We start from the raw sequence: 103,150 nt of genomic DNA on the forward strand, positions 1-103,150 counted from the left end.
TAGGGACCGCCTCACCCTGGTCAACACTTCCTTGGTTGGCTTTTCTGGAGACTCTCTCATTCTGTAGGGAAAGATCATCCTGCCTCTACTAATCGGAGACGACGACATCACCCAAACAATGATGGTCAATTTCATTGTTGTTCGAGTCCTCTCTCCATACAATGCCATCCTCAATCGACTGACCGTGAATGCTCAATGTACCTCGGTTTCAACGTATCACCTGGTGATCAAATTTCCGACCCTATATGAAGTAGGTGTCGCCCGTAGAAACCAGAAGACTACATGACAATGTTACCTGACTGCCTGCCAAGGAAGACCTCATGACATTGAGACCCTTAGCATGTAGAACATGGATATGAGAGATGAGTTGAGGGCACAACATGACCAGCCTATCAAATACCTCATCCAAGTACCGTTCTCTGCCGAAGATCTTGAGAAGATAGTCCATGTTGGATCCCTCATGGAAGATAATCTTTGGAAAACATCATACAACACATAAAAGACAATGCCGATGTGTTCGCTTGGTCTGCCGTAGATATGCCAGGGATTAACCCCAAGGTCATTACCCGCTCTCTGCCAAAGCTTCTCCTTGAATGGTTGCAGGTGATCAATGAAGAGGTGCAAAAGTTGTTCAACGTCGGCTTCATCCGAGAAGTGGAATACCTGGATTGGCTGGCGAACATAGTGATGGTCTAGAAGGCCAATGGGAAGTTGCAAATCTGCATCAACTTCACCGATCTGAACAAACCTTGTTTGAAAGATAGTTTTCTCCAATCGAGGATTGACTAGCTCGTGACGCAATGGTAGGGCACGAACTCCTAAGCTTTATTGATGCATTCTCGGGCTACAACCAGATCTAGATGCACCTAGAAGACCAAGAGAAGACCACCTTCATCAACGAATGAGGACTATATTGCTACAGAGTTATGCCCTTTGGTTTGTAGAACGCTGGAACTACCTATCAACGGCTGGTGAACAAAGTTTTCAAGGAACAACTTGGCTATAATGTAGAGGCATATGTGGACAATATGTTGGTGAAAAGCAAGAAGGCCAACCAACACCTAGACGAGGTGGTTAGCTTGGTCCAAGTATAGGAAGAAGACCGAACACAAAGGTCGATTTATTACACCAGCAAAGTCTTCACCAGTGCAGAAACTCGATACTCAAATCTAGAGAAGGTCACCCTAGCCCTAGTCACCTCGGCAAGAAAGCTCAGGCCATGTTTCCAAGCCTACAGTGTTCGGGTACGTACTGACTAGCCTCTAATTTGATTCATGTTATCTACGTAGATATGGCTTTTTAATCTATGTTCCATTTCCATTTATTCATCTCTGAGATTTCCCTCCTATCTCGGTGATGGAGACTGCGAACTATGTCTCTAGAAATGTGGGAAATCACATACAGTGCATGTAACCAACTATTTCTGCTGCATAACCCCACTACCTTCTGTGAAGGATCATATCCACTCATCTCATGAGCTTTCCCTTTGGCCTCTATCGAACAAGGTTCATTATCATTTTAGGTTAACCCTTTTTGTCTACTAAGTGCTTACCCATCATATTCATGAATGCCAAAGCACTGTGAGAGAGTCTTTCATTTTATGATAGGCCCTCCCATATCGGTCTATAACACTCCTATCATCTTATGAAACAATCCCAACAGATTCAACAGTAAATGGATAACCCAATTTTATGGTGCATCTCCTCATTACTAAAGGACCCATCTTCATATTAATGATGGAAGGCCTTTAGAGAGTTCATCATATGAATCTCCCTATCACACGCAATTATATTTTAGTGGAGAGAACAAAATATTTTGCCCTAGTTTTATTTAGGTCAAACCAAATTGGCTCCCATTGGCTTTTTCAAAGCTAGATTTAAATGGGCCCTAGACGACTATGGTTCCACATGATTCCTCTTGGGGAGGAAGTTAATGTGGGGCCCATCAAGTAGGGAGATCATCCAATGATCTTATGGACACCATGTAAATGACGTGCATTCAGCCATGGTGTGCAAAAGAGCCACTATCGAATTAGCATGGGCCAAGTGCTTATAACCCATGTACGTAGCACATCACGCATCCATACATCACATGCATGAAACAAATTGATCTAATCAATTAAAATATATGTAAAACCCTAAATTAATTAGATTAAATCAGTATTAGCCCAACAAAGCCCATAATGTTATCATATAACATTATCTAGGTACATGGGTTGTATTGCAAAAAGCAGTTCAGCCCATGTAGCTAAATTAGGGCTGATTCAGTTTTATCATATTAAAACTGGGTTTTTATAGAGGTGTTCCGAATTAAAACTTGAAGTGGGCCATCAATTCTCTGGCCTAAATCGAATTTGGGTCAGAAAAACCGACCTCATTAACCCTCTAGTACAAATTGGCCCAAGTTTTGGTATCCAGTTCAAGATTTAATTCAAGAATAATAATGATCTGAAAAATAAATTAATTCAAGATAATCAAATTATCAAGAAAACGAAATCAAAGGGTTGCACTTGTGATTTTCTTAGGCATCCTGCAAACCTGCAAAGAATAGTTAACACAGATTGCATAATCAATATCTACAAAATCGCAGATCGCAGAACTTCTTTCTGTGAAATCTTCTTCTCCTCTATTGCGCACTCCGACAATCTCTAGATGCAAAATAAAATAAAAAACCTATTTTTTCTATTATTACATCACATCAAATTTCTATATAATTTGTCTAAAAATAGAAAAAATATTTACAAACCAGATTGAATAGAAAAGAAATAGCAAGGTATGCCAATCTTGGCACCAAAAAGATTCGATCTCCATCACATGTGCAACCCAAATATTCAAGAAACATTCACAGAACAATTCTATAAATAAAATAAAGTAATAAAGATTTATTTTCTAGATCATCCGCCATAATCTAGGAACCAATTCCCAGAAGAAAACACTTACTACGCAAATCAGGTAGAACGCCTTTTGCCCATTTGTGCAGATCTAGATTTATTGTAATTTGGTTAAATACTTGAACCTAGCTTTGATACCACTGAAGGGATGGGAGATCCATCATATGGATGGCCAAAACCTGCAAGAAGGTTGGGCAATTTTTCAAAATTTTTTTAGTCTCATTTGGGAATCTTATTCTCAATTTAGAAAACTGCATTTTCAAGGTTCGTTCTTGTAACCAAACTGGATCAAATTTGAAACCAAGATTAGATGGGGATATGCTTGACACGGAATCCATGCAAAAGGCTCATTTCAATGCAGGTATTCACAATCAAAGAGTATACCAAATCCTCCCTCCACTAAAAATGGCACAGCTTAGGATGAGGCAGGATCAACAAGTAGTTCTTCACCAAGAACCTTTTGATTCCTCAGCAAGAATCAAATGGGGTAGTGAGCACAACTTCAGAATTGTTTCTTCTGGCAATAAACAATATCAAGATCAAATCTTGATCAGTTCCAAGAATTGGAGATCGAATAGGGTAGGGCGGCAAGAGTAGGGAGAAAAAGAACTTAAGGCAAAATCAGTCAAACTGAGTTGTCTTCTATAATGTCTGTATGTCTTCTTCAGATCCATGCTGCTCTCTATTTATAGCCTTAAAGAGACAACCTCCTAATCTGGTAAGGAGTCTCTTGATTCAAATCTTTATTTGGATCCGAATTCTTTAAGTGATAAGGATAATCCCTTATCTTATCTGTAGTTCAAGATCAGCTATTCCTAATCAAATTAGGAGTTCCCTGATCCAAATCTTTATTTGGATCTAGACACTTTAAGTTATCCTCTTATCCTTATCTATTGATCCAAACCCAGATCCCCCCTATTTAATTAATACAATTAACCCAATTTGAAATGGGCTTTAGGCCCATTAAGCTTTCGGGCTCACTTCCTTTTAATGTTAGTTAGTTTTGCTCTCTTTGTATGGCATGGGACCTTAACATTGACCTACACATCAACCACATGGGTTCAGCCTAGCCTCTGTTACAAGGCTTGGCCGAATTGACTATTGAATAAAGTGAACCCTTGAGTCCATCACTATGGGCTCCTAATGGGCCCAACATTTACACTAAATTGTCCTTTTGTCCAGTCATCTTATGAAGGCCCAATGACTGTGGGTAGATGCAAGATTAGCCCATCAGGTATAACCCTCAATGGTCTTACACTTAACCTCTCAGCCCTTAATGATCAAACACTACCCAACAAGAGATGACCTCTCCCTTAGCTGCAAGGTACAATGCTGCATTCTCTATTCACATGGATCCCGAGAATTAAAACCATAATATATAAGTATATCTCTATAAAAATATATTTTGAAAAACCAAATTTCAAACATATTTGAAATCCACTACTGGCAGTTTAGGTTTCCATTAGAGAGAGTGCATTTCCCTAATCATTCACTTCGTCCAACAAAGGGATGATCATGTCACTATGATCACCCACTTAGGTGAATTCTCGGATTGTCTCAACATAACCAGGTTTTGACCCCCTCTAAGGATCTCACTAATTGGCACGTCAAAGACAGCCCAATCCGACACCTAGTGTAGTATCATAATCGAGTCTATGGGTCAAGTGTAACATCCCGGTTTTGCCCATCTATCTCCAAGGTCCAGGGCAATACTGGAATTTTGGTCTGGCTCAAGGTTCTAAGAAAAACCACACTGCATTTACCTCAGGTCTCACCTTGGCAGCTGAGACAAGCCACCCCAACCAACTTGGTAGTACATCAGTGCCAATCTTGGCAAGATAAATCTCCCTAGATCCATCCAATGATTGTGAAGATTTTAAACTAACACAAGTCTCATATATATCCAGTTTAAGGATATTACATAGAAACATACCACAATAACATGAATCAAAGATGTACTTTATTCATTTACAGTAAATGTCATAATGTACATCATGCTGATTGGAGCTAAGGGAATACATTGTCTAATAGAAAGCATATGGCCTCCTAGTCAAATGGAGTGAGGAGCTGGGCGAGTTCAACATTGACTATGCACCTCGGCCCGCCATCAAAGCCCAAGCCTTGGTTGTCTTCCGGGTTGAGTGCACCTTCTTGGCACAAGACCCAATTGCAGCGCCCCCAGTTTGGACTCTTCACATGGACGATTCATCCAACCAGCAAGGTAGTGGAGCCGGGCTCATTCTCCTCGGCCCGAACAACATCGTATTAGAGCAAGCCCTTAGGCTCGAATTCAAAGCATCAAATAATGAAGCTGAGTACGAAGCTCTAATCACTGGACTTCAGCTCACCCTAGACCTTGGTGCTCGGCGAGTCAAAGCTTTTAGTGATTCCCAATTGGTGGTCAACCAGATCCTTGGCCACTTTGAAGCAAGGATACTAACAATGGTGAGTTACTTGCAAAGGGTTCAAGAGCCCGTCCAACAACTCGGACACTTCACCATACAACATATTCCCCGAGCTGAGAACATATGGGCCAATGCACTCTCAAAGCTCGCTAGCTTGTCACGCACGGACCTCGACTTGACAGCCCGAATGGACTCCCTTGTGCAATCCATCTTAGAGATAGCCCTATTCATCCTCCTTATCCAGAAAGGACCGTCATGGATGGACCCCATAGTTCAATTTCTATAGGATGGTACATTGCTAGTCGACCGAACCAAAGCAAAAAGTCTCGTACACAGGTATCAGAGAGATACCATTCAGTCTAGCATACTGGGCTGAAGTAAAGATCCCTGTAGAAATAGGCTCCTCAACTCTCTAGATGAGATCTACGATGATGAGCAAAACAATGAGGATCTTCGCATAAACCTTGACCTAGTGGAAGAAGAGTGACCGAGCATACCTTAGAATGGCAGCACAAAAGTACTAGATGGCCAAATATTATAACTCTAAAGTCTAAAGAAGGGAGTTCAAGACGGGTGAATAGAGAGTCCTCGGACCAAGCACCTACATGTTGGAAGACCTTGATGGAAATCTTGTTTCGAGGAGCTGGAACATCGAAAATTTGAGGGTGTACTATCAATAGTTCATATCAATAAAGTGATTTGTTTTGCATTCATTTGGCTAGCGTGCACCGTACCACACACACCGCCCAGCCAAACTCTAACGGTTGAAGTGCCTACTCAATGCACATTGCACAACACACACTGCCCAGCCGAACTCTAACAGTTGAGGTATCCATGCACTCATCACTGCACACACCTTCGCACTTTGGCAACACCTAGCCGACCTAGGGCGACTAGCAAACTTGGTCGACCTCCAACGGCCAAAGCCCGAAGTGGAAACAACACCCTGCCTTCAAAGGCAAGAGGGCGGCTATCAAACTCTGCGCACCCAACTGATGAACCAACAGAGCAGAGCCAACTGAGGAGCACGTCCCCTGAGCATTCCCGGCACGACAAGAGGTCGGAAGCAGCTCTTCCAGCATGGGAGCTGAAGATAGAGAACTAATAATCTTGACTAACCAAGACCTCGGATAGGACAAGACTGGGGCCTGTGACTAATTCATTCACCAAGGTAAGCAAAAAAAAGAGAAGAGAGACACATAGCTCAGGACCAAAAAGTTGTTTTTCATTAATCAAAATTATTTTCAAGTGAGAAGGCTCGGTTTACCGAGCCGCATACATTACAAGCAAAAAAAAAAGAAAAAAGAATAGAACAAAAAAGGTAGCAACACAGAACGAGACACTTCAATCTTCGACCGACGCTCCTTGACTAACTTAGGGACCTCGGCGGCAGTGCTCTCCTCGCTTGGCGTAAGGGGATCAAACGGGCCCAGACCTTGCATGACTTCATCTACCTCGGGGAAGTGGCCCCTAGGTCCTTTGCCAACAAAAGTTAAACCCCTGCTCCCAAGAACGAGTGGCAAAGTCATCCAAGTCATTTTGGTAGGCCTCCGAGGCCTTATACTTGGTAACTCCCTCCTCCTCCGCCTGGGCTATCTTCTCCTCGGCCTCCCTGATCTCTCTCCTTAGCGCGTCTTACACCTCCTTTAGCTCAGTGATGTGGCCCTTGAGCTTGCCAACAATGTTATTTTTCTCCTCAGTCTGCCATGCCTCGTAAAGATGCCTTAGTGTTCGAAGATAGTCAACTAGGCTGACGACCAGGCAATCGTTCTGCAAGAAAATAAACTATTAGTACAATAGCAATAGTGACTAACTGAAGTGAAACGATTGAAGAGATAGAAGAAAGGACTTACCACCGCAGCCTACTGTAGAGCCACACTCTCTAGGGAACCGCTGGTCAAGCCAGCAATTTCCTGCCTGATGACGGGTACTACAGACCCCGAATGATCTGTTCAGGGATGCCCTTCGTCTTGAGCCCGTCATTCAGCTGGACTCTCCACTGCGACACAAATACATCTGCCGTGCCACTCTCTGGCATGCTCTCCCTTGGCGGTGATAGGTGATCGAACTGTGTTTCCTCCTTTGGGTTGACCACCACCTCTTTGACTACCGAGGCGTGGGCTCTGTCGATCTTGGTTGTGGCTCGATGGCTCGCGATTGTGCCCCTTGAGCCCTGGTAAACCGCAACCTCTCCACCGTGGCCGTTATGCGCTGAGCCATCTCATCAGCGCTAGCCATCTCAGTACTTGCACAAACCATCACCAAATCAGTACCAAGTAAAGAGTTCGGAATTGAAAAAGAGCCCAATAGAACACACAAACCGACTGTCTCACTCATCATCCTGGCATGGATTAACATTGAGAATGATGTGCACTCCAGCACGTCTATCCTCTCTATTTGCCTAATGGATACCTTCTCCTCCTCGGTAAGTATAGTTGTGGTTGGCACCTTCACCTTGGCCCTCGGCTTTTGCAGCTTAGCGGGGAACAGCCAGCGCTTCATCGAAGACAGAGCCCCAACAAACACCTTATTATGATGTCGAACCAAGAAGTAGTGGTACCCCTACAGGTGCTTCTTCAATTGTAGAAAGTAGACAAACATCCGCAGAGTGACTTCCAAACCATGGACCAAACTGTAACACAATAGATCCACTAAGTACCTAAAAGAGTTTGGCACCAACTAGATGGGCTGGACGCAGAACCACCTCAACACCATGGTGATTCCCTCACTTAAAGGAAACCTCAACCCGACCATTAGGTTGTGCTCGTAAATGCAAAACTCGCCTGGCCGAGCCGAGGTGGCTCTCTCACTAGCACCCGGGCACCTTAACTCATACTCCTCAGGTATACAGTACAAGGCTCTGATTCGGGCCAAGTCCCTAGGAGTCAAGCAACATAGAGGAGACCCAAATCGGCTGTTGGACCGTAGAGGAAGGTCAACCCCCTCCTCAATCACTACTTCGACCTTAGCCTCATCAACTTTGCCCCCCTAGACCGCGACCTCCTCCAACTCTGCGGCATCAACCCCAAGTTCATCGACCTTGGCCCCTAGCCATCGGCCTCACGAATAGCAAGCATGGTGGCCTCAACAAGAGACCTTGACTCGGACTCACTACCAAAACTAAAAGAAGAGGAAGATGAACAAGAGGAGTCAAAGGACGAAGAAGACAACATCTTACCGAAGTGAAGTTAGAGATTGCGGAAAACCGAAGCACCAGTTGAGCCGAGGTGAATATATATATATATATATATAATACTAGAAGTATATATATAATATTATATTTTAAATAATAAATAATAAATTATATATTATATATATTTATATATAATGCATATTTATTAATTTATAATGTATAAAAAATATAAAAAATATATAATATATATAAATATATGTATACCAGTCAGTTCGATTAACTACTGATTTTCTATTTTGATTAATCAAAATCGAATTGGGACTTTTGGTTTTTTAAAATATTGAACCAAAATCGAACCAATCAGTTTGGTTAACCAAAATTTTGGTTAACCAAAACATGTTCCAACCCTCTAGTACCATTATCTCACACTGCACATTTTATGCATAGCAATCTCATGATAATATGTGCCGGATCAAGCTGGTGGAGGGTCATATTTTGTTGGCAGAACTCAACTCGCAACATGGCTCAGGCTCACCAGAAGATTATTTGCAATTTGCGAGTATGTGGGACCCATGTCACGATCTCCTCCCGGCATGATAAAGTTAAGACAATCATGACCGTCCATTTTATTCAGTTTACGATGCCTCGTGCAGGTAAGTTTGGTGGTGGTGATGACACTGACAGTGATGTTCAGAATTTTATATACGTTGTTGGTTAACGACTTTAACCGTCCTCACGGTCTTACACTGACGTGCGGCGGCGTGCCATCTATTTTATGGTCGTCCTTCCTCTTCACAGAGCATGGGCTATAGGACCCGCTCCCTGTTGATCGAGGGTTGGAACATGTTTTATTGGCAACTTGACAGACAATAAGGGTATTACCGTAATTTTAACTTGAGAGACCATTGCGGCATTGCCACATGTTCGATTGAAATGTAAGCGACCCCATGTGAGCGGAGTGTTGTGGAGACTGGAGACAGCAGAGACACCTTGGAGTCTCCGCTTCCATCATTCCGAAATTCTTCTCTCTATGCAAAGCCTAATTTTCCCCGTTAGAAGCCCTAAAGCTCCTCTCCAGAGCCGAAGCCCCATTAGTGCCTGAACTCTCAAATCCCAAGCTCCCGAATTTCTTTTGGATCTCCCACCGAGAACTCCAGACTTTCTTTCAAACAAAGCTCTAATTCGTTTCCTCGCATGAAGTCAACGAATTCTCGTTGATCTGCTAAAATGGCGGGAATTTCAAATTTTACGCCGAGTGGGCTCAGGCAGAGATCGCTTGCATTTGCGGGGAACGAGTTGGGTTTCTCTTCAACTTGCAAATTCAATCGAAATGTGAAAACAAGGATATCGAGGCGTTTCTTCGAGGTATGGTTGAGCTCCCAAGTCCCAATAGATATCAGCTTCATTTTCGTCGTCGGAAATGCAGGTCTGACGAAAATACCCCCAATAAGAGCCGGATAATTGCGCTTTTTTTCTTCTTTTTCTTCTTTTTTTTTTTTAAATCTTGTTAATTCAGTATTAAATGTATTTTGCCATTATGATCACTGTCTGGAATACATTCTGGGTCAAATAGCTGATTATGATTCACCTCATTCCCACATTCTTCAGAGTGTAGAGTATTCTTCCATGGATTTCTCCCTCTAATGAAGGTGAAACAATTTCCTGAGAGTATGTTATGCAATAATTTTCAAACCTCCTCTTTAGCAGATTGAAGGTACACACAAATCCTACTGATATGTGGAAGCATTGAATTCAGAAACCAAGACATGATAATCAGGTTTTCTGACTCACTTCGCATATGATGGGTCATCTTCACTGGGTTCTTTTGTCTTCCCAATTCAGTTAATTTTTCCCAACTTCCAATATCCCCAGTATACATATTTATAGATTGGGATCATTCGAAATAATTCTTTCCATCAAGTTTGAACTCCATTATTGCTTGAAATACCACTAGTAACGACATGATAAAGTCAAAAACCTCACTGAACAGAAAACCCAATCACCCAACAGGTTGACTCCAACCCATAATATTACCAGACATACCAAGAAACATTGATATGACTTAAGCAAAAACACTAGTTTGGACAGGTTTTTCTTTAATGGGGACTGGGAGGAAATTTTGTGGAGCTGATGCAAGAAACGCTAGTCTTCACAAACTTAGATCATAAACTGGTGTGTCACTGGAGTGTCCAATTCATAACATGCATAGAAGTGCTAGGTACATTAGAGAGAGCAAAGGGCATAACCAATCACTCATATAATCCATCCTTGGTCCTGAGTGCTGTCTTCCATTTGTCATTGGGTTGAATTCTAATCTGATGGTACCCACTCTTAAGATCTATCTTGGAAAAGATTGTTGCACCAGCCATCATGTGAAGCATATCAAGTCTAGGAATAGGAAACTTATATTTGATGGTGTCATATTAATGGCTTGTCTATCAACACATATATTCCAAGAGCCATCTTTCTTTGGTGTTAAAAGGGCTGGAACTGCACAAGGACTAAGACTTTCTTGGATGAAGCCTTTAGACAACAACTCTTCAACTTTCCTTTTGAGTTCAACATGTTCTATTAGGTTCATGCGATATGCAGGCAAGTTGGGAAGTTGTGAACTTGGGACAAAATCAATAGCATGTTAGATGTTGCACATTGGTTGCAACTTGCAACTCATTAGTAAGTTCTTCTAGTGCTACATCTAAAAAATCTGAGAACATCTTGTGTACTTCTAGAGGCGCATGTACAAGTGGTACAAGTGTTGACATTGGCATTAAAATAACTTGCTGGTTATTAAACATGAAGTCATAGGTGTTTAGCTTTCCACAATGGTATACATCCCCAATCATATAGCCAAGGTCGCCCTAGTAAAATGTGGATAACATTCATGGGAATAACATCACACCGAATAGAATCTGAGCATTGATGAATGGAAAAAGAAACCAAACATCATTTAGTTATCGGAAGGGAGGTGTTGTCGATCCAAACAACTTTGTATGGGTGAGGATGTGGTTCCGTTGGCAACTTCAAGTGCTCAACAGTTGATTCAGACACCACATTCATGTGGCTACCGACATCAATAATAAGCTTTTTAGCTTGATTTCCACACCTAACCAATGTTTGAAAATTGTAGTTTGCCTCCAATCCTCCTCTTTTTTTGGAATAGAATGTATTTGTCTCACAACATTCACAAGGGAAACATCTACATCATTATCGTGCAAATCAACACCATCATAGTTTCCAAAATCATCTTCCTTGGGTGAGTCATGCCCATAATCTTGTGGATCATGGGTTTGTGGTTCAGGTTCAAGTCTCTCCTTCCTTGTTTTAGCTTCATCCATAGGTTCCCCACCATTCCTTGGGGCACTAGAAGAAGCCTCTCTATTGGTACTTGCAGTATTAACTTGTCCTTGACTTGAACTTCCAATGCATCAACTATTTCCATGATCATGTAAATGAAATCACCCCATTGCCCATTAGTCAATCTGCCTCTAAAGTTCCTTCCACTACAAGTTGTCATAGCCTTGGTCTATGTTTTGATACCAAACAGAGAAGGAAGAGAAGAGATGGAAATAAGTTGAAAATCCTAGGCAATCACACCAAATTCTGTAGAGAAACAAAGAAGCTTTCCCCCTCCCCCCCCCCCCCCCCCCTCCCCAAGTTAGCTTGCCAAAAAGAAGTTAGATTAGAGAACACCTACCCCAAACAATTACAAACATAAAGTCAAACAAAGCGAAATTACTATACTAAGCCTTGTCCTGAATATAACCCCTAAACATGCAAAATTAAAAAAATATTGTAGCTGTCCAGAAATGTGAAAAAGCCAAATAGGTTCTGTCCAATAGAAGACTCAACCCCACAAAAAGCATCTTAAGGTGGATTGAAGACTCTAAGGTCATCCTAAGTGGATCCACTGCTATCCCAGCTCCCATGGGGGCCCATGTCATTATAATGATGCCAAATAAGCATAGGAGCAACTTTGGTTCTCTTTCGATACACCTTAAGTTGATTCCCATTAGATTGGACAACACCCTCACTTAGGATCATTTGAAGAGAAGAGGGTATCACATAGGAAATAAGTGTGTTCTTTGTGAGCTAGAAGCAGGAAGCATTTTGCATTTGTTGGTCAAGTGCTGCTACACAAGGTGTATTTGGGGATCCTTTTTTTGGTTCTTCAAGATGGGGGGTGGGGTTGTCACCTTGGGTGCCTAGAAAAATTTTTAGCTTTGGCTGGAGAGGGAGAGGGAGTCATTTTTAAGTGGTGGTAGGGAAGTATGGGGTAGTGAGGTTTGGGTGGAAATCAAGGGAGGTTTCAAACTCTTATTGGGTGAATGTTCGGAAGGGTATAATGAAATATAACCAGAACTTCAGGGGTTTGGTAAGTTTTAATGTTCGGAAGGGTATTCTGTTCAAAAAACACAATAAAATTGAAGTTGAAGCGTATACTGATGCTGATTGGACTGGCTCTGTTGGAGACAAGAAGTCTACTTTTGGGTATTGCACGTTTGTTGGAGGAAATCTGGTTACATGGCGAAGTAAAAAGCAGAATGTGGTTGCCAGATCAAGTGCAGAGGCTGAATATCGAGCTATGGCTCATGGTGTTGCTGAACTACTGTGGCTTAGGACCCTTCTTGGTGAGCTCGGGATAAAGGTCGAGTGTCCTCTCAGGCTGTATTGTGACAACAAGGCTGCCATCAACATTGCAAATAATCCAGTGCAACATGATAGGACGAAGCACATTGAGATTGACCGACACTTCGTTAGAGAAATAATCGTTTCAGGAGAACTCTGTATTCCTTATACTCCTTCCGAGATGTAGATTGCAGATGTGTTAACTAAAGGACTAGCTTCAACGAAGTTCTCAAACTTACTTGGCAAGCTAAACATGACTGACATCCATGCTTAGCTTGAGGGGGAGTGTTGGTTCGACTGTTTTAGTGTTTATGTTAGTCATATTTGTGTCTTAAGTTCTTAGTTATTGGGCCTAAACTTGTTTAATGTTTTATTTGTCTAGGTGTCCCATCACTAATCAGGGGCATTCTAGTCCATTCATGTAACAATATTTTATAATCATCTATATATGATTGTAGGGCCGGCTGAAGTAGGTATGCCGCCTTTCTCAAATCTTCTTCTCTTCATCTTCATCTTCTTCTTCTTCTTCTTCTTCTTCTTCGGCTGCTGTGTTCCAGCAAACATATATAATGTGCTGTCTTGTCATGGTCTGACCTGTCTGACCTGGATAGTCAAATTGCTGAACTGTAACCCAGAGGCAAAAATTGTTCAGCCTCTTGGTTGGTTTTTTAAAACACTGATCTGAGAGTCTTGAGGAGGTGAGTTGGTCGCAATATTAGCTGAGTTATACTTCTTCTCAGGCTTCTGGTAGAACTTTTTGGGCTTGCCAACATTATCTCAACATATCTTCCTGTGTTTGGGTTTCTCACAGTTTGTGCACCTTATTGTATCTTTCTCATTCTCCTCTCTATTCTTATTGGATTTATTTTTCTTGTAGTGGGTTTCTTGTGCTTGCTGACACTTTGACAGAATCCTCTTAATCCTTTTGCTAGTGTTTTCTCATTCTTCTTAATACAAGACATTCTTCATCAAATAATATTTGACTAATAATCCTAAAATCACAAAACATTCTTTTCTATAGAGGCAAAACAATTAGGACCCTCGCATGGACTTGTTTGGGTTTGGCTAAAGGGCCTTTATAGAGGTGGAGAGATGATCTTGTAGAATCAGGAATGCAAGATGTTTAAAATCACATTAGCTTCCTGGATTAATGCAATTGGGAGAGAAATAAACAAATTGAAAATTTCAGATGCTTGAATTGTTGAGTGCTTCTATATTTATATGTTATGTTTATATATATATATGTTTTAACTTGAGATAATTGGCTTTTTAAAACATTTAGTTTTTGTAAAATTCAAGTATGCATTTAATTTCTGAATCATTATTATTTTATTTGTATTTTCAAATTATTTTTTTTTGAAAAAATTCAATACATTTGTGCTTTTCTTCAAAAGGGTGCACGCCTTGCCTTGCACCTTGACACCCTTTGGTCCCAGCTATGTGTAGCTCAAATTCCATTTTATGACCAAAAGAAAAAAAAAGAAAAACAGAAACAATGAGGACCAAAGTAAAGGCCATTATCCAATATTGGCCCTAGCTATCTCAGGTTTTGGGAAGGGTGGACTCGATACAACCTAACCTTTGTCATTTATTTTGGCACAAAGTGGCTGTTCTCAGACTTCAGCCTACATTCTCTTACTCATCACCCCAAGATTTTACCATCACACCAAGAAGTGGCCCCTAGATAGTGAGGACAAAGTAATTTTCTATATTTTCTGGGTTTATGTTCTTATCAATTTGCTTCTTCTGGTTTTAGGATGATTGCGGTGGTCGATTATCACTAACACACTCAAAGAGATCTCATGGAATTATCAGACCAAGCATTTGTATGGCTTTAGTGGAGGAGAGACCTCCTCGTGGCCAAGATGTGGCTAAACCTTCTGGAATCTTGGTACTTAAAGAGTTTCCTGTTTCATTTGTTGTCACTGATTTTGTTGTTATGCTTTTGGGAAAACTTTTTACTTAGTCATTTTTATGTACTAATATTGGTTTATTCTCACATTAATTATGTGTTATGATATTTTTGCAGGCTTATGATCTTGTCCAAGGAGCACTTGTATGTCCATACATTACCTAGTTATCCATGCATTGCAGTTTTGATCTCATTTGAGTTTGAACACATTTTCAATTCTAGAAGCTATGTTCCATTGTTTGAGAGTTAGTGTCTCTTCTATATTATGTCTTATTAACGTGGTATATGCTTTTTTTGAAGTTTCAATAACGGATTATTTTGGACCAAATTGTAAGGTTGGGTTTGGGGACTGCAGTTCTAGTTGTATTTGGTTTTCCTATGGGTGTGGGCAACTTACCCACATAATTGTAATCTCAAGTTTTATATAATGTTTAATAAAATTTACCCTTGCTGGTAAAAAAAAAAACGAATTATGGTAAAATGTGAAAAATGGGGATAAAGAGCTCCTCTCGTTCATGATCAATGAAAACCCTTTTAAAATCCTCCCTATTCTTTTTTCCTTAGCTAGCAGCCTCCTTGATGGAGGATGATTTGACCCGACCCTTTGAGATGATGACACGTGAACCTGACTCAGCACGAGCAACAACTCAGCACCATAGCCTGGCTGCGACTAAGTAGCGAGCCTGCAGAACAGCTCACTACGTCATAGCTCACTGTAGGGGGAGCTCGCTACAACGCGAGCTCGAGGTCCCCCGAGCTACTGAAAGGGAATACTCCAAGACTATCCCAACTCGTGAGCTAGGGTAACCAGCTCGCTCCAACACTTAGGCAGAAGAACTACCCCAAAGACAACCTTGATAAGGGCCACCTTGAAGTATCCCTAGGAGCTCGCTACAAAGTAGCTCGCGGCAAAGATAGTTCGCTATGCGACAAGGTAGCTCGCGACGCTCTCAGGAAGCTTCTACCTGACAAGACCGTACCCGTCAGATTGCGCCACATCTCTCAACCGACGGCGCAGTCCCTGCCTTTTTGACAGTCTGCACCCACGTCTCTCGACAGATGGTGGCGTGCCTGCCCCTTAGGGACGTGTCACTCATCCAAGAGGGTAGTACCCTACAACGGTCACCTGCGCAGCCCTGGTAGGTAACGGCTGCGACAGAAGCCCAATGGCGGTTACGCCCGATTTGACAAGAACGCCCCTATAAAAGCCCTTTAGTCGAAGGGGAGAGGGCTCTCGGATTTTTCATCTAAACTTGAATTATCTTACTTGCTCTCGAGCTAATCTTGAGAACACAGTGATCTAGTGTGACCTACACTCTTATTACACTCTTTTCTTTCTCCCCACCGTTCTAACTTAAGCTTCGGAGTATTCCCGCTGGGCAAATCCCCCGGGAATCCTTCATCTTCTTCCTCTCAGGTGCCGTCCGTTGCTAGCAAGGAGCCAGTCAGCAGCCAGCTAGGAGTGCCCGGATCGTGCCGCATCACTCCTCTTTATGGATGTTGGGATTCATCTCTTTGGGTGTCTATTACATATTATATCTTCTTAATATGTGTTGTGCTTAGTGGAAGTTTGAATAATAAATTATGATGAAATATGGAAAACTGGAGATATAGAGTTCCTCTAGACAAGAGTTGGACCGTTATCTTCTTAAGATCCTTCCTGTTAAGTTCTTTGATTTCCTTTAGAAGTAGCCTTCTCTGGGATTTTTGGGAGGCATCTCTCCAATTACTGAGAATCTGAGGATGTGGGTGTCGATGTGCATGGGGAACAAGGGTTTGAGGAAGTTGAGGTACACGAAGGAAGAGACTATGATTTTTCCATTGGGTAAATGCAAAAAATTAAACAAGAAGATTGATTTGAAGAAGGTTGTGCATACAAAAGTTCTATTGACTCATGCAATCACCACGAGCCTGGTTTGGTAGGTTCAACAGTGTTGTATAGGAGGTTGGTCTCGAGTAATGTGGAGTTGACCATTAAGTCTTCGGCAGGGATACCACATTTGGGAAGATCATTTTGGTAGTGTATGTTGATAACATAATAACTACGGGTAGTCATAGTTTTTAAGGCGCCAAGGTGAGGCTAGGCGATAGGGGGCGCCTTGTCGCCTAGTTGCCTAGGCGGGCGCCTAGGTGATTCTTAGGTGATGGATATTTTTTAAGTAAAACCATATATCCTAGGGTAGTTCCCTAGGTTCCATAACCTTCTTTGCTTAATAATTATCCACAGTTTTCATAAGAGAAGTATAAATTTCATGCTTTAAGTTTAGAAAATCAACATTTCATTAGAAGAAAAGGAACAAAGGAAAGAAAATTCAAAAAATATAGGGGATGAACCCCTACTTTTGTTATAGGAAAAAAAGAAAAGAAAAGGTGGAAGAAGAAGAAGATCTGTAAGAAGAAAATGTGTTGATTAGACAAAATTTTAAGTTTTTTCCCTTGCTTATTGGTTCGGGTTCTGAAATCTTTGAGCATTCAATCAAGGATCAAAACTTCGATATGATACACCCCGTATTGGGTGTATTGTATTTTATCTTTTGCGCCCCAATACACATGTTTACAGGTGTTTTCGGGAACCCGTTTTTTTAATATATGTGTGTGTGTGTGTATGTGTGTGTGTGTGTGTGTGTGTGCGTATTTAAAAATGAAATTGAAAACCAAAGAAATAAAAAAAATAGGGGGAGTATCGTTATAAGTGCTGATACACCTCTGCCGATACACAGAGGTGTATCAATACTTTGAACCATGGTTTCAATACAGCAGTTAGCAATGTTTGTGTTGACTAAACCCTAACAAATAAGAAAATAATAAAAAGAAATTAGTACATAAACACATAAGATGAGTATTCTAGTTTAATAATGCCTATTTTATAATTATAATGTTAAAAAATTAAAAATATAAAAGTATTTTATAACATAGTGCACAAAACTACTTGGCGACTGGGCAAGGAGAGCCTCCAAGGGCGTCTTGCTGCCTAGGCATCGCCTTGACAACTATGCTGGTAGTGATGCTAATGGGATTGATGGTTTGAAACAAATTTTGCAACAACACTTTCAAACCAAGGACTTAGGATCCTTAAAGTATTTCTTGGGTATTGAAGTAGCCCGTTTGAAGTGGAGAATCTCCTTGCTATGGACCCTAATGTGAAAAATGACTGATAGCCAGGGGGAACCATTCAATGATCCTGGAATGTATAGGAGATTAGTTGGCAAGTTGATTTATCTCACCATCACTTGTCTTGATGACTCCTTCAATGTTGGGGTTCTGAGTCAGTTCATGCAGAATCCCACAGTCATTCACTGGGAAGGTGTTGTAAGAGTATTAAGATACCTGAAAGGTGCCCCAGGCTGGGGATTACTATACAAGAAAGGGAGAGAACTAACCTTAGAGGGATATTCTGATGTAAATTGGGCAGGTTCCTCAATGGACAGGTCTACTACAGGGTACTTTACTTTGCTGTGTAGTAATCTCATTACTTGGGAAAGTAAGAAGCAAAGTGTAGTTGCTAGAAGTAGTGCTGAATCTGAGTATAGGGCAATGGACCACACCACCTGTGAGTTGATATGGCTGAAACATCTCCTTCAAGAAATAGGTGTTCTTATTGGAAGCCTGCTACCAAGTTGTTTTGTGATAATCAAGTTGGTACTCATATTACTTGCAACTCAGTTTTCCATGACAGGACCAAACATATAGAAGTTGACTGCCATTTTGTAAAAGAAAAGGTGACAAATGGAGATATTGTGATTCCTTATGTCAAGTCAGAAGAACAACCGACAGACTTGTTTACAAAGAGCTTGTGTCATACTAGGATGGATTATATTTGCAACAAGCTGGAACTCTATGATATTATGCTCTAGCTTGAGGGGGCAGTGTTGAAATGTTTGCCCACAAGGGAATTTTAGTCATTTGATATAATCTGGTATTGCCACGTTAAGAATCAATTAATATGGGCATTTTTGTAATTTTTGCATGTTTAATGAACAATGCTATAGTGCAGGTCAAGAGGAAGGTATACAGATCGTATTCCTTCCTTGAAACCTACTTTTCTTCTTCCCCCTACTTTCTCCTTTCCTTCTATTGTGTAAGACAGGTTTCCTGACCTTCTTTGTTTTTCCCTTTCTTTTTCTACTTTATTTACAAACTTTATCAATAAAATGAAGAATATAGTATATAAACACACAAAATGTATATTTTGGTTTAATAATGTCTTTTTTTTGAGAAAGGTAAAGTATAGTAAATTGTAAATTGTATTGAAATCTAAAGTGTGGTCCTCTGTACAATGAGAAACTGTATATAACACCCAATTAGGGACCTCCAAAAAATTACACCTTCAAAAAGAAGAAAAAGTATCATTTCTAAATATACTATGGACAGACAGCCAGTCCTTTAAGAACCCTACTGCTGCATTAATCACCACTGATTCTGTCAGCACCTTCTGCTCAAAGACTCTGCAGTTTCTTTCAAGACAAATGGCCCACAAAATTGCAGACCAACAAATCTTTCCTTTTCTAGACATACCCAGGACATGCCAGCTGGCCCAGCCCTTTAATAGATCTTGCACCGAAAATAGCTCCAAGAAAATAGTTCCATATTGAAGCACTAAAACTACAGTGCAGAAATAAGTGACTTGAAGTCTCCTTGTAGTTACCACAACTGTAACTCTTGTTTTAACATAAACATTCATGTAATTTCTGTTATAGTTCTTGTATTTGCTGTTAGGAGAGGCGACACCTCGCGCCTCTAAAGGGACTTTCTTGTAACCAATCATCAATTTAATGGAAATGAAGTTATTTATAAAAAAAAAGTCTCCTTGTAGTTACAAAAAGTACAAATAAAATCTCTAACAATAAAAACTTTCTTCAACAGCAAGGTCTTTTTTTTTTGATCGGCAACAAAAAATTTATTAATAGAGATAAATTTACCGCTTTTCGGTAGCTTCGGCTACCCAAAACAAACTTAATCACAGGACATCAGCTAACAGAAAAGTTATAACTTTTTACTTACAAGTTGGCACAGAATCATTGTTCCCTGTTTACCCCTTGCTTTGATAAGTGATCTGTGAAACTGTTGGTTGACCTTGGGGTCCATTGAAAAACCAATGGATATCCCTGGAAAGATTTAACTGTGTCCTACAATCTGTTTATATCATCGTGAGTGAAGTCCGAGAATAAATTCGTTGATTTCACTTCTCAGAAATTTATCTTCAACAGCATGGTCTTTGTTAAGAATTTTTCCAAAGCAGCTACCCAAAGGAAGAATTTTACTTTGGAGGGGGCTGCATTTTCCTAAATGATCTTGCTAGGGAAAAAAGACCTTGCCTCACCAACAAGACCCAAATAGAAGAAATTCACAAAGAACTCCCCAGATTTTGTCCACTTCAAACATCTTGTATCTTGAACTTGCAGGTTTAGCTGTTGATTTTGAAGGGCTTCATACAGAAGGGCCACCAAATTCAGTTCCCAATCATTAAAAATTCTCTTGGAGGGTGACCAAATAATCCTACTGTTCTCCATCACAATCTGCAACTGAGGCTTACCTGTTTCCAGCCACGTTAAAGCGAGAACACATCTTTTATAGCACTATCCCCACACCCAAGGGTCCAACCAAAAAATACAGCCTCCTCCCCATCCTCCACTTTGAGCTTTAAGCCTTTAGTATACTTATCAAAAGCTCTATAAATGACTTTCCACATTGTGCATCCATAAGGAAGATTGGAATCCATCATGTCCCACCCGTTGCTTCTTAAGCCATACTTCTCCTCAATAACCTTTCTCCATAGAATGTTCACTATAAAATCTCCAAAACCATCTTCCCCATAATGCAATGTTTGTAATAGAGGATGTTGAGAGTTTAATAGTCAAAAAGAGAAGAAAGTCAAAGGAGAGGATTTTGATCTAGGTAAGGAAAATTCGAATGAAGGGGTGGGGGCAAAAATGTACAAAGAAAGTCATATGGAGGAGGGAGGGGCACTAAGTGGGGAAGCCCAAAAGTCGTTTCCTGGGCTTGATTTGAATAGAGGATCAGGTTGCTGCCTATTCGGAGGAGGTGAATGGGGTGTGTGGGGCTTATTATACTATTGGAGAGAAAGCTGAGTTCCTTAATTCTAGTCTACCCAACCCCAATTTTCTTATTAGAGAACACCAATACCCCTCATTCTTCCCCCTCAAAAATGGATATGGCAGAGATTTTTGTTGACGTCAATAGGGTTGGTATGGGAATGGGGTGTTATATGCTAGTTTGGTGGGAAAGAAACGGAGATAGAAAAACTTAAAGCTTGGGCAAATCTAGAATGGGGAAGAGAGGGTTTTGGGGGTGAGGAAGTTAAATGGATCCTGGAGTTTGAGAGATGAAGAAAGGGAGATCTCTATTTGTGTCTCGACTGGTGGTTCCTGGCAGTAGGGGAAGTGCTTGGTGGTAGAAGGAAATAGGAAATGTGGATTGGGGTGATTGGAATACATCTGCATGCATGGAGAGTTCTAACATTTGTGGAGATCAACAACATGTGTGGAAGATTTTTGAATTATGATGACAAAAATAGATCCTAGGAGAAATTGGATATGGTGAGGATATTGATTGAGACTGAGGACGTCTCTGCCATTCCATTTAGGATGGTGCTTAACTTTTCAGGGGAATATTACAAGTCGAGATTTATTGTGGAAGGAGAAGATGGAACACATTTAAGAGCAAAGGGGAGAGGTGATGACAGAGATGTGGGAATCTTAGGAGGCAGGGTGAAGGAGGAGACAATGGAATGGGGGGAAGTCAAAGAGTTAGGCTAGGGGAGGAGAGGAAGAAGAAGAGGATGAGGTAGTAGGTAAATTAGTAAGAGAGGGTCATGTGGAAGGCTTGAGATTGAGTGGATGGGTGGTAGATATCCACGCGAAGGAGGAGAATTTAAAGGAGGCGGAAGACCATGGGTAGGGTAGAGAAAGGAGGGGGGAAGGAGTTATAAAATAGGCATTAGTAGGTTTTAAAAAGAAGGAAGAGAGAGGTGGGAACTTTGTTTCCCAAAAGTATTAGTATTATATCTCTATGGATGTATCATTCTCCATGGGAACCTTGTTTCCTCCTATTTGCTAACGTTGTTTATTCATTTATCCTTGTTGACAATTGTTTGTGTATTCAGGTTTAGTACCATACTATTGTCTCCTCGGCTGCCCTACTGTTGTCTGTTCGATTGCCTATTGTTTGATGAACTGTTCGGCTGCCTTACTGTTAAGTGACTGTATTCTTTAACATAGTAACTATATTCAAACTTTTTTTATTGGTATTGTGGACTGTTGATTGTCTGCTCAATATTAATCTTATTGATTGACTGTTTGGCTACCCTGTTGATCTCCTTGACTGGTTAGCTATCAGGCCTACTAATTAGGTCATTTAGACCTGTTCTTGTACTGCAACAGCAGTGTGCAGACTTGTTTCAGTGAAACCGTAGGTCAGAAGGACATGTTTCAGTACTGCAACAACAGTGTTCAATTTGTTGTTTGTTCTCAGTGAAACTGTAGGTTAGAAGGACTTGTTCTTGTACTGCAACAATAATGTTCAGTTTGTTGTTTTGTTCTCAGTGAAACTGTAGGTCAGAAGGACCTGTTCTTGTATTGCAACAGTAGTGTTCTGTTTTTTTGCTCTCAGTGAAACCGGTGGTCAAAAGGACCTATTTCTGCAATAGCCTTGTGCGACTGTACTCTTTTGGTTGCTGTTTCAATTTTTATTCTGATATCATGGGCATTGAAGATTCAACCACATCTGGAGTTTCCTCAATGCTGAATGGAATGGGTGGGGGTGACCTATCCTTTCCTATGGCTGTTGTCCCTCTTGCTGGTTTAAATTACCTGGAGTGGTCAAGAGGGATCAAATTATACATCATTGCAAGGGGGAAGATAGGCTATATTAATGGGAGGATAAAAGAACCATCCTCTGGGAGTGCTGAATATGATAGATGGAATCAGGAGAACATTATTGTTATGTCCTGGCTCTTGGTTTCCATGCAACCTCAAATCAGGAAGAATTTCATGTGGGCTGAAACTGCAAATGAAATCTGGGAACAAGCAAAGTCTACATATTCAAAATTGCGACACTATGCCAAAATTTATCAATTGCAGGCAGCATCTTCTACTTGTAGACAGGGGCAGAGGTGTTTATCGGTTTATTACTCTGACTTAACATCTATCTGGAAGGAGTTGGATAACTACCAGAGTGTGAATTGGAAGTGTGATGAGGATTCTAAGAAGTACAAGTAGCTTGTCTCCCAGCAAAGGGTGTTTGCATTCTTACATGGTCTGAATCCTATGTATGAATCTATCAGGGTTCAGATTTTAAGCTCAAAGGATCTCCCATCTGTTCAGGAAATCTATGCTCTTGTACAGTCTGAAGAAAGTAGGAGAAATTTGATGAACAACCCTGGTGGGGATGCTGTTGTGTTTGTTGCAAAAGGGGGTGTCTATACTGGTGTGGGATCTTCTTCCCGGAAAGGAGATCTCCAGAAAAAAAAGCAGAAGATAAGGACAAATTGTGGTGCACTCATTGCCAGAAACCCTGACACACCAAAGATACCTATTGGGATCTTCATGGGAAACCAAAATGGGCTCAAGATCTGACTAAGAAGCAATGTTCAAAGGTGAATAAGAAGTACGGACAGCAAAATAAAAAGAAATATCACATGGCCAACATGGTTACTCGGGAGAATCAACCCCCCATTTCTACTGTGACTTAGACACATCTCACTGGACCTGACCCGAGGGAGGACATTATGAATTCCTTTCATGACCATTTAGAGATCTATGGTAGAGCAATTCGTCAGATGGATGCTCCTCCGTCAACCTCATTTGCATCCACGTCAGGTAACCTTGCCACTGCTTTCCATGTTGCTTTTCACACCACTGACTCCCCATGGATCATTGATTCTGGAGCATCAAAACATATGACTGGTACGTCCTCTTACTTTCAAACCTATCACCCTCTTTTTGGAAGAGACAAGGTGAGACTAGCCGATGGATCATACTCTTCCATAGCTGGTCAAGGAACTATCTCTCTCTTCCTCTTGGTCTTACCCTTTCTGATGTCCTTCATGTTCCAAAATTTTCCATTAATTTGTTCTCTGTTAGTAGTGTTACTAATTCCTTGAATTGCTCAGTGACTTTTTTCCCTTTTCATTGTGTGATTTTGGATCTGGCCTCGGGGAGGACGATTGGTAGGGGTCGTAGGGCTGATGGACTTTACATGCTGGAGAATAATGTTGGTCTTCATGTTACAGAGTCTATGAGTCGGTCTATGAGTCAATCCTGTAAGAAAAAAGTCTATTTATGGCATTGTCGTCTTGGTCATTTGTCTTTTGAGTCTTTGAAAGTTGTATTCCCAGAACTGTTTAAGTCAATGTCTATTTCTGATTTTCTTGTCAAACTGTCAGTTGAGTAAGCATTGTAGAACTCATTTTTTCAAAGAAATAGTAAATCTAAATCTCCGTTTCACATTGTTCATTCTGATGTATGGGGCCCTGTTACTTTACCATCTGAGAGTGGTTACAAGTATTTCATTACCCTCATTGATGATTATTCTAGATATACTTGGGTATACCCGATGCGAACCAGGGAAGAAGTACCAAAAGTCATTCAAGATTTCCAGCGGATGGCCTTCACAATTTCAAACTGAAATCCAAAATTTTCAATCAGACAATGCAAAAGAATTTTTTCATAGTGACCTCACGGAATTTTTTGCTTTGCATGGTTCCCTTCACCGTAGCTCTTGTGCCTGCACACCACAACAAAATGGTGTGGCCGAACGGAAGAACCGACTTCTCCTTGAAGTGGCTCGGGGTTTACTACTTCATATGAATGTTCCGAAACGGTTTTGGCTTGAAGCTGTTCTTTGTTCCACTTACCTTATACCGTATGCCCTCTCGTCGGTTAGAGTACAAAGCCCCACAACAACTTCTCTTTCCTAAGGATCTTCTTCTTTCTATTCCTCCTCGTGTCTTTGGTTGTCGATGTTTTGTCCAAAATCTGTCTCCCAATCGTGGGAAATTGGATTCTCGTGCTATCCCTTGCATATTTCTTGGTTACTCCTTCACTCAAAAGGGATACCGTTGTTTTGATCCTGTTTCTCGTAAATTCTATGTCTCCATGGATTTTTCTTTCTTTGAAGATGAGCCTTTCTATCTTGTTTCTCCTCAAGGGGAGTGTAGGCATGAGGAGAAACTGATTCAGCTTCCCTCTCTCCTTGACCCTCCGCCTTTTCGTGTTTTTTTTCGTCGTCGCAAAGGCCAATCAAATTCAAGAGCTGTAGAGAATCTAGAAGCTGTACCTCCAGTGCCACCAGACTCCTCGTGGGAGGATCATACTTACTCAGGTATTTTGGCTCCCGATGATGTCCTTGAATCTTTTGAAAATGATTCCTCTACTGCTAAGATCTTGATCGCCCTATTGCTCATAGGAAGGGTGTTAGATTGTGCACCACAAAACATCCCATTTCCAACTTTGTCTCCTCTGAGAACATTTAACCCTCATTCCGTGCTTTCCTTACCTCTATTGACAGTGTCCCTATCCCTAAGAATGTGGCAGAAGCTGCTTCAGTAGGATGTAAATGGGTGTTCACAGTCAAACATAAGGCTGATGGAACAGTGGAAAGGTATAAAACTCGTTTAGTGGCAAAGGGATTTACTCAAGTGTATGGAATTGATTATGCAGAAACTTTTGCCCCCGTTGCCAAGATGAATTTCATTAGAGTCCCTTTCTCTCTTGCGGCTAATCTGGATTGGGTTTTACACCAGTTTGACATCAAGAATGCATTCTTGAATGGTGACCTTGAAGAGGAAGTGTATATGATTCAACCTCTTGGTTTTCTAGCTCAAGGCATTGAACAGAAAGTGTGCAAGTTGAAGAATTCCTTATACGGGCTGAAACAATCACTGAGAGCTTGGTTCAGCAGATTCCATGTGGCAGTTCATCAGAAAGGATACATGCAATGTCAATCAGATTACACACTGTTTGTGAAAAAAAGAAGGTAAAATTGTTGCTCTAATTGTATATGTGGATGACATAATTGTTATTGGTGACTGGGAGGATGAAATTCAGAAATTGAAACTTTTTCTTGCCACTCAGTTTGAAGTGAAGGATCTAGGACCTGCCAGATACTTCTTTGGAATTGAAGTTGCTCGATCAAAGAAGGGTATCTTCATTTCTCAAAGGAAATATGTCCTAGATTTACTTCAGGACACTAGAAAGATGGGGGTGAAGCCAGTTGACTCTCCCATTTACCCCAACCATAAATTAGGTGACAGTTGTGGTGAATCTCTCAAGGATGTGAAATAGTTTCAGAGGCTTGTAGGGAGATTGTTATACCTTTCTATGACTCGTCCAGACATTGCATATGCTGTTGGTGTCCTCAGTCAGTTCATGCATGCTCCTAGGTCTTCCCATCTTGAAGCAACAGAGAGAATCCTCCGATATCTAAAGAAGTATCCGGGTACTGGTTTGTTATTTCAAAAGCACGAACATTTGAAAGTTGAAGTTTATACAGATGCAGATTGGGCTGGATCCCAAAGTGATAGAAAGTCTGACAGTGGCTACTGCACCTTTATAGGAGGGAACCTTGTTACATGGAGGAGTAAAAAGCAAAATGTGGTGGCTAGATCCAGTGTTGAAGCTGAACATCATGCTATGGCCCACGGGGTTGCTGAAGGCATGTGGATAAAGAATTTGTTGGGGGAGTTGGGTTTCCTAGTGGCCAAACCTATAACTCTATTTTGTGATTACAAAGCAGCTATAAGCATTGCTGCCAATCCGGTGCTACATGATAGAACAAAGCACATCGAAGTTGACATGCATTTTATCAGAGAGAAAGTTATCACAGGCGAAGTGTGTACCCCCTATGTCACTTTTGAGAACTAGCTTGTAAACATCTTTACAAAGGGTTTAATCCTTTCCAGACATCATGATCTTTGTGACAAGTTGGGCATGATTGATATCTATGCTCCGACTTGAGGGGGAGTGTTGACAGTTGTTTGTGTATTCAGGTTTATTACCATAAGGGTACTGTTGTAATTTCTCTTATGTTTTTATTGTTCGACTGGACTAGTATAAATAATAAATTCATTCATTCGCCCCTATGTTCTGGAGGGCTTTCAGTCACTCGACTCACCTCTCCTCTCTTCTCCTCTCCTCTCTTCACTTGCTCTTGCTCAACAATCCTAATAAAATATCTTCTAAAAAGGCAATTAAAATTATAAAATCATTGTTTTTTGTGTGAGATCTAAGAACTTAAGACCCTAACATGGACTTGTTCGGGCTTGCCTTGAGCGGCGTGGCACAAAGGCAGCTCGTAGAATCAGGAATGTAATATGTTTTACATCACATTAGCTACTTGAAGTTATGCAATTGAGGAAAAAAAGAGATTGTGGGTTTTACATGCTTGAAAATGTTTTATATGTTTGATTTTATTTTTATTTTTAAAATTTAAGTTTTACATTTTTTATTAAAATTATGTTTCATATTTTTTTTGAATTTTCTGACTCTTTTTTTGATTTTTAACATTTTTTTTTTGTATTTTTGCACCTTGCTTCAAAAAGGCACACGCTTCCCCTTGCGCCTCAGGTGCAAATTGGCCCCTGTGCCTTTTTGTGCCTTGCTCTTTTAAAACACTGAATAGCATGACTCTTCTTAACATATTCCATAGCATTATCTAACTGGAATATTTTGATACAAGTTTTTAAACTGTGTGAGGATCATCTAATGAAACTAACCTATCAATTTGGGAACTTCATCATGAGAATGCAAATGGTCCAACAGCTGAACTAAAATTTAACTTCAAATTTAATTATTGAATATGCTTTGCTGATAAAAACAAAAAACAAAGATAAACATTTGTTGCCTAGTCCCTTTGTATTGCTAACCCATTAACCAAAATGTCAGCTGATCTTTGTACCCATGGTATTACCAATTACAATTCTCTAGAATGCCAGCCAATACATCTTATTTCATTTCTGTAGTTCAAGTTTGCTGCAATCCTTTTCGATAACCAACTTATAATTACTTTGAAATCTCCTTCAATAACTAGTTTGTCAAACCCCAATTCGTTTGCCTTCTGCACCCGAACCACTGCTGCTTTCAGTTCTTCCTTGATGGGGTCTCCTTCCCATATTGGGACCGAGTACATCGCAAGTAAAAAACCATTCTCATCTCTTATTACTTCTATCCTAGAAGGACCAGGATTTCTCCTACTGCTTCGATCAAAGTTCAACTTTTATCTTGCCCCTTTCTGGTGGTATCGTTTCCTTTATTAGCTTTGATTTCTTAGAAGAAGAGGCTGGAAATGCACCACATTTTCTGAAAAAATATCCATCGAGAAGTCTGAAAACAAATCCAAAGTCGTCACCCAATCCAATGTGCAACCTTCACTATAATTCTCTCAAATAATAGCTTCCTTGCTTCTTTCCTTCCCTTCAAAGATTCTTGTGTTTCTTTCCTCCCACAAAGTCTAGAGCACCAATGCTCTTGTACATCAGAAACCAGGCATATTTTTGTAACTGGAATCAACTACATAATATTTTCCAACTCAACAAGAGGACAAGTGTTAGATTTCGGTGGAATTAAAGATTGATACTGTTTTGGAATGGTAGAATACTGATATGTTTCATTCTATTGCCAATGGGCATATTTATACAGTAAGCTGCTGCAATAAATAGAAAGAAAGAAAAATAGAAAGAAAAGAAAATAGAAAGAAGAAAAAATAGAAAGAAGAGAAAATAGAAAGTACAAAAATAGAAAGAAAGAAATAGAAAGAAAAAACTTTCTAAATCAATCCTTCCACAATCCTAGGAATATATACAATTCTATTTTCAGATCTGAACCAATAACCCCACGTTTTCCAACACTCCCCCTCAAGCTGGTGAATAGAGATCCTCCATTCCCAGCTTGGCTATAATTCTCCGAAAGCCTGTACTATTGAGCCCTTTAGTAAGTACATCGGCCAGTTGTCCTTTTGTAGATACATAGGGAGTGCAAATCAATTTGTTGTCCAGTTTCTCTTTTATAAAGTGTCGGTCAATTTCGATGTGTTTCGTCTTGTCATGTTGAACAGGATTGTGAGCAATGTTGATGGCTGACTTGTTGTCACAATATAGTTTCATAGTATCTTCTCGTGGAATCTTCAGGTCTTCTAAAATTATCTTCAACGAGAGTAATTCACACACTCCTTGTGCCATAGCCCGGAATTCTGCCTCTGCACTTGACCGAGCCATTACATTTTGCTTCTTACTCCTCCAAGTGACTAAGTTTCCTCCTAAGAAGGTACAATAACCAGAAGTGGACCGTCTATCTACTGGAGATCCTGCATAATCGACATCTCTATATGCTTCAAGTGTCAGTCCTCCATTTCTTCTGAATAAAATTCCTTTTCCTGGATTGGCTTTCAAAAAGTGCAGAATTCGATGAACAACCTGCAGATGAACTTCTTTAGGATTATGCATAAACTGACTTATTACACTTACAGCATATGCAATATCCGGTCGTGTATGTGCAAGATAAATGAGTTTTCCAACTAGTCTTTGGAACATCTCCTTGTCTAAACTTGCATTCTCGTGGGCTTATCCAAGTTTATGATTGGGATCTATAGGCGTGGAAGCTGGTTTACATGCCATATTTTCTGTTTCTCTCAAAAGATCAACAACATACTTTTGTTGAGAGATAAAGATGCCTTGTTTAGAATGTGCAACTTCCATTCCGAGAAAATACTTTAGTCTCCCCAAGTCTTTTATCTCAAATTCTCTAGCAAGGTAGTTTTTCAATGCTTCCTTCTCCTTTTTATCATTCCCAGTAACGATTATACCATCCACATAGACTAATAGTGCAGTAACTCTCTCTGAGGCTGTGTGTTTGATAAACAATGTGTGGTCACCTTGACTTTGCTTGTAACCTGTACTCAGTATTACCTTCGTAAACCTTCCAAACCATGCTCTCGAAGATTGTTTGAGACCGTATAATGCTTTCTTCAACTGACAAACTTTGTTCCCTTTAATGCCTTCTCCAAAACCCGGTGGAATGTCCATGTATATCTCCTCTTCTAGATCACCATGGAGAAACGCATTTTTTACATCAAATTGTTGCAAATCCCAATTATAGTTAGCAGCCAACGACAGTAACGCCCTTACTATATTCATTTTAGCTACTGGGGCAAAAGTCTCTTGATAATCTACCCCATAAGTCTGTGTATATCCCTTGGCTACCAGGCGTGCTATGTACCTTTCTAATGACCCATCAGATTTGTACTTAATTGTGAACACCCATTTACAACCTACCGCCTTCTTGTTTCTTGGTAGATCCACAACTTCCCATGTGTTGTTTTTTTTCTAATGCCTCCATTTCCACTCTCATGGCTTTTCTCCACTCCTTATTAGAAAGTGCCTCGGCTAGAGTATTAGGAATTGGAATGGTGTTAAGGCTGGCTAGAAAACTTTTATGGGATTTAGAGAATCTTTGGAATGATACATATTTGGCTAAAGGGTACAATGGGCGTTTGGTACATTCTCTGGTTCCTTTTCTCAGTGCAATAGGTAGGTCATACTCATACTCAGACTATGAAGGTGTAGGTTCAGGATCTAAGCATCCCTCAATTCTAGGATTAGGAGTTGAATCTTGGACTTGCACAGGTTGAGGATATGGATTTTTCCTCCTAGAGAAAACCTGCATATATCTCACATTATCATGCACATCATTTGTGGGGTTAACAGTGTCCGAGTTTGGTTCAATGGTCGGGTTGTTTGACTCTTGTTGAGACTCGGGAATGTGGGGCTCAGAGGAATGTGACTCAGAGGGATGTGATTCTTGACGATTGAATGTTTGTGAGGAGGGTAAAACATCTAGGGAGAGTAGATCCGATGTCTTATCTTCCATTAATGAGGGCTCCCCTTGAAGATAAGGTTGACTGAAAAAAGATTTTCCTTCCTCAAATGTGACATCGATGGAGGTGTAGAATTTTCTGGTGGCTAGATGATAACATTTTTAACCTTTCTGAGTTGGGGAATATCCCAAGAAGACACACCTGATTGCTCGTAGGTCTAATTTTCCCTTATTATGGACATGAACAAAGGTAGTGCAACCAAAAATTCTTGGTGTGAGATTATTTGAGGCTCGAATATCAGGGTAAAATTGAGAAGGACTTGTATTGGGCTTCGGTTGTTAAGAACTTTAGATGGTAGTCTATTTATGGTGTAGGCAGCAGTAAGGGCAGCTTCCCCCCAATATTGTTTTGGCACCTGATTTTGAAAGAGAAAGGCTCGGGTGGTTTGCAAAAGATGGCCATTTTTTCTCTCAGCTACCCCATTCTGTTGGGGAGTGTTAACACAGGAGGATTCATGCACAATGCCTTCTTTTTGAAAAAATGGGGACAAATTCTGATTAAAATAATCTGTAGCATTATCAGATCGAAACCTTTTAATTCTCACACCAAACTGAGTTTGGACCATGTTATGAAAGTTGGGAAGAATCGTACCCACATCAGATTTAGACTTAAGAAGAAAAATCCATGTGACCCTAGTGCAATCATCAATAAAGGTGATGAATCATCTAGAACCAGTAATGTTGGGAATTTGAGAAGGGCCCCATATATCCAAATGAATCAAATAAAAAGGAGTTGAAGATCTTTTATTGCTGATTGGGAAAGAAACCCTTTTGTGCTTAGCAAGTTCACAAACATCACAATGAAAGGTTTTAACATCAATTCCTTTAAACAAGAAAGGAAGCATTGTTTTTAAAATAGGAAATGAAGGATGACCAAAACGGAAATGATGACGCCAAATAAAATCTTTATTGGAGGTAGATAAGAATGACTCGTGTGTGACATGCATAACAGTGTGAGATGATTTGCTGGTTGCTTCATGGTAGTAGAGTCCATCTCTTTCCTTAGCAAGTCCAATCTTCTTCCCCGAAACCTGGTCCTGAAATACACAGTAAGAAGGGAAGAACACAACATTGCAGTTCACATCCTGGGTGAGTTTATGTATAGAGATAAGGCTAGTGGTTAACTTAGGAACATGAAGCACATTTTTAAGTAATAGGGATGGAGTAATTTGAATATTCCCAATCCCTGCCACTGTGGTGAAAGAACCATCAGCAACAGAAATTTTTCTATTACTAGGACAGGGTGTATAGGTGAGAAAATGTAGTGAAGAGGGTGTCCTGTGGTCAGTAGCTCCAGAATCAAGAATCCATGGAAAAACACTAGCCGAGGCATGTAATCCTAGAGATAAACACTCACCTGAGAGAGCAAGAGAGGTAGAACCACTTCCTGGTTTCAAGGATTTCAGGAAGCACCTTAGCCTTTCAATTTCTTCATCATTAAATGGTCCCTGACTTGAGTGTTCTTGCTGCGGGGTTGTGGAGACATTATGGGCCTGTTGAACTCCTTTTGAAACTCCTCGATTTCCCCATTCCTTGCTGGATGTGGGAGGTTTCCTATGAATTTTCTAGCATCGATCTTTCGTGTGTCTGGGCTTCTTGCAATAGGTGCACCAAAGGTTATCGTTAGAGTCACGGGTGGTTGTGTCACGAGCCAAGTTGTGATTGTTCTCACCCTTTGAACCACTGTAACTTCCTCCCCTTGCCACCATGGTTGAGCCTTCGGGATCTTTAGGCTCAAGCATGATTCCACGGCGGCTTTCCTCAGCTCTGACAAGGGCTATGACTTCATTCAATGGAGGCACTTCTTCTTTGCCAAGAATTTGTATTCGGACCTGATCAAATTCAGCATTCAGTCCGACCCAAAAATCATACACCCTATCTCTTTCAATAAAATTCTTCAAGATCACAGCATCATCTGCGCACTTTGTCTCAAGAACCCGATAATGATCAAGCTCATGCCATAAATTTTGCAGCAGATTTGCATACTCTGTAACACTCCTTCTCCCTTGTTTGGCCGCCATAGTCTTCACTTTGAGCTCATAAACATGAGCAGCGTCATGGGCTTTGGAATAGGTTTGTCGGACAGCATCCCAAATGGCCTTTGCAGAGGGAAGAAACATACAAGTATCACTGATCTGGGATGTCATTGAACTCCACAACCCTGACATAATCATGGAGTCCTCTTCGTCCCAAGTATCAAAATTTGGCTTGCCCAACCTTGGTCCTGTTCCAAGGAGGTGACTAATTTTTCCTTTTCCCTTCAAATAGGTACGCACTAGTTGTGACCACTTCAAGTAATTCTGGCCATTCAGTCTATATGTTGCCTGAATATTCTGCAAATCACCAGTGTGAGGATGAGAGTTTGTTGCTCCTTCATCGGTTTGGACGGGAGCACTTGTTGCAGTCATGTCGGACATTGTTAATGGAGGAAAAATAAGGCCAGCAGGAAAGGAGAATAAAGGAACACTTCTGGTTACAGATCAACACTGAAGGCCAGAAGAGAAAAATACAAAAAACTGGCAATGAAGGCCGAAAAAATCTCAAGGTTGACAAACCTAGAGCTCTGATACCATGTTTTGGAATGGTAGAATACTGATATGTTTCATTCTATTGCCAATGGGCATATTTATACAGTAAGCTGCTGCAATAAATAGAAAGAAAAGAAAATAGAAAGAAGAAAAAATAAAAAGAAGAGAAAATAGAAAGTACAAAAATAGAAAGAAAGAAATAGAAGGAAAAAACTTTCTAAATCAATCCTTCGACAATCTTAGGAATATATACAATTCTATTTTCAGATCTGAACCAATAACCCCACGTTTTCCAACAGATACCATGTGTAATCCTGGTTGTTAACTTGCAAGCCTTCAGGTGGGATAGGAAATAGGTTTTGAAATGTCTCAATGAATACCCTTGAATCATGAGCAGCTCCCTTCCATCCTGCTCAAACAAACATGAATAACATGTCAAAGGAACATGTACACATAACATTTTGGGTAGTGGAAGACTTCCTTCCCCAATATGGAACCTGTTCATCAGATGGTACCCATGTATGGACATGTGTACCATCTACCGCACCTACGTAGTTCTACGGAAAGACAAATTAAGATGTTTATTTTTTTATAGGTATCTATAACCAAAAATATCTGAAGTTATTACAAAGAATTACTTCAAACTAAGGATAGTATTTATGGCTGTTTTCTATCGTGGGAAGAACCACCGTAAAGTCACCGGGGCATACAATATCTTTCCTGAATTCGCATATTGCTTTTAGCATGACACTAAAATGTAGGGATGTCATTTTCCCTGAGTGTTTGAAATGATTGGTAACATCTTGACTTCATTAATTATAAGCAATAATCTTCAGCCTAATCCCAACTTATTCATCAATTGACTCATATCTACAATCCCTTATTAGTCCCCTCTTTGCCAATGCTCCCACCAAGCAAATGAACTCATTAGGGATCTAATGATGCCATAAATAATTAAATATAACAATAAATATATGAATATTTAAAAGTATATGTTTAATGAATAAAAAATTTAAAAGTATATATTTAATAAATAAAAATCGGACCAAACCTCCATGATTCAGTTCTCAGGGATTAAGAAAATATACTTGTTTCATGGTTCCAGTTGCCACTGCAAGAGGTGGTTGCCGTTGCAAGAGGTAGACCCTGTTGCAAAGATCAAGTCGTTAGAGAATGTTACAGAATACAGACTTAGAACCCCGGAAGCCTAGACATTTGACAAAGAAAAAAGCCACCTGGTGGTTGCCACTGCAAGTGATGGCTACCAGCACTGTTCCACAGTCCTTGACAGAGAAACAGAGAGTCATGAATTGACTTGAGAAACAGAGAAAGAAAAACTGAAAAACTTAAGTTGTGGTTATTGGCTTGCCGCTGCAAGTTGTGGTGGCCGTGGTATGTGATGGTTACTGACACTACTCCATAGTCCAGCTGCTGGTGTCTTGAGACCTTGACTTGAGAAAGAGAAACCAAGAAACCCTAGAGTAAGAGTAAAGAGAAAATCATTTGTCTTTGTCAAATAGGTCTTACACTTTGGATAAAAGTCATTTTTTTCCTTTTATTTTTGTTTTAAATAAATTTTGTTAATTTAATTATTTTTATTTGCAAACCACTAACTGCTGCCTGGGCCAATTGGGTTGACAGGTTGATTACCTTGGTCAGCGGTTCTCTGACTGTTCCAATGGTTTTCCTTAAAATAGTGGTTTGGGACTGAATGGAACCGGTACCCTGGCTGGTTTCCAGGCCAAATGGTCCAACTGTCCGGGTCACTGACAGTCGACCAAATGGTCAACTGTCCAAAGCCACTGGCTTCCACTCTCGGTGGCATTGGATTTCCCCAAACAGTTGATGCTTGAGAGCTTTTTGTCTGGTTTCTTGTTAATGCTCTGTAGAAAGATTTCATTGTCAATCTACTTTTTTTTTGCACTCCTTCTCCATCTCGAATCTGTCCTCTTTTGATTCAACTCCACCTCTTGAAGCCTATCCAGCAGCTCTCTACGTTCTTCCACGTCCCAATCTAGGAGCAGCCTTCTAAAAGTAGGAGAGCAAACCTCATTCCCTTGCTTTATTTCAAAACATTGAGCAATGGTGACATTTTTTTCTGCTTAAACTATACAACCTCGGACAAACTTTACAAAGCCCTTCTCTCCACCTTCTCAGACATTCATTCAAACTCCCTTATTTGATCTACACAGCCACTCCCACTTCACCAAATGATGCTTCTTTCAATCCACCTTAACTTTCCAAAGAAAGTCCCTTTGCACATTTTCAATCTCATCTGCCACCAAAGATGGAATTTTAAATAAGGATAAATGATATAGCAGCAAATTAGAAAGGACACATTTGGTGATTGTAATCATCCCTCCAAGAGAAACATACCTTCCTTTCCAACCTGCCAATCTTTGCTCAATTCAATGCACCACTGGTTGCCAAGTGGAAGGAGCTGCTGCTCTTTCCCTAATTAGTAATCCCAACTATGTGAAAGGGAACTCCCCCACTAAACACCCCAATGCCCTAGCACAACCCTCAATCAATGACTGTTGCATATCTCCCACCCCATCATGGTACTTCTGCTTAGATTAATTTTAATCCTGCTAACTGCTCTAAACATTTAAGAATTGCCCTCAAATCCAAAACTTGCTGCACTGATGCATCCACAAAAGCAGCATATCATCTGCATATTGCAAGTATGGTACTCTTATTCCTCTTCCCACCTTAAATCCTTCCAATAACCCTGCATCCACCCCCTTGTCAATTAGCCTGCCCAACACCTCTATCACCAACACAAAAGGGAAAGGAGACAAGAGATCACCTTGTCCTATCCCCTAGAAGAACTGGAATGTTCTGTTAATACCCTATTAACTCAAACTGAAAAGGAAACTAAGGAAATACAGGCAAATATCCAGCTTCTTCATTTATCCCAAAATCCCATCCTTGCCAACACCTCCTCCAGGAAGCCCATTCGATATGGTTATGTGGATTCTCCATATCAATCTTACATATCACTCTTGCAATACCACTCTAATAATCTAGTTCTTGCATTTGCACATTCACTTCGAACCAAAACCCCATCCAATATTTACCTTCAACAAATGCCATTTGAGTTGATCCCATAAATTCTGTCACACCAATATAAGTGATCTACAATCAACTTCTAGGTTTCCACATAATATACCTCACCTGAATTGAGGCTGGAGAAAGAGAAAAATAGGAGCTGCAACCTGTAGACACCCAGAAAACAAAGCAGAATACTGCAACTCGTTTCTTAGGCTTCCACTGATCAAACAGAGCCAAAGGGCCACACCCCAAAAAGGCAACTAGCCTTCGGTCTTTGATGATCAAAAAAATATATTGTTTTGTTGGTTTTATGGGAAGAAACTCTAGAACATCTTCTAGGCTTCAAATCTGAATCTGAAAACTCTCCAAAACCCTTCATATAAACCAGGTGATCCAAGCTGTAATGATCAGCAAAAGAAAAAGCTATGCTCTGATAACAACTTGTAAAAAAGCAATAATGATCAGCAAATTACAGCCCCATACACCCTGCTGATCTGAGCAGTATATGGGTCAAAATGTAAGAACGAAAAGAGAAAAACTATGCTCTGATACCAACTTGAAAAGCTCAATCAGATTGGAGTTCTAATCTAAATAAAATATGCAGTAGTTGATGAAAATCAGCAGCAAAAAGAGAAGAAAGAAGGCAAAAGAGAGAAGTAATGTGGAGAAGAGAATCCTCTTAGGGATGCATGTGCAGCCCTATTGTAATCAGTGTAAAACTCTGAAAATAATAAAGAAAACATAAGAATAATGACAAATCAGCATAAATAAAGGAATAAGCTTCTCAACATAGGTGAAAGGAAGTTAATGGGTAACTGAATTTGAGGTTGAGGACATTAGGGAGGGTGGTAGTGCTATATAGAACTGATTGCTCTGATACTAGATGGTCTATAACTATTGATCTGATACCAAATTCAACAACGGGGAGAGTACTGAACGCACAATTTGCTTTTCTGCAGACAGGTTGGCTAATCTGCCAGAATTTGAGGTTAGTAGAAAGCCTTATGTGCTGATTTCAGCCAAGGTTCTTGTGAAAGGAAGAGTAGAAAGTTGGGGATTTCAGCAAGAGAAAGAGGGAAGGGAAGAAAAGAGAAGAAGGTCGACTAGGATAGATTCACATAACCCTAGCCGCCAGCCTCTCATTCTATTTATAATTAACTTAAGTATGAGATATTACAAGGATGCCCTTAGTAGGGCGGCAACTCAAACTAAGTAATTACAGCTCTTTAAAAAATAAAAACTAATGGGCCCAAGGCCCAACAACATCTTAATTTAAAAGAAAATAAACTAAACACAAGTCGGCCCACTCAACACTCCCCCTCAAGTTGGGAGTAGATGTCATACATCCCCAACTTGCGTAGATCATGCTCTAGCTTATTCTTTGCAATGCCTTTTGTGAGGACATCAGCAAGCTGCAGATCAGAAGAAATGTATGGAAGACAAACTTCTCCAGAAGTTACCCTTTCTCTGATAAAATGTCTATCTACTTCAATGTGCTTAGTTCGGTCATGTTGGACTGGATTATGAGCAATATTAATTGCTGCCTGGTTATCGCAATATAGCATCATAGGTTCTTCTGCCTGAACACCGATTTCTTCCAACAGAGAACGGTTCTAGAGAAGTTCTGAAACTCCATGTGCCATGGCCCTATATTCGGCTTCTGCACTTGATCTTGCCACAACTGTTTGCTTTTTACTCTTCCATGAGACTAGGTTACCCCCAACTAGGGTGCATACTCCTGAAGTTGATCTTCTGTCATCGAGGCATCCTGCCCAGTCCGCATCTGTATAGGTCTCTAGCTTGAGATGTCCATGATCAGTAAACAATATGCCTCTGCTTGGATGTCCCTTCAGATAAGCAAGTATCCTGTCAACTGCCTTCCAGTGCTGGTCTCGTGGAGCATGCATGTATTGGCTCACTACACTTACTGCATAGGAGATGTCCGGTCTTGTCATGCACAAGTATAGTAGCCGACCCACAAGTCTTTGGTACCTCCCAAGGTCCTTTACTGGTTCACCTTCTGATGCATTGATTCTATGGTTCTGATCAATGGGGGTGGTAACTGCCTTTGTTCCAAGTTTCCCTGTTTCTTGGAGAAGGTCTAAGACATACTTCCTTTGAGAGATAAAAATTCCATGTTTCGATCTTGCAACTTCAATGCCTAAGAAGTATCTCAGTTCTCCAAGGTCCTTAATCTCAAATTCCTTATGCAGGTTCCTCTTCAGACTATCAATCTCACTCAGATCATTCCTAGTGACAACAATATCATCCACATAAACAATTAGGATTGACACCAAGGATCCCCTGCGCTTCACAAACAAGGTGTGATCAGATTGAGCTTGAGTGTAGCCAAAAACAATCAGGGCCTTTCTGAATTTGTCGAACCATGCTCTGGGGGATTGTTTCAAGCCATATAGTGACTTCTTCAACTTGCATACCTTTCCCTCTTTAGCATTATCATAAAAACCAGCTGAAAGATCCATATACACCTCTTCTTGCAGATCTCCATTTAGGAAAGCATTCTTCACATCCAGTTGAAACAAGGGCCAAGAGTATGAGGTAGCAAGAGAAAGGAGTATCCGAACAAAGGTCATCTTTGCAACTGGTGCAAAAGTCTCTAGATAATCAATGCCATAGGTTTGTGTGTATCCTTTTGCAACAAGTCTTGCCTTGTACCTCTCTATGCTTCCATTTGCCTTATACTTTACTGTGTAAACCCATCTGCATCCAGCTGTCTCCTTGCCTTCTGGTAGGTCCACAATCTCCCATGTCTGATTCTTAATCAAAGCCTCCATCTCTTATTGCATAGCTGCCTTCCACTCAGGTTTGGAGAGAGCCTCACTAACACCCTTGGGTATAGACACGGAATCAAGAGAAGAGAGAAAAGCACGGTAGGAAGGAGAAAGTCCACTGTAGGATAAGTATTGTGATATGCAATGAGCAGTGCACTTCCTCTTCCCTTTTCTAAGAGCAATAGGGAGATCAAGGTTATCTGTAACAGTGTTAGTGGGACCAATGGGAACTGAAATAGTAGAGGGATCAAGAGGAATACCTGGATCTATATCAACCGAATTTGGAGTCTCCAAGGGATCAACAGGAAGTGGTGTGAGTTCTGCTGTAGTGGAATCAACCTCCTTATGAAGTCTCTGCCATGAGTAATACTGTGAGACGGAACGCAAAGGGGGTGGCAAGGTAGGTGACATCAGATGGTTGTCAAGCACGGTAGTAGACACAGGAACTGGAACTGGGAGAGGGATAGACTGCTGACTTACTTCCCCAAAACACTCCCCCTAAGAAGGATTCCTTGAGAAGAAGTATGTAGATTCGAAAAAGGTGATGTCCATAGTAACAAACCGGTTCCCAGAGACTGGATCATAGCAGTGGTACCCTTTCTGATTCTCTGCATATCCAAGGAAGACACATTTCTTTGCCTTGGGATCAAGCTTTGAACGGTAAGGACCAAGAATATGCGCAGACACACCCAAACACCCTTAGAGGGATATGAAACATCTCCCCCTGAGGAAAAAGAAGGATGAATGGAGTGCTGAATCCAAGTATATGAGAAGGCATCCTGTTAATCAGATATACTGCCGTGAGAACATCATCACCCCAAAAACGAACCGGAATTGTTGCTGTGATCATCATGCTTCTTGCCGTCTCAACAATGTGTTTGTTCTTTCTCTTTGCAACACCATTTTGCTGTGGACTGTAGGAGTAGCTACTCTGATGGACAACACCATACTCCAATAGATATGCGGCAAGATGTCTCTCAAAATATTCCCTAGCATTGTCAGATCTGAACATCTTAATTCTAGTTCCAAACTGTGTTAATACCATCTGATGGAATTGCCTCACCAAGGATGGTTCCTCATCACATGATTTCATCAAGTAAATCCAGGAATATCGAGAGAAATCATCCACAAACATGAGAAAATAGCGATAGCCGCCCATAGAGGGAACATGATAAGGGCCCCACACATCTAAATGAATAACATCAAAAGGAGAACATCTTTTATTACTCGGTTTGAAAGAGTGTCTACAATGCTTTCCAAGTTCACAACCTTCACACTTCAACCTTGACAGACTCATAGACTCAAACAGTTTTGGAAACAAAGAACTTAAAGAAGAAAAAGACAAATGACCCAGATGATTATGCCAAAGTATAATCCGATCCACAAGTTTTGATTCACTATCCTTGCAAACATGATGACTTTGGTGAATTGGAAGAGTATCCAGGAGGTAGATTCCATTCCCTTCACGACCACTCCCAATCGTCCTCTTTGAATCCAGATCCTGCAAAATACAATGTCCAGGAGAAAAAATTACTGAGCAGTTCAGATTCTTAGTCAAACTACTAATAGATAACAAGTTGGTGCTCAATCTAGGAACATGGAGGACAGAGGGTAAACAAATGGAATCATTAATCTTGACAAATCCCTTCCCAGTAATAGGAATATGGGATCCATCAGTTGTGGAGACCCTATCTCTGCCAGAACTGAGCTGGTAAGAGGAGAAAATGGTGGAGCAATGGGTCATGTGCTCTGAGGTTCCAGAGCCTATAATCCAGGAGATCTCTCCTTACCTAAAGCAGAAACATAGTTTGTAGTGACATGTGGACTACCTGTGTGGGCAAGGGAGGTAGAGTGAGTTCCACCTGTACTACCTGTACCTTGTTGTCCGATTGCGGCTGAATTGGAACTAACTGTATCCCTCTGATTCAGAAGTAACCCAAACCTCTCAAGCTCAGCCCTTACTGCAACAGCTACAACAGACTCCAAGGCAGCTGTAGTAGGGTGGGGGCGGAGTGTCACCAGTAATTGCCATATGTGCATTTACTTTCTTATTCTTCAATCTGGTTGGCACAAGATGTGGGTGAAGCTTCCAGCAAGTATCTCTTGTATGCTTCGGTTTCTTACAGTAGTCACAGACTAAGTCCCTTTTGTCTTCCTTCTTGTTCTCATTGCCATTCTGTTTAGGTTTCACAGCACTTACCATAGCAGACTGATCAGACATGAGATTCTTCATCATTACATCCCTCCTGCACTCCTCTCCTGACACGAATGCATATGCTTGGGAGAGAGTGACACTGTCCCTGGAAAGAAGATGCTGTCGTGCAATGTCATACTCAGGGTTAAGGCCAACAAGGAATTCGAACACCCTATACTTCTTTAAGTGTCTTTGATAGGTAGTTGCATCCTTGGTGGTTTCCCAAGCAAAGGTCTCTAGATGGTCAATCTCCTGCCACAGGGTCTTAAGGACTGAAAAATAAGCTGCAACAGATCTATCTCCCTGCCTAGTAGCAATAATCTGATTTCTCAGTTGATAAGCCCTAGCAACATTCTCCTTTTGTGAATAGGTCTCTGCAACCCCATCCCAAACTGTAGTAATGATTCCGGCTCCGAAGGGGTCTCCAACACCTCCTTCCACTGGTCCTATTTCATTCCCGGGCTTATATTCAACTCTGTGTCCCTCCATGTGTCTCAAAGAGGTATAGAAAACAGCTAAAAAATGCAACAAGAATAAACAGAATACCTTCTGGAACCAACGACACTCCTTTGGTGTCCTGGACTTTCTTCCAAAAAAGATTCCTTTTCGGTGGGATGGGGAGAAGAGAGGGAAGAAGCAACCGCCCTCTCTAGAGGCCTCCAAACCACATGGAACTTGAATCGCCCCTTACAAAAAACCCAGAGGAACCCTAAAAAAATAGGGCGCCACTACCTAGGTCAAAATTGAAGAGTCCAACAAAATCATGACTTTTCCCCTTTCTCCAGTTTTTCCTGATTCTGATGAGAAACCCTAGACCAGCTACAGGGCATACAAATCCATCAAGAAAATCCAAAAACTGGGCTTACCTGAAAGCTTCGATCAGCCTCTTAAATCTCCATGCAGTCGGCCGATCTAGGGCTGCAGGAACGAATCTCTTCAAGAACCTTCAACTTGCTCTGATACCAAGTAGAAAGCCTTATGTGCTGATTTCGGCCAAGCTTCTTGTGAAAGGAAGAGTAGAAAGTTGGGGATTTCAGCAAGAGACAAAGGAAAGGGAAGAAAAGAGAAAAAGGTCAACTAGGATAGATTCACATAACCCTAGCCGCCAGCCCCTCATTCTATTTATAATTAACTTAAGTATGAGATATTACAAGGATGCCCTTAGTAGGGCGGCAACTCAACTAAGTAATTACAGCTCTTTAAAAAATAAAAACTAATGGGTCCAAGGCCCAACAACATCTTAATTTAAAAGAAAATAAACTAAACACAAGTCGGCCCACTCAACAAGGTTGTAGTCAGATCTTGTAATTAAATGTTGTTTTATTGATTGGGTTATTTATTTTGAGTAATTTCGTGATACTCTTGCTCTTGGTTATATTATTTTTCTTTGTATGGAGTTCTCTTTATTTAATTATAAAAAGTCTAGCCTCTAGAATACTGCCTGTTCCCTTTTTTGGAATTACATATATAATTCTATTTACACTCACTTAATGAAAGGAAAGAAGAAAAAAAAAGATTAATCTGAAACATATAAATCTTTTTGAGTTCAGGTCAGATGGAGTTCTGTTATGGACAAGTCTATACCTGATCCACCAACAGCTGTTCTTTTGCATGGAATTCTTGGTAGCAGGAAGAACTGGGGTAGGTGTATATAGTTTGTTGCTTAAAACCAGTGTGTTACTTCATATTCAGCATATTTTATTTTTTAGAAACATAAAAGTTTTTTGTTTTTCTTTTTAAACTTATATTGTTTTCTATTTGGAACTTGGATTTATGAATTGATGATGAATCTGTATCTTATGCATATTGCATTGTAACATTACGAGATTCTGTAGTGACACTTGGTTTCATTTCTCTTTCTATCACTATTTTTCATAACTTCGTCTAGCATAAATCGTGAACCATTTCCTACTGCAAGATGCAAGGTTTGGTACAAAGGACAGAGCTTTAACATTTAGCTATGTTATTTCTATAGCTATATAAATGAAAATCATTTGATATCCCATTCTCCCTATTAGAGATGGTCTTTCAAGTGGATCTGAAACAGGAATAGGGCATTGACTAATCCATTCCCATTCTTATCAAAATTCCTTTTTTCCTGTCCTTTCATTTCCTCTTTTCTCTGTCTGTGGGGTCTACCCTAGTTTATCAATTTTTTTCCCAAGTTTCCAAGTCATTGATTAAGTAGTTTAGGAGTTATTTAGTTTTCATTTTGTCATAGTTTTAGTAGGATTGGCTCAGTTGTAGTATGGGAGTGGTATACTTCTAGTTTTTTGATTTCTTAGTTTTGGTAGGATTCTCTATGTGTATGTAGTTCTTTTACGAAATTCAATTAGTAATAAATAAATTGAGTTAATTTGAGTTCTTACTTTTTATGCTAAGAGTCATGAGTGATTCCAATGTCCCAGAGTGATTATAGGCCCCTTTTGAGTGATTCAGGGTTTCCAATCTTCTTTCTCTATCTTCCTTGTAATTCTACTAGCAGCAATTATAAGTTTATAACCATTCCGAAGTGGCATTGCACTTGTGTTGGCAGACACACAAGCCATCCAACTTTCTGCATTGTCCACATGTTGGTGTTAGGGATGTTTGGTGGTTGCAAAAGTGGGAATTGTAGCCTATGATTGTAATGTAGGGGCTGGTAGATAGAAACAAGGTTGATGGGTAGTCTTGCTTCAAAATTCAACAAAGTATTGCTCTGAATCTAGGAGAAAATCCAGAGAATAGTTTCTGGGTTGCTTCTAGAAGCAGAAAACCATTAGAAAATGTTAGAGAATATCAACCTATTCAAGGATCTCACCTAACAGCTTAAGCTTTTAGGTTGAATGGTTCTCTGAGATGGTATCAGAGCCATTTTGACCAAGTGGTCTAATGTTTGGTCCTCGTTACCCCCATTATAATTAAATAAGTTTCAGCACAAGGTGTGGGTGGGCCTGTGCTTGTTCACGCTTCAAGCCCAATGAGCTTTCATGTGAGGGGATGCATTAGAGAATATCAACCTATTCAAGGACCTCACCTAACAGCTTAAGCTTTTAGGTTGAATGGTTCTCTGAGAGAAAATAACAAAAAGAAAGAAGAAATCATGTATTTCTCAAACACTGATTTCAAAGACAACTGTAGTGAAAAAAGTAATTCATTCCATTCTCATTCAATTCTGCTGTTCTAGACAGATTTACATGTATGTATAAACTTCACCAAAACAAAGGGGCTGTTTAGTATTGTGGTTGTTTATTTAATAAACGCTTTGTACTGTATTTTTCTTGAAAACTGAGAAAATGGTTTATAAATATTTTGTTGACAGATGTTGTTGTACACAGGTTTAGTACCACAGGGGTATTTCTGTAATTTTTCCATTCTTTATGTTGTACAACCAGAATAGTATAAATAACGACTGCTTCACTCGCTTGAAGTATTCTTTTGAGGCATTCAGTCCTCTCTTCCTCCTCTTCTCTTGTTCAACATGGTATCAGAGCGGGTTCGTCCAGGCCTGAAAACAAATTAGTTGAGGTCATTCTCTAATGCCGAGTAGGTTGCCCCTTCATCTCCAAGAAGCTGTATCCCTGATGTTTGACTTCAAGAAGGAAGAAGGTGCCGGCCTGACTATTCAACTTCCTAGCGCAGAAAAGAGTTCTGGTACAGAGTCTTTTCATCTTCCAGCTCAGATGCTGTTTTCCTTGATTGCTCGGCTGTAGAGAGGCTGTCACCTGATGTACGAAGAGGATGTTCTGGTTTGCAGAGAGGCTGGCGTTTAAGAAGGTACTGTCCATCTACTGTTCGGGTGCCCTGGTATTCAACTGAGGTTGTTTTTTTGTTGTTTTCTTCTTGCACCCTTCGATGGACTGATGGTGCCCTAAAAATCCAAATGTGGTGTTCTCCTCTTGTGTGTTACTACTATTCGGCTACATTTATTGATGGACTGAAGTTTTTTTTTCTCCCATTGACTGTTCTTTCTGTTCGGCTACATTGTTGATCTCAGTGACTATTCGGCTACCCTGAAGTTGGTGTTAGCCGATTAGGTGTGTGGTGAACTATCACCTTGTATCTTTCTTTCTACTAAGGACTTGTATGAAAACTGTAAAACCGTAGGTCATACAGACCTGGTTATGTACTGCAACTGCAATGTTTGTATGTTTGTTATTTGGATTCCTACAAAATTGTAGGTCATACAAACTAGTCCAAGTGCTACAGCAACAATGTTTGTTCTTGGCTCTCTGTGAAACCGTAGGTCAGAAGTACCTAGTTGTATGCTGAAATAGCAAGTGTTTCTTCTTTTGTGGACTGAAGGACATAAGATCCCTTTTTCTGTAGTAGCTCTGCGAGGCAGTGTGCCTTGGGTGTTGTGTGTTCTTAAGCCTGAAATCATGAATAGTGAAGATTCAACCACATTTGGAATCTCCACAATGCTGAATGGAATGAGTGGGGGTGGCGACCTATCCTTCCCTATGGCTGTTGTTCCTCTTGATGGATTAAATTACTTAGAATGGTCAAGAGGGATCATGTTATACATCACTACAAGGGGGAAAATAGGCTATATTAATGGAAGAATCAAAGAACCACCCTCTAGGAATGCTGAATATGATAGATGGGATCAGGAGAACAGTATGGTAATGTCTTGGCTCTTGGTCTCCATGCAACCACAATTAAGAAAGAACTTCTTGTGGGCTGAAACTACAAATGAGATCTGGGAACAAGCAAAATCCACATATTCAGAACTACGACACTATGCCAAGATCTATCAACTGCAAGCAGCATCATCTACTTGTCGACAGGGGGAGAGCAGTTTATCAGTATATTACTCTGACTTGACCTCTGTTTGGAAGGAATTGGACCATTACCAGAATGTTGATCGGAAGTGTGATGAGGATGCCAAACTGTACAAGAAACTTGTCTCACAACAAAGAGTGTTTGCCTTCTTGCATGGTATAAATCCTATGTATGAGTCCATCAGAGTACAAATTCTCAGTTCTAAGGATCTTCTATCAATTCAGGAAGTCTATGCTCTTGTTCAATCTGAAGAGAGTAGAAGGAACTTGATGAACAACACTAGTGGGGATGCAATTGTGTTGGCAGCAAAAGGGGGTGTTTCTACTAGTGTGGGATCTTCTTCCAGGAGAGGGGATCTTCAGAGAGAAGCAGAAATTGTGGTGCACTAGTTGTCAGAAACCCCGACACACCAAGGATACCTGTTGGGATCTCTATGGGAAACCAAAATGGGCTCAAGATCTGACTAAGAAGCAAGGCTTAGATGTGAATAAAAGGTCCGAGCAGCAAGGTACAAAGAAACACCACATGGCTAACATGGTTACTCGGGAGAATCAGCCCCCCATTCCTACTGTGACTCAAACACATCTCTCTGGATTTGACCCAAGGGAGGATATTGTAAACTCCTTCCTTGACCATCTAGAGCTCTATGGTAGAGCAATTCGTCAGATGGATGCTCCTCCCACAACCTCATTTGCATCCACGTCAGGTAACCCTGCCACAACTTTCCATGTTGCTTCTCACAACCTTGACTCTCCATGGATCATTGATTTTGGAGCGTCAAAACACATGATTGGTATGTCCTCTTACTTTCAAACCTATCACCCTCTTTTTGGAAGGGACAAGGTGAGACTAGCTGATGGATCATACACTTCCATAGTTGGTCAAGGAACTCTCTCTCTTCCTCTTGGTCTTACACTTCCTGATGTTCTTCATGTTCCAAAATTTCCCATGAATTTGTTCTCAGTTAGTAGTGTTACTAATTCCTTAAACTGTTCCGTAACCTTTTTCCCTTCTTATTGTTTGATTCAGGACCTGGCCTCGGGGAGGACGATTGGTAGGGGACGTATGGTTGATGGACTCTACATGCTGGAGAATATGACTGGTCTTCATGTTACAGAGTCTATGAGTCAGTTTAGAAAGAGTAAAGTGTACTTATGGCATTGTCGTCTTGGTCATTTGTCTTTTGAGTCCTTGAAAGTTGTATTCCCAGAATTGTGTAAGTCAATGTCCATTTTTGATTTCTCTTGTCAAACGTGTCAGTTAAGCAAGCATTGTAGAACTCATTTTCTTCAAAAAAATAGTAAATATGAGTTTCCTTTTCACATTGTTCATTCTGATGTATGGGGCCTTGTTACTTTACCTTCTGAGAGTGGCTACAAGTACTTCATTACCTTCATTGATGATTATTCTAGATATACTTGGGTATATCCAATGCGAGCCCAGGAGGAAGTACAAAAAATTATCCAAGACTTTCAGCGGATGGTCTTCACTCAATTTCAGACTGAAATACAAATTTTTCAGTCAGACAATGCAAAAGAGTTTTTTCATAGTGATTTCATGGAGTTCTTTGCTTCACATGGCTCACTTTATCGTAGCTCTTGTGCCCGCACACCACAACAAAATGGTGTGGCTGAACGGAAGAACCGGCACCTCCTTGAAGTGGCTCGGGGTTTACTACTTCATATGAATGTCCCCAAACGATTTTGGTTTGAGAGGCTGTCCTTTGTTCTACATACCTCATTAACCGAATGCCCTCTCATTGGTTAGAGTACAAAGCCTTGCATCAGCTTCTCTTCCCTAAGGTCTCTCTTCTTTCTATCCCTCCTCGTGTATTTGGTTGTCGGTGCTTTGTCCAAAATCTGTCTCCCACTCGTGAGAAATTGGATTCTCGTGCTATCCCGTGCATATTTCTTAGTTACTCTTTCACTCAAAAGGGGTATCGTTGCTTTGATCCTGTTTCTCAGAAATTCTATGTCTCCATGGATGTTACTTTCTTTGAAGATGAGCCTTTTTTTCCTGTTTCTCCTCAAGGGGAGTGTAGGCATGAGGAGAAACTGGTTCAGCTTCCTTCTCTTCCTGATCTTTCACCATTGGTTCAGCCTCCTCTTCCTGATCCTCTATCTTTCCGTGTCTTTTCTCGTCGTTGCAAAGGCCAACCAAATTCAAGAGCTATGGAAAATCCAGAAGCTGTACCTCAAGTGCCATCAAACTCCTCGGGGGAAGATCATACCCACTCAGGTAACTCGACTCCCAATGATGTCCCTGACTCCTCTGTTGCTAATGATCTTGACCTTCCTATTGCCCACAGGAAAGGTGTTAGGTTGTGCACCACTAAACATCCCATTTCCAACTTTGTTTCCTATGAGAACATTTCACCCTCATTTCGTGCCTTCCTTACCTCCATTGACAGTGTCCCTATTCCCAAGAATGTGGCAGAAGCTCTTTCAGTACCAGAATGGGCAAATGCCATGAAGGAAGAAATTAATGCCCTTCATAAAAATGGCACGTGGGAACTTGTTGATCTTCCTACGGGAAAGGATCCAGTTGGATGTAAATGGGTGTTCACGGTCAAGCATGGGGCTGATGGAACCGTGGAGAGGTATAAAGCTCGTTTAGTGGCAAAGGGGTTTACTCGAGTATATGGACTTGATTATGCATAAACTTTTGCCCCTGTTGCCAAGATGAACTCTATTAGAGTTCTTTTCTTTCTTGCTGCTAATCTGAAATGGGATCTACATCAGCTTGACATCAAGAATGCTTTCTTGAATGGTGACCTTGAAGAGGAAGTTTATATGGTTCAACCCCCCAATTTTCTGGCTCAAGGCAATGAACAGAAAGTGTGCAAGTTAAAGAAGTCTTTATATGGGCTGAAGCAATCACCAAGAGCTTGGTTCAGCAGATTCCATGTTGCGGTTCAGCAAAAGGGATACAAGCAATGTCAATCAGATGACACAGTGTTTGTGAAAAGGGGAGAAGGTAAAATGGCTGCCTTAATAGTATATGTGGATGACATAATTGTTACTGGTGACTGGAAGGATGAAATTCAAAGGTTGAAGGGTTTCCTCGCCACTCAGTTTGAAGTGAAGGACCTAGGACCTGCCAAATACTTCATTGGAATTGAAGTTGCTTGATCAAAAAAGGATATCTTTATCTCCCAAAGGAAATATGTCCTAAATTTGCTTCAGGACACTGGAAAGATGGGGGTTAAGCCAGTTGACTCTCCCATTGACCCCAACCATAAATTAAGTGACAGCTAGGGTGAACCTCTTAAAGATGTGAAACAATTTCAGAGGTTTGTAGGGAGATTGTTATATCTCTCTATGACCCCTTCCAGACATTGCATATGCTATTGGTCTCCTCAGTCAGTTCATGCATGCACCTAGCAGCAGAGAGGATACTACGATATCTTAAGAAGTTTCCTGGTGCTGGCTTGTTATTTCAAAGGCACGGGCATTTGAGAGTTGAAGTTTATACAGATGTGGATTGGGCTGGATCTCAAAGTGATAGAAAGTCTACTAGTGGTTACTGCACCTTTGTAGGAGGGAACCTCGTTACTTGGAGGAGTAAAAAGCAAACCATGGTGGCTAGATCCAGTGCTGAAGCTGAATATCGTGCAATGGCCCACGGAGTAGCTGAAGGTATGTGGGTAAAGAATCTGTTGAGTGAGTTGGGTTTCCTAGTGGACAAACCCATAACTCTATTCTGCGATAACAAAGCAGCTATAAGTATTGCTGCTAACCCGGTGCTACATGATAGAACAAAGCACATCAAAGTTGACAAGCATTTTATCAGAGAGAAAGTAATCACAAGCGAAGTATGTACTCTCTATGTCAGCTCTGAAGACCAACTGGCAGACATCTTTACAAAAGGGCTAAACTATTCCAGACATCATGATCTCTGTGGCAAGTTGGGCATGATTGATATCTATGCCCCAACTTGAGGGGGAGTGTTGACAGATGTTGTTGTACACAGGTTTAGTACTGCAGGGGTATTTCTGTAATTTTTCCATTCTTTATGTTGTACGACCAGTATAGTGTAAATAACAACTGCTTCACTCGCCTGAAGTATTCTTTTGAGGCATTCAGTCCTCTCGCCTCTCCTCTCTTCTCTTCTTCTCTTTCTCTCTTCCTCCTCTCTTCTCTTGTTCAACATATTTATTTGGTGTTGTTTGACAGCTAGGTGGCTTTAGACGCCATTAGGTGCCACATAAGATGAAGAGTAAATAAACGGCTGGGTGTTTGGAAAACATTAAAAATGGTATTTCCCCCAATGGTTGGCTCTCATGCAAACCAAGAAAACGTTTATTTAATAAACAATCTTACCAAATAGCAATTTGCAATAAATGCCTGCATGGCGATCGGCTGGCATTGTTTTTCAAATAAACGATCACAGAACGAACACCATGATAAAGATTTAGCGATTACTGAAACTGCAACCATCTCATAATTAGAATCCTTTAAATTGAGAAAATAGAAACTAAAAAATAGAAATACAGTTAAGACTGGGGAGGTGGAATCCTTTCATTGGTGTGCTGAGAAACATGGGGCCTTCAAGTTTTGTCTGAATTAATGTTTTTGGCATTCCTCCCCATGCCTGGATTTTCCAAACTTTCAGGGATATCGGTGACGCTTGTGGGATTTTTAGGTTCGTCGATTCAAGAACTTTGGATTGGAAGAACTTAATGAGCACGCGTTATCTTAATTGAGGTGGAGGACATTCATCTTGTTCCAACATCCCTTTTGCTTCACTTTGGCAGAGAACTTTTTCGATTTAAGAGTGGTTATCGAAGGTACTTACCTTGGAGGTTGGCTTGATATCCTCTTCTCGAGTAAAGAGGAAGGAAGTGTATCTCGAGCCCCATCCGGTTCGAGAAGGTGGAAGTTGAAAAGATTACTCTTAGAGATAGTTTTGGAGGAGGAAGATGGGGGTTTTTTGGGAACAAAAAATGATATTGGTTTTAGTGGGATTGATATGACGGCTCTAGTGGACTTTTGAGACTTTGGGAAAGGAAAGAGGAATGATTTGGGGGAGAGCTCGAAAAAGAAAGAGGGGAGTGGGGCCCACTCAGTGTCAGGTGATGGGGGTGTTGGAAAGTCTCTTCAAGGGTGTCCTGCATTGGGGAAGGAGGCATCACCAGGGCCCGTTCTCCAATGCCTTTATCAATTCATGCGAGTAGGGTGAAGGTTTGGATGCTAGGCAAGCTATACTTGAATGAGCAAGGGTGGCGGTGTTTTGCTGTGAAGTGGCCTAAAGAAATCTGTCATACTCCTCTCTGGGAATACTCATCATCTCCTTCCCAGAAATAGTTGTGACTGTAGAAGATGTTGGATCAACTGGTTGAGTATCACCGACTTCACTACCACCAGCAGCTGCATGATTAGCCCATGTGGATGGTGGGCCATGTAAATCATAACAGAAGTTAACTGTGTGTCCTTCTGTTCCATAGTGTGTGCACTTCCTTGTTGTGCTCCCCCTTCCTCTGCCACGGCCTCCCCCTGAATTACGATCTCCTCCACTAGTACGACCACCCATAGGATTACCACGGCCTCCCTTAACTGTACAACTGCCTCCTCTGTGCACATAAGATCCACCTTGAGTGCTAACCAGTGCTGATCTGTCAGAAGTTATGTTACTCTCTACGGGGCTAAGAGATATCCTACGGAGATGGGCAAACACTCCTAGAGTAGGGAGAGCGGATCCTCCCAATATCTGTGCTCTAACAGGTTCATACTCTGCTTTCTGTCCCACCAATAACTGTGTAACATCTAGTTGTTCCCTCTGTTGCTACTGAATTTTGATGTTCGGTGTTAAAGGGACGATAGACGTTAAGTTCGTTGTGAAGATTTTTCATACTGGCATAATATTCTTCAAGGGTCTGATTTCCCTGCTACAAACTGAAGTATTCTTGATAAAGCTGATAAATCCTTGTAGTGTTGTCTTGTCTAGAATAGAGTTTCTTGGCATGTTCCCATATATCCCTTGTTGTATCTAAAAACATGAAGTTAATACTGATTTTAGGCATCATACTGTTCTACAACCACATCATGATTTGAGCATCCTCTTGCTCCCAATCACTAAAACCCGGGGATTCAGCACTTAGTTTCTCCTGCCGTACATGTTTCACTTTCTTCTTAGCCTTCAAAAACACCTCCACCGACTTGGCCCACAAAACATAGTTTTCATCATTGAGTTTTCTTGATAGTGTGGTCGGTCAGAGAAGAGAAGAGATTGGCAATGGAATAGTGTTGGCGGTGCCAACTTCTATTAGTATATATAGGGCGACTAAAATAAAAGGGGAAAAGACCCTTGTGCCCCTCTGTTAGTGAAGTACAATAATCAGAAAAATAAAAAAAGACATTAATCAACCAAATAGACCCTACCAAGACAAGACTAAAAGACAAGAAATAAAATAAACTATTTCAACACTCCCCCTCAAGTTGGAGCATAGATGTCAATCATGCCCAACTTGTCACACAAATCATTATGTTGCACATGATGAAGACCCTTGGTGAAGATGTCTGCAAGTTCTTCTGATTTGACATATGGAGTGCATACTTCTCCATTCACAAGTTTCTCTCTAATAAAATGCTTGTCCACTTCAATGTGCTTCATCCTATCATGGAGGACTGGATTAGTTGCAATGTTGATAGCAGCTTTATTATTGCAATAGAGTGACATAGGGTACTAACTACAAAATCCAGTTCACCTAACAGGTTTCTTATCTACATGATTTCAGCAGCCCCATGAGACATGGCTCTGTATTCTGCTTCAGCATTGGATCTAGCCACCGCACTTTGCTTCTTACTTCTCCATGTGACCAAATTTCCTCCTACAAAGGCACAATTCCCACTGGTAGACTTTCGGTCATCAACTTCCCCTACCCAATCAGCATCAGTATATACTTCCACCTTTAAATTTTCATGTTTCTGGAACAACAAACCAGCTCTAGGAAACTTCTTGAGGTATCTAAGGACCCTCTCCACAGCTTCAAAGTGAGTTGTCCTAGAGTTGTGCATGAACTGGCTAAGGACACCCACTGCATAAGCAATATTTGGCCTAGTCATAGACAAATACAAGAGTCTCCCTACAAGTTTCTGAAACTTCTTCACATCTTTCACGAACTCCCCCTGACTGTCTCCTAGCTAATGGTTAGGTTCAATTGGTGAGTCAATTGGTTTCACCCTAGCTTGCCAGTATCTTTTAGTAGGTCCAATACATATTTCCGTTGAGAAATAAAGATGCCCTTTTTAGAGTGGGCAACTTCAATTTCGAGGAAATAATGTAAGGGTCCTAGATCTTTCACCTGAAATTGAGTGGTTGAGAATTTATTTAGTTTTTGTATTTTAGTTTCCCAATCTCCTGTGATCACAATGTCATCCACATACACAATTAAAGCTGCAATTTTCCCTTCACCTTTCTTCACAAACAGTGTGTGGTCTGACTGGCTTTGTTTGAACCCCATCTGTTGAACTACTAAGTGGAACTTACTAAACCAAGCTCGAGGTGATTGTTTCAACCCATATAAAGATTTTTTTAACCTGCACATTTTCTGCTCACTGCCTTTGGCACAAAATCTGGAGGTTGGGTCATATACACTTCTTCTTCTAAGTCACCATTCAAGAAGGCATTTTTAATGTCCAATTGGTGAAGTTCCCAGTCAAAGTTTGCTGCCAATGAAAGAAGAATCCTGATAGAGTTCATCTTGGCTATTGGGGCAAATGTTTCTGCATAGTCCACTCCATATACTCGTGTAATACTTTTTGCCACTAGTCTGGCCTTGTACCTTTCGACAGTTCCATCAGCCTTGTGTTTCACTGTGAACACCCACTTGCAACCCACTGGTTCCTTCCCTTCAGGAAGATCCACCAACTCCCAAGTGCCATTTTTGTGTAATGCATCAATTTCTTCCTTCATTGTATCTATCCATTCAGGTTTGGATAAAGCTTCTGCCACATTCTTAGGAATCGGAATACTATCAACAGAAGAGAGGAATGCACGATATGAAGGTGAAATATGGTCATAGGACACAAAGTGAGAGATAGGATGATTAGTAGTACATGATCTAACACCCTTTCTCTTAGCAATAGGAACATCAAGATCATTAATGACATGGGAATCAACATTGAGAGGTGCAAGCATATCAATAGGAGCAAATGTACCTGGTTGAAGGATTTGCCTCCGGTGAATCCAATGATGTTGGTTGCATAGCGTCAGGTTCCACGGCTCTTGAACTCTGTTGGATTTTGTGGCGACAGAGAAAGACACGGAGTGGAGGAGGATCAGGTAGAGGAGGTAGTTGAGCCTGGATGTGTTTCTCCTCAACCCTACTCTCCCCCTGAGGAGAAACCAAGAAGAAAGGTTGATTCTCAAAGAAGGATGCATCAACGGAGACATAGTACTTACGAGAGGTGGGATCATAGCAACGATACCCCTTTTGAGATAAAAGGTAACCAAGGAAAACACAAGGAATAGCATGAGGATCAAGTTTACCCCGAGTAGGGGACAAGTTGTGAACAAAGCAACGACATCCAAAAACACGCATTGGAATGGAAGACAATGGAGCTGTGGGAAACAAAAGCTGATGTGGGGCCTTAAACTCTAGTAATCGAGATGGCATACGGTTGATAATGTACGTGGCACACAGAACAACATCCATCCAAAAACGTTTTGGAACATTCATATAGAGTAACAAGCCACGAGCTACTTCGAGAAGGTGCTGATTTTTTCTTTCAGCAACACCGTTTTGTTGGGCTGTTCATGTTAGACAGTTTTGTATGCCCTTAGCTTCAATCAAAATGTACTTTATGAGTTTATTGTAAATGAGTAAAAGTGCATATTTGATTCATGCTCCACCTTGCACTGCGCCATCTTCAGTGGGAGCAGATTTTGGTTTGTACCTTGGGCGTGAACACCTCCATTGAGAGATACTGTTTTTCTGTATCAGGTATTATCTCTCTCTCCTCCTTTTGGTTCAGATCTGGTTCAGCTTATGGTTCATGAATGATCCTTGAAAATATGATTTTCTAAATAGAGAATTCGATTCCCAGTTGAAGGGAGAGAAAAATTTTTGAAATTCGCCCCCTTTATTCTGCAATTCTTGGGCGTCCATGTGATGGATTTCCTATCCCTTCATTTCAAGCACAAGAGGTTTGTTGAATAGATCCACTCCAAGCAAGGAATTCTGTGAGACCACTATGGAAGTATTCTTTTGCATTGTTTGACTGGAAAATATGAATTTCAATTTGGAACTGGGTGAACACCATACATTGAAAGTCTTTCACAATTTTAGGCACTTCATCTCTAGATCACATAGGGTAAACCTAAGTATATCTAGAGTAATCATCAATCAAAGTAATTAAGTACTTATAGCCAATCTTAGTAGGTAGAGTAACATGGCCCCAAACATCAGAATAGACAATATGAAACGGAAATTCAGATCTTTTATTTCTCAAAGGAAAAGAGTTTGTACAATGCTTACTCAATTGACACGTTTGACAATGCATCTGACTCACTGACAAGGACTTGAACAACTTGGGAAACATAACTTTTAATGATTCAAAAGAAATATGACCAAGACGATTGTGCCATAAATAGGCTTGACTCTCACGGGACGAACTCAAGGACTCTGTAGTCGCAAGACCAGCTTTATTCTCCAACACGTAGAGACCATCTACCATGCTTCTTTTACTAATCGTCTTCCCCGAGGCCAAATCCTGAAACACACATGAAGACAGAAAGAAGGTAACTGAACAGTTCAAAGAGTGAGTGATACTACTAGTGGAAAGTAAATTTATAGGCAATTTAGGAACATGTAACACATTAGAGAGGGTAAGGCCGAGTGGGAGAGATATGGTTCCTTGGCCGGCTATGGTGTTGAATAGGCAATTTAGGAACTTGTATGCCTTTGCATCTTCATCACACTTCCAATTTTCGTTTTGATAGTGATCCAGTTCTTTCTAGATCGATGTCAGATCTGAATAGTACACTGAGAGACTCCTCTCCCCCTGCTTGCAAGTAGAGGACTCAGCTTGCAGTTGGTATATCTTGGCATAGTGCCTTTGCTCTGAATAAGTAGAGTTCGCTTGTTCCCATATTTCACAAGCTATTTCAGCCCACATGAATGTCTTTCTTATTTGTGGCAACATGGAAACCAAGAGCCATGACATAACCATACTATTTTCTTGGTTCCACCTATCATATTCAGCTCTTCCACCCTTCGGTTCCTTCATTTTACCATTAATGTATCCTATTTTCTCCCCAGCTGTAATGTAGAATTTTATTCCCCTAGATCACTCAAGGTAGTTTAGTCCATCGAAGGGGATTACAGCCATGGGAAAACTCATATCCATTCCCCCATTCAGTCCATTATGGTTTCCTAAAACCCCCGAAGTAGCAGAATTCTCAGATGACATGGTCAAAACAGACAATCAGTCCCAAACACTGGACTTAAGATCCCTCCTTACTCCAAAAATAAAATTGCTCCACATACGTACTCAGTCCACACCCACACACTTGTGTTTTAAATCAGTCTGAGCACAAACAGTACCAATTTCATGACAAAAAAGGCAAGATTCGGCAGATTTCAGACCTGTACGGTTTAACAGTCTCAACCTACCAGCCTTCCAGAAATTCTAAGAACATTAATCAGCAGGAGAGATCTTTAACACTTATAATCAAGCCAAAAAATTGAGATAACAGGTCATCCTTGACCTACTGTCACTTTAACACAGGAACAGGATCACACAATCCAAAAAAAAACAAGAGGTATAAACCTCACAAAGGTCTGACAGCATTCAGCAGCCCAGATTCATTTGGTTTTTTCACTTGGTCCACGACCAAGGAGGGTAAGGAAGAGAAAAAAGGAAGGACTGTACCAGTTGTAGATCTGTTTTCTTCAGCCCAGATTCAGATCTCTGATCCGCCCAGATTCAGCAAGTTGGAAAAGGAAGGAAGCTTGTTCGATCTGTTCTCTGAGTCAGTATTCCCGCTCTGATACCATCTTGACAGTGTGGCCGGATAGAAATAAGAGGAAGAGAAGAGAAGAAAATAAGAGATAAGGGAGAAGAGAAGAGAAGAAGAGATAAGGGAGAAGAGAAGAGAAGAGATTGGCAATGGAACAGTGCTGGTGGCTCCAGCTTCTATTAGTATATATAGGGCGGCTAAAATAAAAGAGGAAAAGACCCTTGTGCCCCTCTGTAAGTGAAGTACAATAATCAGAAAAATAAAAAAAAAGACATTAATCAACCAAACAGACCCTACCAAGACAGGACTAAAAGACAAGAAATAAAATAAACTATTTCAACAAGTTTGATGGGTGTCACCTGGACACTTAAAAAATCAGAGGAGATCATCACACTCGATTTTTGGTCACCACTCGAATCACCCACCGACTCCATTTCAATCTACAAAACTTGTTCTGCCCGTCACACACACAAAAGAGAGGTTTCAACCACTACCACACCAGCACACTTATAGTCACCACGAGCTTGCCCTAGCATGCATTCAGTCACTTTGAACACCACTGACTTGTGAACAGGCAGATTTAAAAACACAGATAATCCCTCTTGAAACTGCTCATTAGAGGGTTCAGACCACAACTACTGCACCTACTCGACCACCACAGCTGTCACGCATAGTGACAGCAGTCCACACAATTTTTTTTTTTTCTGTTCACTCAAACTGCTGCAGTCGTCTACTGTTACCAGAAGTTAACCCACCGAAACCCTAGATGTTGCCGCAGAAACCTGGGTTTCGTCACAGTCCTCTAACCCAGATTTCTCACACCAGAAAAAAAATGGAAAAGAGAGAAGAAGAAAGAAGAGAGAAGAAGGCTGCAGTCGACTTTTATTAGTGGCGCTCTGATACCATGTTAGTATTCAGCCAAACTGAGAAGAGAGAGAAAGAAGAGAGAGAGAAGAAGAAGAAGAAGAAGAAGAAGAAGAAGAAAAAGAAGAAAGGAGAATAGTGTCGAACTGAGAAGACCAACAGTCTAACCCAGTCGACCATATGTTAAACTTGGTAAATAAGTATACAAAGACAAAAATGCCCCTATCTAGACAGAAAGCATATAACTAATACATTACTGATATGGAAAGACTGAAATGCCCCTGTTTAGTCAACTCTAACACTATCTTTCCATTCTCTTGTATTCTGAAACTAACAGATATACAGATCTGAACTTTATCAGGGAGTAATGGAAATAAGGAAGCTTATTGTATCCAGACTGCTGCCAAACACAGTAGGGGAGGGGGAAACACCTGACACAGCTGAATCTTCAGAGCCCATTACAAAGGACACCCAGAACCTTTTGCTAACACTTCAATCTACCACTGAAATCACACTAATGTGACAGTTCACACAGATCTCAAACCTCTTATATCAAGTAGCCACAATCCTCACAACCAATAAATAGAGAATAGAAGAAGCAAACTGACCTCACACAACTTAATGTAAATCCCTTTTCAAAGGTAGACCGTATATTCCAGCCCCATTCAACAGTATACAACAATCCTAGCATGCAGATAACAACATATATTTCCATCGCACTGAGAAAAATCACTGCTGCAGACCATTTAAGACCACTCCTCAACATACTGAGTGTCCAGACATACCAAACAGGAAACAAAGCAACCCAGAGAAACTCAGTATGCACTCACTGAGTTCTATTTTGTTCCCTTGAAAGAAGTTCACATCCTCCATGATCTAAAGAAAGAATTTGAATAGAGCATCTACACTCCCATCTTCAATCACCAGTCACCATAACCAATCCTTCTCGGTACTATGACCAAGAGTAAATAAGGAAAAAACAGAAATAAATGCTTTGTAGATTATCACAAACATTCCAAAGGCCTTCTCCTCTAATCAGCAGATTGTTTTTGCAGTTTGAGAGAAAAAAGAATAAAGAGAAGATTCAGATCTGCTCAGAAAGGTGCTGTGATATCATGTGATCAGATCTGAACAGAAGAAGCCAAAAGTGGATTAGGCAGCACCCCCACTCTTATTTTATTAGGGTGACATAAATAATATAAAGCGAGAAAAATACCCCTGCACATATAACGAGACAATTTACAACAGATACCAACTAGTGTAGGGGCTGGTAGATAGAAGACAAGGTTGATGAGTAGCCTTGCTTCAAAATTAGTTGTTGGCTCATTTCTAGTAGCAGAGAACCATTAGAAAATCACAATGGGAAAAGAAGAAATCATGTTGTTTTTCCAACACTGATTGAATAACAATTGTAGAGAAAAACAAAAACTAACTCATTCAATTGCCATTCAGCTCTGCTGCTCTGAGAGGCTTACATGTATATATAGAATTCTCAAGGCTTAGAGATTTGGAAATTACTAAAACCACAGCCGACTCCTAATTAGAATCCTAGAAACTCAAAAAATAGAGTCACAGGAAAATAGTAGTAGACTAAACTAATAATTTCCTAAACAAAAAGGGGAAACTACCAATTGCATATCGTTTAATACAGCTGGTAGGATAAATTTAGAAACTGCTATAACTCTCTAGAAATTGATTTCTGAACCTTCCATGATGTAGAAGGCTGTACTGGATCAAGTTGTAATGGCCGAATTCCTTTTTTTGTAAAATGTGATTAGACATTGCCTTTGTCGTTTTTGTTTTTGTTCTTTTCTTTAGTGCAATCTCTCTTATTGCTTTTTGTCTAGAAGGTGTGCCTGGTATTTAATAGTATTAATTTTTAACATTCCAGGATCTTTTGCTCGGAGATTGGCGCAAGAATTTCCAATGTGGCAGGTAATATTTTGAGAAATTGCCTCTTGATTTGGTTTCTGTCTTCCAAAGATTTTAGAGAGAGAATGTGACAACTCAAACCTTACCAGATTTCTATTTAAGCCCATGCTTACTTTTTAGTATAAATTAACAATAAATTCCTTGTTTATTCAAGAAGAAAAGGTGTAGAAATAAACAATGAAAAAGGTATTTAATCAAGAAGAAGAGGTGTGGAAAGGGAAGTAGGGATTCAGAAAAATAGAAGAGAGAAGAAAGTGGAAGAAGAGGGAGATGGAGAAGAGGGAATCATAATCCTCTCCTGTCTCCTAATCGATTCTTTTATTAGATTCATTATAATGAATGCAAAATTACATAAATGCCCTTAATAGGGTGGCTGACTATGAATAACTATAAACATAAAGATAAATGGTTAACAGACCCATTAAAAAGAGGCCCATTAACAAGAACAAAATAAAAGGCTATTTAAGAACTGTTGACAGATGGCCCATCTTTTCTACAAAAGATTTTCTAGGCTACAGATAAAAGACATACAAAATTCTGACACTGATGGGAAACCAGTTCTCCAGAAACTGTCCAGAGCTCAAATTAGTTCATTATGCTCCCCTTTACCATGATGTTTTCTTCCAGGAATCTGTCTGTGTTTTAGGTGCACTATACACAGAGAACCCTACATTCTTATATAGATGTAGTGTGCAACTTTTGAAATAGGTACATGTCTCTGATCTTAAAGCTCGTATTTTTATTTCTCCATCTTCTCTTTACATCTTACAATTTTCAGCACAATAGCACTATACCATGTGGATATTAGCAAAATGACTATTTTTCATTATTCGTCATCATAATCATCATCATCAATTCATGCCTTTTCCCAACTCTATGCGGTCAGCTACATGAACCCTGTTTCGCCAATCCGTGCTATTTGAAGCCATATCCACTGTTAAATTTTTAGTGCTTAAATCATTTCTTACTACTACCCATGTCCTTTCTGGTCCACCCCCAGCTCTTCTAGCCCCTTCAATGTGTAACAAATCACTTCTAACTACACAGTTGGCGGTCTTCTATGCACGTGTCCAAACCATCTTAGTCTACTTTCTCTCATTTTATCACCTATTGGATCTACTTCTAGGTTCACATGGATAACTTCATTCCTAATCCTACCCTTTCTAGTTTTTCCACTCATCCATCTTAGCATTCACATTTCTGCCACATTCATTTTCTGGACATATTTCTGGACTGCCCAACACTCTGCTCCATACAACATAGCTGGCCTTATAACAGTTTTATAGAATTTTTCTTTTAATCTAAATGGTATTCGCCTATCACATAAAAGTCTAGATGCACCCATAGTTGTCAAGGCGACTAGGTGCTTTTTTTTGCTTGCTTTGCCTAAATGCCAAGCAACACCAATAGTTGTCAACATGAATTTGTGAGTTTCTTTTTATATGAGGGTTCGAATGATACAGAGCTCGTTACCAAAAAAAAAAGCGATAAATTAAGAACTGAAGTTCAGTGAAGTTCAAAGACTTTGAATATTTTGAAGCGACAAAGAACTGAAGTTCACTGACGTTCAAAGACTTTGAAGATTTAAAAGAGTGAAGACATAAAGCAACAAGTAACTCCAGTCGAACACAGGAATGTTCAACTTCCAGAACAGCGCCTTCTTCTTCTTCTTTTTCTGGGATTAGATCAGTGCCTTCCAGAACAGAAATAGAGGATAAGATCAGCGTCTTCTTTTTCTGGGATAAGAAATAGCCCTCTCTCCTTAAATTTCTGATTCTTTTCCTTTCTTTTTTGGAACAAAAACAGGGGCTCCACTCCTTAAATTTCTGTTATCCATTTGACTTTTTTCTCTGTTTGTCTGAAATGATCATCATTTTCAAGTTCTTTTCTTGTATTTTTTTTTAAAACAAGAACAGGGGCTTCTCTCCTTCATATTTTTTAGCGTTTTTTCTTTCTCTTTTCTGAGACAAAAAAAGGGGCTCTGCCCTTGACTTATTTGTTGATTTTTTTCTTCTTTTTCTATGACAAAAGAAGTAGGCGATGGTTATTTCTAAGACACTATCCTTGAAACAGTAGGAAGAAAATGATTATTTCTGAGAAAATAGCATTGAAAATTACAAAGAAAAGGTTTATGTCTGAAACACAACCCTAGAAACACTGGGAAAAACCAGTTTACTTTTGACACACTAGGCAACGCCTAGACGACTAGGTGACTAAGTTCTCCCTTGTCGCCTAGGTTCACCTGAGCGCCTTTAAAACTATGAATGCACCCCTCCATTTTGCCCAGATTGTTTTCCATTATTATTTATTTTAAATAGTTTATAAAAAAGATAGGACATTACCTGCTGAAGGAAGTGAGAAGAGAAATTTGGGTGTCACACTGATTCCAGGACATTTTCAATTGACTGATCAGATGGTCTTAATCTGCCAGCTTATCTGTCTACATTGCTGAAACCCCTGTATTGATGCCTTCAAACAACACGGAGTGAATAGAATATCTTTGCTCTTTATTATTGTCTTAGAGTTTTTCTGTTACTATTTAGAATGTACATCTCTTTATTATTTTCTGTTGATACAACACAGATGCATTAAGTTTGATCTATAACTTTCTTGTTTCTTTCCAATATTTGTGAGAAACTTCATTTTTCTGTTTTGTCATTGTATGCAGTTTCTATTAGTAGATTTGCGTTGCCATGGCGATTCAGCATTTATTAAGAAGAGAGGACCTCATACTGTTGCTGCAGCTGCACTTGATGTCTTAAAACTTGTGAGTTATTAACCAATAGTAGTAACCTGTGCATATTATTTCCTTAGTTTTATCTATGTTGAGTGAAAGTAATATAAAGTCAATTCTATATTTTTGTTAATTAATTTTGATATGTAGGTGAAATTTTTTTAATTAAAGTATAAAATGGAGGGTTCCTGTTGGAATCTGCCCAACTCAGACACCAGCTTTGAGAGCAGTGTGACCTCCTGTGAAAGCGAGAGAGAGAGAGAGAGAGAGAGAGAGAGAGAGATCAACTGAAAGGAACAACTTTCTATTTAATTCAGTCATTATTATTTCTTAAATATAGCCTGAGCTTATATCGAGTAATGGATTACAGTTGGAGTTCTCCCACTTGGATTCTTTTTAGTTAGTTGAGATCCAAAAGAAAAACTTTGAATCTGTAGAAATTCTCTCCACATCTTTTCAATCCTTGAATGTTCCTAAATCTCCAAGTGTTCGTCTGTGGTCTTATTTATTATTATCTCTTATATTGATTTTTTCTTATATTTTACTGCTCTATTTTGCACTCAATAGGTAGCACAACTCAGATTAACACCTCGTGTCTTAGTTGGTCACAGCTTTGGAGGCAAAGGTATGCTGTGGCTACTACGGCAGGATACTGCCTCATGTTTGAAATCATTTACTTCTAAGAGGTCAGGAAAACTAAGTGCTTTAAGTTTCTCATTAATGATCTACGCAGTTGCACTGAGCATGGTTGAACAAGCTGCAAAGCCTCTTGCACGACCAGTCAGAGTAAAGTTACACTATCCTTTCTTGTTAAATCTTTGGTTCTAAACAAAGTGAACCTTTTAATGGTTGGCAATATTTGTTCTTTGGTGCTTATTCAGGTTATTCTTTTCATTCTTATCTTCTAATATATCTTTGATGCTTTTCTTAAAGGTTTGGGTTCTAGATGCAACTCCTGGAAATGTCCGTCCTGGTGGAGATGGAGAGGATCATCCTGCTGAACTGATTTCTTTCCTAAGCAGGATGCCAAAGCAGGTGCGTTTTCTTTCAATAGTTCCAACCAATGATTTCTTAAGTATATTTTGCCTTTGCTCTTTCATTTTTTTTTCATTTTTTTTGTTCTGTAAAAAGGTTGTGAACTTTATTGAATATATAGTCTACTTTACCAGTAAATAGTAAGCATCATTGATTATTATTGACAGATTGGCTAGTTCTTTTATTGCTTCTTTGTGTTCTAGGCTTTATATTATTTGTTTATTTGTTACTGGGCCATTGGCATTTATTAATAGTTCCTTCTTTTCTATTGCCAAGCTGCCTAATTGGGGGCATACATGCAATTGCCTCTTCAATTAACAGAAGTAAATACGTATGTGTTATGTTAATGTGATGACATTGAGACCCATGATTAGAGTAGTTTGAATAGTTTCTCCTTTTAAACATTTCTATTTTTTTTTTTTGTTAATTAACAGGAATTTCATTAAAAGGGAACAGTATGTACAATTTTACATTCTATTTTACAGAGGCCAAGCTCTCCCCCACTCATTCATATTACAACTTTTCTCAGAACAATTGATCCCTTGAAAGTTGAAATCTCTTGCTAGGATAGAGTATCAGCCATAGAGCTAGCTGACCTTCGAACTCACTCCACTTTCACTATCATAGTCCTTATCAACCATCTGATCTTTTAATTTCGTTTCTATGCTGCCATGGCTTTCTTCCCTTGATGAATCAGCAACACCGATCATCCCTGAGAAGGCAACTGCATTACTTTGCATCCCCAAACACCCCCACCTGATTGCTCTAGATTCCCCCTACTACTACCATCAAAGTTTATTAACCTTTGGAAGCCTTCTTGTGGGGGATACCTACTCTTTGAACTTTAGGGCTTTCATTATCAGGGTGTCCACTACCTCCTTTCATTTCCTTAGTGTATTGTAAACTGAAAAGGAGGAGAAGATATTTCATGTTTTCACCCATTGAGTCACCCTCACTAAAATACATTCAAGAAGTGCCTCCAAGATTTTATCCTTTAAGAACTCGGTAGGAATCTTGCACTGGTGCCATGGAAACTTCTGCAAGACCTCAGCACCGTACTTCCTTTAGTCAAACCAACCTGATATTGGACGACCCAACGACTGACACCTTGGCCTCGGAAGTGGGGGGCATGTGATATGGTCAAATGCATCTGGCCAATATGATCTTGACAGATGGCAACATCAGAGGGTAACCTCATCCTTTCATAGGTCTTGTGAGGCATTATGGAGATTTTGCCTCTAAGACTTATTGGCAAGTTCACCTTTGACCATTACGACCTCGATGGGCATTCCACCTCGTTTATTGCTTGGGTATTGGTCGGCTATGTACTATTAGTCCTTAATGTGGCATGCATTTAATGTTAGCCGACATGGGGAAGGCGTTACAAACTCCTTCAATATGGCATTCAATAGTGGCTTTGCCTATAAATAGGCCAGGCAGCACCAGGTATCCTCTCTTATGCTCTCACTCTAACTCTCATCCACCTCGATACACCTTGAATCTTCATCTTGCCTCCTCTGACTTGACCATTGGATGATTGCCCTTGAGACCACATCCCGGGGCCTGTGATGTCTTCTTGTGTCTGCAGGTGGAACCACAACCCACTTCAGCTTTGAATTAGCTACTTCCAAATTAGGAGCAAGGGTAAACTGGAAAATTCAGAGCTGATGTCGGCTGCAGTCCCACTTGTAGACACAAGAAGACATTAGAGGCCCTAGGGTTTGCTCCCATTGGTGGTTACTCCAACAGTCATTTCAGAGGAAAATGAATAGCTGAGGTGGATGAGAGTGCTAGAAAGTCAAAATGAGAGCATAAGAGAGGATACTTGGTGCTGTCTGGCCTATTTACAAGCTAAGTCCCTATTGAATGCCATATTGAAGGAGTTTGCAAGGCCTACCCCACGTTGACTGATATTGAATGGTCCCAATGTCTTTCTTTTCTCTTCTTAACACCTCCTTGATAATGTCCCTTTTCTTAACACTTCCTAAACTTCTTACATTCCAATTGATAATCTTCATTTCTATTTCTCATGTTTTTGTTGTGAGCAGAACTGAGAACAAGAGAGAGAAGATTCAGGGGTGTCAAGTGTAGAGAACACTGATGTGGGCCCCACAGCTGTGGTCCCACTCTGTTCGTAGGGTAGAATGTACCTAGTCATTCTAGGGTTAGCTGAGGGTCAATCTGTTATTCTGTTATTCTAGTTGTTATTTACTTTTCAGTTTTATATTGTTATGTGTTATGATGTAAACACCAAGGGCAGATGTGTCCTTTCATGTAACTAGCATAACATATAAATATTAAATTGAAGTGGCGGTGGCAGAATATTGAGATTCTGTCCTTCCATTCAAAGCCTGTGTTCTACTGCTCTGTCACTACTCTTTCTCTTCTTTTCGAACCTGAAATTTCTTAGTGTTCAAGACTGATAGCAGTCTTGAACAACTACATGGTTTCAGAGCCAAGTTAGGGTTTCTCATGTGAGTCTAATACCAGCTGACCACATGAGAATCTCCTAGGACTGGAAGCTGAAAAGGTGGAGTTCGCAGACTGATTCTTGGAGATCGCCAGAAGTGCTAGCAGCTGTTGGAAGCTTGTTATGGTTGCAGAGTATTGGTGGTCAGGAAGGATCAGAGAAGACTAGGGTTTGGGTAACCTTAGAAGGTAGCGAACAGTTTTTCCTTGTAAGTTATTTATTTTCTAAGAGAAGTTATATCAGAGAAGATAGGTTGGACCTATCTGGAGAGGGAGGCCGAACCATTCTAGGGTTTTCTCTCTTCGATTCTCTAGGGTTTTATAGCAAACCCTACTGTTGGGCCGAACTGTCTCAGCTTTGTTTCTCTCTGCTCTAGGGTTTGAAAGTGATCTTGCAGCAAGCCCTAGTGTTAGACTGAATCTTGCGATATACCTTGAGCTGTCCTCAAGTTTATTGTTAGCATTGATCAGATTCTAGGGTTTCATATTAACCCTACTGCAAGTCTATCTATACAGTACTGATTGAATTGTGCAACTGAATTGTTCACTTTAAGGACTGATTAAAACCCTAATTCTGCCAAGCATATCAGACCTACTTCTAAGCTGTTTTTCAGTCTTTGGGGTTTTCGATCTCTCTTAAGGGGTTAGAGCTCTACGGACAGCTACTGTTATGTTTGCTAGTTGGTTTCAGATCAGAGTTATCCTAGTTTTGTGCACATACACTGTGAATACAGATCAGGCCTATACTGTTTTTGATTGTGATTGGTAGTCCAAGTGCTGTTTTGAGACTTGACCGAGATGGAGTTTAAAAATCAGGCAGAAGGCAGCTTTGGGAACATTAGTTATGGTAGTGTTTCTGAGATGGGTGGTCAGATTACAACCGTAAAGTTTGATGGATCAAACTATTTGGAGTGGGCCCAATCAGCCGTGATGGCTATTGGGGGAAGAGGTAAATTAGGGTACCTCTTGGGAGATATGAAAGAACCCCCCAAGGGAGACCCTACATATACCAAGTGGATCCAAGAAAACTACTTGGTTTTGACATGGCTGTGTAATTCTATGCAGCCTCATATTAGCCGAAATTATTGTGGGCAAAGACAGCTAAGGAAATATAGGATGTTATGAAAGAAACTTATTCCCAACCCCTTAATGTTGCCAGAGCATATGAATTGAAATGTGAAGTGAAAAATCTTAAACAAGGAGAGAGACCGGTTTCAGTATATTTCTCTACCTTGCAGTCCCTGTGGCGTGAGATTGATCACTTAGAGACTCTTGAGTGGGAGAGTCCCAAAGATGCATAGATATATAGAAAGCAGGTTGAGACAAACCGGGTATTTGAGTTTCTGGCAGGCCTAAATTCAGAGTATGATATTGTGTGGCAACTGATTTTGACTAGAGACAGTGTGACTCTCTCTCAGGCATACTCATTCGTACACAGTGAAGAGAGCAGAAGGAAAGTTATGATGCAACCTCAGCCCCTCACACCAGCCTTTGTAGCGGTCACACCCAAATCAGGGGGTGATTCAGAGAAGGACAGGAGGAAGGAAGACAAGAAGGATGTGGTATGTGAACATTGTAAGAAACCCAAACACACAAAAGAAACATGTTGGAAACTGCATCCTCACTTGGTTCCTACGAAGTTGAGAAGCAAGAAGGGCATTGCTCATGTGGCCGTGAACACTGATTCAGCATCCTCATTTGGCACAAAAGGAACATCTTTAGAGACCTTAGCGGCAGTTCGGGCCGCCCTAATACAGTTAGAAAAGGAAGTTGGAAATTTAGCTCAGCCACCGCAGTCACCATCAGCCCCTGCCACATCTGCCTTCGCACATTCAGGTACTCGAGCTTTAGCCTACCATGCCTCAGCTCCAGGTACTACTGAACCTTGTTGGGTAATAGATCGGGTGCATCCGACCACATGACTAGCTTGCCTTCACTATTTACCACTTACCATTTGTCTTCTGGTAGGGATAAAGTATCCATTCCTGATGGCTCCTTGGTTCCTATTTCTGGGAAGGGTGACATCAAGTTATCAGATACTATCTCCCTGTCATGTGTCTTGCATGCTCCTAAGCTTGATACTAACCTTCTTTTGGTCAGTGGTATTACCAAGCATATGAACTGCTCAGTAACCTTCTTCCCTGACCAATGTGTTTTTCAGGACTTGGAGACGAAGAAGGTGATTGGGACTGGCCGTGAGACGAATGGGATCTATCTGCTCGGGGAGAGGTTCCATCAGGAAGAGTTAGTAGAGAAGATGTCTTTTGTTTCTCAGAGTGTGAGTTCGGTTATGCTTTGGCATAACTGATTAGGTCATTTGTCCTTTCGGTCTCTAAAGAGTATGTTTCCAACTTTATTTGAGTCTATTGAGTTGTCTTAGTTGCAGTGTGAAAGTTGTGAGTTTGCTAAGCATTGTAGAAAGCCTTATTTATTGAGTAATAAAAGGAGTAGTAATTTTTTTGATATTGTGCATACTGACGTTTGGGGGACTTATCACATCTCTTCCATGGGTGGGTACAGATATTTCTTGTTATTTGTTGTTGACCATTCCCATTTTTCTTCGGTTTATCTCATGCGTTCACGAGATGGGGTACCTGCCCTGACCCAAAACTTTAACCAAATGATCCTAACCCAATTTGATGCCAAGATCAAAGTTCTCAGATCTGATAATGCAAAGGAATACTTTGCTAAACCATTGACATCTTATCTTCTTAATCATGGGGTTATCCACCAGAGCTCTTGCCCTCATATACCTCAGCAGAATGGAGTTGCCGAAAGGAAGAATAGGCACATCTTGGAAGTGGCTAGAAGTCTCATGTTACTTCCAATGTTCCTATCCGCTTCTGGGGTGATGCTATCCTCACGGTGGTATATCTTATTAATCGGGTTCCTTCCCGGGTCCTTGATATGAGATCTCCTTTTTCCCTTCTATACTCACGTGAGGACTTGTTTTCTATTCTCCTTAAAACATTCGGTTGTACCTGCTTTGTTCAGCTTCTCGGACCCCATCACTCCAAGTTCGATCCCAAAGCCTCCAAATGCATCTTCCTTGGTTATGCACAAACTCAAAAGGGTTATTGCTGCTATGATCCTATCTCAGGGAGGAAGTTTGTCTCCATGGATGTCACCTTCTTTGAGGAGACACCCTATTATCCTCGGGTTTCTCCTCAGGGGGAGAGCAGTGAGAGTAGGGGTTTGAGTCCTTGTCTTCAGGGGGAGAGTAGTGAGAGTGGGGTAGTTCCTTTACCTATTCCGTTGGGTGATGAGAGCTGCAATGGTGAGGGCAGTCAGAGGGATCAGGAGTTGAGGGGGAGCTGCAATGGTGAGGGTGGTCAGAGGGATCAGGAGTTAAGGGTCTATCACAGGCGGTGCAGGCAGGTTGATCCCGATCATCAGCAGTCCAGGCCAACTCCAATCTCATCTGCAGCTCCAGGTCCAGGTATTACAGTCCCAGAGCCCACAGAGACTTCCTCTATTGTTGCCATTTCACCTCCTACAGATGACCTTGACCTTCCGATTGCAGTCCGTAAAGGGAAACGACATTGTACCACATCTATAGCCCACTGTATTTCCCATTTTTTGTCCTATGATCGCCTATCTTCTACCTACAGGTCTTTACTTAGTTCCATTTCCAATGTCCCTATTCCAAGAACAGTGCAAGAAGTCCTGTCCGTCCCGGAATGGAAAGATGCAATGCAGGTCGAGATGGATGCCCTGTTGAAAAATAACACCTGGGAGGTAGTTGATCTGCCCAGAGGAAAGAAACCAGTTGGATGCAGATGGGTATTTACTATGAAGCATAATGCAGATGGATCCATTGAGAGGTATAAAGCTCGGTTAGTTGCAAGAGGGTTTACACAGACTTATGGCATAGATTACTTGGAGACCTTTGCCCCGGTAGCCAAGATGACCTCCATTCGAGTCCTATTATCCCTTGCAGCAAGTCACACTTGGCCTTTATACCAAATGGACGTGAAAAATGCTTTTCTGAATGGAGATCTGCAGGAAGAGGTTTACATGCGTTTGCCTCCTGGATTCTATGATGCAAAAATAGGTAAGAAGGTCTGCTGGCTCAACAAGGCTTTGTATGGTTTGAAACAGTCACCTAGGGCTTGGTTCGATAGATTCAGACTAGCCCTTGTGAAGTTTGGTCATGTATAGGCCCAGTCAGATCATACTCTCTTCATCAAGAGGGTGGAGTCCTCTTTGACACTACTGGCAGTATATGTTGATGATATTGTGGTCACAGGGAATGATAGCCATGAGATTGAATCCCTTAAACAACTCCTTCATCAAGAATTTTAGGTGAAAGACCTTGGTGTACTCCGGTATTTTTTGGGTATTGAGGTTGCTAGATCCAAACAGGGGATCTTTATCTCTTAGAGGAAATATGTCCTAGACCTGTTGGCAGAAACTGGAGAGTTAGGTGTCAAGCTTGCAGATACACCAATGGAACAGAACCACAGGATTAGTGCAGATAGTGGGGAGCTTCTTGAAGACAAGGTTATGTTCTAACGATTGGTAGGAAAGCTCCTATATCTCTGCCTCACTCGGCCAGATATTACTTATGTTGTTAGTGTTGTCAGCCAGTACATGCATTCTCCTAGAACCACACGTCTTTTTGCGGCAGAAAGAATTTTAGCCTACTTGAAGAGATGCTTGTGTAGGGGTATACTGTTCAAGAACAATAACCACATGAAGGTGGAGGTCTATACGGATGCCGATTGGGCTGGGAGTGTTGATGACAGAAGGTCTACCTCAGGATATTGTGCCCTTGTGGGAGGAAACCTTGTCTCCTAGAGAAGTAAGAAACAAAGTGTTGTCTCCCAGTCTAGTGCTGAAGCAGAATACAGGTCCATGGCCAACGGAGTGGCTGAAATCCTATGGCTAAGATCTCTACTTGAGGAGTTGGGTATTGAGTATGAGAAGCCCCTGATGCTGTATTGTGATAATCAAGCAGCCATTAATATAGCACATAATCCAGTGCAGCATGACAGAACCAAACACATTGAAGTTGACCGACATTTTGTACGAGAGAGGGTCTCATCTCAAGAAGTATGCCTTCCTTACATCACATCCAGTATGCAACTAGCAGATATCCTCACTAAAGCCGTATCAAGAAAGAAGCTAGAAGCGGATCTATCCAAGTTGGGAATGATAAACATTTACTCCCAACTTGAGGGGGAGTGTAGAGAACACTGATGCGGGCCCCACAGCTGTGGTCCCACTCTGTTCGTAGGGTAGAATGTACCTAGTCATTCTAGAGCTAGCTGAGGGTCAATCTGTTATTCTGTTATTCTAGTTGTTATTTACTTTTCAGTTTTATATTGTTATGTGTTATGATGTAAACACCAAGGGCAGATGTGTCCTTTCATGTAACTAGCATAACATATAAATATTAAATTGAAGTGGTGGCGGCAGAATATTGAGATTCCGACCATCCTTTCAAAGCCTGTGTTCTACTGCTCTCTCACTACTCTTTCTCCTCTTTCTTCTTCTCTTTCTCTTCTTTTCGAACCTGAAATTTCTTAGTGCTCAAGACTGATAGCAGTCTTGAACAACTACATCAAGAATCGTCGAACAACAGTCCTTGAGAAGTTGTGTTTCTGACATAATTGATGATGCGGCGAACAACAGTCTTATGAGGTTGACAAGGGGTAGAAACAAATTGACTAATGACCTGAATAGCATGTGAAATATTAGGACGAGTCATAATGAGATAGATCAAAGAGCCAACATGCTGATGGTACAAAGTTGCATCAGGAAGAACTAGGCCTTTAGATTTAGACAACTTGACATTCAGCTCTAGAGGGGTATCAACGTGTTTCTCATCTGTAATTCCATCTAGTTTGACGAGATCAGAGGCATATTTTTGTTGACAAGTGAAATACCCTCGACTACTACAATGGACTTCCAAACCCATGAAATAAGTAAGAGGGCCCAAGTCCTTCATGTGAAAGGAGTTATGAAGTAAGGACTTCAACTCATAAATGTCATCATGATCATCCCTAGTTAAAAGCACGCCATTAACATACAATAATAGAATAGTAATACCCTGGGACCTTCTCCTAACAAAGAGAGAGTAATCAGAGGAACTCTGGCTATACCCAGCTGCAACGACAACATCTCGAAAGCACTCAAACCAAACCCTAGGGGTTTCTTTAGGTGACAGACACGTGAAGAATCACTGCAATATCCAGGTGGAGGCTTCATGTAGACTGTCTCCTTCAGTTGACCATGAAGAAAAGTATTCTTCACGTCTAATTGGTAGATAGTCCAGGAATGAACAACAGATAAGGCTAGAAGAACCCGAAATGTGGTGATCTTAGCAACTGGGGCAAAATTTTCTTCATAATCAATCCCATATTCCTGAATGTATCCTTGGCAACTAACCGAGCCTTATATCGATCAAGAGAACCATCTGATTTTAGTTTGATCATGTAGACCCAACAACTTCCAACAATAGAAGCATCTAGAGGAGAAAGCACAAGATCCCAAGTATCATTCTCATGGAGGGCTTGAATTTCGGCATCCATGGCTTCTTTCCAATGAGGACTTCTAATGGCTTGCTAATAAGAACTAGGAATATTTGTGGAAGAAAGTACAACAGAAAAGGAGCTATGGCTTGAAGGAAAACCATAGCGGTCAGGAGGTTGAGAAAGATGAGTAGAACGACAAAGTGGAATAGGAGAACTGCCATCTGAAATAGGAGGATCTTGGGGCGAAATGTCACTTGCAGGAGGTGCAGAAGGAGGATGCTCTAGACCGGGTGGAAGGAGGGTTGTAAGCGTAGGATCTGGGACACGTGGCCGCTTGCGAGTGAAGACGAATAGATCTTTCTTAGTAGAGGAAGTAGGAGAGTTATCTGAATCAAAGTTCTGCAAAACAGAGACAGAAGGAGCAGACAATCTAGCAATTCCAACAAAGAAGGAAATATGTTCAAGAAACACAACATTCTGTGAAATCCGAATATGACGAATAGCGGGGTCATAACACAAGAATCCTTTGTGGTCAGGACTATATCCCACAAAGGAACACATAGCAGACTGAGTAGTTAGTTTACAACATTCACAAACAGGAAGATGTACAAAACAAAGACAACCAAAAACATGAAGACTAGAGAAGTCTGGGGGATAAAAAGTTTTTGGAAGGAGAAGTGTTGCCAAGAAAAGAAGGAAGATGGTTCATCAAATACACAGTTGTACTGGTTGCTTCTACCCAAAATGAAGTTGGAGCATGGGATTCCTGTAGTAATGTTCGCACAACACTGAGGATATGCCCCTTCTTCCATTCAGCTACACCATTCTGTTGAGGAGTGTCTAGAAAGCTGCGTTGAGATTGAATTCCATAACTCCTCAAGTAGGCCTGAAAATATCCGTCTCTATATTCTCCCCCTGAATCTGAACGGAGGATACTCACATTACATTTGAAGCGAGTTTGCACCATAGTATGGAATAATTTAAATGTCGCAAAGACCTCTGGTTTGTGCCATAGAAAATAAATCCAAGTGTATCTGGTACAACCATCTATAAACAATACAAAGTATTTGTATCCCAATTGTGAAGTAATAGAAGTAGACCAAACATCACTATGTATTATCTCAAAAGGTTTAGTGGCATGCTCAGAAGTGTGAAGAAAAGGTAAAACATGACTTTTACTCAAACAACAAGCAGTGCAAGAAACATTAAAAGTATGAATAGGAGGAATTTTATTCTTAATTAAACTAGAATCAAACAAAAACATCAATTTTTGAGAATATAGATGACCCAATCATTTATGCCATAAATCCCAAACGTTATTTCTATAACTCAACAGAGAATCAGACATCGAGGAACTAAGATAAGTCGAGGATTCTCCTGATTGAGACTTTTCGAGCTCTAGCACAAGCAGACGGCTCAGCCTACGCCCCTTCCCTTTCACCTTCCTAGTCTACCATAGTTGTCAAGGCAACAAGGCGTCGCCTAGGCGACTAGGCGCTTTTCAAAGAATGCCTCGCTCAAACGCCAACTATGTTAGGCACATACTTATAGAAATATTTATTAAATAAAAAATATAAAATATATAGTAGAAAACCTTATGTGCTGATTTCGGCCAAGCTTCTTGTGAAAGGAAGAGGAGAAAGTTGGGGATTTCAGCAATAGACAGAGGAAAGGGAAGAAAAGGAGAACAATGTCGACTAGGATAGTGATCATAACCCTAGCCGCCAGCCCCTCATTCTATTTATAATTAACTTAAATATGGGATATTACAAAGATGCCCCTAGTAGGGTGGCAACTCAACTAAGTACTTACAATTCCTTTAAAAATAGAAGACTAATGGGCCCAAGGCCCAACAACTTAATTTAAAAGAAAACAAACTAAACATAAATCGGCCCAACATAGATCAGCCCACTCAACATATATAATATTTTATTGGTTGTTTTAGTTATTATAATAGAATCTATTGCATGTTATAATGCTTTTGTATTGAGGAAAGTAAAATCAAAGTTAATCTTCGAGGGTTTCACATTGACAATAGAATCGAAGTATCGAACTGAGGAAGATGAGAGAACAACAGCCTCCATCGTTCCCACACAGTTCTCTAAAGTCAAGGTGAGTTAATCCTCCTCCTCCTCCTCCTTCTTCTTCTTCTTCTTCTTCTTCTTTTTAGTTTTGTTCTCTGTTTCCTGGTTTAAAACAGTGGTTACACCCCATTTTCTCCTCTTCCTTTTTGTATCTTTTCTCCAAGTTTTTTGAATCATTTTATTGGACTAAAACAGGGGCTCCGCCCCCTTCTTTTGTTCTTAAATTTCCTGCATGTTCTCAGCTTTTTTTTTTCTCATTATTGGTGTCTGAAACAGGGGCGGAACAGGGGCTCTGCCCCTTCTTTTATTCTTCATATTCTTCTTTTATTTTAATATTTTTTTACCAGCTTTTATGGGTCTAGAACAGGGGCTCCGCCCCCTTCTTTTTTTCTTAACTTCTTCCATTTTTTTAGCTTTTTTTTGTTCTCATCATTGGTTTCTGAAATAGGGTCTCCGTCCCTTCTTTTCTTCTTATATTTCTTCTTTTATTTTAATATTTTTCACCAGATTTTCTGAGTCTAGAACAGGGGCTCCACCCCCTACTTTTCTTTTTCATTTTCTTCTTTTATTTTAGTGGTTGTTCCCTATGTATTGTTGATCTAAATTCAAGTTCCATGCACAAAAGTACTTGCAGAATACATAAATCCCAAAAAAACTAGTTCAAAAGGGTAGAAATCCATCGGCAACCTTAGTTTTAAATTCCATCGCCTAGGCGAGGGCTAGGCGCCCACCTAGGCACCTGGGCGCCCCATGGTCACCTAGCCTCGCCTGGGCACCTTGAAAACTATGCAGTGTACCGGTCCTGTATCAAGCAACCATCATGAGAAAAGGTGAGAACATTTCCTTCATCAACAAGTTAACCAACAGAAATCAAACTAGTAGTAAGGTTGGGTACTAAGAGGGTTTTTGAGAGAGGGAAGGACATAGTGGATGACAGTTTAAGGGATGTCACTACTACCAATGATGTCTCACTTTTCACCATTGGCAGTAACAATGTGTTTATGGTGAGTCTCAGTAGACGGATTTGGTTGATTGAGATAGACTCCTGTCATATGATTGGTGGCACCTAAATCTATAATCCAAACATGTGAAGGAGAAGAACAATATCCAGAGAACTTACTAGGCAAGCCTCACCAAAAACTAGGTTACCTTTCTCTTCTCAAAATGTTTCTAGAGATATTTCACACATTCTGCTAAGTCCGAGGGATCAATATGGATGAGTTTGTATTCAGCCCACAAATCAAGAAAACCTGAATTGTATTCTTGTATCCTTCTATCTCCTTGACTGTAGGCAAATATCTCTGATTCAATTTGATACTGTCTAGTTATATTGGACTGTTGGTAAACTTTCTCCAGATATGAATACATTTCATAGGCTGTTTTCATTCTTCTCATACGTACAGAAATATGATAATCAATAGAACTAAGAATCCAGGAAACAATCTTGTCGTTATCTAGTTTCCATTGTTGTAAGGCTTTGACCTCGGTCTCAGTTGGTTTAGTGACAGTTCCATTCAGGTGTCCTTCCAAACCTTTCCCTTCAACATAAAAATCGAGGTGGAATTTCCACATCCTATAATTTTGTCCATTCAGCTTCACAGGAATAATATCCCCTCTGTTTGAATCCATTACAGCATAAAACAACAAAAAGAAGGGCTCGGCAATAGTCCAAAAAACTAGTCTAAGCAGCAATCTACATCTGCTCAAGAGGAGGAAAGGGCGAAACAGTACTACAGTAATCCAGAGAAGTCCAGAGAAGGGTCCGAACAACTTCATCAAACAAAAAAAATGTTGACAGTCCAAAAAAGGTAAGTTTCAGGACTGTCAAACCGAAGAAGGGACAAAAAACCGTTCAAAAAGGAGATGGAAAAGAAATCCAAGTGACCGGAGGGCAAGAGGGACCTAGGGTGACACCAGATCTAGAGTTATAGGCTGATTGGATCAGCTGAAAGAGAAAAAAGTGTGACGAATCAACCTGCCAGGCGTCTTTTTCAGAAAAAAGAGGGTTTTTGTGCTGATCGAAACAGCCCTCAAGTAGATCTAGATCAGAATCCAAACAGTACTAGTGGAAGCCTTGAAGAACACTCTTTAATCTTGTGTAGAAACCCAAACTCCCAGGCTGATACGGATGACCTGCTCTGATACCATGTGAGCAGAACTGATAACAAGAGAGCAGATTCAGGGGTGTCAAGAATCACCAACCCCCACCCCAAAGAGTCCCTTTTATACTAAAAGATATGTACAGTTACAAGAATGCCCTTATAGGGCTGAAAGATAAAAAAAAAACAAATAAAATAATAAGAGTACTTTACAGGGGCTATACTAATAATGTACATCAAGATATATCTTCACATTCGTACCTTACCCAACTAACTATTATCCACTTCCTCTTGTTTTCTTCTCTCTTCCATTAAATTCCATATCACCTTCAGCATCCAAAATCAGTTTTCTACTTTGTTCATTTTTCCCTTTCCTTTCTTCCCCTCCACTTTCTCTAGCATATATTTTTACCTCTCTTGGGTTGTTCACTGGATATCCTATCTTTTTAGCAAATCAAACTTTTTTACCTCTACAGGGTCAAGAAGCAAGAAGGAGAGATGAAAACCATCCAACAACAGTCCCAATCAGCAAAGAAATTGAACAGAAATGAAGAATAGGCTAGGGTGATACCAGATCTGTAGTTTCACTCTGATCTGATAAGGCAATCAAGAGATCTGATGAAAAGAGTGAGAAAACCCTCACATTTTCTACAGAAAATTAGCAAAGAAAGGCTGATTGGAACTGCCCCAAATATGCACTTATAACTTCAGAAGTGGAAACCAAAAGGAGCTTCTCCAGTCCTCTTATGAGGGACTTGAAACACCACATCAAATGTTCTCAGCAAGTCCAGTTGATCGAAGCTGCTCTGATACTGTGTCAGAGACAAATACAAGAGAGAAAATTATATGGAAGGGTATGTCTTGATGTCCACATGCCCAAAAAGAATTGTATTATATACTCTTAGAGAACAAAAGGTGGGAAAGGACAATTTTGTCCTCCATAAGTACAAGAAAGAAGAAAATAAAGAACAATTATAATGTACATAAGATACACAATAAAATGGTGCTCCCACCAAGAGATCAGCCCAACAATTCTCTACATTCCTAATCTTGTAGCTTTCCCTTTCATCTCTACTATTCTTCCTGTAATATAAGGTATGCTTGAAACATTATAATACACCCCACCTCTCAAATACCCAGATAGTTTGTTTTCTGGATTTTGAAATGATATATAGGGCCTAATTCTGTATATATCCCCTCACTTCCTTCACATGATTGTCCCCTCTACCTTGTATCTAAAAAATCCAGACTCACCATTTCACTAATGTAATTCCTATGGTAATTCTAGTCTGACAATTAATCTGATCAACTATTAAGGTCTCCCTGTCCCTAACTGATCTAAGAGCCAAACATTGGGCACTTGCTCCCAACACCTAGAAGAATTTGGTATTCTATCCCTCTTGCATGAATCCCCATATTTTTTGGAGTTGGCTTCAAAAACCTACCATGGTCATGGAACCAAGATAGAAGTGTACTCCACCTTGAACTGGATTGAAGTCTTATGATCTATGCATAGTCCATCTTGGACCAGCTTAAAATCTTAAGGATCTATGCATATGAAGCTCCTCCCCATTCCTTCCCTATTGCTTTAAATCTTTTAATCAGGCAAATCAAGAAGTGGATACATCTGGCTGACATGATTCTCTTGATGCTCCCTATTTGGCTTCTATGGATTTTGGCTATGAGGTGTCATTAAATCAATTCTGGGTGATGCTGATATGTGGACAAATGCCCCTGAGATCTGTCCTGAAATTGATGGAAATGAAACAGTGGAGAAGACAAAGAATTAGTGTCTTTGGAGAAAAGTCAGGGGTTATCATACTTTCATGGGTAGTAAGCACTTTGCATTCATACTTAGTGGAGGCCTCACAGGGGAGGAGAGTGGGACAGTATTGAAGCCAATGGCAATATGGATTACTCGACAAGGTTAATTGCAAGAATGAGTACGTCCATAAGATAAAACAATTATTTTTGTCAAACAGATATCTGTAGTGAAGGTTATGGATATTTAGTTCAGGACTACATCTTTAAGCATTCTCTTTCCAAGAAGAGATGCTTCACTAATTTTGTCTTTAGAGAACTGGAAGAGCCAGAGAAAAATTTTGCCATTTTGGATTGGAAGAAACCATTGTGTTGACTGTAGGGAAATATGAGGATGAGAATGATAGGATAATTGAACTTTTTCCCTAGAAAATTTCATAATTTGGGACATAGTGGAATCTCAGGTGGCAAAGGAAGATGTTATTTACAGCTGTAGGTTAAAGTGGGACAGGATCTATTTTGGAAAGATCACTGGAGAAGGAATTAGTGGAAGATTTCTTTGTGAACTGTTGAGCTGGGCCGATTTCAAGTTATTGGGCCCAGTCATTTATTTTTTATTTTTAAGTTGTTAAGTTAGGAAGTTATTGGGCTTTAGGCCCATTAGTTTATGTTTTTAAGTTGTGACTGTTCAGATACTTAAAGTAGCCATCCTACTAAGGGCATTCTTGTAATCTTTCATTATTTTATTTTAAGTATTTAATTCAAAGAGGGGGTTGGCAGCCAGATCTATTCAATTCTGGCTTCATCCCACTTTCTTTTCTTCTTCTATCTCTTTCTCTCTTGCTGAAACCTTTCAGTGTCTTCTACTTTTCTTCACAAAGTATACATCAGAATTAGTTATCAGCAACTTCTACTTGGTATCAGAGCAGGCCGAAAGCTTCTTGAGCTGCTCTATCATGCAGCCCTAGATCGGCCGACTGCATGGTGATTTGAGAGGCTGATCAAAGATCTCAGGTAAGCCCAGTTTTTGGATTTTTTGGTGGATTTGTTTTGCCCTATAGCTGGGCTAGGGTTTCCCATCAAATTCAAGAAGGACTAAAGAAAGGGGGAGTCTTGTTTTTGTAGGACTCTTCAATTTTGACCTAGGAAGTGGCGCCCTAATTTTTTAGGGTTCCTTGGAGTTTTCTGAAGAGGGCGGTTCAAATCCTACATTTTTGGAGGTCTCTGGAGAGAACGGCTGCCTCTTCTCTCCCTTCTCCTGTCCCGCAGAAAGGGAATCTTTTGTGAGAGGATCATCTAGGGTACCAAAAGGGTGTCTGTGGTACTTGAAGGGATTTATTTCATATTCTTTCATCTTAAAGTGACCTTCTAACCCTTTTTTGAGAATTATGGAGGGTAACGGAGCTGAAAACAAACTCGAGAGTGAAATGGGACCGGTGGAAGGAGGTGTCGGAGACCTTTTCAGGGTTGGGACCATCACTACAGTTAAGTTAGATGGTACAAACTATTTAGAATGGTCACAATCTGCAAAGATGGCCATTGGTGCTCGTGGGAAGTTGGGGTATATCACTGGTGAGGAAGTGAAACCCGAGACTAACAGCACCCGGTGGGTACATGAAAATTATATGGTAATGACTTGGTTGTGTAATTTGATACTGCCCCATATAAGTAAAATTTTTTTTGTGGGCAAATATAGCTAAGGAAATATGGGATGGGGCTGTAGAAACCTACTCACAGAGTGAAAATGTTGCTAGGACCTATCAGTTGAGGAGTCAGATTATTGCTACCAAGCAGGGAGATAGACCTATTGCTGTTTATTTTTTTGGCCCTTAAAACCCTGTGGCAGGAGATTGACCATCTGGAGACAATTGTTTGGGAAACCACTAAGGATGCAGCTGCCTACCAGAAGCTCTTAGAGAAGTATAGAGTCTTTGAATTTCTTGCTAGTCTTAATCCCGAATATGATATTGCAAGGCAACATATCCTTTCCAGGGTAGTGTTACTCTCTCTCAGGCATATGCCTTTGAAATTGAATGAAGACCATCCGCTAGAAATCTTGAATGATTTTTGGTATTTCTTCCTTGGTTCGCATCGGGTATACCCAAGTATATCTAGAATAATCATCAATGAGGGTAATGAAATACTTGTAGCCACTCTCAGATGGTAAAGTAACAGGGCCCCACACATCAGAATGAACAATGTGAAACGGAGATTCAGATTTACTATTTCTTTGAAGAAAATGAGTTCTACAATGCTTACTCAACTGACACGTTTGACAAGAAAAATTAGAAATAGACATTGACTTAAACAGTTCTGGGAATACAACTTTCAAAGACTCAAAAGTCAAATGACCAAGACGACAATGCCATAAATAGACTTTTTTCTTACAGGACTGACTCATAAACTGACTCATAGACTCTGTAACATGAAGACCAGCCTTATTCTCCAACATGTAAAGTCCATCAGCCATATGACCCCTACCAATCGTCCTCCCCGAGGCCAGATCCTGAATCACACAATGAGAAGGGAAAAAAGTCACTGAGCAATTCAAGGAATTAGTAACACTACTAACAGAGAACAAATTAATGGGAGAGTATGATCCATTGGCTAGTCTCACTTTGTCTCTTCCAGAAAGAGGGTGATAGGTTTGAAAGTAAGAGGACATACCAATCATTTGTTTTGATGTTCCAGAATCAATGATCCATGGAGAGTCAAGGGTGTGAGAAGCAACATGGAAAGCAGTGGCAGGGTTACCTGACATGGATGCAAATGAGGTTGAGGGAGGAGCATCCATCTGATGAATTGCTCTACCATAGAGCTCTAAATGGTCACGGAAGGAATTCATAATGTCCTCCCTCGGGTCAGGTCCAGTGAGATGTGTCTGAGTCACAGTAGAAATGGGGGGCTGATTCTCCCAAGTAGCCATGTTGGCTATGTGATGTTTCTTTGTATTTTGCTGTCCGTATTTCTTATTCACCTCTGAACCTTGCTTCTTAGCTAGATCTTGAGCCCATTTCGGTTTCCCATGAAGATCCCAACATGTGTCTTTGGTGTCTCGGGGTTTCTGGCAATGAGTGCACCACAATTTGTCCTTCTGTTTTTTTCTAGAGATCTCCTTTCCGGGAAGAAGATCCCACACCAGTAGAGACACCCCCTTTTGCAACCAACACAACAGCATCCCCACTAGAGCTCTTCATCAAATTTCTCCTGCTTTCTTCAGGCTGTATAAGAGCATAGACTTCCTGAACAGATGGGAGATCTTTAGTGTTGAGAATCTGAACCCTGATAGATTCATACATAGGATTCAGACCATGTAAGAATGCAAACACCATTTGCTAGGAGACAAGCTGTTTGTACTTCTTAGCTTCCTCATCACATTTCCAATCCACACTCTGGTAGTGATCCAACTCCTTCCAGACAGATGTTAAGTTAGAGCAATAAACCGATAAACACCTCTCCCCCTGTCTACAAATAGAAGATGTTGCCTGTAGTTGATAAATTTTAGCATAGTGTCGCAATTCTGAATATGTAGACTTTGCTTGTTCCCAGATTTCATATGCAGTTTCAGCCCACATGAAATTCTTCCTGATTTGAAGTTGCATGGAAACCAAGAGCCAGGACATAACAATATTGTTCTCTTGATTCCATCTATCATATTCAGCACTCCCGGAGGATGGTTCTTTTATCCTCTCATTAATATAGCTTGTCTTCCCCCTTGCAGTGATGTATAATTTTATCCCTCTTGACCACTCCAGGTAATTTAAACCATCAAGAGGGACAACAGCCATAGGAAAGGATAGGTCACCCCCACCCATTCCATTCAGCATTGAGGAAACTCCAAATGTGGCTGAATCTTCACTGCCCATGATATCTGAATAAAAATTGAAACAGCAACCAAAAGAGTACAGCCGTACAAGGCTGTTTCAGAGATAGGTCCTTCTGACCACCGGTTTCACTGGGAGCAAAAAAAGGAGCACTGCTGTTGTAGTACAAGAACATGTCCTTCTGACCTACAGTTTCACTGAGAACAAACAACAAACTGAACACTGCTGTTGCAGTACAAAAACAGGTCTGAATGACCTAATTAGTAGGCCTGATAGCTAACCAGTCTAGGAGATCAATAGGGTAGCCGAACAGTCAATCAATAAGATTAATATTGAGCAGACAATCAATCGGCTAAACAGACCATCAACAGTCCACAATACCAACAAAAAAAAAGGTTTGAATACAGTTACTGTGTTAAGGAATAGTCACTTAACAGTAGGGCAGCCAAACAGTTCATCAAACAATAGGCAGTCGAACAGACAATAGTAGGGTAGCCGAACAGTTCATCAAACAATAGGCAGCCGAACCGACAAGGATGATAGTACCTCTTTTAGTTTCAGATGATAGTCTCCCTATGGTAAACCAGAACTCCTTCTACGAATCCTAAAACAATAGGCAGCCGAACAGAAGATGGGCAATACTTCTTTTAGTTTCAGATGATAGCCTTTCTGAAGACAGAACACCCTTTACAAACCGCAAACAATAGTCTCTCTACAGTCGAGCAGACAGAAGGAGCAACTTCTGGGTTGGAAGACGAAAAGACTGTAACTTTTGGGTCGAACTGATTTCACCAGATTAGGAGTTCAATTGGAGACAACACTGGATGCAACAGCAATTAGCTTGACATCACCCTTCAGGCCTGGACGACTTGCTCTGATACCATGTTGAGCAAGAGCAAGTGAAGAGAGGAGAGGAGAAGAGAGAAGAGAGGTGAGTCAAGTGACTGAAAGCCCTCCAGAACTTAGGGGGCGAATGAATGAATTTATTATTTCTACTAGTACAGTCGAATAGTATAAACATAAGAGAAATTACAACAGTACCCTTATGGTACTAAACCTGAATACATAAACAACTGTCAACAAGGCCCATTACAGAAAAACATAAATAACAAGAAAGAATAAACAACCTATGGGCCATTCGGCTCATCTTCTCTACACTCCCCCTCAAGCTGAGTGTAGATGTCAATCATGCCAAGCTTGCTGGTATCATGCTGAAGTTTTGCCATGGGAATGCCTTTGGTGAGAAAATCTGCCAACTGTCCTTCAGATGTGATGAAAGGAAGACACACTTCACCCGAAGAGATCCTTTCCCTAATGAAGTGTCGATCAACTTCAATATGCTTGGTTCTATCATGTTGCACTGAGTTGTGAGCAATGTTGATGGCAGCTTGATTATCACAGTACAACATCATTGGCTTGTCATACTCAACTCCAAGTTCTTCTATCAATGATTTTAGCCATAATAATTCAGAAACTCCATGTGCCATGGCCCTATATTCTGATTCAACAGAAGATCGAGCAACAACCGATTGTTTCTTGCTTCTCCAAGAAACAACATTACTAGCCACCAAGCTGCAATACCCAAAAGTAGATCTTCTGTCATCAATGTTTCCGGCCCAGTCCGCATCGGTGTAGGCTTCAAGTTTCATATGACCATGCTTGGCAAACATAATACTCTTTCCTGGGGAGCCCTTCAAATAACATAGGATTCTCTTTGTTGCTACCATATGAGTGTCTCGGGGAGCATGCATGAATTGGCTAATGCAACTGACTGCATATGCAATATCTGGCCGAGTCATGCATAGGTACAAAAGTTTCCCAAGAAGTCTTTGAAAGATTCCTTTGTCTTCTAACAATGTCCCTTCTGAGACTGAGAGTTTATGACTCGTATCAATAAGAGTAGCAACTGGTCTAGCACCCATCTTTCCAGTTTCAGAGAGCAAGTCAAGAACATACTTCCTTTGGGAGATAAGAATCCCATCCTTGGATCGAGCCACTTCTATGCCAAGAAAGTATCTCAATTCCCCCAAATCTTTTCTCCAATCTTTAATCTCAAACTCTGTATGGAGAAAAGATTTTAGATCATGAATTCCTAAAACATCATTACCAGTCACTACAATTTCATCTACATACACAATGAGGTATACTGCCAGGGGTCCACTCCTCTTCACAAAAAGAGTATGATCGGACTGTGTCTACACATAACAAAAGTTAACAAGTGTTGTTCTAGATCTCTCAAACCATGTTCTAGGGGACTGTTTTAGTCCATAAAGAGATTTTTTCAGCCTGCATACCTTCCCTTTCATATCAGTTCCATACATCCCTGGAGGAAGAGACATATAAACCTCCTCATGTAATTCGCCATTCAGAAATGCATTTCTTCACATCCAATTGATAAGGGGGCTAGTCAAAGTGAGTAGCTAAAGCTAGAAGAACCCTCACAGATGTCATCTTGGCAACAGGTGCAAAGGTCTCTAAATAATCAATCCCATATGTTTGTGTATAGCCTTTTGCAACCAGCCTGGCCTTGCACCTTTCAATGGTGCCATCAACTTGGTATTTGATAGTAAAGACCCACTTACAACCGACTGGATCTTTCCCTTCAGGCAAATCCACCACTTCCCATGTGTCATTCTTGTATAGGGCATCGATTTTAGATCTCATAGTATCCCTCCATTCTGGAATCTTAAGAACTTCTGACACAGACCTAGGAATAGGATGAGAAGCAACAGAAGAGAGATAGGCAAAGTATGAAGGTGAAAGCAAACTATAAGAAAGGTGCTTGGAAATGCAGTGTATAGTGCACTTCCGTTTTCCTTTCCTAACAGCAATGGGAATATCATGGTCAGGGAAGGATGAATCCAAAAGTGCTGAAACAGTACCTGTTGTCTCTTTTGAGACTGGAAGTGTATGAGGCTCATGTGTTGTAGGAGAAACAACCTGCACATTTCTGGATCATTGCCTTTGATACACCTTGGGATTGAGGATAGGACGAGGAGGTAGAGTACTGGGACAAGGAGAATGGAACGACTGATCCACCCTTGATACATTTGAAGGAGAAGCAGACACATCAAGGGACTCAACAGGGACAGGAAGAGGAAGAGCAAACACCTGTGACAAATCCTCCCCCTATGGACAATGTCCTTCTGGAGAGGAACCATAAAAGGGGGAAAGCTCATCAAAGGTGACATCATTGAGACAATACTGATTGCCAGACTTTGGATCAAAACAACAATAACTCTTCTGTGTGGGGGAATAACCAAGGAAGATACACTTTTGAGCTTTGGGTTCAAATTTATGCCTTTGGACACTTGGAACATGTACATAACAGGTGCAGCCAAAGACACAAATAGGAATAGGAAAAAGGTCCTTGTCCGGATGAAGAAGATTGAAGGGAGAATTAAACCCCAAAACCCTGGATGGCATACGGTTTATAAGGTAGGTAGCAGTAAGAACAGCATCACCCCAAAACCTAGTAGGAACATGTGAGGCAAATAAGATACTTCTTGCAACTTCAACAATATGCCTTTTTTTCCTCTCAGCAACCCCATTCTGTTCTGGGGTCCTAGCGCTTTGATGAATAACCTCCATGTCAGAGAGATAGCAGGATAGGTTTTTCTCAAAGTATTCTTTTGCATTGTCAGATCTGAAGATTTTAATCCTGGTATCAAATTGGGTTAGAACAAATTCATGGAATTGTTTTACAAGTCTTGGAACTTCATCACGGGATTTCATCAGGAATATCCAAGTGAACCGAGAAAAGTCATCAATAAACATGATAAAATATTTGTAGCCACCCATGGAGGGTAAGTGGTAAGGCCCCTACACATCAGAATGCACAATATTAAAAGGAAGAGAAGATCTTTTATTGCTCAAAGGATAATTGTTTCTACAATGCTTTGACAATTCACAAGACTCACAATGAAGACTGGATAAACTAATTCCCTTAAACAGTTCAGGGAATAGATGACTCAAGGCAAAAAAAGACAGATGACCAAAACGACGATGACACAACATAATCTGACTAACAGACTCTGAAGAGACAGATCCGAGAGCAACATTCCCAAGATGATCAGTGCATTGTCCTGGAGTATCAAGCAGGTATATTCCGTTCGCCTCATGGCCACTCCTAATCACCTTCTGAGACTCCAGATCCTGAAAAACACAGTAGGAAGGAAAAAATGTTACACAACAGTTTAGTGACTTGGTTAAACTACTCACAGACAATAGATTTGTATTTAGTTTAGGTACATGGAGGGCAAAAGGTAGGAACAAGGAATTCGTAGCCTTGATGGTTCCCTTACCAAAGATAGGGGCAAGTGAACCATCAGCTAAAGTGATTTTATCACGTCCAGGAAGCAAGTCATATGAAACAAACAAGGTAGACATATTGGTCATATGGTTAGAAGCACCTGAGTCAATAATCCAAAGGATCTTGAGATTACCTGAAGTGGTAGCATGATTGGTAAAAGCTCTTATACCTGAAGGAGCAAATGCTGAAGCAACAGAATATCCTGAAGGGTTGGAAGGAGAGGTCACATCACTCAGCTGACTGATCATCTTCCCAAACTTTTCATATTCTACTCTCATGGCTGCCAACTGTGCAGAAGCAGACATCTCTTCACTATCTGGCCCGGCAGCTACATTTGCACTTCTGATCTTTTACTATCATGTTTTTTCTGAAACCGAATGGGAACAAGATTAGGATGTAATTTCCAGCACTTGTCTTTGGTGTGCTTCGGCTTCTTGCAGTACTCACATATAACTTCTTTCTTTCCTGTGCCACCAGAAGTTCCAGCATTCCCTTTAGGTTTAATCCCCATATTGGCAAAGTGATCATTAATATCAGCCCCTTGAACCTGGACAACCCTTCTGCTCTCTTCACTAGTCACCAATGCATAAGCTTGTGACAAAGAGACACACTCCTTGGAAAGAATATTCTATTTTGTGATATCATATTCTGGGTTTAGTCCAGTTAAGAACTCAAATACCCTATTCCTTTCAACCAATTTTCTGTAGGTCTCTGCATCATTGGTGGTGTCCCAAGTTACAGTTTTTATTAGGTCAATCTCTTTCCATAGGGACTTCAAGGTTGAGAAATATACAGCAAGAGGTTTGTCCCCTTGCCTTAAATTCTTTACATCACTTCTCAATTTATATGCCCGGGCCACATTTAGTTTTTGGTAATAGGTTTCTGCAACACTGTCCCAAATTTCTGTTGCTGAATTCATCCATAGGTAGTGTTGGCTGATTTGTGGCTGCATTGAGTTCACAAGCCACCCAATGACAGTGTAATTTTCTTGCATCCACTTCTCGTAGGATGGATCATCTTCTGGGGGAGCCTTCTTACTCCCGGAAATGAACCCCCACTTTCCTCTACTACATACATGAATCTTTACTGATTGTGACCTTGCCAGATAATTAGTTCCATCTAGTTTAACTGTGGTCTCAGTCAATAAGGAATCACTTGGAGTCCCCTGAACCAGTCCATATTCATCACCACTTTTGTTTTCAAACTCTAAGGAGTAAATCATGTAAACACTCCAAATATGATTTCTGATGACTTCTACAAGTATACTGAATGAGGACAAGCAATAACAGAGTTCAGCCAACCACAAGAAGGCAACACACTGAGTTCAGCCGACCACAAGAAGGCAACACACTGAGTTCATCCGACTACAAGAAGGCAATACACTGAGTTCAGCCTTCAAGAAGTAAACAGAAAATTCTAGGCACTCAGCCGAAGTACCTTTTCAAATCTGGACTTCAAGGTAAATACCACTTGGTATTGTTGAAATAGCCCTTTTTGCAAACACAATGTAGGCAATAGAGACAACCCCACTGTCAAAAAAGAGAAAAGGCCTCAAGAACAGTTCGTACAGCCCCCAAAAACAACTAAATATAAGTAATAATCCACAGCCTTGTTACAAGGATGTTTCGGCAGTTTTGACAGTCCAAGAAGGAGTGAAAAAACAGCCCAGAAATTACTGGGTTAAACCAGATTCAATGGCAGCCGAAGGTAGTACTAAACAACCAGAGTTTTCAGACACTTCAACAGTCCAAACACAGCCGAGAGTAATACAGAACAACCAGAGATTTTCGGACACTTCAACAGTCCAAACACAGTCGAAAGTAATACAGAACAACCAGAAAACTGAGCACAACTTACAGTTCGAGCTTCAAAACAGAATCGAGTTGTTCCCCTTCCTTTTTTTCTCTGATTCTTCCTAGCCACCGAACCACTTCTCCAAGAGATTCTAGTCTTGGGCACTTCCAATGACCTCCAAGAACAGCCCTAGAATATTGAAGTTCGGTATGCTATGATACCATGAAGAAAACTGAAGAGAGGAAAGCTTGAGAGTTCGGCAATGAGGGTCTGAGAATGAGAGTTTCGAACCTACTCTCTCTTAGCACCCTAACACTATTTTTTTAAGATATATTTGAATAATTACAAGGAGGCCCTTAGTTGGGCAAGAATTTACAAAGAACTTAATATAGACAGGATGGGCCCAGAATAAGGCCCATTACAGAAAAATATAAATAACAAGAAAGAATAAACAACCTATGGGCCATTCGGCTCATCTTCTCTACAAACTTCTACTTGAACAATAACATTCTAGAGCAAAAAAGTGAAACATAATGAATTCTAAAGTTAAAAAAAAAAAAGAAAAGATGAAGGAAATGTGCAAGTTAGATTAGATTTGTCTTAATATTTAATAAGACTTGTCTTCCTTTTTATCCACCATTTAATTTGTATTTTCTTATTTTCTCTCAATCATTGATGAGTATTTGATTAGTTTACTTTGGGATGCAGATTTCCTCAAAACGGGATATTGTAAATGCCCTTGTTCATGAGGGGTTCTCTAAAGATGTGTCACAGGTTTGTTTAATCTCTGAAGATTTATCTTGTAAAAAGTTTATTTGCTTTTGCATTACAACAAGATTGTTCAGGAAGAATTTTCTCATTTACTATGTTCCATTTAAATCGTGTGCTTTCTTACTCTTGTTTTCTGTTTCAGTGGGTGGTAACTAATCTTCGCCAGACCAGCACTGATGCTTCATCATTATCTGGCTTCTCATGGATATTTGATCTCAATGGCATTGCAGAGATGTATAAATCATATGAAGAAACAAATTTATGGTATTTCTGTTCAGCAAATCATGTTTCACTTTCACTTTGTGTTTTCTTTTTTCCTGTATGATTATTTTCTGCTTCCCTTTCCCTGATGTTTGACTGGAAAATATTTCCTGTATCATGTTCCACTAATTTTTGAAATTCAAGTTGCCAGGCATGTTTTATCTAGTTTAAATGCTTGCAGGAAAGTTGTGGAAGATGTGCCTCAAGGTGTTCATGTCAATTTCTTGAAAGCAGAAAGAAGCTTGCATAGGTGGGCTCTTGGAGATCTCCAAAGGATCCATGCTGCTGAGGAGTTGGCTGCTAATGAGGGAGGTGGTGTTGAGATGCATGTCCTTGAAGATGCAGGGCACTGGGTATGTAGCTTTCTCAGTTTAAAATTGTATATTTTTCAGGCTGACAATTTAATAAAAAGCCTCTTCGAGTAAAATTTTTCAGCATGAACCAGGGCCTAAGGTTTAAAGTATTGATACAGAAATAAGCTGATACTTTATGGTTTTTTGATATTATGGATATGTTCCATGGGTCAAATCGCCAAAACTCATATATCCCACTCATATCCACATTATTTACCAATACTCAAGGTATTGGTCTATATCTCTGAATATGGACAGATAATTGGAAAATATTGGCTGATATGTTACAATTTTTTAACAAAATCTATCCAATGATAGGGTTTAATTTGTCTAGTTATAGTTTGTTTATGTTTAAAATTTCGGAGTCATTGCATAAGTAGGATTAGAGTTATTGAGTCTTCTTTGAATTAAAATAGGATTTGATTGCTTAATTGAGTCCTACTAGGATTATTAGGTCCTTGAAAGTTTGACTCCTAAGACTATTATGAGTCTGACAATTGGATTCCTAGAATTATTATGAGTTTAGAGTCTATAAATATGTATGGATGTTTTACACAAAGGCAATGAAGTTTATTTTCTTCAGCCTATGCTAGCTATGGTGAGTGATCCCCATGCCCTAAAGTGATTCTAGGCACCCTGTAAGTGATTCCAGGTATTTTCTCTCTTCTTTCTCTCCCTATTTTCTCTCATATTCCTTCAAGAAGCCATTACAGCCATCAACAGCCATAACATTCTGATCCAAGAAGACCATTCAACATTCTATAAGGACTAGAATTGAGCCAGTCCTACATCACTATTGCTCTGAGGTAATAAAAGGAAGGCAAACTTCTCTGGAAGCTACCCTTTCTCTTATAAAATGCCGGTCACTTCAATATGCTTTGTCCTGTCATGTTGAACTGGGTTGTGAGCTATGTTGATCGTAGTTTGATTATCACAATAAAGCATTAAGGGCTTATCATGTGTAATAGCCATCTCCTCTAGAAGTGACCTAAGCCATAACAACTTTAAAACTCCATGTGCCATTTCCCTATATTGGAGAAGATGTGTAAGAGAAAAAGTGATCGGTGGAGAGATAACTACAGCTCATGTGAGTTCAGGAAACCAGTGGGTAGATCTATTTACAAAGGGGCTGTCTTGGGGCAGAGTAGATTACATACATGACAAGCTGGAACTATATGACATATATTCTCCAGCTTGAGGGGGAGTGTTAGAGTCGAAAGTACAAGGGTATTTTGGTCCTTTGTCCATCCAATTGAGAGTGAATAGTCTGTTTTATTCAAGTTTAAGTTATGTGTCTCATCCTTAATGAGGGACAATACTGTCTTTTGCAATATAACTTATACATTATAAATACAAAGTGGGTTGGTTGGGTGGTGTGACTTTTCTCTTCTGGCCGAATCCTTCTTCTCCTCTTTCTCTTCTTCTTCTTCTTACATACTTCGGACCTAGGACTGAATAATATTAATCAACCTATTCACAAAGATAAAGCTAGGTGTAATGAGAAAAATCATCAATAAACAGAATTACATATTTATAACTACCCATGCAAGGTAAATGGTATGGCCCCCACACAACAGAGTGAACAATATGAAAAGGAATTGTAGATCTTTTATTACTTGCAGGATAAGAGTTTCTACAATGCTTTGGTTACTCGCATGACTCACAATGTAGACTTGACAATTTATTTTCTTAAAACAAATTTGGAAACAAAAGACTCAACGAAAAAAAAGAAATATAACCCAAACAATAATGATATAACATAATACGACTAACTAACTCTAACACATTTGAACCAAAAGCCGCTCTTGGAGGTGATACTTGACTTTGTCCAAGCATGTCTAGTAGGTATAATTCATTCGCCTCATGGCCACTCCCAATCACCTTCTGAGAATCCATGCCCCGAAAAACACAATAAGAAGGTGAAAAGGTCACACTGCAATTCAAAGATTTTGTCAAATTACTAACTAAAAGCAAATTAGTGTTTAATTTAGGAACATGAAGGACAAGTATAAAGTGAGGGTGTTTGAAGTTTTGATGTTTCCCTTGCCAGAGATAGGAGCAAGAGATCCATCAGCAAGGGTGACCTTATCTTCGCCAGATGAAAGCTTGTAAGTAGAAAATAAATGGAACACACTAGTCATATGGTCAAAGGCACCAGAATCCATTATCCAAGGGATCCTACGATTACCTAGGATAGAAGCATGATTCGTAGTAGCACAAATACCTGAATGGGAATATACGGATGAAGAGGGAACTGTCTCTGATGAAGTAAGTGTTGTAGCAATAGACTCCAGGTGACTAATTATTCGGCCATACTTCTCATACTCGGCCCTAGCGGTTACTAGTTGCTCTCCCATTGACTTCTAACCACTACGCCCTTGTTCACTCTGTAAGGAGGTGGCTATTATTTGCATTTCCACCTTTCCAGTTCTCATTCATTTTTCCATTGTATGCATTCTTGAGTCTGGAAGGTATAAGCTCTGGATGCAACTTCCAACAGGTGTCTTTAGTATGTTTAGGCTTCTTGCAGTATTCACGAAGAACATCTTTCTTCCCAATGTTGACCTTCGGCTTCATCCTAGTATTAGCATAGTGATCCATCTATGGCTCTATAGATTGAACGTGTCTCCTACTCTCCTCACTACTCACCATAGCATAAGCCTGAGATAATATCACCTCATCCTTCGCCAAAACATTTTGTTTCAAAATATCACACTTCGGGTTGAATCCAATAAGGAACTCAAAAACTCAATTTCTTTCCACCAACTTTTTATGTGTTTCAGCATCCTTTGTACACCCCCAAACCACAGTCTCCATCAATTTAATCTCCTTCCAAAGGGATTTTAGTATGGAGAAGTAAACGGCTAAGGGCTCCTCTCCCTGTCTTAGATTATTCACATCATTCTTCAATTTGTAAGCCCGAGCAACATTCAATTTTTGGGAATAGGTCTCCATGACACTATCCCACACTTCCTTTGCAGATTCCATCCAGAAGTAGTACTGGCTAATATGTGGCTGCATAGAATTCACTAACCAACCCACTACTGTGTAATTCTCTTACATTCACCTCTCATAGGTAGGGCCATCCTCCCCCGGTTTCTACTTGCTCCCAGTGATGTAACCCCATTTCCCTCTACTACACACATGTATCTTAATAGACTGAGGCCAAGCTAAATAATTGGTCCCATCTAGCTTCACAGTGGTCACTACTCCAAAAAGATTTTCCTTAACCCCCATATCCAAATCTGGAATCTATGGGATATTTGGTTTCTCTGTCACTTTGCTCTATTGAGTGAAATGGAAATCAAAATAAGTCTCAACTAAGCTAGAATTGCTACCCCAAGCAAAAAAAAACTACTCTTCAAACAGCCAAATCTAGAGTTTCACAGGACCCACCCGAATGGGAGAAGAGGAGAACGTTCAATTACTCCTACCAGAGGTTCCAGAACCCTGCCCAACTCAAATCGCCCTTAATTAAATTCAATAGGCTACCTTTTGATCCCCAAGCACCAACTTCAAAGTGTATCTCTAGGACCTATAACTAGTTTTCTCCAATTGTCTAGGGTTTTCAGGAAAAAAACTCCAAGAACCTGCCTTAGGCTTCAATTGGGGATGAAAAAGTTCACAAAACCTCTCCAAAAACCCTCCCAACTGGGCTACATAAGCTGCTCCCTAATCATCCAATCAATTCTCTATTCACATTGTGCATGGGCAAAGAGAGAAGAAAGAAAAGGTGAGAACCTGCTCTAATACCAAGTTGTAAATCACACCTGCAATAATCTGAATTAAAAGAAAAGAAACTAGAGAAAAGAAGATTGAAGAGAGAGAAGTGATGGAAGACGAAGATGGAAGAAAAGGAAGAAGAAGAGAGAGTAGTTCTCAACCTCTCTTCAGCCCCCAATGTTAAAAAATAAAGACAATCACATGAGTGCCCTTAGTAGGGCATCCATCACTAAAGCCAGCAATAAGAAACAATAAAAAAAGAGAAAACAGGCCCATAACTAAGGCCCACTACCTACTAACACAAGTCATAAGCATAACTTGAAGAAAAACAAAGAAACTAAGGCTCATTTGGCCCATTTTCTCTACAGTAAGGATCACAAGAGGCACTTAAATATGGGAGCAATTGGGATATGTTGGTGTATAATGATGAAAATGGCCAAAATGGAAAATTCAAGTTTTGATGGAACAGAGAATAAACTATTCTAATTTATCCCTCTAAAAGCACTACCATTCCTCAGGATCATCAGGAAGTTGGTCCCACTTGTAACCCTTGCATTCCTATCATCACCTTTGACAGGTGCCAATCCCCACATTGTACAGAACTCTGAATTCACCAGGCTTGTAAACTGTAAAGCAGTCCTACAGTATCAAAATATGAACTTGGATTTGAGGCATCTGAACTGGTTCTTGTTTCCTTGCACTCCATGATCTCGGGATTCAAGGTCATCTTTATTGTATACCCATAAACCAAGCTCCATCACCATTATCAAAGTGGTTCTGCATTCTCTTTTCCACTCCTTAAGATATGAGTTCAGCCTTGTAGTTTTGATTGAATGCTTTTTCCCCAGATCAATAAGAAAAACAAGGCAATTTCAAGTCACAAAGAGTTTTACCATCCACATCTATGAGACCACAAAATACTTGCATCTGCAAAAGTGAAAGGGATTCTTAAAATTCTGATCCATCACTCACAGATCTTGCTACTTGGTTGAACCTATAACGGGGCCCTAATAACTGAGTTGACTCTGGGTCATTAAATGCCAATCTCCTTTGCTTTAATGCGTAAAAATGGACTTGCTCTTACTGGGAAACTTGAATAAGAAAGGTCCGCCCTTGGAGTTCCTAATTGCCATTTGAGATTTGAATTGCCAGCCTACCATAACCCAGGTGGATTACTTGCTTCCTCAACCCTTTGAAATACAGCATTTATATAATCATCTTTGGATTTCAAGCATCTTACCCATAACTGCTTCTTCCCATTAACATTTGTGAGCCTATCTCTGTTTTGAAGCTTGGGTGCAACACACAGATGTGGACAGAGAGAAATCTGTCACTGAAATATGAGTAAGGTCATTTCCTAATGTTGTATGTACGCAAAAATAAATGTGGCATGGTAAATCATATTGCAGTTAATTATTTTTGAAGGAAAGGGTATGTTGCTAGTCAATTCTGTATGTTCAATAATGGTAACAACAGTGGTTCAATGCCTAGCTTCAGCAGTCCAATAGAATTTGTGATTTTTTCTCTTGCAGCTATCATGATGGGCCACAAAAAATCATGGAGGCTAGAGTAATTCTATGAGCAACTGATCCATGATAAAATGTAGCATTATCGTATCATGATACCCCATCACAGCTTGAAACTGATATCTTTTTGGGGTGATGTAAGAATTGCATTCCTCGTTACAGGTCCTAGCTCAGAGAAAAAGAATTCAGCCTGTTCTTCTATAGTAGCTCAGCTCACATTAAAAAATAAAAAAAAAAAAAAACACCTACAGTAAATAATGAGATTTCTGAATAGTAAGTGATTATAAAGGCATCATATTGAGCTCAATAGGCCAAACACACCTTAAGAGATAAGCGGTTTTTACCATGATGGTCTATCCTGGGGTCTATTTTGGGTGTTAACCCAGGATAATCCATGTTATTTCATATTGAAACCTGGACAGTTCTCTCTTGCAGAAAGGAAAGAGATTGAAGATATCTCTTTGTATTGTTTCTTGCATGCACAAATACATACATACTGTTTCTATGATGGCATATTGCCATATCTGAACTCACACAACCGAAGATAACAATACCCTCTAAAAGAAAGCACTAACACAATGCATACACTTGTTTTTGGAGTACGATAACCAGTTATGCTCCATTTAGAGAAAGGGTTATGCTAGTCCAGTCCTGAGGAACACTTTGGCATGTCCCTAAAATCTAAACCATCCAAAATATTTTTGAAATTACTGTACTCGAAAACATAGGTCTAAGGCAGGTTTCAATGGGTTAAGCATTAAGAACAAACCAAAGCAATGGTCCTCAAGACAGTCTTAGCATTTTCCATGGAGAATGGAGTAGTTTTAACGTACTAATAAAAAACTTTGTTAAGTTATTCATGCTGAAAACTTTTGACAGGTCCATGCTGATAACCCAGATGGCCTCTTCAGAATTCTATCACCTTCATTCCAGGGATTCAGAATATAATGCTCAGGCATGGTTTGCGCACTGTAACTTGAAATACCATCTCTAGATATCTCAAAACAGATAAATCCTTGGTTTCTTGTGTCAAAATGTTAGTAGTACGTCTTTGGACCTCCTGTTTTCTTTATCCATTTGTTTTTTCTTAATTTTGATCGTTGTATTTTTTAGTTTTGTCACATTTATTATTCTTGAACTGTAACTTTTGTATTCATCTTCTTCTTGCAGTAGCGCTGCATGCTAGCAGCTGCATTCGCAACTTCACAACCATCTTACATAAGTACATATTGTTTTGTATTTGTATTTTGCGGCTTGACAACTGTTGGTGTTGGTTGTGAACAAAATCAAGTGCATGCTTCATTCAATAGGAGATAAGGGTACAGAGCCACTGCAATAGTTGGTTCACCACTTTATTATATAGCAATTACACATCGTCCACTGCCAAGTAATAAAGAGCTTGTATTGCCTGAGTTTCTACTTATTTGTTAAGGCTCACTTTGGAAGGAATACAGATGCAAATATGCAGAGTGCAAAACCTTATATTTTATATTATTTTGTATATACTGTACATATTTCCATTTGTACTCTTTCCAAACTGAACCTAAAATAAAGTTTTAGTTATTTGTTTATTAAAATAAGCACGAACCTTGTTCCATAATTACGTTGGCATTTCTGTGATACGCCCTTTACTTCCTACATCCTAACTTTTAGATTTCCATTAAGCCCATGAAATGCTTTTTTGTCAGAAGGGAGGATTCCCCATGCACTATACTTGGCTCTTATCTATGTATGGATAGACCAAGGTTCAAAATATTGATCAGTATTCCCTTGGTTCTATGATTCATGACAAATTAGAGATTAAGGAGGATGTTGCCCATAAAATTAATGAAGATGGGTAAAATGAAGAGGAGCATCTAGAGTCTTATGCATTGGTCAAATACCACTTGAATAAAAGGAAAATTCTATAATATAGTTGTAAAAATAGTTATGTTTACGTAGCAATGTGTTGGGCAGTCAACAAATATGTCCAGAAGATAAATGTGGAGATAGGTGGAAAAATTAAAAAGGATTGGGCCAGAAATGAAGTTATTTGAAAATATTTAGGGGGCATTCTTTTTTTGGATTTTAAGAGTGAGAAAGTTGGTTAATGTGATTTTAATTCTCATTGACCAAGAAATTCATGTTCATTTTTCAGATTTATGTGGGGATTGGTAAAGGTTTATTTTTCTGGGCCGGGTAAGTGATACCCATCACCTAGGTGGGTAAATTAACTTTCACATCTAGGGGAAAGTTGTCAATACTTGGATGGGACAAAAATGCCCCTTTTAATATGGAATTTTTATGGCTAAGATGGTCATTGCCTTATTTACATGGGAAATAAAAGAACATGGGTAAATGCATTTACCCGGGTAAGTGCATTTATCCAGGTAAGTGACTTACCGAAAAGCAAATGGGGTGTTCTTTTTTGGGATTTGGAGAGGGGGAAGTTGGTCAATGGGAATTTGATTCCTATTGGCGAAGAATCCCATGTTTTTTTCTCAATTTTATATGGGGATTAGGGAAAGTTTATTTTCTTGGGTATCACTCACCCAAGAAAGTGATACCCATCTCCTAGATGGGAAAATAAGTTTTCCACATAAGGGGAAAGTTGCCAGCACTTGAATGGGACAAAAATGCCCCTTGTAATAATGGATTTCTATGGCTAAAATGGTCATTGCTTTATTTACATGGAAAATAAAAAGAACATGGGTAAATGCACTTACCTAGGTAAGACACTTACCCAAGTAATTGCATTTACTTAGGTAAGTAACTTACCAAAAAGCAAACGGGGCCTTAGGAGTAGCTCCAATAGGTGAATAAAATGAGAAAAAATAAGCTAAGATGATTTCGTCACATGCATATAAGACCATTAAAAGCACTTGGAAGAAATGATTTTTTGCCATTTTTTAAGGGTTAAGAATATACTAAAAAGGATGTGTCAAAGTAGTAAAAAATGATTTAAGCGAACCTTTCATAATTTACCAATGATATGGAATCAAATAGAACAGAACCACAAACAAGATTCATTTTGCTAACCTTGTATTGCTAAGATAAATTTTGGATGATGGTGAAATCAAGATATGCTTTGGATACAGTGGAATGGTTTGGATATTACAGGAATAAAAAATATATATAAATCAATAAATTTAAATTAAGGTTCAAATTATTATAAATGAAGTATAAACACAAAAAATATATATTTAGTTGGTGCTGCATTAAAATTCAAAAAAAGTAGCCAAATAAGTTAAAATTGTCACAAGGTATATTTTTCATAAGCTATACTTACAAATCACGTTAAGGATTTTAACAACGTTAAAAACGCCATTTGTGAATTAATAGATAAATATGATTAGGCAGTGTTGGAAATCATTTTCAAGAAAAAGAAAAGAAGAAGCATTAGAAATGATAGAATGATAAGAATTAAAATATGCAAATATGCTTTATTAAACAAAATATATCTCTTTAACACTTACAGATAATAATTTCAATGATAAATCAATTATTTTCTTTACTATACAAACTACAATTTTCTAATTGATGCTGGCAAGACAATTTTCATCAAAGCTGATCCAAAAATGTTGGAATTTAAAAACATTTTTGCTTTAATATAGTCATGTAACATGGTGTAGTGGCAAGGGATTATGCAACTTAGGTTGGAATTTCTGTAAGATAGATTCCATGATAGCATTATAAGTTTGGTTGAAAATTCTAATTAGGAAGTTGGGGAAATTTAAATTTACAGAAAATGCAAATTGGATTATGAATGTATTGGTTGATAAAAAAATGTATGGTGGAATAAAGTGCATGAAAATTGGGTCATTCCACCTTGGGAAATTGACACAATAAACCTTTATTAGGCATACCACGTCGACATTTAAAATCTTTTCAAAACCCAATTGCATCTTAAATCAAACATAGAATATCTATGGGTCGTCAACATAAAGTCCCTTGGCTTTCCTAATTCAACCTCAAAAGTCCTGTTGTTTCATACATTTGGTTGAACTCGAAAGGGAAATTTAATTCAATTGGATGGTCTGTTTGGTTTTCAAAACATTGAAAGGATGTATTCATGATTTTCACACCATAATGGCCAGTATGTCAAGGGTGAACCAAAATCCAGTAACTGTTATAGTAAAAATCTTGAGCGTTGAGCAAGGTTAAAATTTAAGAGGCTTATTACGACATGCTTTAAATGCGTATGGATGCAGTGGAAATATATTAAGATAGGAATTGATACGCTATGGAAACTCAAACAACTTTCCAAAATAAATCAATAACATTATATTTGAGTTTCGGATGACCATAAATAAAGTAATAAGTACTGTAAAACTCTATGAAAAAATGGAGTACAATCAACATACAATAACATATATATAGTATCCAATAACTTAAGAAATGATGAAGACAAAGCAAAAAAGATAATTCTCCTCACCATGTGCGAGTTCTTCTCACCATCTGTGTGGGTTTTCTTTCATCACTACCTACTTACATAATATAAACAAGGATCAAGGTTTCAGTATCAGGTATCATATCAGATAAGTCAGGTGCAGATACACTTTGCAAATACATGAATACTAACAAAAGATATAAAAATGCTTGGATATGCAAGGAAAATAAATACAAATCTAACACTTTGCAAATAAGTTATAAACACATGAGAAATGCATACTTCAATTTGTTATATGAAGAAAGACAATACAATCAGCAATACTAGTACTCTAGAGCATTTAGACATCATAAAATAATTGTCACTCTATTTCAATTTTATAATTATAATTTTTAATTTTTATTATTTTTGGGAATATTTATTAATTTAGTATTTTTATATAAATAATAACTCCTTTTTAAATAATAAATATGTTTTCATTTTTAATATATAATTTTAAAATAAAACATATAAATCATTTAAGGTAGATAACATAAATTATTTATAATTTTTAGTTTTTATTAAATTTTTTAGAGAAATTAAATCTTAAATTATTCATTTCAATTTCTATAATTATAATTGACAAAGAAATTGATAATTTTTTTAGGGTAGAATAGGATAAATAGACAATAAATCCAATGAATAAACATAGAAATAGGGTCCCATAAAAAAATGAAAAATGATAAATAATTGATAAAAGTAAATAAAAGGAAGAATACAATAATAAAGAATATAATGGAAAGAAACATAAAAACATAAATATGCAAGAAAATAGAAATATAATTCCATAAAATAAAAGTGCAAATAGATTTTTATAAGAAAACAAAAAAAGATTGTTCGGATTAAATTATATAAATAAATAAATGATAAAAATAATAAATATAAAACAAAATAAATAAAATAATAATAATAAATAAATATTAGAAAATGAAACAAATAATAGTAAACAATAAAAAATGCAAATGGTAAGGTAGATTCTCTTTTGTGATGGTTTGTTCTTATGGTATGCTTTCTTAATTATTTTGCTTACATAGTTGTTTATTTTGTGTTATGCCTATTTGAGATCACATGTGGACTCCACCTATTGGACCCGAGAGAGGGGTGCCTAACCCCTTCCCTCTCCCATCCGAGTTTTACTCGGATTGGTGTACCTAGTGCCTCGGGCTTTGGAGTCACTATTAAACAAAAATGAATTTTGTTTTCATTCTTGGAGGTCTCATCAAATCCATTTCCATAATTGATGGGTGGCAACTCCATTCCCAACCCAAGTGAACCATTTTTCTTATGCCCATGGACTAGCAACTCCACTAGAGAGTTTTTGGACCATAAGTGGGGCCACATGGGGCCCGTTTGGGCTTGATTGTTATTTTTTGTATATATGCATGCTTATGTGTTATTTCCTTTTATTTAATAATAACTACTCATTTTCTGATAATTAGATAGTTTTTTTTTTAATAAACTGCATGCATTAATCAACCAGAAATATCACAAACAAGCAAATCGTCCACAAACGCATGAGGCTCATGCCAGATACAAGGATTAACGAAACGACAAGAAGCCCTAGCTAAGTTGTGGGCCACGGTGTTAGTTTGCCTTTTGACACAAGCCACTGAGAAGTTTACACCTTGCTGTAACAACGAGGAACACTCATGAATGAGGGAGCCAAATTCGGACAAGTTCGAAGCTGGAGCACGAAGGGCTTTCCATACTACTAGGGCATCAGTTTCAAATACCACATTTTGGATATCCATGCTGGTCACCCATTTAATTGCTGCTATAAGGGCCATTACTTCCCCTTCTTTCGAAACGAATAGACCAGGAATTGTGGACGGGTAGCCTTTCACAAAAACACCAATCTCTTCACGTATAACTATCCCAAACCCAGTGAGGTTACTGCTCATGAAAGAGGCAGTATCAATATTACACTTGAAGGAACCAGGAGGGGGAGCATGCCAATTACCATCACCTTGGTGGTTAAGATTAATAACCATGCCCAATCGCTTCTGTATTTGAGCTTGCTTCCAATCATGGAGAAGCTGCAAACTCTCAGTAACAGCATGATCAAGCAGCTTAAAATTATTTCTCCATAGCTTGGAGTTACGTTGAGACTAGATGCTCCCCAAAACCATGCAAGCGCATTCAGACTTGTCATAATTAGTTTCTGCTAAAAACTCAAGAAGACAATCAGCAAAAGAGGCATGATTCGACACATTTACGCTGATGCCAGCCTTAGACCAACAAGCTTGAGCATACGGACATGATAACAAGACATGGCTCAGACTTTCAATGTTAGTATTACAGAGATGACAGGAAGTATCTAACTGGATGCCATGCCTAGCAAGCTGGTCTTTATAGGGCAAACACTCCCTACAAACCTGCCAAACAAAGCTCTTCACCTTAGGTGGAATAGGAAGCTTCCACAGCTTATCCCATCCACCCAAAATAACAGCTTGAGAGATAGTGGTATTAAGATCCCTTGCAACCCTATATCCTAACTTTAACATGTCATCTACCTCCCATAACCTCGATCACTCAGTGTTAGCACCCGATTTTTGCTCGATCCCTTCTTTAACCCATTTCTTACATTTAGGATGCTCGATCGGACCACACCAATCACATTAAAACATGCCAAAACCCTAAGAAACTAAATTTTATCCCAAATGCCCATAAATCCACTATTAAATCTACATGATTCTTAATGTTATTTATAAAAAAAAAAAATCTACATGATTCCTTGTCGATAGTCTTGATTATGCCACATCACCATACTTGATCATCAATCAAACTCCATCACACGAAACAAAATCCTCAAACAAACAACCACACAAGATTTCAACCCTAAATTCCTGGATTTAGCCAATCATTCATCAGAGATTTAATTTTGATGCTTTAACATTATGACGCTCCTCGAATCTAAAACCCGTGATCTATACATGCTTAACATGATCAAACCCTTCCAACAGCCTCATAACCCAATCCATACCTACCCACAAAATTTTATTCCAAAATTCCCTTGTTTGATCCAACATCAAGCATTAATTCTATTTTGACGAATTTTATTGATTAAAATCTCACCTATCACGAATCTATACCACCATGTTTAGATACCCAAATAACCCCAACATATCAAATTTCATGACCAAACACCTTCATTTAATCGTTGAAAAAACAAGATTTTATTTTGGGCCGTCTCATTAATTATAAAACCATAAGACCATGATCTGAATTAAATCAGTCAATCTACACATCTAATCAAAGATCCATCACTTCCACTAGATTTTGGATGTTCAAATTTGCCTACCTACCAAATTTCATCCCAAAATTCCTCTGTTTAACCCTTCATCAAACAAAGATTCTATTTTAGTAAATCTTATTGATCTGAACCTATTAGCCACATATTTCAATCATCTCAACCCCAGTTTGTCCAATCAGGCCTCACCTCTATGTTCAGAGACCCAAAAAACCCCAGCACGCCAAATTTCATGACTAGATTCATCCGTTTAACCGTTAAACTTGAGAAATACCATTTTGACACACTAGATTGAACCGCCACATTAGCTGTCCAACCTAGTAT

The 103,150-nt window shown here is 39.8% G+C and overlaps 2 protein-coding genes across 5 annotated transcripts; one reads left to right on the plus strand and one right to left on the minus strand.

Annotated features, from left to right (window-relative positions):
- Positions 1 to 9,369: 9,369 nt before the first annotated feature.
- Positions 9,370 to 96,745, plus strand: LOC148852921 (alpha/beta-Hydrolases superfamily protein). 4 transcript variants are annotated; one of them, XR_016099112.1, is made up of 14 exons: positions 9,370 to 9,793; positions 14,811 to 14,945; positions 15,084 to 15,110; positions 42,972 to 43,062; positions 59,903 to 59,946; positions 62,612 to 62,710; positions 63,245 to 63,302; positions 63,411 to 63,463; positions 63,611 to 63,712; positions 89,243 to 89,308; positions 89,448 to 89,569; positions 89,748 to 89,919; positions 96,048 to 96,211; positions 96,339 to 96,745. XR_016099112.1 is itself a non-coding variant. In XM_088944252.1 (14 exons), exons 1-13 carry the CDS (start codon positions 9,656 to 9,658, stop codon positions 96,114 to 96,116), a joined length of 1,176 nt encoding a protein of 391 aa, XP_088800378.1. In that variant the 5' UTR covers positions 9,370 to 9,655; the 3' UTR covers positions 96,117 to 96,123; positions 96,339 to 96,745. The 4 variants fall into 4 exon arrangements, 2 of the variants coding, with proteins under 2 accessions (XP_088800378.1, XP_088800379.1); XR_016099111.1 differs by having other exon boundaries at positions 96,048 to 96,204; XM_088944252.1 differs by having other exon boundaries at positions 96,048 to 96,123.
- A 4,303-nt stretch (positions 96,746 to 101,048) lies between these two features.
- On the minus strand, positions 101,049 to 102,080 carry LOC148852922 (uncharacterized). The gene is made up of 2 exons (XM_088945869.1): positions 101,952 to 102,080; positions 101,049 to 101,612 (listed from the first exon to the last, which is right to left on the minus strand). Exons 1-2 carry the CDS (start codon positions 102,078 to 102,080, stop codon positions 101,049 to 101,051), a joined length of 693 nt encoding a protein of 230 aa, XP_088801995.1.
- Between the last annotated feature and the right edge of the window lie 1,070 nt (positions 102,081 to 103,150).

This window comes from Nelumbo lutea, chromosome 5 (assembly GCF_056320005.1).
Source record: "Nelumbo lutea isolate HS-2025 chromosome 5, American lotus-T2T, whole genome shotgun sequence".
Lineage (NCBI taxonomy): Eukaryota > Viridiplantae > Streptophyta > Magnoliopsida > Proteales > Nelumbonaceae > Nelumbo > Nelumbo lutea.

What these genes read in the sequence shown, in the direction of transcription:
- LOC148852922 (XM_088945869.1), bottom strand. Translation starts at nt 102,080, where the DNA reads ATGTTAAAGTTAGGATATAGGGTTGCAAGGGATCTTAATACCACTATC. An exon ending in TGAAGAGCTTTGTTTGGCAG is followed by an intron (nt 101,613 to 101,951) that starts GTTTGTAGGGAG and finishes GAGAGTTTGCAG; the next exon opens with CTTCTCCATGATTGGAAGCA.
- LOC148852921 (XM_088944252.1), top strand. Translation starts at nt 9,656, where the DNA reads ATGGCGGGAATTTCAAATTTTACGCCGAGTGGGCTCAGGCAGAGATCG. An exon ending in TATCGAGGCGTTTCTTCGAG is followed by an intron (nt 9,794 to 14,810) that starts GTATGGTTGAGC and finishes TTCTGGTTTTAG; the next exon opens with GATGATTGCGGTGGTCGATT. An exon ending in CTCTTGCACGACCAGTCAGA is followed by an intron (nt 63,464 to 63,610) that starts GTAAAGTTACAC and finishes CTTTTCTTAAAG; the next exon opens with GTTTGGGTTCTAGATGCAAC.